This window comes from Buteo buteo, chromosome 8 (genome assembly GCF_964188355.1).
Source record: "Buteo buteo chromosome 8, bButBut1.hap1.1, whole genome shotgun sequence".
NCBI classification, from domain to species: Eukaryota; Metazoa; Chordata; class Aves; order Accipitriformes; family Accipitridae; genus Buteo; species Buteo buteo.
This window is the reverse complement of record NC_134178.1, coordinates 43,190,943-43,331,333: the sequence shown is the minus strand read 5'-3', so window position 1 is coordinate 43,331,333 and position 140,391 is coordinate 43,190,943. Positions and strand designations below refer to the sequence as shown.

At 48.0% G+C, this 140,391-nt stretch overlaps 1 protein-coding gene across 1 annotated transcript; it reads left to right on the top strand.

Annotated features, from left to right (window-relative positions):
- Positions 1-28,115: 28,115 nt before the first annotated feature.
- On the top strand, positions 28,116-135,619 carry IGSF11 (immunoglobulin superfamily member 11). Its single transcript, XM_075034771.1, has 7 exons — positions 28,116-28,289; positions 128,415-128,578; positions 129,491-129,698; positions 130,504-130,659; positions 131,658-131,780; positions 132,012-132,162; positions 132,853-135,619. The coding sequence occupies exons 1-7, from the start codon at positions 28,211-28,213 to the stop codon at positions 133,301-133,303; spliced, it is 1,332 nt and encodes a 443-aa protein (XP_074890872.1). The 5' UTR covers positions 28,116-28,210; the 3' UTR covers positions 133,304-135,619.
- The last annotated feature ends 4,772 nt before the right edge of the window (positions 135,620-140,391 follow it).

The window sequence follows — 140,391 nt, the reverse complement described above, 5'->3', positions numbered from 1 at the left end:
TCCTTCTCTTCCATCTAAGCAAATTGGATTACAATTTTCTGCAGTAAAGTTTTTTAGCCCTTTATACTGTCCATGGAGACCCCTTAAAAATTGTCCAGGATCTGGCTTCCATCCAGATGTACATAAGTATCATCAGTCTTTAGATACCTCACTCACAGTCCAGTGTTTACTGTTAAATTCGTATTGGCTTTAACATGCTTTGAAGTAATAATCGGTGCTGTGTCTCCTGGGGGATAGGACAATATGTAATTGGCTTAAGCAGAAGGAAGATCTGGTTAGACATTACGAAGCCTTTACTAATGGTACAGTAATAAAGCACAGGAATAAATGGCTCAGGTCCTTCTGCCTGTAGAGAAGTTTGGATGAACACACTGAAATGATCTTGTCTTCTCCCGGAAGGAAAGCAGAGATTGTTCTTTGTGGTTTCTTTCAACTTTATTATCTATGATTCTGCATATGCCCACAACGTTTTCTTGCCAAAAGTGACAACAGCAGCATTTTCATTGCCACTGCATTGTCATTGAAAATGCTACCCCATCAGTGCCCCAAAGGAAGAACAGGCTGAAATAACAGAATGCCAATGAGAGCATCCTTTCTTTCCAAGCTGGCAGGAGCAAGCCATTTTGGAAGGTGATGTAGCTCTCCAATAACCCATGCTCCAGCTTCCTTGGTTGAGCCAAATTGTCTTCCTGACTTGTCAAATGGGAGAAGTGTTACCATTGTAATTAGAAACATTAAAGCAATCAAAGTGAGCATACAAGCATAATTAAGGCGCTATTGGTTTATGTACCCTGCAGGCGTTCTCTTAGAATAAATGACTTTTTGGTTTAATTTAAGCCTCTTCGAAAACATCAATAAAACAAAGGGGGAAAGGAATTTCTATCCATATATTCGCCAGTAAAACTACTTAGTTTTCAATCTCATAACCTAGTTTACACTGTTAAAATTTCCCCACACTGACAAAATCTAGAGGGTATTGCTGAATAAAGAGTGTAGCTTTAAAAGAATAAGTTGGATCTGGGCAACAAGAATCGAAGAGGAGCGAGAGAGACTTCCCTGGCTCTGGATCAAGCCCTTCATAAAAGAGGAATCAGCTCTGCTGTGCCAGCGTCGGACATGATGTTATGAAAGTGCCTTCTTTCCCTGTGAAGGAAAGGTACACAGAATAATTAACAAGGCTGGAAAAGTATTCCCAACCTAGACGGGTGGAAAAAGGGGAGAGGCAAATCAGGAACATCTAGTGAGTATTGGGAAGCTGCAATTTTTCTGCCCCTCTGTAAGGAGGAGTAGGGTTGGCTATGGAAGAGGTTGAGCCCCGCTCATGGAGCTCACCGGGTAAAGCCTTGGAGTAGATGTTCAGCTCTGACTTTCTGAGGCTGAGCGTCTGCAGAAAGTAGCCACAGCCTGTCTGCCTTGGGAAAGATGGGCTTGGCGCTGGGTGCGCACACCTGTGGGGTGCTGGTTTGGGTAGTGGCAAAGAAGCACAGCTACCACCCATTAGAAGAGTGCCGCTTGTTGGCTCCTCATTCTGCTGGAGGAATACTTCTGCTTCTGAGTCTTGTAGTTATGATGGCCAATTAAGCCCAAGAAAAGATGCTCAGAGTTACCCATGGGCCAAGGCAGAGTTGCCGTACAGCTCTGGCTAGGATCTGCAGCCTTGGAGTGACTGGAACGAGCAGCTCCCTTATCCCAAAGCCTTGCCCTGTTAGTGATGCCGCTGCTTCCCCCAGTTGCCTGGTTTAGGACTGCTACAGTTCCTGGCCAGGGAAGGAAGCACAGGAGAGCCCTTCTGCTGGCGGATCTCCTGCAGCACCTCCGCAGAGGGGCACCGACACCGCTCCCCTACCTCACTTCTTCTGTTTTTGTCCCCTGTCCCTGCTGAGTGTCGCCACAGCTGATGTACCATCTGTACAGAACAGACTGATGGCTCTTTCTCTCGCCCCACGCCCTCTGCGGAGGCAAGGGGCTGGCGACCGGCTGCGACAGACGTGCAAAAGGACAAGGTGAACGTCACAGGCAGCACCAAGAAAATCCATCCGAAACCCTATTCCATATGGAGAAGCACAGTTCCAGCTGTTCAGCCTTTGGAGTAAGCTGGCTCTGAAGCTGCTGCTACCCTGGCTATAATGTCAGGCAAGCACAGACCCGTCAGAGCCGGTGAGTAGGGGGAAAGCAGTGGGGGTAGCAGCATCACGCTGGTACAAGGAATCTCGTGATGCTATTGCTCCCCATGATGATGCTGTTAACATCCGAGCCGGGTGGAGTTTAATGAGCAAAGGTAGATGAGAAAAGGAAAACAACTGAGACAAATGATGTTTAAATGTGATGGCTCATTAAACAAAAGCTCTCTGCTATGTTTCTCTCCTTGGTAGCAACAAAAGGGACAATGGCCGTAAGTAAGAGGCAACCCACTGACAACAGGAAGGATTTATAGAAAGGAACACAATTTAGCAGTGTCACCACCAATGAGGAGAGATATTTTGCATCAAGTAACTCAAGTGAATGGGTTTGCAATGTCTTTGCATGAGGCAGAGAGCTCTTTTCAGCCCAAACCCTAGGAGCTTCTCACTGAATATCAAGGACCAGTCCTGCTTTCCTGCACATCCGAACTCCTGCTGTCTCCAGCAGATGTTTTGGAATGCAGAAGTCAGTGCAGCACAGGCTGCGGGTCTCATACTAATACATCCGCCGTCCTCTACGGCCTGGCTTAGCAATGCTTGCTTGTAGGGCTTTGATCCTGACCAGATCCTGTAGGTTTTGCTGAACTGTAGGCCTTAACAGACTTTGAGAAGTTATCCTAATCAATCCCCCTCCAAAAGGCAGGAGTAGCTTCACCGGTGTCCTTCCTGCCAGCTGTATAACCTGTTCCCAAAGCATCCGAGTGGTAGAGACTTTGCAGACCCCAAACTGAGCAACTATTCCAGCGTTTCATTGTCATTATCCACCTTGTCAGTATATTGTCCTATCCAGCCAGGATATGGAGGAAGGATTGTTTCCTCCCTCTTTGCCGAAGCCTCGGTATCGATTTTGTAATAGGCTGCCTTTCAGCTTTCCAACAACATGCAAGAAAAGATCTCCATAATGTTCATCTGTCTTACAAGGCAAATGGCTACTCTGCATTTGTATAAATCATGAAACTGGGTGTGATCTTCTGCCTGAAAAAAAAGATGCAATTTATCATATTGAAGTTTCTATTGTGTTATTTATGAGAATGGTAAAGGCAAGAGTCTTCAGACATAAAATATCTGATCCCCCAGGAGCTTCCCCCAGTAAGCTCTTGACCTGAGGAGGTGGCCCTACAATCCAGCAAGAGTGGAGGATGGGGCCCTGGGCTTCTTTGCCAATTCAGAATTTGTCAGGAATGAGAAAAGCTGAGTACACAATTACTTCCGATGCTAGGACATCTTGGATGGCAAGAGAATACTTTCTTTACTGCTTTTTTCTTCTTTTCTGTGTGGGCAACCTAGCCTTATCAGAAATTACATTTCCAGTCCAGGACTGGAAAGTTTAGCCACTTGGATGCCCTAGAAAGTATGCTGCTAGCTCTCGCCATAAGAAAAAAATCTTAGGAGCAGACACAGAGATATCAGATTTAAACACTTTATTCATTGGCCTTTTTGAAGGTCAGGCACCAAGGCACTAACCCAGATTCCAGGATTCCTGCTGAAATGGTGGTACACAACAGCAGTGGTACAGGCCCTTTTGTCGGCTGTGCTCTGCACGTGACTGCGCTGACATCGTAAACCACAGTAAAACAAATAACTTTGTTGTAACTGCTGCAACAGAAGGTCTTCTGTCTCCCAAACATCATTTGATCCAAGAGGGATTGGACTGACTTGAAAGCAGCTTTCATCAACACCCTTTCTGTTCCAAGTGAGGAGCTTGCGCCGCTGGAACTGCCTATTCACAAAGCTCATGGGAAGACAGCCAGTGAAATACAACGTCCATAAGGAAAGTGCTTATTGGTTAAGAGATGGCAACTCTGCGGACAGGAGAAATGTTGCTGAGACAAATTATCCGCAGTGGGGAGTTTAAACATCCAGTTCTCACTTCCGTACCACTGTATCTCCTGTTCAGTGGATGTCAAAACGTTGCAGTTGAGCAACATCTCATTTTGTGCCGACAAATCAATGGTCTGATTGATTGCCCTCAGACTGATTTTTGTTCAAAATTGCTGAAGCCCCATTGCCTGGATGACAGGAATCAGGGAAATTAAAGTTGCACTGATTATGATGTTACAAAGCAACCTGAGTCTGCAAAAGAATAACCTATGTATTTGATATCAGGGCATGCTGTGTTTGCAGTCGATGCTTTGAAGGCAGATACCTAATGTTAGTAAGAACAACCTGCGAGAAAAACAGGACACGATGGCAAGGCAAGGCCAGCTGGACATGCAGTGACTGAACTGTGTTTTGCCTTGGCCTCTGGCAGCGAGTGAATTTCCCAAACTTCTTACTGACAGCAGGCTTTAGCTCCAACTCCATCGCTTAAATGTGGGTGTGTGGAAAGCTCTGACATGGCAGTCAGCAGAGATCCAGCCAACGCAGGCGGTGCAGTTTGGAGTGCTGGGCTGCTCTCGCTGAAGTAGACACAGTTGGTTGGCCGACTGGCTCTCCAGACTCTGAAGCCTGCATTGACTTGTTTTTTGTTGACTGTAAGCAGACGTTTGGCCCCTAGTTCACACGGAGGTACCTACAGTCCAGACTCCTACATCTCACACTCACTGCTGAGCTGCAAACCTCACCTCGGTGTGCGCCTTGTCAGTCGATAACGATAGCAAGCTCCTGTAAAAAGTGGTTACCAAAGCATAATCTCCGATTTCCTGGGAATATCAGCTTAGTATTTAAGACCAGTCCTTCCACTTCATTTCGTGCCATGAGGATGTAGAAAATATCTGGAAACTGAGTCCTCAGCTAGAATGTCTTCTGAATGGTGTGTTCACAAAACATTCAGTCCCAGAAGTCAAAAATATAGAAATATGTATTTCTCTCCAACTTTTCACCCACCTTGCCTATCTTATAAATGGCTGCTTCTCCTGGTTTTGCTCTGATGGATTTCCTAGAGCTTTCCTAATTCTTTCCAGGTGGCCTCTCTCCAGTTTCACATCTACCGATGACCACATTTTCTTCCTGCATCAACTGAAGTCAGTAACCCCTGTATCTGTTCCAAAACACCTCCCCATGGACAGACCCAGGGGGCTTCTGATGACAAACAGCAATCTGATGCTTAGTCATGTTATGCTGACATGTAAACCCACCAAGGATGACCAGAACAAATGGGACCTGACTGTCTTCATAAATTTCCTCGAGTGCCTGGTGGGAGGCAGAACATGCTCTTGCCAACGACCTCTGAGACTGCAGTCTAAAAATAACCTAAAGCATTTAAAAAGCAACAAGAGGGGAAGGATGCATTTTATGTCAATTCAGTCAAAAAGTCCTCAGAATTAGTTGCCTGAAGTGTTTGGGAAAGCTGACAGAGTATAATAGCACAGAGACTATTTTCTTGCTTCTCAGCAAAGACAGCATTAATTGTCTGGGCTTAATATAGCCTTCCACATGCCAACTGGGTGCAAAATTATGGCTGGTATTAGAAAACCACTTACCATGTGGACAGGCTTAAAGTGCAATAAGCTGTGGGGTGTGGATGCAGATGGAGTATGCCTAAGGACATACAGTGACCTTGAGAATTGTATGCCGAGTCTCTGGGCACATAGTGCCTTTTCATTACAGACCCTGACAGAGATGGAGCTCTTCATCAGTGGTGGGGCAAGGGAGGACTTGGATTTGGAGTCAGGCTTGAATTTTTTGATCCAGGTCTATCTAGAGATGTCTGAGCACAAGAGATTTACCGGGATCGGTTGTATACACCATTATAATATCTGTGTGCTTAAGACATAGACCAATATACGTCAGGATTGTGCCAGGGAGAGAATCCACAGCTTTGGGTGTTTGCAAGAACATCATGTACAGAAAAAAACACAGACCTGTAAGCATTCTCCATCGTCTTCTATACCCAGTCTGGCTTGATCAGTGTACCTTCTGCCAAATAGCTACACTTACTTTGATAGAAATGGAGCAGAAATATGGCTGGGTATCTCATCTTAGACTTTTCTTAGCTTTGAAGAATGCAGAGTATGACAAATAAGGTCAAACCCTTTAACATCCTGTATTGTAACATCTGTACAACACAGCTTAGAGATTGTTGTTCTCGTATTACTACCTAGTAAAGTGGGCTCAATCGCTCGGTGCTTATGTAACGCTCTTTTTTCTGTACATGAATTGTGCCGCAATCCTGGTTTTCTCTCAGTAGATTTTCTCCAAAGTTATTAATAAACAGTTTTGACTAAGAAGTTACAGGGTTTGCAGGGAATTCTTTGTCGTTCTGTCTGTAGTTGGCCTCCTTGGCTATGCAGTGATCTCCCTCTGTGATTTCTGATGAGGGGATTAATTTTAAGAGTATGATAATAAATATACGGTTAGTGAAGTCTTTTGGACAAATGTAAATCTTTGCTAAAATTAGAAGACATTCAGCCTAGCATTTCCGTGGTTATCCAGATACTGACATACAATGACATCATGCAGAGTGAGTCAAGCAGAAGGCTGATTCACGAATCAGGATTTTTGATAATCAACCAACACTAGTATTTAGGTAATTATGTCTGTACAGGGTGTTATGACATGTCTATGCTACATGTAGTGGCAGTTACCGAGACAGCTTCTTTTTATTACTAAAATATACCTTTCCTGCCTTAAAACATTTTGACAATCGTGGGAATTTCTCTTACTACTGAACCACCTGCCGCCTTGGTGAAGGTGACAGGGCTCAACTTGTGGGAACAAATGCTGAACTGGAAGCACAGGGGAGACTACCTACGGCTCCTCACCTGGCTGCTGGAAGGTTGGAAGGTTTGGCAGCAGGGCTGGAATTGAGAGAAGCGCTTAAAAAGAAGACGGGGAAGTGAGAACATCCCAGGTTTTTCTCACGGTCATCTTCTGGTGTTAGTGACCAAACTGAGCGCCACTGAGACCCACTAAGCTGAGGGGCTGAGCCACGTCTCACCTTCCAGCAGATGCTGTGCCACCACTTGGCTATCGCAGCTATCACGAGGTACGAGCATCTCTGACCCTTTCACCGGGAATCTTCCAACAAACCCTGTCGCATGTTCGGATTTGGGAAGAAGTGGCCTTAATTGCCTGCTAGACCTCTAATGCACACATTGCAAAAACTACTGGAGCCTGTCTGAAGGGCTAAATAAGAAGGCGCTTGCTCTCAGGCTGGACTGCCGTAGCCGTGCTGGTGTTCACCTCAACCCTGCCAGTTGGAGGCCACTCACTGTGCTCCTCTCACTGGAAGACTCCTCACCGTTCCTGCTTCCTTCTCACTTTTTCCCCTCCCCATGCAAAGCTCCTTGGCTTTTAGGTGGGGGCACATCACGGCAGATGTGTGTTCTCCTTTGAGACTCGCCCACTGTTTGGCTTAATTAATCCTGACATGTTGCAGTTGTTGTTACGGAAGAAATGTCAAGCGAAATTAGACCAGCTGGTAGCATGAAAACCAGGGAAGCCAGGACTGCGCGGTGCCTCACTTTCCTGGAGAAGTTTGATTTGCTTTCCCGGCGGGGGCGGTGGGGGGGCTGACCTGTGTCACCCGCTCTCAGCCCAGTCCCCTTGCACTGGGATCCACTGAGGGGACAGCGAGGGACCATTCCCCAAACGAGCCCAGCAGGAGATGTAGCCAGCAGCAACTGGTGTGGCTGGGTTTTCGTGAGAGCTAGGGCAGCCCTGGGATTTGGCTTGGTTTAGGGTCCCGGTTCCCTGAAGCGTAAGGCTGCGAGGAGCTCTGGAGCTTAGTTGAGCTCCTTGGGGAGGAGAGAAGCATTGCTGAGTTGCTTCTTTATCTTCTTTTATTCTATCTATGAGCACCTTCAGCTGCTGTTTCTCACCACTTCCTTCACCTTTATATCTATTGACGTGAATGATTTCATACAGCAATCAGTTTTGTTGGATTTATCAGCAGCTTTCATGCTTTTTTTTTCTTAAAGCAAACAACCTTCGTATTTTGGTGTTCCATTAGACCATCACATCTGAGCTCTTTCCTTTCTGCAGTGATCTGATTTAATAAAACGAGAAGCTAGTGTAATAATACACAGTGCAGCTGCACAATGCGGATGCATCGTAAATACATATTTCCCCCTATATGAACATGTCCTCCTCTGTGCTCTCCTGTGGGACATCTAGCTTGTAAGCCTGCAGATGCCAAAGGCCTGGAATAGAATTGCAGTTCCAGAGAACTGGCTTTGACACTTAAATATCGCCCAGAGTTCGGGAGCGTATTTTGTGCTGTTTGTCTTGGGGATGCAAGCAAGTAAAATTTTGCTTCTGCTTGATGCATTGGCAAAAAAGTCTCTTTGTTCTACCACAGACAGGCACTTACTTGCCAAAGGGATGTTACTCATATTTAAATATTAAGAACAAGGCCTTGCCATGGCACGGTATCTCTGGCTTGCCAAGGTCAGAAGTAAGTTTGGCTTCTAGTAGCGTGGAAGGAATATATTTCTCCTGTTTTGAACGCACAGGCTGCACGTCCTGTTGCAGGTTGGAAGTCTCGCTCCTGATGTCTGCGCTGGAGTCAGCGCAGGAGTGCTTCTCTGGGACTCCTCAAGGGAGCGGACCGTGAGCTGCATTGCACCAAGCAGCAGAGAAGAGAGCAGGGACTCAGAGACGAGTGTGGAGAGGGGGAAAAGCCTCTTTCCCACTATACCTATGTGTGCAGAAGAAAGCTGGGCTATTGCCCTCTAACCTGCAGCAATCAGCGCGTCCTGGTTTCTGTGTGTCAGCCAAAGCTCAGCTCACCCCTGCGAGAGCGGTCCCACGGTCTCGTGCGTTGTGTCCCTCACTCCCACCCCACTCTATGTTCCTCAAATGATCACAGCGTCGCTTATTCTCCCTCTGTCGTGGTCAGGGCAAAGAGAGGTGCTCTGTTGTGCTGTAGAAGACCTGGTTTGTGGGGACGAGCCCTCTTCTCTCGCTTAGGGCTTGATCTGAACCTTACTGCACACATCCAAAGTGTAAGTGGGCAAAGGGAATGTGATATGGGGGCTATGAGAAACATGGCTCAGATACCAGTCCCTGATCCCACATGCCTTCACTTCTCCCTTCACTCTGCTCTTCCAGAGGTGCTGCTCTGCTAGGTTGAATGTCATCAGGCTGCACAAAACACTTACTGTCTGCGGTCACAGCAAGTCTGCCTGTCCTCTGGGTGATGAGTTTCTAATGAATTTATAGAAGGAGACCTGAACCTGGTAGGCATCCCTGCTCCCTGGATCCTAACGTCCATTTCTTTGCTGGGAGAGCTTCAGGAGCTGCGAGTGTGGGGAGCAGCCTCACAGCCCTGGATGAAGGGGCGCGTATGTTTGCATGGCGCTGATCACGCCGCGTGAGGTGGGAACGCTCCTCTGCCTGTGTCTCTCCGTAGACATCGGGGCTGCCTTCTGCTGCTCGGCCTGGGAGAGGTGCGCACACCAGGGCTGCCACGCAGCACGGCTGCTTTGCTATTTTTTTGCACAAATCGGGTGTATTTCACCGACCAAAACTGCCCACGATTTAGGGGCTCTGCTAGACTAGAGCTGCCAGTTTAAGGCGTTTTAACACGAACGCACGCAGAACCCCTTGGTGCTCTCAAACCGGGCCCCGTCTTGTGTATCAGAGTGTTTTCCATCGGAGCAGGTGAGATGCTGAAATCCTGGGAGCTCGGGAGCCGTTCTGTGCACTCAGAGCTATCTCAGGGCTTCTCAGCCATGCCAGCAAGATGGACTGGTTCAGAGCTGAAGGACTGAGGCTAGGCCAGGACTTTCGAGAGGAGCTGCCTTTGGTGGACCATTGGAAGTGTTCCTCTTCTTTTGTCCTTCATACCTACAAGTCCGTGCCCTGCATGTCTATAATTCTGTGTCCTGCATGTCTATAATTCCATGTCCTACAAGTCCTCTGCCTGCTTGAGCACAGCAGTAGCCAGCCTGGCTCAATGACTTGGCTTAGGTGAAGCAGGCAGTGGGGTCATTGTCCCATACTTTAGTGGGCATGGTTGATGGTTGGACTTGATGATCTTGAAGGTCTTTTCCAACCTAAATGATTCTATGATTCTACTTTGGACCCTTTGGTCTAGCCTACTTGGCTCAAGAGCTGGGCGCCGCACCTGATGGATGCCCTCCTCCGTCCCGTCCCTGCTGTTGGGTTGGGCACAGCAGGCCACTGCCAAGCAGGTTTTGGTCGGGGGGTGATGCCAGTTGCCTTTATCCCAAGCCTCCACAGGTGAGCAGAGGTAGCTGTGCTGATGGAAAAGACGGCCGCCCCAGCTCGCTGGCACCGCTGCCCTGTTGGAAGCTGCCAGCAGCGCACAACCTGCCGGGGAAGCTGCGCGCGTTTCGTTCCCTCATCCAAGTTGTGCAAAATCCTCAAGCTTAGCTCACGTCAACCATTTTGATGGCTTCACCTAATCCCTTTGCTTTCTCCGCGGCTCGGATTTGGGAAGGTTCCTGTGAACTGGTCGCCCAGCAGAGCTGTGTAGGCTCTCGCAGGGGCAGCGAGAGCAAGCTGAGGTACTTCTGCTCTTCCACGGGCATGGCTGAACCTGGGAGAAGGCACCTCTCCATCGCCTGAGGCCTCTGCGTTAGTTAAAGCAGCGCGATCTCCACTCTGAGCTCTCTCATGTCAGTATAAAAGTGGCTTACATCTGCTTTTTAATTCATAATTTCCTTACAGACTTAGCTTGGATCATCATAAGCTGTTTCCAATCCTATAGAGTGTGAGTGAAGGCGGGGGGCCTTCAGCTAAATGCATGTAACACCAGCACAATTTTATGGGTGGGCGAGCTGCAAGCAACGTGACTGAAGGCATGTGAATATTCACAGCCATTAAAGTCAAAATAGATACAGCGCGGATGGCCTAATAGATTCAAGCAGTGAATGCAGTAGTAGGAACTGCTGTCAGTGTCCATGAGGAAAGAAATGCAAAGTTCATTCAAAGAAAAAAGAAAAGTATATTCACTCTGCGTTATTCACCCGACCACAGCTTCTTCTCAGGGAGACCAAGCTGTTAATGACTGGAATAGGGGAAGGCAAAGCAAAAAGTGCAAGAGAAATGGCAATAGAAACAAAACATTTTTTCATGTTTCACCTATTGGGGCTAAACTATTAAATGCATTTGCTCAGGGTGGGAGGATGTGGTCTCTGTGAGATGTGGAGCCCTCAGGCAGGGGCAGTGATGCGCAGAGATACCCCTGAGACTTTTCACATTGGCTCTGAAGGGTGCTCAAAGGATGGTTTTCCACTGGACCCCCTCGAAGGAAGGAGAGAGCCCCCCACCCTTGACTGTGGGACTGCAAGGTAGTGGGAATGGAAGGATTAGCACCTGGCTGGGTCAAGAGGGAAGACCTGCTGATGGTTCTCTTGTCCTTATGCCCATGCTGTTGAGTAAACCACTAGGAGTTAGCTCTCATTAGTGTCTCAACAAATTACGGTAAGTTTTAGGGACCAGGTCCTCTGGGCGCTTTAGTAAAGCTGGGCTTTATTAGGCATCTTCCAGAAAGTCAGCAGAGTCTTTGCACATTTGCTTCAATGTTATTAATTTAGAAGGGTTACTCAATTAGGAGAGTCCGCTAACTGGTAAAACTTTACTTATTTACACTGTTTCTTGGAGAGGGATTTTGTCAAAGCGTGATGATGATGAGCTTAGGCATTACAAATCCTCTTGCTGCTTTTGTCAACAGGCAGCTTGAGAGCCTTAATCGGAGAGACGCACGCTTCCCGGCCGTGGCTTCGCTCCAGTTCCCCACTGCCGGGCACGACCCCGCGAGGCACCAGCTTCCCCCCGAGTCTGGAGGAGATCTGCACACCGGCACTGGTTTTTCCCAGGGCTGGAAACCCCATTTGAAAGGCAGCAGCAAATCGGGATGTTTCTCATGACCCCCTTTTTAGGCAACAGGCAAGACAAGGCTGTCTTTGCCTCAAAAAGCAAAGCACTCTCCCTAAAGCGTGCATTTTAGCTCAAGGCAATTTTCTTGCACCGTACGTGTCTCTACTGCATGAAGCTTCAGCAGGGCAAGACGCGAGGTATGCTTGGGCTTCAAAGCGTGCTCCGAATTACTTTCCAGACAAGGGGAAAATTGCGGTTCAGATGACTCCTGCAGAGAAGAGAAATGGAGCGCAGGGTGAGGAGGACTGGGAGTGTTGTGACCTCCAAGCCCTCAAGGCTGTCTTGATCACCTTGACGAGTGTCGCAAGCCCTCCTTGTTTGTCTAGGAGCCTCCAAGTGATTTCAGTCCAAGCCAGTTACGCAGCTCTGTGTAATTCACACAGCAAATGTGGTAGGTAAATGCTGCTGATCTGCTGCTCCTGGGAGGTGCTGGTATACATTAATGGTATGAGGAACTTGGCACGACTTCTGCCGTGCCCCAGCCCGGGGTGTTATTTATCCCCGTGTCACTGCTACAAGTGAGATTTAACAAAGAGGAGTTTCTCATTCCTGCTAGTTATTGAGATTTTGCTCTGGGCACTTGGTGAATCCTCATCTCCCTTGGTGTGCAGGCACTGTTGGTGCACGAAGCGTAAAGTTTGAACCCACCCGGCAGACTGGGACAAGTCCTTCCTCCACGATGGATTCACTGAGACGGTGCTGGGGAAGGTAAACCCATCCACTAGCTGGTTTGGGCAAGAAAGCCACTATCTCAGGCTGTAAGAAATAAGGGTAGCTGCCCAAACAGGCAGATGTTAGGCACATGGAGGCTTTGACACAGGTTGTGTGGAAGTGAATTATTGCTCCTTTTGAGCCTTTATCCAGTGTCTGCCTGTCTGGCTGCTCGGACTTCTTTGTGTGTTGTTCAGAGCATTATTCTATGTATTGACATGTGCTGCCTTTGAAAGCTGCAGGGAGAGGATAACCCATTGCAGCCTTAGGTGGAAAATGCCAATAATGAAATCGGATGCAGCGGGTTCTCCCTTCACTAAGAGCTCCACGGTTTCACGAACGTGTCACGAGCATGTTGGTAGCCTTTGCTGCCTTGAAGGGGTTTGCTTCTTGAAGCAAACTGATTTCCCCTCAGAGTCAGCACGAAAGCAAAGTTTTTCAGCCCTGACTGTTCTACAGGTGCCTGTGCAAGATCTAATATATGTGTTAACGTCCATGCAAGGATGTTGCTAGGAAACTTGTGAGAGCTAAATGAGGAAATGCTGTTAATAGAGGCAAGCGACAGGGCCTCAAAAGTCTGTCTTTGCAGTCTTGCTGATGGTCGTTATTATATAAATGGGGCCAGCTGTGAAGTTGGGTTGGGTCATCCCCTGGTGTCAGCAGACCTGCTTAAATAGCAGCAAGACGAGGCTTGGTCTGGCTGTTGTGGTGGGGTTTTGCTGTTGTCCTGTCCTGGATAAGTTTTGCTACACCATCTGCTTCTGGAAAAGGTAGGTAAGTGCTTTTTTTTTTTTTTTTTTTTCCTGAATTAGCTGCTGGGGGCTCTGCTCTGCCTTGTTTCACTGTACCTATTTGGCACTTGCTGGTGACCAGTCTGAACCAGGCTGTTGCAGACTTGTCTGAGCCCCAAGTTGGGGCAGTGCTTTCCCAGCCAGCCTGAAAATGTTTTGTGGTGTCTAGAGCACTGAGGGAGGTGACTTTTTGCCACTACCTTTGTGGGTGCCCAGTGAGCCTCTGAGAGTTTAATTCAGCTCAAAGGTGATCTTGAATGAGAGATTTTCCTCCCCTCTTTGTGGTGTAAGAGGCCTATAGAGCCCAAGGGATGCAAAGTTAGCAGAGACTGCTAATATCTTACATTTGGAAGAGGCCAAAAAACTTTTGGCTCAGGTTGCCTGTGGATATACTTCACGCATGATCATCCCAAGTTAACTCCTCTAAAAGGCATATTATTTCTGTAACAAGTGTTGCTCTTCCTGCCATTACTGACTCCAAGAAGCAACTCTTCTTGCTTCTTACAGAGGGTTAGGGAGTGCTGAACTTACCCTTTTTTGGAGAAAGATTAAATTTTGTATGTTAGGTACTTTCCAGCTGCTGTAGAAGTTAGGGCTGGCAATCCTGGCTTGCTCCCAGCTGAAGCTGTGACTTTCTGCTACTTTAACATCTCTTCTAACTTCTTCAGTATATTTTACTTCCCTTCAAGTCATCACTTGTTGCATTTCTTTGTTTTTTTCCCTAGCTATTTCTAAAAAAGATGAACAAACTAACTAAACTCCAGCAGCAAAGGTTTTCTTTGGGTATAACCATTTGTTCTCTCAGCTAAGAGTGACCTGTAGGTGCCTGCTGTCAGCTGGAGAGGGAAAGTCTTTGCTGTGGTGTGATGTGTGGATGGGAGCAAGTTGTGTGCCAGAAGCTTTTTTGGAATGGGTTAGGAATGGAGTTGCTCCTTGTGTCTCCTGAAGTACAACTCGTTCATGTGGCTCATCCTGAAGGAGCCCTGATAACTTTTTAGCCTGCTGCATGCCAACTTCTATTGCAAAAAACTTCACTGAAATAATTAATGAGTTTAAAATGTTTATTGGAAGAATTATCTCCTCCTTGGCTCCCTAGCGTTCAGATCCAGAGACTTATTTTTTTAATCCTGAAGGCTTTGCATGCCTAAAAGATTGTCTGGGTTTTTTCCATCTCTAGGCTGATCTAATAAAAATTAATTCCTTTCCCTACAAACTCTGTCTCAGCTACAGCCTAAAGCCTTCACAACTACAACAATACTACTACTGTGAACAAAGTTGCCTCCGTTTCAATGAATCCAACTGTGCAGAACTCAAAGGGAATTAGCTCTGCAACCATTTAAAAATGACTCAAATGCACTTCTATGCACAAAAAGTCATAGCATTAAAATCTTGAGTCTTTTTAGGACATGCGTCCCCTTTGTGCAGCTGTGCCCTTCCCTAATAGCATGAACCTCCCATTTCTATCCCTTCACAACCATCAGGCATTAAAGATGAGAGGGTTTTTGTTGTACAGGGTTTTTTATGCCTAGAAAAGCATCGCTTGCCCAAGGCTGAATCTGAATCTTGTCTGTCCTGAGTGGGGATAGTTTGGGGAGGAATGCCTTTGAAACTGATGAGTTATTTGTAACACTAGAATATGTCTCGGTGAAGATGGATTAATGGGTAGAGTACAGCTAAGCTGGTGAAAGGTACATGATTAATTCAGTTTTGACAGGACTGTATCATTTATAGCCTGAATCACACCTCCAATTAGGCATATCACATTCTTTATTTCCACAGCTGTAGAGTCTAGGAATACCATACCCGAATGCCAGCCGTAGCGTGCTTGGTGCTGTACAAACAGAAATAAAGATACAGTGTGAGAGAGAAAGCGCATCTGAAAAATGTTGAGACTCTTTTGGAAGGCAATGCTGCTCACTAGTAAAATATTAGACTATTGCAGCTTTCATGCTTAATGAATTCCTGACTATTTCCATAAAAGTCCCAGTTTCTGTCTTTGCAGCCATTCCCTTGCGGAGGCCAACTTTGATTCCAAGGAGAAATAAGCTGAGGAAGGCTATTTAAGGGGGTGGGAGAAGCGCTGCAAAAGTGGATGTCTGGTGATGCTGTCGATGACGTGCGTTTCGGGCCCCAGGGTCACCAGAGGTTGAAGTTTTGCTCACGAGGGATGTGTGGGTTCCTGCCTTCCGGTGGGCTGAAACTGGAACCCTACTGGTGGGCGAAAGGCAGGACTATAGAAGAGAAGGGGAATTTGCGTGTAAAGAAAGCGGTCCGTCCCAGGCAGAAACAGGTCTCTGCCTCATCATTGGCATGACCAAGGCAATGAGGGAGCTAGCTAGGCTGGAACTGCTGGTTCCTATAAGGGCATTAACTGTTTTTGCTGTGGGTCCATCTCTCCCCATCAAGCAACCTAGGTCTAGCAGGCTTAAACTGAACTGCTGCCCCTTTCCGCCGTGGGGAAGGACCGCCTGCCAAATGATCGCGGAGCAGGTGTCGGTCAAAACCTCGCGTTGCGCCGAAGACCTTGCGGTTGCGCCTCTAGCTGTAGGACTTGCGAGGCTGTTGTAGGAGCTCTGCCGAGCGTCTCCGTCGCATCTTGGGGCTGCTGTTCGCTGCACAGCTTGTGCTCCCCTTGTTAGCGGTTTAGGAAGTATCGCTGCATAAATCAGTATGCAGGGAAATAATTTGGCGCCTCTGCCAGGTGTCTCTTTTCCTGTAGTCTTCCCCAGTATTCCAGACTGGATTGGTAATGAGCAGAGAGCTATATTTGTGTGGAAGTGAGATGCCAGCTCCTTAATTTATTGGGCTGCGGGCCAAGGCGTATTCTGGCCCTCGATTGCATGTTACTTGCTGCATTTACCTAATCCAATGGGAAAGGTTTTAAATTTTCAGTCCAACAACATGACCGCACCATTGCACAGTCCTCTGATTTTTCTTACAGCAACATGTGAGTAATGAGGAATGGGGCTAAGGAGGAAAGAATGAACAGTGGTTTTTGGTCTGAGGAGGGTCAAGGTCTGCTCTATGGCTCTGGGCTCCTTCTGGCATAGGTAATAAGGACTGTGCTCTTGTTTCATAAAATGGATCCTGATGTTGTGAAAAAGACACTTCTGAAAAACCTGGTTTGTAGCTGCTTGCCTTTGCCTTCCTAGAGAAAGCCAACTGCTTTGTTCCCTTTTGGGAGAAAGATTCGTCCTTGGAGATGACACCTCCTGGAAACCATTATAGAACATATCAGCTCCAGTTACCAGGGATACTATGTTCTATACTCAGAAGAAATCTGTGCCATCTTAAACTGGGATTTGAATGGGTGGAGGAGGATAACTTCAGAAAAAGCTGCCCCGAGCCACTGGGGGTAGGATCAGGAGTCCATGTGAGGTGTCCAAATGTAACCTTAAGCACCAGTGTAAACCCAGTCCCAAATTTAGTAGTACCTGCATCATTTTTCAAATGGTGGTATGTCCAGGTGGTATGTCCACTTAGATCTTTCCTGTCCTACATACGTGTTAAATCGTTAAACTGTGTCAGTGCAGATACCACTCTGAGAAAACTTGAGTTGGTTAGCATGGCCTCTTATCTGGATGAGCTTGCTGTCGTTCTCTACTGATTAAATTGGATTGAGATCAAGTACTGTTGCAGTGATGTAGAGGCTTTGATTCACTACCATGTGTGAAAACAAGGAGAAGCTGAGGAAGCTTCCAATGCATATGTGGAAGTCATCAAGAAGATGGAGGCAGGCCCTTTTTGCTGAGGATAATTAGTCGCTGGAATAGGTAGTTCGGAGAAGTTGTGGAGTCTGTGTCCTTGGAGGCTTTGAAGAACTGATTGGTCAAAGCCCCAGGGAACCTAGTCTGAACTGGATGTTGACCCTGCTGAAACTGTTAATTTGCTGATTATTTTTTTGAATTAAGAATTTTCTTAAGTTACTTCCCCCCCCCCCCCTCAACTTAGTTGCCTCATAGGCAACACTTTTCTTTCAAAGCTTTAAGAAAAAACTTTCAAACCTTTTCTGTATTTGAGAAGCTTATACTGGAATCTCTTGACAAGAAGATGCAATGTGAAGAAAAACACTTTTGGTAAAAATTCAGTTGAAAAACTTGGATCTGGTCTATGCTCAGTTTTAGATGTGTCTAGACAGAGTGAATAACACCGGGGGTGGTAACTAGGACTTCTCAGAATTATTTCATATTCATATTCCAGTTGCACCCAAGGGCCTGCTGGTAATGAAGCCTCCCATAGGTCGGTCCAGCGCATGCCTTTGAACAACATGCAGATGAAGAAAAAAGTGAATTTATTATTAAGGGCTTAATTTAGCTAAACTGAGTTGAATCTGTGCTACCAAACTGAAAACTCCAATTGGTTTCCTAAAAGCCTGATCCTCTATAGTTGTCCAGCTGGGTTTGAAGAATGTGTTCCCCCAGCAGAACATGCTCTCTCTGCCTGACCAATGCTCAGTTGCTACTACCTCATATCTTTTTGGGAGCCTGCCGTTTTCAAAAGGACAATCTCAGTGGAGGTTGCATGCTCCCTGCTCCTCATACCAATACAGTATAGAGAAATGCAGGCATGGTATGATAACAGAGGCCTTGAAAGAGGGGACAGACAGTGCAGTGAAGGAGAACAGGCATGGGGTGATCAGAAAAGAGGTGCAGGACACCAGCATAGACCCCAGATCTATAAACAGCTCACCAGTGGTCAGATAAAGAAATGCAGATATGAGAGATGGGCAAAACCAGTATTAGAGGGGGGAAAAAAAGAACAAAATACAATATATGTAAATGTTCTCCATATGTAGTTGTCCTGGTTTTGGCTGGGGTAGAGTTAATATTCTTTTTAGTAGCTGGTACAGTGTTGTGGTTTGGATTTAGTATGAGAAAAATGTTGATAACACATTGTTTTCAGTTGTTGCTAAGTAATGTTTATACTATGTCAAGGATTTTTCGGCTTCTCGTGCCCAGCCAGCAAGAAGGGTTGGAGGGGCACAAGAAGCTGGGACAGGGACACAGCCAGGACAGCTGACCCAAAGTGGCTGAAGGAATATTCCATACCATGTGATGTCATGCCTAGTATATAAACTGGGGGGAGTTGGCCGGGGAGGGGGTGGGGGTAGACTTGCTCAGGGACAAACCGGGCATCGGTTGGCCAGTGGTGAGAAATTGCGTTGTGCAGCACTTGTTTTGTATATTCCAATTCTTTTATTGTTATTATTATTGTCATTTTACGATTGTTATTATCATAATTTTCTTCCTTTCCATCCTATTAAACTGTCTTTATCTCAACCCATGAGTTTTACCTTTTTCCTTCTGATTCTTTCCCCCATCTGGGGAGTGAGCGAGCAGCTGCATGGTGCTGGCTGGGGTTAAACCACAACAGTAGTAAATCTGGATGCAGTGTGGACTTCTGGACCAAGGAAGGAGGAGTGAGATGTAAAATGTTGCTAGAAAATGTATAAACCCAGGTCCATATGGACCTTAGATGGAGGAGGAGGAATACATCGGCACTGTGCTCCTCCCTGCAATGAGAAAGATGGGATGTTTGCCAGGAAGCATGGAAAACAATTTCGGACTTTTTCCAGATAATAGTCTTCATTTTTTCCTTTAATAATTAGATCTAGGCAAATAATATTTCTTTGATTAGACTGTTAAGATTTCAATTACACTGACAGTGAACTCTTGGGTTTGCATATAAGGTCTGTTTCTGTATTGTCTATAGCAAGAATTTGAGTGCCGCAGTGGCACTCAGCAGGTGAGTGGTAGCCATGAAAAAAATAAAACAGAAGCAATGACCAGAAGAGGTAATAACTTCCTTGGGCTCAGTCTTGTGCCCTCTGGTGTGAAACATTCTCCTGCCCTTCCAACTTGCAGTACTCCATGAGACCAAGCTCCTCTTGTGATGTTTTCTGGAGAAACTGGCAAGTGAGAGATACCGCAGGCTGCTGCCAACCGTAAGTCAGTTGGCACTAGGGGAATATGTGAGATGTAGTTTTCCTCTAAGGCTGGGGGCAAGCAGACATTTAAATTGTTGCCTCTGCTAGTCCAGTCCTGAACTCGGGGCTCAACTTGCTGCATCTTTATTTATTGTTCCCTTAATGTGAGAGGGACCGTGTTACGACTCCTGGAGACTTGACTTCTGCGTGCAGTGGCTGTGCTGCAGCAACAGCTACAAAACCTAGAAATGCTTTTGTTGGTGTGACCGTTCTGTCCCGGACCATTTTGCTAAGATAAGCAAAAAGTAAGGCAACTGGTGTAGTGGGTTTTGTACTGCTGAGCGAGGCACCTTGCTGAGACCGCTGGTCTCATTTCTCATACTGTAACAGTATTGTTGTTGAAAGCGTTCATTTTCATTCACCTTTAGGAGTTTAATTTGCATAATCATTTTTCTTGCGAGGCTTCAGAATTGGCTGATCTGGACTCTCCACTTCAAAATATCTTAACTGTGCTTTTCAATATGCGCACAATGCTGTGAGCTAGAACAAAACGATCTTGTTGTGTTACCATAGAGACATCCAGGGTCTAAGAAGGGTTCCTGCTTGAAATTGGACTGTTAAAGGGACAAGGGGCTGTTAAAATTTGATGGAGGGCTTAATCCTTGACCAGGCACTGGTATAAATCGGTGCCATCAGGGTGAAATGAACTGGCAGTCCCAATGTAGTGCTTTACAGACAGCGCTCTTCAGTCCAACTGGCCCAAAGGGCTGTTGTCTTGGTAGATTCAGAAAAAAAAAGGGGGGGGGGCAAGGTCCGGGAAATTCACTTGAAAATGCTAAATCAATTTACGCTTTTCCTTCATTTCCCCCCTTTTGAATTGAGTGCTAATTAAGAGGCTTTCCTTTGCACTTAGACAACTCAACTTTGCTTTTTAAGCATACATATTTTAAGCACCACTAAATGAAGGCGGGGTGAGGGAAGGTGCAGGGCTGACAACTCTGCTCTGGAGACTGAAGTCCTACGTTCACGATTAAAGGCAAATAGCGGGACTATAGCTGCGTTCCTGTGACCTGGAGAAAACATGATTTGGACTGAGAGGACACTACCTTCTATGAGCCTGTCAAGTTTTTAGTGTTGGTGCTGTAATTGCCAGCTATAATGACCATTTTGTGCAATGGAGGGAGAAGAAAATGTCTTGCTATATACATAAAGGGAAGCAAAAATTGGTTGGGAGTCGATTCAGCAACAAAACCTTTTGGCAGTTAACATTGTCTTTGCTTGGGACTACAGTGTCTGGGCTACCTATGGGAGTGTCAAAAGGGTGCTTATAAATCCTACTTGCCAGCTTATTTACAAGCCCTAGTGGAAAATGGAGAGAGAGAGAGAGAGAGGCTGTGCTCTACCCCATGCTCATTAATTGACGTGGACTCTGGAATTGTAATCCCTAAATGGGCATTTGAAAGAGCATTGGTGAACATGCTTTGGAAATTCACCTTTTGTTGTTGTGTGACTGTGGTGGGAGACGCAAATCTGCCTTGTGCTATACGTGGAGCTATTCCTCTCCTCCCCAACAGTGGCTGCTGGTCCAGGCTCTTAGGACTGTCTGAGTTTAATCCTTCCTGCTGTCCTTAAGTCAGCCCTGATGACATCTTCCTCTGGCTTAAACCCTGGCCCTGATGGACTCCTGTGGTGACTGTTTTATGTAGCGAGCATGGTAAGGTCTCTAAGAAAAGACAGTTCTGCTGTCTCTTTGCTGTGAAACAAACCCTTTCTGGCCCAAGCTAGTGTGAATTGGGCACACCCTGCCTTGCATAGGAAGCCATGGCATACTGCGCCAAAGCAGTATGTTCAGCGGAGCTAAATTTGTGCGCATCCAAGATGCTATTAACTCCTCAGGCGCCACGTACTCTGACAAACACCACGTGGCCCGTGGCTAACACTAAGCAACGGCAGGCAATACTGTCAATAATAGCTTGGAAACTTGCATTCCTGTCAGCGGTGATTTACGGGGGGGGTTTAGAACTCCTTCCAGAACAGGTGAAAGGAAGATCAGCTGGCATGGGCTCAGGGCAGCTTCCCAGCAGCACAGCAAATGCTGCTACAAGGAGCTGTGGAGCACGGGCAACTAGAAATATTAACCAGCAGGTTGTGTCAAAGTGCAAGCTTAGGTTTTGTTCTTATATTACTGTATTCTTATGTTGCTTCTAAACAGAAGACTTCATTTGTTGCCACGTGGCTGCTTAGATTTTGGAGGAGTCACCCTTGGGATGTGGTTGGCTCCTTGTGTTGGAGGATCAAGTCAGACCCAGAAGATGCTGAGCACTTGTCCCATGAAAGCACTGACAGACAAGAGCGAGGCGGATGCTCCCCAAAATTTAACAGTCACTTTGGTGTGGTGGTAATAAGTAGCATTATGCCTTATAGGTGGGAAACCTTGCCCAAATTGACCTTTATGCCAGTAATATGTAACCCCCACCCAATCACTGCATGGGCCACCTATCTCATCTATGGATACCAAAAACCTGATCTCTCTCCTGCCTCGGTCCAACAGAGTTGCTTTGCTCGGCTGCAGAGTAACATAGACAGTATTGTGGTCTGAGCCAAGCAACCCTCCTGAATTGGGAGCAGCCGTGAGGGTGCCACGGATACCCGCATTGCTCTATGGGCTTGGCAAAGTTGGCGTTTGCTGAATGTGGAAGCCTCTGCCCTGTGCTCTCCAGACTGTCCTGTATATCCCCGGGGTTTTCACCATTACCTGGGGTCTCTCTGCCCTTTCTAGATAACTTACTGGATTAAAAGTTATCTTTGCAAGTTATAGATACAGGCACCATTAGTGACACCAAGATTAAGCAAAGTGGCTGTATGTCCACTAGTGTGAGGATTTTAGCTGCTTGTTTTCCCAGGTGCTCTATTCTTTTTTTTGTCCTCACAGAAGAAAACGAGTGGCTGAAAGACATTATGTGTGGTTACTAGTTGCCAATGAACATCAAACAGTTAAGAAATGCAGAAAGCTGCAATATCTTTTATTAGACCAGCGGATGTAATAAGGAAAAAACAGATGAGTTTTCAAGGATGGAAGCCCTTCTTCAGGTCAATGTGCCCAAAAGCGTGTTGGTATTTTTCAGCTACATCAGCTGGTCTAGTAAAAGTTATTGCTTCTCTGTAGAAGTTATTGCACCTCACATATCTTTAGCCCATCACAGCCACAGCAACACTGCTACTAAACAAGATTCTCGAAGACCCATTTTGTATCCCAACTGCAGGAATATGTCCACATGAGTCTTAACTTTAGTGTATTTCTTCTCAATTTTGTCATCTATTTATTTTCTGTCACAGCTGTGTGTAATAAATTCTTTGAGCAGTTCTAGAAAAAAAAAGGAAGAGTGATTGATTTCCATTTTCTGAGCTTTATGGGGTGTGCTACTTAGAAGACTTGTCATTACCACCATTTGCTGGTGTTTAGCGGAAGATTTAATTCACCTACTGTAATGATTTGGGGAAATCTGTCGATGTACAATTTAGAAAGTTATTATGTAAATGGCAGCGTTATGAAATGCTTTTATGTGGATGCAGCATCCACCATTTGCTAACAGGGGTGGCAGCATGTGTCTGACAGGGTACAATGGACAGTTGTTAACCACAGCAAGAACAGCGTGTCCAAAGAAAAGATTTAGTTGAAGCCTTGGGGAGCAATTTGTTCCAAACATGTCTGCGTAGACTGGGTTGGGGGGAGCGGAGTGAGAAGGAGATGAAGGATTTCAAAATGTTGAATAAAAAACTTTGGTTTTCTAGACGTAGGCTGAAACACAGGAGGGCTCTGGGCAGGAGGAGGGGAGCAGAGAGGATTTTGTAGCCGAGGAGGTTTGCTTTTACTGTGGGAGCAGCCAAGTAAAACTCGGAAGATGTAGAAAAGATGAATAGAATTGACAAGATTATGGATTAACTCAAAGCGCATTGGGATGCTCCAGGGATGGTCAGAAATCAGAGGTGGGATGTGTAGAAATGCATTTTTTTTCCCCTGTGCTACTGAGAAAAGGAGCATCTTGCAGTGTGCTAAGTAAAGCTGGTGTGTTGCAGGTACTACGTGCCTGGGATGGAGAAACCAGACAAACCAGTGTGCCCACGAGGGTGGAATGGTCTAGGGGAAGCAGTGCCTCAGCCCAGCTCCTGGGTGCTCGCGAAGTTTGGCCGTATGGCTCGCTCCCCATCAAGTGGGGACGGGCAGAGAGCGCCTGCTCTCAAGGTGAGGGCCAAAGTGGCCCCAGAAAAAGAAACAGTGCGGTGGCCTACTTCGGCACTGTGAAGTTTGAAAGTACGCCTAAGCCACACGGGTTTCCATGGACACATCCGCTCCTGCCATCTGGCATCGAAGGAGCGTGGAAATTTGCCTGTTGTTTTGGGGCTGGTTTCACTCGGATATTCCCAAGGTCTGGCCGCGTGGCTGACGTGCAAGCAGAGGTCATTGCTGTGGCAGGGATCGAGTTATCCCGACAGGCAGCGCTTGCCCGAAAGCCTACGTTGGGAATGTATCGGACTCACGGTGCCTGTGTTGGATTCTACCTGACTTGGGACAGTGAGGGCAGATGAGGGTAAACTAGTAAATACCCACTTCTCCCAGGCCTGAGGCTTCTGCTGATTCCAGTACATTGGCTTTCATAAACTCAAACCTTTGTGTTTGGGACAGTATTCCCATGTAACCATCCCTATGGCCAGGAGGGAAAAAAAAATGATCTCCTGGGATAGATGAGTTGACAGGAGTAGTGCTGTTTCTTCTGGTTAGTGACATCTGTTTTGTATACACAGGCGTTGAGCAAAATAAATTTAGGGGTTTGTTTTATTGTTTTTATTGAAAAGGTACAGAGATAGTTAATTGGGTGTATCTCTGAAGGTCTGTCATATTTCTTCTCAGATAGGATTAAAACCGTTCAATCTGCAAACTCTATTTCCTCTGTCAAAAGGAGATAACCAATTCCACAGACTGAAGTTATTAATGATCAACTGAGTGAATTTTATCCATCTCTTTATATCTTGGAAGGACACTTCACTGAAGCTGATTTTGATCAATTTGTAAGCAATGTCACCTTCAATAAATTCCCATTTGACAATAGATAACCCAGTAACAAGCTGGGAGACAGCAAAGGTGATGTAAGGCTTGGCATCTGTTGTAGCCCTTGAACCCAACTGCATCCCCACTGGTTTTTTTTTAGAGCCATGTTAAGGGAAAAGGGGGGAAAAAAAGCATTGTCCTGGAAAAAAGCTGCCTTTTCAGATTTGATTCGGAAAGATGGTTTTCCCTGAGACATGAGAATTGCATTACTTATCATAATTCTTTCAAAAGAAAAAGCAGGTGGGAGTGGTTTAATTTTTTTTCCTCTTTCTGTCCTTGCCCAGCCTAGCGTGTAAAGTCTTGGCAAATATCTTGGCCACTCAGTTTAAGGATCCCGTGTCTGCTCTTGTGAGCAATGTAACACAACTGAGTCCTGCAGCGGTCACCTGCCAGCATCCGATGCTTGGGATATCGCGGATGTATCTCCTCTATCCATGATGTACTATTCCATCGGTACTAAGGAAGAGGTATAGATGCTCACTGGTAGGAAAATAGAGTGCTGGAGCAGCAAATATGTGTCTGCTTGCAGCTCTAGCCTCCAACCGGCTGGAGTGTGCTGCATTCCCTGAATAAATGGTTGGCATAAGGCTAATATTTTGGGGAAGGCTCAAGGGCAACTCAAGTAGAAATTCAGAGTTCCAGGAACAATATCTCCTCGGCCACATCCTTTCTGTACAATCTGCAAGCTATTTTTGGAAGTGGTGGTAAGGTGGAGCGGGAGCCAGGGTGAGAGGACTGACTGGTGCATCTGAAGATTATTATTCCCTGTGGCTGCTCCATCCTTCTGGAGCGTGGCCACAGATTGTTCTTGCAATTGCTGCGAGAAGCAGCTAAAGTCACTTGCTGTGTCACTGTGTTACGTGGGTATGACATAGTATCTGCTGCGGTGATGGGATTCTAAAGGTGATTAAAATACTCCCTGCTCCTACCAGCTTGGGTCAAAAAGGAGTCGTTTGGGTCCATTCTGGGCAGAAATGCTTTCTCTGACCACCAGGCTCCTGATTCACATTATGCTCGCTGCGCTCTTTAGGAAGCACATTAATTCAGCCACTGTACCGGGCGAACTGATCTTTGCTGTTTACCTGCCAGCTGATGCACAGCAGGTCGCAAGGAACAGTCCGAGGCGAGCTGGGATGGCATTTGCCAAATGCAGTGTGTCCTTATACTAAAAAACACACTTATTTCCATTAGGTCAAGGGAGCTTCCAAGTCTTGGCAGATCAGGAAAGCAGTGCAGCACTCCTAGGGAGAATATGCAGTTTTTCTGGTTTGTACTTGATTTGTCTTTGCATCTTTTCATCCCCAGAAGTTTTTTGAAGGAGTAAGGGTAGTGGCAGGCCGTTATGCCCAACACGCTCTGTGCTCTCTGCCGTTGACTTTGGTGAAGGAGGTTATGTTTGGCGAGAAACACTCGAGAACTCTCATTGTAGTTAGGAGCGTGGACATACCCATTGCGTTCCTCTAGGCGGTCACTGTACGTACCCACGAGGATGGGGGTCTGCTGGAGCTGCTTCTGAGCAATAAAACGTCATGTTCCTCTATCCTTTTTCTGGATGGGAAATACAGCAGGCCGGCTGAAGGAAAGAGAAGCAGTCTGAGAAAACTTCAGTCCCCATATTGCTGGAGAACGAGGGAAGCAGCTGGGCTACGACTCTCCCTTCGGTGCTTTTCTGAAGTGTGTTATGCTTCAGCTGCTTGAGCCTTTGCCAAGAGCTGGCTCCTTAATGGAGCAAAACTATCTCTTAGCCCGCCTGCCCGTGGCAGGGCTGGAGCGGAGGGTGTTTTTGCAAGAGTGCGAGACCTATGAGACTGTCCGCCTTGTCAGGTTTGATGCCTGAGGATGTCGCAGCAGGCACCGACACCTGGAGAAGAGGCTGGGGCTGCATCCCCTGCATCGCTGTGCGGTACCTTCTCACCCCATCGTACCACACCACTCACCGAGTGAAATCCCAGCCCACGTGGGAGTCAGCAGGAGTTTTGCTGCCTGATAAGGGCAGGTCAATCATTGCTCCTCATAAATAATTTGTGATTTTTTCTTTTTTCCCCAGAACCAAGAAAATCAGTAAACCTGGGCTGTTGGGGTGACATTTTTACCTAGTCTTCTGGTAGAAGGGTGCCAAAGCTCGATGCTGGGCAAGGCAGAGCTTAACCTAGGCTGGTTAGATGGCAGCTAGTTTCCCATTTACTGATTCCACAGGCACCAACTTGCCTTTTTCATGTTGCTTAAAGGAATTTCTGTTCTGCCGCCCCAGATGCTTTTCCTTGTCATCTTCGCTCCCAGGTGCAGCTCCCACCTTCTCGGTGGGAGTATGGCCACATAAAGGGTCAGCGCAGCTTTTGAGGCAACTGAGGGGGTAGAAACCTGAGAGGTGCTGGGCATGGGGATGCTCCCAGGGTTTCTGGCTGGGAAGAAGGTAGGGAGAAGCTTCACAAGGTGGACTGGCCGCCTGCAGGATGCAAAGGCGGCACGGCTGTGCTTTGGTGGGGAGGAAACTTTGGGTAGGGGAATGAAGCAACGGTATGTTTTGCAGAATTGTTAGGGGGCTTTCCTAGCCAGACTGCTTATTTTCACAAAGCAAAACTAACGTGGTCAGACTTGGACAGGGAGCTGGCCGTGTGTGAGGAGTCGGTCTGTGCGAGCTCTGCTTTGAGCCTTTCCCTGGATCACCACCCTAAATTTGGAAGGGGCTCCTTTCCTCCCTTCCTACCCTCTGCTTGCACGTTCGATGCTGGGTTTTGACTGATTTTTTTTTTCTGTGTAGCCTTAAGGACTGCAATTAAGCTCACGACCCTAAACGACCCAACTTGTTGGTGACTCTTGTGTTATTGTGGGGCCCCAACTCCAAGAACTGCCTTGCTTAAAGGAATTTCTGTTCTGCTACCCCAGATGCTTTTCCTTCAGAGGTATCTTGGTCTGGTTTTTAGGTGTGGTGAGCGCTCGTGTTCATTTACAAAAGGGAATTAGCGGAGTAAGGGTGGCTCATATCTTTGAACAACAAGCTGGCGATGTTTATACAATGTGCTGCAGTGGTGCCTGGTCCCGTGCAGCCCGTCCCAAATAATTTGCTGCGTGCTGCCACTCTCTTTTTCCTTGCAGCTGTAGGCAGGCCCTGGAGAGAAGCAGCCCCCCCCCCATCATGCTGAATCTGGAAAAAAAACCTGTTGGGGTGCAATCTCCGGAGTACCGGACCGCACCTCCTCCCCTTGGCCCGTGTAGCATCCTTAAGGATGCGGCGGCACCGGGTTAACGGTGAGGCTGGAGGGGGGGGGGGGGGTGTTGAAAAATCCGAATTAGTGTGTGGCCAGCGCGGAGAAGGAGGGCTGGTGGGATGGACCGCTGGTTTGCTGGGACGGGACGTGCGGGGGCTGCCAAGCCGCAGCCCGGCGGGTTGCGGGGGCGGCTCGGGGCCGCCAGGCTGCGCTCTCGGGCCGGTCGCCGTTCCCCGCCGCCCTCCCCGGGGCTACTTACCGGGGCTTTGGGGCACGGCGGAGCCTGGGAGCGGGCGGTCCCGGGGATTGAAGCGAAGCTGGGTCCCGGCATCATCCCCGTTAGCATCCCCGGTGGTACCTGCCGGGGGGGGGGTGGGTGGGTGGGGGGAGAAAGAAGAGGAAAAAAAGAAAAAAAAAGGAGGGGGGGGGGAATAAAATAAAATAAAATAAAGGCAGGGCTCGGCGACCCCGCTCTGCTCCCCTCGCCCGGCCCCGGGATGACGCGGCGGCGCCCCGGAGGTGGCAGCGGCGGGCGGTGGGTACCGGTAGCCCTGGGAGCTCTTCTGGCCCTGCGAGGTGAGTTTTGCTTTGCACGGGTGGAGGGGGGGGGAAACGGAGCGCGGGAGCCACGGACCGAGCATCACCCGTGGGGTGGGTGCCGGGGATGGGGCGGGCGGGGGGGGAACCCCCCCGCCCGCCCCATCCCCGGCACCCACCCCACGGGTGATGCTCGGGAATGCGGCGGTGGGTGAGGGTTTTTTTTTTTTTTTGCAGGCAGGCGTGGGGAAGGAGCTCTGCTCAGCTCCTGCTGCACCATCCTTACTATTATATATATCTAATTTTTTTTTTTATTTTTTTCTTACCGTGCTGTAAAACTTGCTTTCGGCTCGGCGCTGTTGTCCGGGCCTAGCCCCCTCGATAAGCTCACCTGGGTGGGAAAACTCTGGTCTAACCTTCAGGCCCTGAGGCAGCGGGGAACTTTCTGCAGAGATGGTGACAAGCTGCCCCTCTGTGTCGTCCCCCCCCCCCCAGTGGGGTTCTTTCCTCCCTCTCCTCTGCCTTTTCCCAGGCTCCTTCGGCTCAAAGTGCCTACCCCTGGGGATGCGGAGAGATGGAGAGCACTCCATCACCTCCCACCCCCCCCCAGAAGCCCTTCCGAAATAAGGTGCGTACCCCCCTGGTTCCTCTGTGCGGAGAGGGAATAAATTGCGTGCGACAGATGCTACTCGCATCACTTGGTGCATTGCTGGAGAGCACTAGGAGATGCTGTGGGAAGGGCAACAGGAGAAACTCCAGAGCGCAAAACGTTGGGACTCATCTGTTGATCAGGTAGCGATGCCTTCTTTCAAGGAGTGCCAAACTTTAGAGCAGGCCTGCTCCGTCACCTTTTGTCGAGGTCTACGAGACAATTTTCTTAAGGTCTGCTCGTTTACGCAGAGGTTCGCTAAGTAGTTTAGCGGAGGTCTGCCCAGCAGTGAGCAGTTCTGAGCCAGCCGGGCACGGCCGCTGCCCACCTCCACGGCTGGGAAACTGGGAAACCTCCTGCAAGCGAGCCCTCAGAGAGCAGGAGGGCAGTAAGAAATGATGGGCTCTCCCACAAAAATACCAGAGATGTCTCGGCAAGGTCTGGGTGGAATTTTCTTGCAGTCCGGATCTGGATGGAATCTGCTGCTTGGGTAGCAGTGCCTGGGTCTCGGTGCCCTGCGAGGCGCAGCGGGCCATTCCTCTCTGCCCTGGACCCACCGAGAAAAAAGTCTTGTGATGGACGAGGTGAATTTTCACAAATGCCTCGGCCCCAAAAGCACCCTGAGCCCCATCCTCAGGAAACGTTTGGGAGTCTGAGTTGCATGCATTAAATGGAAATTGCACCTGCTGACTTCAGAGAGGTGAACTGTGGAAAAAAGTTATTAGCATTTAATTGAAAGAAATGATCTCAGCTGTTTCACACTTCATGCCATTTCTTTACTTTTTGAACTCTTCTCAGTTTGGGAAGTGAGTTCAATGACTTTCAGGTTCTTGATGCCACAATTTCTTGTCCGCAGGCATTGCAAAGGTGTAACTGCCTAGAAAGTTACTGTGCCTACTGCAGTTAGAGGCATATAAGTGATGAAGCGTTTCTGTTATGTGATATCACTGCTAAAACATATAACAGTAACCAGATCTAAGGTTAAAATTAAAGGGGCGTTTAATTATCTCTTTAGGCGAAAAGATTGACTTGATATTTAATTTTGTTTTTTTGGTTGAGGGCAGGTAGGGACAACAACAATGGAGGCGACTGGGCACAGAAACACACTTTTCCATGAAATATTTATCTGCAATAGTGTAATAGTTTTTCTTGTGCTTTCCTTAAAGGCTTAAAGATTACCTGAATGAACCATCTGTGCCTCAAGCTTTTTTCTCTTTTTGTCTTAGGAAAAGTCTTTAGAAGGTGGTGGTAGATGAAAATAGCTATGGTACACAGTTACTTCTGTGTTACACAGTATGGCCATATTTTCACTGGTTCTTGAATTTGAAAAGAAAACCCTGGTAAGGTATAAGGAACAGGCAGACACTCATGAAAGCTGAAATAAAATTGAGAGAATTTTTTCTAAACGACATTTGCAGAAGATCAGCAAGTGTATTTCTGCTCTGGGTTGCCAAGTCTGGTAAGGAAGAGTGATTTTTTTTTTTCCTTTTTGAGGCTTTATATTGGTTTGGAGGATAGAGAAGAAATATGATGGGGTCACATGCAAAGTGATACCTAAATGGAAGGTGAAAGGTTTAAAAGTTAAAGGATCAGAAGCTGTAAGAGTGTATATACAGAAGAAATACTTAATGCCAAACAAATGAAAAGTGTGGTGGAGGAAAGGTCCCTGGAGGTCGTTTTGTCATTCTTGCACTTTATGCCTATGATAAAATACAGTCAGGCTTTGTAGTGAAATGTCAATCAAGTATTATAGTCCCATTTTCTTACATTGTTTTGCAATTTGTGGAATAGCAATGGTTCTTTTTAACCGGAGCTAGATGACTGCTTTCTTTGGGCCTGTAATACCCGTGTTTAATGCTCTTGGGACAGGGGCAGTGTCTGTGTTTTCCCTCTAAAGCATTGTGAGCGTAATAACTTTTGTGGAAATAATATTTTTCAGGCTCCCTAGAGAAGTTTAGGGAAAGATAGGAGGGAATTCTGTTTAGAACTTTGAAACCAAACCTGTGATTGCAAGTCAATCCTGCTACGTAGCCAGAAATAGCACGCTGCAAATTGTCAAATGTGTTAGAAATCACACATCGGGTACAGCTAAACTGCAGAACCAACTTTTTTTTAACTGTATGGCGTTTGGATCCTGTGACATAGTATTGCAACAGGTGAGATGTCAGCATGTTAGAGTCTGTTGCAGCTGGATTTTGCAAGATCGGGGGGTGGTGGTGGTGCATGTGCGTGCCTGGCAGTATTGCATCAATGCAACAGCTGGTCTGCAACTTTTTACACAGGGCGGTCTTTCCAGTCCTCAACTGAAGTCACTCTCCTGCCAGTCTGAGGTGATCACGGCTGAAACCAGGTTTTTAAGCTTTGGCCTTGCAGCACCCTTTGGGTTAGCCCATGTATCCTTTCCAGCCCTGCACCAGGTCCTTGGTCCTAGCAAGAGAGGACTGTGGCAGTCCCTTGCTCTTCCATGCTTTTGCATATTTATTTATTTTTTGGAACAGATTGCCATTTGTGTCAGGCTGTGTGGTTTTGTGGTGTGTAGATAAATTATTTTGCTCGTAACCTGACCTTGGTCCCCGGTGGTAGGCACAGATGCATTAACTACTTCTTTTGTCTCTGAAGTGGGCACCCTTCCCTTATTTCGGAAACTGATTCTTTATCTCTGTTGCTTCAGTATTGCCTCAAACCCAATTTTCTTTTGCAAGATTCCCTTCTCTCAGGGATCTCAAAGTGCCTCGAGAACAGCTATATTTAGCTGCTCAGTAGTGATATGGATATACAAAGTATGGTATAAACAACTCATTAAGAAACTTAGAAATCAGTTTTCCTGCCTTCACTGGGGAGATGTGTGGGGGTTTTTTATTATACCAATAGTACAGATGGAGAAAGCGAGGCTCAGAGGCTTCGTGACCCACTGAAGGTCAGCGGCTGCTAGTAGTAGTCTTGAGTGTCTTGGTCCAAGCTGTAACCACAGGAGAATGCTTAAATTTATGCAGCAGGTTAAGCAATACTGTAATGGTACTCTTTAGGGATGTTCACTACTAAATTGTGGTGAGTCATCTATATTTAGCAGGATGCTACTATCATTGTGCTTTTTAAGTAAAGTGCTTTTAACACAGTTTATTTCAAGGAGAAGTGCATGCACTGGAAATCTGTTCTTTGTAGTTTTCTCCTCGTGGAGCATTAATGCTGCCTTCCCTTTTGTAAATGTTCAGAGAGAAATTTAGCTCCTGGTTGTTTAACAGACAGTAGCGTAACAAAGACAGTTCCCTGCTTAATACTACCTTGTGTTTGCACAGTCATTTACAAACATTAACTAATTGAGAGCCTCCAAACTTACTTTGTGAGGACAGTCAGTTTGATTTATAGCGTGGAAAACTGAAGTGTACAGAGGTGAAATGATTTGCTTGCTGACAGGTAGGACATCTCCCCAGCCTCTCCTTTGGAGAAGTCGCAACTACAGGGCTCCTAATCATATGCCACCCCACTTTTCTCTCACGTTTCAGGTCTGATGCACCAGAGAGAGAGCACAATATTATTAACCGTGCACAGTGAACTGTTGTGGTTGTGTTTTTTCCTTATATGTTTTAATCTTTTTGGTTTTGGAGGTCACTTGTGTTCATTCTGGCTCCTGCCTTGTTTTTCATTGCTTGAGCTGGGCTGAGGACAAATGCTTTCTTTCGTCAGGATTGAGGAATCTGGCTTCGTTCTGAATGGAAATAGAAGTTAAATGCTTTGATGGTTTTGAAAGGAAATTTTTGAGAGAGATTCCATCTTGGGACAACCAATATTGTATTTCTTCGTGGAATTGTATTATTATTATCATATAAGAAAATACCCTAAGCAAAAAGGTATTCTGATGTGAAAAGTCAAAACTTTTCATCCCAAAGATGCTTAAGTCAGATGTTTCTGTATTTCTGACAGTTTCCCCCTGTTTTTTCTTTTGAAACAGTTATGATTTTACAAAACATCCCACATTTGATAAGGCTTGGTTTAGTGGAAGTAGCTACAGTAAAAGCCTTCGTGGCTGCTATTTTTTTACTTCTACAGGGCATTTCAAAAACAGCAGCAATAAAAAACCAACTTGCAGCAATTGGTGGTATCTGTGTACAGTCTGTCCATTATTTTTGCCATCTTGACACACGTATGCAAACACCATGTACACATACATGGCATTGCCCGTGTCCTTTCCTTACCCATCCTGCTGTAGAACACTGCTTCTACCAAAAGAAGCAGAATGTGGTGTACAAACTAAGAGAAGTTTCTATTTAAGAAATACAGCCCCTTTGTTAATCTTTGTTTCCCCTTTTGGAGCAGTTGCTGGAGAAATCAGAGCAGGACTCGCAGATTGAGCTCAGTCTCTTATTACTTGTGCACGTGCAGAGCTACAGCTCTCCTGGCAGCACGGCAGTACTTATGCGGGTATGCAAATGCACGAAGTTAATTTCAAGTGTAATTTTGGTATTAGATTGATTAGATCACTTAGGGATAAAAACTTGTGCATTTTTTTCTCACATCCTCATGAGTCGCCCTAGCTCTGAACGCGAGCTAGATTGTTTCACAAGCATCAGCAGGAGAAAGCCGATGTCTGAACTCCGCTTGGTTACACCTGGGCTTTGGTTTTACTCAAAATGCCAAAGCCAGGAATGTCACTTTGGGGGGGGTGGGGGTGGGGGGCAGAATGACACACTGTTTACAATGTGTGGTGCGTTTCTAAGCAGTGCTGGGTCAGGTCAGACCGCTGGTCTGCGGTGATGGATGCTTCACCGGGGGCTGCCGAAACCCCCGCAGTGAGCAATTGGTGCCAAATGTTTAGCAACGAGGAGTCTGGTGCCATGCCAGTGCTACAGGTTACCCCAGAAGGAGGTCGGTGTAGGCATTGCTCCGGACTTCAAAGCCTACTCAAGCCAATTTTCTCTTAATTTCAGGCACTGCCCATGCTCCACTTCCTTGCCATAAAATGAACCGAGTCAGATATTCCTCCTGCCAATGCAAAGCAAATAAAAAGTCCATCCCCTCCCTTTTCCTCCGAGAAGACCCCTCCGCTTGCAAAGCAACAGGCACCAAACTTTTCCCCTTGCCAGAAGCGAGGTTGAGCTGGGGTAACTGAGCCCCCTCTTGGCAGCCTCTCCAGTTTTTGGGGGGGTGGGTGCGTGGTCCCACTGGGCACCCAAATCTCAGCCTCCCAAACTGCGTGGGCTGTCCGGGCTCTGCTCTTCCCCTGCCTGGTGTTTTAGCAGCATCTGCCAGGAGCAAGTGGGTTGGTACACCCTCTCTGCATGCCCACTGGGGAGATTACTTCCTAATCCTTGTTAATTAGAAGTTGGCTAACGCCTGGAAGCGTGAGGGTGTAGTGCTGCTATGCTTTTTTCGGTTCTTCTTTTTTTTTTTTCTTTCTACCTGATGTATCTGTGGATGTTCCCAGTATCCTTATAAATGCACAGGCCTCTGTGATTTCTGCTGAGCTCTTCACTTTATGATAACATGGGCTAATCATTCCTGGTAGTTAATTATGGGCAGTCTTTGAATAAGCAGAAAAAGTAAAAACAGAAAAGGAAAGGAAAATCATCACATTTTCCTTATGTCTGGTCACATTTCCTGCTCTTGTGTTGTATTGAACAACCTTTTGTCTTTCTCTTAAAAAAAAAAAAAAACAACAAACTAAAACCATAGAAGGGCCTGTTTCACTTCTTCATGCCCCTTTGATAATTTCTGTCTAACTCCTCTCCAGGTTAAATTGTCCCAATTTTAACTGTGCTTGACCAGTAAGTGTTATTGACTGGTGGATTTGGTGTACCTTCTGTGTTTTCAGGTGTGCCATCCAGAAGTAACCGCAGCAATTCCAGCTGAGGGTGCACTGTCAGTGTTCGCAGTGGCATTTTAATACTTCCAGCATCCTTTTCAGCCTCTGCCTTTAGACATCCTAACAGCTTGCTTGCTTTTTTGACCACCGTTGTATGCTGAACAGATGTTTTCATTGAGCCGTTTGCAGTGATACCAAGATATTTTCCTCAAGTGATTACATTTGAATTAGAGCCCCATGGTATACGAGTAGTTCAGATTATTCTCTCAAGTTCTTATTACTGTCCATTTGGTAATGTTGAATTTCATCTTGCATTATGCTGCCCACTTGCTGAGCTTTGTCAGATCCCTTGGAAGTCTCTCTCAATCTTCTTTTGTCTCAGCCAGCCCAAATCATTTTGCCAGCTCCCCGTCTCTCTTCCAGATATTAAGGAATAGATTAAACCACCCCAGAGCTGGTATGAAACCTGGGGGTAATCCCTTGTAATCGGGGCCAGAGCAAGGGCAGGGGGAGAAGGGCTCCCGTGCCTGGGCACTGAATGGTGGGGGGGCAGCAGCTCTGGGCTCAGCCTGAACCTGGCTGGCATGAAACCCACCTGGGGAAAAGGCAAAGGGGGGGTTCCCCCCTCTGGCAAGCAGAGGATGGGGCTGGCACCAAACTGGTATCCTGCCCGGAACAGTTTAGCAGGTGTGCTTTGAAGTGACTGAGAATTAATCACTTAGTCCTGGCCTTTTTCCTTCCACGATTTGAGTGGATTGAAAGGCCACAAGTTCCTCTGAGCAGAGATTAAACTGGTTTGTCTCCTGTTGTGTACTTTTAGGGGCTTAGGGAATTTGACCGGTTTTACCGATCCCTGCGGACGCTTCCAGGTTAGCCTGTACCCTCTTAGGGAAAGGACTGCTCACTTCAGGAAACACCTGACTTAGCAAGAGCTTGCACATCTTCGCTAGCAGCGCAGCCACTTGAGAAATGTCATTCCCCTACTCTTCAGCACTTCTGGACTTGTCCTTTGAATATATTGAAATGATTGTTTGGTTTTTGACTTTTGCAATTTGGCCTTCAGTTTTGTTCTCAGCCCTCCTAGCTACCATATTACGAAGCAACTGCTTAGACTGAATGACTTCTTGTTCCTTTTGTTTGACCACAGTGTGCTTTCTTGCTTCTCAGCAGGTTTCTTTTGTTGTTCAGGGGCACTGACTACCTTTTCAGTGACGATGCTGAGATTGCTTCAACACACCACCATACAGAGTGTAACAACTTTAATTCCCCTGCTTTTGAGGTTAGGCTGTTTTGACCATTTTTGCTGGTAATCATCTTTTCTAACGTTTAAGAGGCACGATGCAAAGTTCTGGTACTGTTTTTCTCAGAAGGATGCTAAATTTGATTACGTAGTGGTCAGTGTTACTTTGACTCGGGTTGCTCTTTGCATCAGTTGCAGTGTTTTAGCTTGAGTGCCCTGGGACTGGCCGTTCCCTACCTACACTCTTTAAGACGCTGCAAAATTGTAACCTGCTGTGACACTTAGCTAATTCCTCTGTGTGTTGCTGAAGTAGCTATTTTTTGCTGTTTTCTTTGACTTTGTGGTTCCTTTGCTTTCACTCAGCGTTGTGCTGTAGATATTCCCTTCCTGATTGGGAGGCCAGTGGTAAATCCAGGCTGCTGTAGTGAGATTTGGTGTTTAGCTAACTTTTCTCTCTCTTCAGCCTTGGCTATCTAGATGGGATCTGTGTGTTACTCATCTTGCAGTTTGATATCTCTGCCCTCTTGCTCACGCTAGATTTCCAGGCAGGACATTACTGTCTGAATTCTGCAGCCGCGGGCCCACGGACTATGAGAATGTTGGACACTTCAGCCATTAGTTATCGTGGCGATTTCATCCCTTTCATGTATTGTATAAAGTGGTTATTGCATCATGTTGTAGGGATTGCTTCGCTGCAGGCTTCAGCATCAAACCTGAAGTGCTCCTTGGAGAATTTTGCTCCAGCTTCACGCCGCCTGCTCCGACCTGTGTTCCCACGTGGTCTATTGGCATCAGCCCCACTCTATGAAATGTTTGGTTTTGAAGCAATATCCCGGAAAATACAGTCCTGCTTCTTCATTTAAGGGTCTCTGTGCATCGCTCACCCTGCTGCCTCTCACTGCCTGTGCCAGTGATGGGGGCCTGAAGCTCCCAGTGGATGGGATGGGTGACAGGCAGACCCTGTTTTGGGTTTTTTTTAGTGAAGCCCTGTGAGAAAAGGTGCCAGAGGGCTTCTGCAGGGTGCTGCTGGGCTTATGTGGCTGCTGGGCTGCTTCTGTAGCTGAGCGTGTGTTTGAACTTTGCTGTCTGACAGGGTTTGATGTCTGAATGTCTCTTGGTTGTGGAGCTGCTAGGCTGCAAGCTCGCTTGGTTTTCTGGCTGTGTCTCGGGAGCTAGTGGCTCATGAGAGGTTGAGAGGACCTTGGCTACTTGGCAGAGGGACAGAATAGCCTCAGTCTGTCTGCAGAATCATCATGTCCTTGGCTTGTCAAGGGCAGCCCTTCCTTTTGCCCCTGAAACAGCTGGTGTGCCCTGGGCCCCTATTACGGGACTCATCCGCAATGAGCGCTTCCCTCTCCTGCGCTGAAAATGCCTCGGACACAGAGCGTAGGTTTGTGTTTCTCAGCTGCACGGAGTTGCAGCGAGGCTGCATTTTGCTTGTTCTTTTGGGGAATGCTCTGTGTTAGTTCTTCAGCAGCTTTTTTTTAATGCATAGTCTCATCTGCTGCTATACCCCTATTCTCAGTGGCTGCTTATTTTTTTTTTGTAAGACTGCATTTTGGCTGCCAGTTGTCCGTGTATCCACGGAATAAGTACAACATGGGTAGGCTTCCCCCACCCTCCCTGGTCCCCATCCTTCAGCCCTCTTGCTCTAATCCCCCTTTTCACCCTCCCTGGGTGCTCCAGCCCTGAGCCAGAAAGCCGAAGTGGAAGGGACCGCTGCAGGTGAAAGAAGGGAGGGAGCTGAAGCATCCCACAGCCACCGGCTTGTGTTGCATCCTAATTACAAATAGCCCTTTTGGCGTCAGCAGTTTGTGGGAAATAATTGACAGGAGGTGCCGGCGAGGTGCTGAGTCAGAGCGAGGTGTGCTTGCCAAGTCACTGCAGCAGAAGGAGCCCGCTCGCCTCGCGTGGAGGGAAGCCAATGGACGGTGGGTTTCCTAGCTGCCTTTTGGGCCTCTTTCTTTCCTTTTTCTGAGGCTGCAATCAGGCAGCAGTGATGCTATGTATGTAAGGGAGAAACCAGGAGGTGGGGGGAGCTTTTTTCTCTTTTTTCCTTTTTTTTTTTTAATTGGCTGTCAGCACTGGGGATTAGGAAATGCAGGCTCTGTTCCCACCTGCTGCCACTGGGTCTCTGTGCTGCCATTTCCATGCTCTGAGCAAGTAGAAGAGGTAGAAAACACATGTTGGGGGTCAGGGACAAGTGAGTGGCTCTAGTCACAGGTTGATGTCTCCTGGGTGAGGAAAAGGAGTGTGTGACACCCTCAACCGGGCAAGGCGGATAGCTTAGCAAGCCAAAAAAGCTGCAAAAATAAAATGACTGAAAAGGTGTTTTGGCTTGTCCTTCCTGAGGGTTGCTTCTGCTGCAGCGTCCTACCGTTTGTTCAGGGGTTTGAAGTGAATTGTTTGACCTGCAGGAAGATGAGCGCTTGTCCTATATACATCCAGCACCTGGTGGACCTCCAGGTCAGGCTGGTGAGAGCTTTGCTGTGTACTCCTGACCTTCTTGTGTGGCTAGCATCAGTGTTTATACCACAGCTGAATCTGTCCCAGAGACCTGGCTCCTTTTCTTTTCCTTGCTCCAGGGTGACTTCAGACTTCTTTGTCATTTTTCCCCCTTTGTAGCACAGGGTACCACTTTCTTGCCTCGGACAAAAGTTGGTAGTTTGCACAGTGATCTAAATATATGTGTGTCTGATGTGTGCTGCCTTTGTAGGGAGGGTCTATTTTTGCTTCAAGTAGCCACTTTGTAGAAGATGAGGAGCATGAAGGAGGCCCACATATTTTTCAGAACCTTTCATATCTACACTGTGCTCTATCCACCCACTTTTTTTTAATGCTCATCTTTGTATAATCTTTCTCCCCACTGACTTGGGTAACAGGCATGTTTTCTAGATCATCATGCAGCTGATGGGAAAACTGAGGCCCAGAGATGGGAATTGCTTTTCCTGTGGTCATGCAGGGTTCCCATGACCAACCTGGGGCTGGAGCCTGCATCTCCTGACTGCCAGCCTGTCCCTTCTCCATGGGAGCATGCTGCCCGTCTGCTGATTTAGTCAGTGGCCTGATGAATATTTTCCCTCCTGACTTTTTGTGGCAGTGGCTCTTGGATGGTTATTGATTTTTTTTTTTGAGTCTTTAAAGAAAATCTGCAGTGACTAAATCAAATGTGGTTCTTCTTTCATCCTTGCCTTGGCCACCTCCACGATGAAAGTCATGCACGGAACCCCCAGAGAAGTGGCACTGGGAGCACTGGGGAGGGGATTGCATCTGCGTGGTGTCTGTCCTCCTTGTCTCCAGCTCGCTGCCTCTTCACATACTGGGTGCAGCCTGGGATGCTGGTGGCAATCTTAAACAATCTGTGGCTTAACGATGTTTTGGAGGAAGCCTTGCCCCACTGGGTTCTGCTGCGAGGTCAGATGGGGATAGCTTTGCCATCAGGCTTGGCTCGAGAGGCCCAGGATGGTCTGCTGCATGCCTGGCCTGCCTTCAGTTTGTATTTCTGTGTGAGTTTTGCCATGGATGGTGGAGATGTGCTAGCTAGGGCACTGCTGTAGAGATGAGTGGATCTGGTGTTCCTGCGTTTTGAAGAGTTGCCTTCATTGCTCAAGGGAACCTTAGTCTCCATCTGGCCAAATACAGCCTTTCCTCCTTATCTACTCTCTACCCATGCTATGGCTTCACTCTGGAAATGGGGAAAAAAAAAATAGAGCATTGTCTGTTACAATTGGGATTTTATAAGGTACCTATGGGAATTAAGCACTCAATTCCCTCAGGTTCCTTTTAAACAGCCTTGGCTGATGTGAATTTATGTTGAAAATCAGCAAGGAGAGGAAGCAGTCCTGTCAGCAGTGCCATAGCTGTTCTCCCTGTGTTCGATGTAGCAACTGCTGCGATAAAGCTTGCTTAGCTTTTAAGGTCTGTGGGTCAGGAGCTGGGACCAAATTCTTCAAGAGGTGTCCAGTGTGAGTGGACCCTGTGCCCTTGCCTCTTCTGGCCCTGTGCTGAGGGTCTTTTAAAGCACTCATACGTATTGTGGAAATACTAGTGTGTAATAACAATGTATGTAGGGACTCTGTGCTGTTTGGGGCTTGATAAATGCACCTCATGTCCACGGGGCCAAGGACTAAGCCTGCTGTGAGGCAGTCCAGGATGACCAAGGTCTGCAAAACCAGCTTTTCTTTCACTTCCAAGGAGTAAAAATATGTATGGATGGTGAGGTGTAGTGTTTAATTGCAACCCGTTGCCAACTGCAGGGATAGCATTTGCTCTGGAGATGATTGGGAGAATATTTTGACAACTGTAAGAGCCTTCTTTCACTCTCTTCCTCCATAACCAAATAACCACAGTTTGCATCAGTTTTGCACGGAGAAGCTCGGTGACAATCATCATCATTTTAATTAAAAGTAAACAAATATGGTATTAAAAAAATAAAACTGCTGAGAGATCAAACAAGTAGTGGAGTATGGCGGTTGGTTAGAACAAGTCAGGAGACAAAATGCAAAAGCTCCCTTCGTTCTTGGTTATGAGTGAGAACCCTTTCTGGGATTTTGTTTTCATGGCTAAAAAGAATTGTGTACTGTATTCTAAGTTTCTTTGGGGAACTTCTTCCTCTGGCCATATAGCCTGGGCACAGCTGGCAGCTAGTCTTGCAGCTGGAGGAGGGGAAAAGCGACTGTGGTGGGGATGCTGCTGACCCTGTGAACTGGTGCGGAGCCAGTGGGTCCCGCTATGTGGCTTGATGGATGCAAAAATACCCGCTCCTCGCTGTGAGTTTATGTGAAATGGACCCAAATTGTGGAAATCTCATGAAATCAGTCAACTGTGTAAGATTTCCATTCGTTTTGGGTTTGCTCAGAGAACAGCTTGGATTTTTCTCCCGGATTTGAAGAGTTATTCAGCCTTGGAGCTCAAAATCAAATCACAGTCTAAAATCAGGCCAGGTCTCCTTAGCTCAGCTTTTAAAACAAAAATGTATTACACTCAAAGTGCATTAAAGACAAAAGGCTGCCTTAATGCAATAATATAACTGGACAGTCAAAATAAAGCAGCACTGAGAAATGCATAAGTTAATGATGCCTTGTTATGTATCCTGTATCTTTTATGGCATGAATTTTATAGTTTAAGTGGTAGTAAGATTAGAGGTAGGTGAATAATTTATAGCAAATAATTTATTTAATGAATTCCTCTTCCATTTCTATTTGCAAAATGTTTGTGAACATCCTGTGGTTTCTTTGCATTTTACTTATTTGAAATTACTTACTGAATAGCTTCTACAAATAATATTTGACATACTGCATGCTTATGAGCAGAGGGTTTTTTTCCTGTTTCCTTTGGGGGGGAGCAGTATTTCTGCTCCAAGTTTGGTTGCTCGGCACTGATACAGAACAAAAGTTCATGCCATAGTATTTCACTCTCCTGACAGCTTAAAGTAATTGTTAGAAGTAAGCTGTTTCTGAAAGGTACAGAGAACTAGCTATTACTTTTTAATAATTATTCAGATTATTTATGTGGCTGGGCAAGTTCAAATTTCGCTTTTGCCAGCATGTGCTAAAATTGCTTAAAATGTGTTACTTCCTTGTACATTCACGTCACTAAATTAAATAGTTGCAGAAACGAACAGAAAGATGTAAGGTCCACAGTCAGCAGTGTGCTGTGCATATGCTTGACTGCAGGCATATTCCTGAGTAGATGCATAAGTGGTAGAGTGGCAAATTATGAACTTCAGCATATGTTTAAGTGGTTTGCTGAATTAGGGCCCAAAAATATAGAACAAAGCAAATTTATCTTTCATGGAAGTGAACATATGAGAAAATTTTGTTTCCTCATCTGAAATTATGGGGTAGTGCATCTTTCAGATGGTGGTGGTGGTGGGGGAGGTGATGATATAAATATTGCACTAGATTTTGCAGTATTTCTGATCTCATCAAATACAAGATAGTTCATCTGAAGTTTCCCACGCATGTCATTCTGCTTTTTTCCCTTAAATATTGGGGGAAATAATGTGAAGAATTGAAAAAAAAAAACCAAACCCCAGGGATTAGTTTTACTTACGATTTTATTTAAAACTTCATCTTCCAAGATTTCTCAGATTTCAGAATATTTTCCGTGTGCTTTTACTGGCTTATCTCTCTTAAAAAAAGTTAATTCAGAAATATTGAATAATGCTTGAAAAAAAATGACCCTCACAGAAAGGAAAACTTTCTCTGGGTCTGTGAGGAATAGGTATGAATTGCTTCAGCATCTTTAAAGGGCTGTTTTAGCAATATAAACTGGGAAAGGTCTACACTTTTCTGTGCATCTTTTGGAGGCTACACATTGTGGAAAGCAGCTTCTGAAGTTGTGATGTACCCTTCAGCTCTAACACAGGTGGTGTTTTGTTGGCCTGCCTGGAAAGCATGGTTAAATAATTAGTTTTGTGGGTTTGTGAACCACCAAGACCTCATCTCCTTTCCATTTGTGCCTTCAGGCTGACCTCTGTGGAGTCTCTTATGTCTAGTAGAGGGTTGAGCGTGGCCTGGTCTTTCCAGCTAGCAATAAGTATCTCACTTGTACATGCCCACCTAATTTCATGAACCTTATGAAAAGAAAAATAACATCTTTGAGGCCTTTCCTCTTCTGTCAGAGGAGGGATGGGTCCAGGTGCCTCATGTCCTAAGGAGATAACTCTTTGTGGGCCATGATACCCATGGGCGTATCGAGTGGAGTAGCTAGCAGAAGACCACAGACAGTTCAGGCCAGTGTGGTCTGGGAAGAGAAAAAGCCATCTCTGGGTAATGCTGTGTGGGAGGCAGCGCAGGAGTACGTGCTGATTTTTGGGTGAGGAAGAGTGACTGTTTCTGATGACTTGCAAGAGCTCAACTCGCCTCTCTGGAGCAGAAACTCAAAGGAGTAAGATGTTTCTTATGCCACAATGATCAGAAATGCATCCAAGCCATGCTCTGTACCAAACCCCACACCAGATATATCACAAGGACAAGCAAAATGTGGTCATCAGTGTCCCTCAACTCCTTGCACGCAAGCGACTTACACCATGTACGTGAGAGGAGGGCTCTTTCCAAAGGGAAGTTTTTTGACCTCTGGACACATTTATTGCCCCTCAGGTGATGGCCTTGATCCTGATCTCGCACATATGGAAATCAAAGGGGCAGTTTTGGCTCTGTGTGGTTGGGGAGGTGAGGGAATGTTTGTTGGGCAGAAGAAAGCAGCGCTGGAACTGGACTAGCAGTGTGTGCTGTGGGGAGGACTGGGGAGCCCGTAAACTGATGCATTTCCCCATCTATATTCCTATTTCTCAATCTGTGCTCCTTGTCCACCTGTCCTCTTCCGTGTCCTGTTGTGTAATTCCAGCTCCAGGGCCGGAGAGGACCCTGCAAGGAAAAACTGGTGGTGGAATTCTGAATTTTGCACGGGCAGTCTTCTCTCCTCTTTGTAGGGCTTTCAGAACATTAATCGCATAAAATTTATCCAGGCTTACTGCTCATCCCTGGCACCTTTAATGACCCCAGCGATGAACATTGCGAAATTAAAAAGCAATCACCTCTACCAAACAAGATAAACAGCAAATGGTCCCAACAGTCTGCCACGTGTCCTTACATGCTACAGGGATGCCTTTAGCAGCAAAATAAGTAGCACCGCGTTAGTTTTACAGGGGCAACGATGCTATGTCCTGCAAGGGCTGTGGGCATTCGTATCTATGACAGGAACAGCATCAAGAGACTGCTGGAGGCAATTGCATCCTTGTTATTTTGGGACCAGAGCCTGGTCAGCTCAGGAAGGTGGGAGATCAAAGGCCACTTCTGAATTTAGCTCGGGCTCGCTTTCATAGGGCCTTGGGATGAAAATGGCAGAACAGGTGAGTTTGAGAAGTGTGGCTATGTCTCCATCCAGTGGCTAGTGCCACTGATGAGTTGGCATCCCACAGAAATTCAGCTTTATATGGGGAGATCTCCCCAAAGGATGATGTGGCAGAGGGGAACCTGACTTTTACAGAGGTCTAAGATGTGTCTTAGCTTGTCTTCTGCCTTTCTGTGTCGCTCCCTCTTCAGTGTTATAAACATAGATTTGTTAATAGTAACAATAAAATAATATTAATAATTATTATTAACTGTTTTACGCTCCCTTGGGAAAGATCCTGGTTGTACAACTGGCTCTGCAGTGACTCCTATGGGATGGCGCACAGTTTCAGACCTAAATGGCTGTGGCCATACATCAGGCTGTCTGTGTGTCTGTCACAGTCAGCCAGGACAAGTCGAAACAGGCAAAAGGAAAGAAAATAGACAAATTTCCGCATCCACAGCAGCTGGAGTGAATGTCAAACAGATGGGCTCTTCCACCCCGATTATCCTAACCTCCTAAATATAGAAATATGGGCTTTTTTTTCCTCTTCTCCTCTATTTTTTTTTTTATAAATTTAAATTACCCGAGGGGGTGGTGTTAGCTCATGCTAGGGCAGTGCTAACGAGTGCAAATAGAAGTCATCTGCTGACAGAGTCAGATCAAGGCTTCTGCTCATGACTACTCCCCCCACCCTGCCCACACACACTTTTTTCCACTGGAAGTGTGGGGTCCAAAGCTCTCCTCTCTGTGGGGCAGGGGAAGCTGTATGTATGTGTAAGCAGACTTTTATTTCAAGTCCTGCCCGTGGTTATGCAGATACACGGAGTAAATAAGCACCAAAGAAAATGGGTAAGAACTGTATGTCCTCGCCTCCTCCTGCAGATGGTTTGGGAAGTAGATGGGGCAGCTGTACTTCAAGTCACTGGAGGAGTTTGCAGCTTTTTTGGTTATCGTTGCACAAGCACACTGATAGATGTGGGTAGAAACGCGCAGGGTCTGCTTTTATCCTGTCCCCACTCATATTTTCATGCAGTGTGCAGAGAGATCGAAGGGATGACTGCTGGCAGCGGGCTGGCTGGCCATTCCTGAACACCTTCATCCCTTTTGTCCTGCAGTGGTTGACACCAGTAAAGCAGCAGCGAGGCAGCATTTTGTGTGATTTTTTTAAACTTCTTTTGATGTACTGAGGACTTGGGTAGGGAAACTGATTTTTTTTAATTATTATTTTTTATTTTTATTTTTTTCCCCCCTCCAGTGGGAAAACACAGCACCTCGCCAATGCTGTGTTTTCCATTCATCTTCCAGATTACTTTTTTCCTGCATTTTCTTGTCCTGGGACTGAATTTCACACCTATTCTCAGGCTATTGTTCCCTGACCAGCCATGGGAGCAGGAGGCAGGGAGAGGCAGGAAAACAGGAGAGGCAGTTTTCTGCTTGGAAAACGTGGTAAGAGGAGCGTGGAGCAAGCGTGAGGCTTGCTCTCTCCACCTCTAGGAAGGGAATGATGACAAAACATTATGTCGGTGCTATATTGTTATTACTGCCGTAACTATGGCCCAAGATGTGTTATGAGGATAAAGGTTTGCAGCAAAACTGCCCTGACTTGGGGCCCAGCCGAGCAGAACTGCGATGTTTTTCCCTTGTCATGACGTACAAGGGTGTGTTGTGCTCTGTGGATGTATCTACACTGGCATCAGTGCAGATATACAAATAGACCATGAATAAGACTTCAGAGACTCTGTGAAGGGATTCTTTATCTTATGGGCTGCTCTTCATGTAAGGAGAGCACATGGTTTATTAAAGCTCCCAGGGCTCATTTTGCTTGTGTGCTCGTGCTCTCCCGCAGAAACCCAAACAGTTGCAACCTTAATCGCGGGTGCCAGAGCACCATAAGTACCGTTGCCTTCTATAGGATCTGCATCTTCCTTGGAGGTCTCCTATGTGCAGGAGGGGTTGACAACCATTGAAGGAGGCTGGCTGGGGAAGGTATGGAGTTTCCACCATGGGAAAAAAAAAAAGGCCTTTAAGAATAGGTTCAGCCGGCAGCTGGCAGGGTGACAGAGCTGTAGGAAATCCTGCCTTGGGGCAGAAGGATGAAGCGGGTGATTTCCTGAGGGTTGCTGCGCAGGGAATTGTTATCCCTGGGCTTTTCAGGGTAGAGCGCTTCCCTTGTAGCACTGAGGTCATGCAGAGTAGCGTTGTCTGGACCGTGAAGCACTCAGGTGCTGTAGATACTGGGTAGCACAGAGAAAGAAAATGCATCTGGAAGCCTCCCCTGGAAACAGCGTGTGTTTTGGCATGGTGGGGGTTGTTCCACCCATCATAAGCCCTACTGGGGCCGTGCTGGTGTTGGCACTGTGTTCCCTAGAGCCTGGGGTCAGGAGAGGGCTTTGCAGCCTGGACGCAGCACCAGACCCGAGCTGGCTTCCACGCGTTTGCTTGGGACCCGGGATAAGCTCTCCCAGATACCGCGTATAAGGGAATCACAGCGGAGAGACACCTAATTGGCTTTGCAGGAGAGGAGCTTTGGCACGGTTTATTCGCTGTGATTCACGAGTGGCTGTATCAAACCTGGCTGGCACGGCGCAGGGTCACTCAAGCGTTTCTTTGCTGTGCACTTGAGTATTCCTGACCGGCAGCAGCTCAGGGGTGCGGGCACAACCACGCTGGCTCTGCCCGCTGCCGGCTTGGCAGAGACGTCTCGCTTCGGCTCCGAGCCACTGCGCCCTCGATCTGTCTCTCGCAGCAGCTTCGCCTCGTTCATGCTGTGCAAGAGCCGGGGCTAGTCGGCCAGCCGGACCTGCGGTAACCCCGATGGGAGCCACTGCCGTATTTCTGCGCCGATGGCACGGTTAATTTGCAATCTGGTTAGATCGTCTCTGGAGATAACGGTATTTTTAGGAATTTAAAAAAAAAAAAAAATACTGCAATCAGGGAGGCTGGTTGTGCTGCTTGTGTTTAAGGATACCTGGTATTTTCAGTTACACTTTTTGCCTTTCCTTGCCTCAGTTTTACTCTTGATTAATGGGGTTAACTATTCCCTCGACTACAACTGTTGTCCCCTGACTAACTATGGTGGTCACTATTGTTATTCTGTCTTTGCTTTGAGACACTTAACTCTCTTGCCAGGTTTTAAAAAGATGGGCTGAAACTCTCCTGTCCCTGGATTCTAGCTCAGACTGACTTTGTATGGAAAATCTTAGCCACCTTTCTCCTATTTTTGAGAATAAGCTTAGGGGGGAAAGTGGGTTCCTGCGTTTTTGAGAAGGAAAATGTTTTTTTTTGGATGCTGCCTTTCTACCATGTTGTGCAGCCAGACCTTCAAACGCAGCAGAAGGGTGGTCTGTGTGACACAGGTGGCTTTCTGCCACCTTTGAGGAATATCTACCTGAATTTGGCTAGGTAAAGAGCCTTTTGAAAAATCAAATCTGATCTTCCATGCGCTCGGCAGAGCCACTGTAGAATTTAGCAAGGAAAAAGCAGTAGGAGCGGGATGCAGGTCCATGTCTCCCTTACCTGCTCAGGGGATTTCCTTTGTCGTACCTGGAGGTGATGGAGGAACAAGCCATCCTCCTCATCTTCAAGGAGAGAAGGAGGTGACTAAGGGAGGGGATGCCTGGGGACAAAGGAGCACAGTGGGAGTGGGACTGCACCAAGGGATTTGGGGGAAGAATGGCAGAAGGGGAGCCAAATGGGACTGGATGGAGATGGGGACTCACTGGGGGTGAGTTGCATCAATGGGGTGTCCTCTAAGACTTCTCTGCTTGAGGCTGTCCCAGCTCTCTCAGCCTCTCCTGTGGGAGACAACGGTCGCACAGAGGGATTGAGACTGGGAGAGTCTCAATCGATGGGATTGGGCTGTGCTTTGCGAGGGACCCCGTGGCCTGACGAGGCTTGGAGGAGAGGGGCAGGATGAGTCTGAGACTGGCTGGGCAAGCAGACCTGCATCCCATCCCAGTGGAACTGAAAAATTAGAAGAATTTGCTTGTGAAAGATGAGGGATGCTATACCGTTGAGCGCCCTAAAAACCTCCACAGGGACTCAGCGATTCTATATTCTCACTGGGACTTGAAGGTATACCACAAATAAAAGCGGCAGTCGCACATTTAGTGTAAAGTCAATACAACAGAGGATTAAATATATGCCCAGTTTCCGTCTATCCTGGAGGTTGAAAGAAATAAGAGCAAACAAAAGTATGTGATATTTCTATTTTTTGTTTGTTTTAGTACATGCTCAGCTATATTTTAGCAGTTCCAGTGCGTATCTGGTGTCTGGTGCCGTTGCTTTTCTGGCAGCATCTGGGCTGAATACCTAAGCTGTGTTGGTACTTGAGTGATTCAACAGTTTGCTTAAACTACTGTGGTGAAGGCTGGTACTTGCACAACAGGGGTTAAAAAGGAGGTGAATTAACATAATAAAGTTATAACTATTAATAATTGTTATATTAGTAACAACAAACAGTGATCAATTTAAAAAATCCAGAGTTTAAATCTCTGCAAAGTAGATTGCCCCTTCTGTCCTTTCCCTACAGGTATGTTATATTGCTGAAATTTCTCCTGTTACTTCTGTGCTGAGCACATACTGGTGTGGTGGTCATTCACTGCCTGTTTGAGGTTTGCTGCTGTCCCATTTAACAGGAGAAGAGTTTTGGTGCAGTGACCCCATCCAGCAAAACATGTTGTGGGACTTTGGCAGTAAAAGTATTTAATCATTGTTGCTGGCGGTATGGGCAGACTCTGTTTCTTCTTTCAGGAAATAAAATGGGAAGGAAAAGGAAAGAGATGACTCTAGTGTAAAGTAAATGACTTCAGCTGATGATTGAAAAATGTGGAGACGATGGTGGATGTGAAAGTGATAGGCACTGAATTTCCCCAGTAGCTGCATGTGGTGGGTGGAATATGTTTGTTACCCAAATGGAGGAATCGCAGCTGGGGTCTCTGGCAGCAAGGACTGCCAAAAATGGTGGGTGAGCTTACATCTGCCGTGTTACCTGCGCTTCTAGTCTCTTCTCCAGCATCGCAGCATCTGGGGAAGAGGAGCCACCCAGTGAGCTGGGGATACTGCTTTCCCTGGCAGCGGTCAAAGGATGCTCTTCAGGCATTAGTGCTCTTCCCTGCTTTTGTGGTGGGTTTTTTTTTTTAGAAGTGTGGAAGTTGAGGACAAAATGGTCTCTTGGCTGGATGTGATGTGTATTGTGGAGGGTGTCTAACCCAGCCTTTTGCTAAGGCACACGGTGGGACTCCTGCCAGTTCAATTAGGCCAGATATACCACACTTGGGTGCCTAAAGCTGGACGCCTACATTTGTATTGAGGCACATCAGGAACAGTCACCTCCTCTTCAAAGCGAGGAGCTGCTTTCTTGGGAGGCTGAAGTTTAGTCCCAAAGCAGGTGCTGAAGATGTTTGGTCCTGCTGAAGACTGGATTTGGAGCACCCAAGAAGTTGGGTGTCCCTTCCTTTATGACAAGAAAGGGTTGGTCTGATTTACTACCTGAACTTAAGCCCCCAACCTACACTAATTTTGAAGGTTTTTGTTCAGAAGCAAGGTAGGTTGTGGTGTTTTTTCAGAGCTTGGGCAGAGAGCAATTTGTACAGCATGAGAGGGGCAAACAGGAGGGAGACCGAAATTCCCAGAGCACCTTCCTCCTGCCTCGTGTGGTGCCTGGGGCTGCAGCAGGTCCATTGGAAGCGAAAGGGGAATCTGATCAAACACAGTGCTGGCATGGTATTCTCCCTCCCTGCTCCTGCTTCTCCATCATAGAGAAAAGGCACTAAGGCCTGTGAAACATATGCTGAGATCACCATACCTTATCAGCTCTAATGAGCTGGCCTCCTGCCAGTGAATGGGGTTTGTAAATACTCCTTACTGCGCAGGTTTGGCTGTCCTCATCTACCTGCTCCTAAGTCTTTGTACAGGCAGGTTCAGTTGCGTGAGTGTTTGGGAGATGGCCGTTCACTGCACAGGCATTCCTGGGAGCAAGCAAGAAAATTTTCTGTTTAGCTTTCCTGGCCTGTTGCTCTCAGACTGTGTCAGGACCCAGCAGCCTGTGATCAAGGTTACCAGTCACAGTCAAAAAAGCTGGTGCAAGCAAACTCTAACTCACTCTCAGGTGGAAAGCTTTTTTTTTTCCTCCTTAAATCATTCACCAAGAGATTGCAAATTGAGAGTAAATCATTTTCAAACTGATTGTGAATTGAGAGTAAATTTTTTAAACCATGTGTTGTGAAGGAATCACAGTTAAAATGGGCACCAGGCATTACCTGGAGAGTAACTGAACCACTTGCTCTCCTGTTGCCATTGACTTTTGTAGGAGAATCCTCCCCATCTTGCCCTCTGGTCTCCAGGTGTTTTAGCTGTGTGTGAGTCCCTATTGAAAGTATGAAGGGGACCGGTGCTGTGAGAAACCCGCAGGTAGTGGCTCTTAACTCCGAGGGGCGATACGCATCTAGAGAGGTTTCATTGCTCTGCAGACCACATTAGTCTTTCCCAATGTGGAAGTGTAGCTTTTTAATCTAAAGCAATCTCCCTCCCACCTCGGTGAGCCTTGAAAAGATGCATTTCTGTTGTGTCTGTCCATGACACTTTGCGCTTTATCTTAATGGCTTAAAGAAAGGCTTTCTTACTTACTGGGGGGGTTTGGAGACTGCCAGGTTTCTGGGCAAATGTGAAGCCTTCCCTGTGTTTCTCCATAGTTTTATTTCCAAGTATGTCCTGTTGTCTATTAAGAAACAAATGGGAAACCTTGGGAGCAATTACTTTCTAAAGTGAAGGGTGAAGGTGGGCAGGACACACACACCCATTTCATTTGTTCCTTGGATTCTTGCTTTCTACTCTTCCTTTTTGAATATCTTTCCTGTGGATGACACGGGGGGTTCCTGGCAAGCCCAATTAAAGATCAGAGTTCAGTGTATCATTTGTTTTCTCTTGTGCCCTGTGATTGTGGTGCTGTAATAATTGAACTTTGGAGTAAGTCCCAGTCTGTTATCCCATTACCAACACCAAAGAAAAAAAACCCAACCAACCCAACTCTTTGTTTTTGCTCCTGCCTGAGAAGGGAATGTACAAGCTAAAGGTCATTTTTAGGCTCTGTCCTTTTCCCAGTGTCCTGCCCAGAGAAACCGTGCATGGGAGTGGGGTGCCATCAAGACTAAGGGAAGAGATGTTTTCTTGCCTGGTCAAGCCTGATCTGGGATGAAGACTGGGATGAGGATAGAGGCCTGGACCTCAGTTGTTGGGCTCTGTAGGGCAGCTGCTGTCTCCCAGGCTGTTGTTGGGATTGCTCAGCCTGGAGAAGAGAAGGCTCCAGGGAGACCTTATAGCAGCCTGCCAGTACCTAAAGGGGACCTACAGGAAAGCTGGAGAGGGACTTTTTACAAGAGCATGTAGTGATAGGACAAGGGGTAATGGCTTTAAACTGAAAGAGGGCAGATTTAGGTTAGATACAAGGAAGAAATTCTTCACTGTGAGGGTGGGGAGGCACTGGGACAGGTTGCCCAGAGAGGTTGTGGATGCCCCATCCCTGGCAGTGTTTGAGGACAGGTTGGATGGGGCTTTGAGCAACCTGATTTAGTGAAAGATGTCCCTGTCCATGGCAGGAGATTGGACTAGATGATCTCTAAAGGTCCCTTCCAACCCAAATCCCTCTATGATTTTACCTAGAATTAATTTAGACTGATGGCACCACAGGGTAGCACAAGCACAGCTGTGAAATTAAAGCCACAGGTCGGCTTGTAGAATTTCCTGTGATTGAAGTCATAATGTCTCCTCTTAATTAATTTAATTCAGGTTTAATTTATTGAGGGTTTGCCTTGATTTATTCCATTGCTGAATTGCTTGCTCAGATGGCTTGTGTGAAGAGCCACTGCATTTTCTTGCAGCCTGGAAAGGCGTGCTATCATGTAATGATCCAGCACAAATTACTGATGATACTAACCCCGTCCTCTAGCCTTTTTCCACCCCTCCACCAGGAAAAAGAAAAGTGAGAAGGGAGGGATGGATTCACAGGTTCTTCTGCTTGAAGAGAGAAATTTCTTGGGACTTGATAACAATTTTTGCATGGGGTTATCAGCATGTCTCTGTACCAGGCCTGCTACAATTCTTTGGGCACACGGCCTTACTCCTTGGGGCTGTTATTTCTCCACGTGTAATGTGGGTCATTTGTGTTTGGGAAGTGCTTTTGGGATCACAGGCATGTTAGATGCCTGACCTTACCGAATTTACTTTTCATGGGGTGAGAGAGCCGAGCAGTTACACCCAGTGCCTCCCTCCCCGGGGAGGTTGGATTCCCTTTATTCCCCCAAAGGGATTTTGTTCTCTCCCCTTCCAGCATCCACTTGTGCAGTGTGTGTGCCGAAGCGTATCTCCCCCTCCTCCATCCCCTTCCTCCCCCCTTATCGTTTCCCCCATCCGAAGTCTCCCCGTGGCCTCGTTGTTCGGGAAGAGCCGGCCATCCTCCTCCTTTTCCTCCTGGCTGGGTGCAAGGTCCTGATTTCCATTTCAATAGCAGGCTTTCTGCTGAGGCTTCCCCACCGCCCAGGCGGGCGAACAAGGAGCCCACTGTTCGTGGACGGGATGTTCAGCCAGCCCTGACGTCCCCACCGTCCTCAATGGGGCTTTTCAGCCTCTCCGCTGAAATCCCGGGCGCCGGGCTGGTGGGGGGCAGGCTCCTGGCCCTGGGCAACATGCCACTCATTTTTAAGCGGCCCCAGCCTGTCCCCACTTTAGGGCTTTATGGTTTATCAGAGGCTTGTTTGACTCGCAGCTGGTTTTCGTGTGGTGCCGAGGTAATGAAAAAAGGGAGGGATAAGTCAAACTGGAGTGGCGGCAAGGGATGGGGGATGAGATAGGGTCCTTTGCCAAAGGCTGGAACGATGCACGGGGGTGAGCGTGCATCGTGCCCAGGGCTCCTGTCTTGCGAGTTCACGCCGATGCTTCAGGTCAGAGGCAGACCTGTGCCTCATCCCTGATGTTTTCTTCTAAAAAAACACATCCTGCCACGCAGGTAGCTTTCTGTATTGGTGTTTTTTTTCTAGACACACAGCTACCACTCCTCATCTCCAAGATTTCAGGGTAAAGGCAGGACAGAGGAGCAACATCTAAAACCCTGCCCTGGGACCTCTGAGCCTGGGCAAACCAAACCCTCCTGCCCCATCCCACCACGCTGAGCGGGTCCCCACGCGGGACCACACAGCGATCTGGTTGGGTTTGAAGCGCTGGAGTCTCATTACTGCAGCCAGATGCAGATGAGGGCTGACAGTCCCCTCTGCTAATTTTTTTTTTTTGGAGTTTGCCCTCCAGATGATGCTGGTGCAGGTGTCACGACAGATTGGTCTCTGCCACGGGGAAGCTCCTCTCCCCAGCGAGGTGTGGGAGAGCTTGGCTACTTCTCCTGCTGCCTTCAGCTTCCAGGAGCTCTTGGTGGCACGAGGAGTCCCGACTGGAAAGCCCCAAAGGAGCTCCTGATGTTGTGATGTGCCAGTGTGACTGTAGGTGCTGCTCTTCTGAATGGTTTTCCTTTTTTCTTTTTTTTCCCCCCCTCTGTGGGTAGAGGTAAGGGACTCCAGGTCTGTTTGTGTTTTTCCCCAAATAGTGTCACACCGATGACATTTAAATTCTGCAGAGCAGGCACAGAAGGGGCAGCAGCAGAGCAGGCTTCCCTCTCTGCTGCTGAAGGAAGAGCCAGCTGGAGTGTGGGGACAGTGATGAGGCCAGGCAGACCTCTGCCAAGGCTGGCAGCGAACAAAGCCCACTAAAACCGGTTACAACGTGTTAAATCGCTAGTTCACAGCAGACGAGAATGAGAAACCTTTCTCTTCTGTCAGTACGGGTAAACTGCTGATAAGGAAAGGTAATGCTTGCTTCTGGTCGCTTAAAGTTTTAATTTAGTTGCACCTCCCTTTCTCTTTCTTGGTTTTTCCACTGAGTATTCTTTACTTGTCCTCCGCTGATGCCCTCTCGTGCGCTGAGCTCTTGCAGTCCTGTTTTCCCCTTGCTGATGGAGACGTTAATTAAAGCGAGCTGCACCCCTCTGCAGCATGCAAACGGTGGAGCGTGTTCAGGGGCCCGGAGGTTTTGCCTTCACCCCCTCCGTTTCCACCCCAACTCCGTCAGGAGGGTAGGACGAGGGCGGCAGTGAATCCTGCGACCAGTATGGGGCTCATCCAGGTTGGTGGCGGAGGCTCGGAGCAGATTGGCGACCGCTTCTCTACTGCCAAGGGAAGCGCTGGAAATTCAGCATTTCCCGTTCCCCAGGCTGTGGGGGGAGGTGATCTGAGCGATGCTTTTGGTTACCCCAACGCCCTTGTGGCTGCCTGCCTGTGCCCATGGGTCGAGGGGCAGAAGGGAGAGTAAGAGACAGACCTACAGACGTCTGGAGGCTCCTCGCTTGCTGTCCTAGAATCCACTGACTTCAGGAATTAGGCACTGAAATATTCCCAGTGCCTGGACATAAACAATTAGTGGAGACTTCGAGCAAATTGGTGGCAGCACCTGGGGGATGTACCATGTCACCTTCCCGGCTTGGTGGCATTAATTGTAGGATGATTCCTCCTCCTGCAAGAAGTCCTCTGGCTGCTTGTATTAGCCCTGGCAAACTCGTCGCACTCTCAGCTTTCATACACCCCTTGATGAGTAAGAAGGGCTTTCTTTTTAGGATGGAGTCTCCCAATTTGGTTTCAGCCCAGAGGAGGGAATTTCCAGTTGTTGATTTGGCAACGTTTGTGTGTGTGTGTGTCTTTATGATGGAGTGGGATCACTGTGCTCTGAGAAGGTGCTGTGGGGTTGTGAAGGATGGTGTCTTTATTTTGATCTTTTGGGAGGGGTTATTTGTAATATGAAAGCATGAAATTTAAGTATGTAAACTCACAGTCACATTTTCTTTATTAGATGAGCCCTTCTCGCTCTTCCCTGTGAGAAAGGAAAAAAAAGGAACAGGAAGCAAACTGAATAAAAAACGTACACAAATTAGCGTTAGTAGCAGCACATTTTGAGGAAGCGAAGCAGTCGGTGCTGTTTGAGGCTATAGGGGCTGGTGCGCTGTTATGCTCAGCCCTTCCCTGGAGCTGTGATAGCTGACAGTCCCTGTGGATGTGCCCAGGGAGCCCTGCGGATGCTCAGAGCCCAGCAGGATCGGACCTTCTATTAACATTACCAACTGATGAAGCGCAAGGGGCCCAGAGGAAAATAAATTTGAGTCCCACTGGAATTCTCGGGCTCCTGTGACAATTTTCAGTATGGAAACTTTAGGCAAGTTTTAACATAGCCGACAGATTGTCGAAATCTTTGTACTCCTATGGAGTGCATAAACTCTGCAGGAGGGGACCTTCTTGCCAGTAGCTTTTAAATGCTGCACTCCCTCTTACAGAGTTTACACTGGTGAAGCCTGTGGAACTTGTTCAAGCTGAGCAGCTCCAGTTATACATAACTGATAATACTTAACTGAACTGATCCTTTATTTTTTTTAATAGTGGAGGTTGTGGGGAATTCAGGGAGAGAAAAATATAGATGCTTGTGTTACCATAATGTTAACGTCTCAGATGAATAGGTTTCTAAATTGTGACATTTGGGAAATGTTATCTTGTCTTCATTGTGCTTGGAGAAGATTGTATTTTCAGTATGAATATTTCTTTGTGTTTTTTTCAAAGACCGTTTTGCTGGATGTTGGGTATGTAAAATGCTGAGATAATGTTACTATGAGAACCCTTGGCATTTCATTTCCAGATTAGGAGTATTTAGCTATGGGACTATGATGATAGTTCAGCTTGTTGCGTTCAGTTTTACAAACCGATCTGCACACGGTTATCACCTTGATGACTCACAATTAAGTAAAAAGAAATGCAGAAGTCACCCCCCCCAAAAACCCAAACCCAACAGTAGCTCTAAATACTGTATAAAACCCTCTAAATCCAGCTGTAAATATGGTCCTGGAAACAGCTCAGTGTTTTCTCTGACAGGTGCATTCTGAATTCTTAGGACTTTGAACTTGCATTTCACCTGCTGGGAAGGGAGCATCCCTTCACCAGCATCTCTGTGTAATTCAGCAGGACACAGTCACTAAGAAAGGAAACACTTCCCAAGAGGAGCAGACTCTTCAGCTGCACAATGATAACTGGGCGCTTGAATTCAGGGTTTTTATTTTTCTCCTTTTTTTTAATACTTTAAAAAAAAAAATTGTGACACTTGTATCTGATTTGCTCTGTTCCTTGCGGTTTTTTGTCCCTTTTGGGGGACCCAAAGAAAAAGGGTCCTGGGAACTGTTTGTTTGCCCTCTTTTGCTTTCCCGCATGACCTGCAGTGACTACCTTTGTGAGCGGGCAGCGAGGGGAGAACAAACTGCTTACGTTTGTCAGAGTTTTGTGGGTTTGGTAACAGTGTGCCCCTTGTTTTTGATTCAGATACGTTTGTCTGAACAGCCTGGGAAGGAGAGGTGGGTTCCCACCAGCACGGCAGGTATATTTTTCCAGCAAACCTGGGACCCTGGCAGCTGGCTGGCTCCCGGCTCCTGCTGCCTGCCACGCTGAAAAGGGGGGACCGGGAAGCTCCGGTGGGCTGGCGCTTCAAATATTCATCAGCAAAGTAAATTATTCCAGTAGAAGCCATTTCCCTCCCCGCGGCACCTTCCTGCCTCTTTTGCGGAGAGGATGCTGCGGCAGCAGCTACCGCTGCATTTCGGCAAGTCTGTGCAGATAACTCGCAGCAAGTCGCGGAGAAAATGTCTTCTTTCTGCAGGGGTTTAATTAGGCTGTGAATCACATTAGCGGAGAGGGCATACTTACTGTGCCATACGGTGGACATCACTCAAGCTGGGCGTGAAAGGGCAGGCGCCGCGGGGCGTGCAGCGGAGACCGAGCCATCCTGATTTTCTTCCCGGAGACTCGCAAAGGCTGAATAAAGCGCAAGGCTTGTGGCGGTGCACCTTGTTCGAGCCTGGTCGCAGGATGCGCTGCCACAACCGTGCGGGACCCTCCGGAGACGCGAGTGCTCGGGCAGAGCATCCTTGCGGAGTTGGGATGTGTTTTGGGCAGCGTGTGCCTGCGCCGCTGCGCGTACGCGTGTTGTCATCCCGCTGTCCCACTGGGTCAGGCTGTGTTTTAATGGTGCGTAAGGGAACGTGGTGTTGGAAAGATTGCTGCTGTGAGTGGGCTCCACGTTCCCCTCTGAGCCTGTGTTGGAAGACCCCTAAGCGTTTTGTCATCTGTGCTTTAAATTGGCTTATGGGCAGGGCAGTGGGGATGCTGGGGGGGGCAGGAAGGGGGGATGTTGGCCAAGCTGGGTCTCAGGAAATATTTTCCTGCTTTTTCCTTTGTAATTCTTCATGAGAACTTAAAATTGGGGGGATGAAACAGGAAACAGACATCCCCCCTCAAATGCTATTCTCAAACCCAGTAGTGATTGGAAGGAAGAGAGTGTGGATAAAGTTAGGGAAGGGGCTGAGCTGGTTTATTCTGGTGAGTGCAATCACATACACACGCACACACGTGTGCACACGCACAAAGCTCTGCATTTATCAGTAACAGTGTGGTAGCATGGCCTCTGTATATGAAAGATCGTGTCTGTGCTAAAGGGGCATCACCCAGGGAGATTCATGTTTTCAGGGACTAAAAAGGAGAAAATCACTGATATATATTGCTAGAAGACCAAAAAGGTTGCAAGAGCAGAACTAACTGTGCTGTTTAGGCTTTTTTACACTTTTAGTTATTAAAATCCTCTAGATGTAGAGGAGCTCTGCTCATTATTTATAAGTACCGCTACCGCCTTGAAACGGAATCTGCAGGCACTTTGATAAATGTGGTGAAAGCTTGTCTGGTGTCACTGCCACTTCTCTAAAGTGCCTCCTGCATCCTCTGCTGAATTGCTGTTTCATCAGTTTGGACGGCAGCGTTCCTCAGCGAATTGCAGTAAAAGTCTGGTTGCATCATCCCATGCTAATGGGAACGGAGCAGGAGGGAGCGAGTGCTGTGAGTGTCCTGGAAGCGCGAGGCAGAGCAGGGGCAGGAGGAAGGACGCAGCCTTGCTGAGCCCCACTCATCCCTCCATCCTCGTGGGTTTGGTTGGATAAAGGTTCCTGTTCGGTATTGCTGTGAGCACACTTTTCTCTTGCCCTGTGCTGGCGGCTAGGAATGGCGTTGCTCTTTGAATCACCTGTGCCAGAGAGCAGAAATTAAATTGTTCCAGTGTCAGCCCCTCCTTCCCATCATCCTGATGCCCATGGTGAGGACAGGCTGTATGTGGGGCTGTCCTGACAGGTGAGGGCAGGGACCTTTTCAAGGGCTTAAAGATCCCCTGGGATCAGAGAAGCCAGAAGTGTTGCCGTTGAAAAATCTAGTGACCAAAACACAAAGGGAGAAAGTTTATTTAAAAAACCAAAACAAAACCCAAACAAACAAAAACCAAACCCAAACAAACCAACAAAAAACAAACATCGACAACAAAAAAGCACCCTCCCAAAACCTCATCTCCTCCTTTGGGCAGAGGGAGTTCCTCTTGGCTGATCTTGCTAAACAGAAGCTGCGCTTGTGCTGAAGCAGGTGCCTGTCAGGATGATGAGGTAATGGAAAGCTTGTCCTACAAGGGGAGATTAGAAGAGCTTGGACTGTTTAGCCTGAGGAAAATGGTTGTGGGAGTGTGAGAGTGATCTGTAAATATGTCAGCAGGTAAACAGTGTGATGGGGGAAGAGCCTTTTAAGGCTAAGGGAAGGTGCTGGCAGCAGTACAGGCTCCTATAAATCAGTTGTGGTAATCTCGTCTGGGAATTAAAAGCAAAATTTCGAACCGTTAGCTCAGGGAAGTTTGGGAAGAAGCTTCCAAGCAGAGTAACAAGAGCAAAACACCCATCCAGTCTTTAAGATAAATCTCAATCTGTCTGTGAAAGGGATTATACGACGGGGGCCGGGCTCTGTGTGCTAATAGATTCTGTCCTATGCTGCTTCCGATGGTCCTAGTCCCACATTAACCATGGAGGCTTTATGTATGAGATGTGCCTCAATAGAAATCATAGATAAAACTTTAAGTGGTTTGCAACTTCAAACTCGTTTCTTGTGTTTTCCTTTTTTTTTTTTAAATGGCTCCTTTCAGGCTGTCCTTTTGACCTGAATATGCCGCAGCAGCATTTCACCCGGTGCCCAGGTTTCCCCTTCCCCCTCCTCGAGCCATCTCCCTTTTGCGCGAGCTGTTTCCACCAATGCATAGCGCAGCTCAGCACTTTTGAGGGGCTGAAAGCTATTTACCAGCTAAGAGGGCAAGAGTACAAAACTATTTTCGGCGCTGTGACCCACCTCGGCCGATTGGATTGTGCGTGGCAATCCTATTTGGTGGAGATGGGGTCACGTAACCTGAAATAGTTTCTGCTCTTTGCCTTCACCTCGGGCTCGCGTGCTTACGCAGAGACCAGGTTGCGGTGACGCTGCTCTCGTACCTGACCCTCGGGATGGGAGAAGGGCAGTGCGGGGTTTTGGGCTGAAGCTCCCGCTCCCTACCAGGAGGTTGCCCCTTTCTCCCCGTTGATGGCCCGAGGAGCGGTGTCCTCATGTCACGACATGAGGTTGCTCTCTGCCCCCTCTGGAGTCAGGCAAGGATGTGTCTAGCTCTGACCTTCAGCTCGCTAAGCTTTCGTCCTTCGGGTTTTTTGCCTTGCTGAAAATCGGTGGGGCTTGTGAAGCGGCTGGGCGTCGAGGAGCGGCAGCAGGCTCCGCATCGTGGGTTATTGGCCCCCCTGGAGCACTTGGGTGCTTACCAAGGAATTACTGACACTTTGACCCTGAATCCCAGCTCATCCTGTGGAGGCCCCAGAACTGCAGTGGAAGAAGCTTAAGCATCCACGCTTTGCGCAGCCATCGTGGGAGCTGATCCCTGGCTGCGCGGTGGCCGCAGGGGTGATCCGACATGACCCCAGTGCGACTGCGGAGGCGGAATGGAGCGAGGACCGTGGCTAGGAAGGAGCCTGATGATGTGCGTTTGCTCAATGAAGCAGCTGGCATTACAGCCCAGGTGCCAGCCTGAGCCTAAACCTGGGCTTATACCTAGGGTTTTGGTGAGGCGTGGTACCTCGGCATGCCACTGCAGCCCTTCCATTCTTGCCCGCGCTCCCACATCCTAATGGCTTGTGTGTCCTAGGCCAGGTAGGAAGGGTTCAGGAGTTAAGCCAGGTAAAGAAAGGGACATCAATAATCTCTTACACAGTTCACTTCAAATGTTTAACGTTATTTAAAAGTCCTGAAAAATCTATTGCCTAAATGAAGCCAAGAACGGGAAGGGCTGCTTAGCCCCAACCATGCATTTCAGACAGGATTTGAGGCTTTTGGGTGTTTCTGGGTGCAGTAACTAAACAGTGCACTTGCAGGATGCGTTTTTAGCCCAGTTTTCCTGGGAGGGAAGGATGGTGAAGGTGAAGCAGACAGTGCAACCTTATAGCTTTCTACCTTGTTGGCCCATTTCAGCCCTGTCTGACAGGAGTCTCCAAAATACTGCATTTACTAGAATAAATCAAAACATACAACCAGATTAAGAAAGGAAACCAAGTTAATAACCCCACTGAGGGAAAGGAGCTCTGTAGTGTGAACTTAGGTAGATTATTAGGCATAAGAAATCCCAAGCCAGTAGATTGCAGGAACCTAGGCTTCAGTCCTCCTACTCAGGGATTCCTTGAGTATTTGGGATGAGGGTGTGTGTGTGAAGCTTAAGGTTTCTCTGAGCTTGTACAAGACTACAAAGTGGGAATGTTGCTGAGTTTTGTAGTTACCAGTTATAGCTCAGCTCAGCTGAGGGGCTTTCTGGCCTTGATTGCTACAGCTTTCAGTCCTTTGATTGACAGAGGGTACCCTGCACGCTGAGCTGGGCTCACATGCCTGCCTTCTCTCACATCAAAGACGAACAACTGTGGGCTAATCCCCCGGGCAGCCCCGATGGCAATGAGAGATCCTCTGCCCTCCTTTGAGGGGTAAGATGAGATGCTCCCTCTGGCCCCGGCACAGGTCCCGCAGGTGCCGCTTCTGACTTGCGCCTGTGCTCAAGAAAGCCATCCCATTTATTTTGAGGCATAAAACTTTGCACGGCAGAAGCGTGTTCTCTGGAGGAGTGGGAGGAACAAGAAGGCTGTCTGAGGATAAGGTGCAGTCTAGTATGGAAGACTTTTTCCCTAGCTAAAGTGGAGTTTGTGCTGCGTCACTAAAACCGGCGTCGACTCGGGCACGGGACTTTTGTTGCCATGGGTGCTGGACTGGGCTGAGCCTGAGTCTTGATGCACGTGCGGTGCTCTCGTTGTGTGGCGAGCCTTTGTCTGCCTTGCGATGCGGTAAAACAGTTGGCAAGTGTGCTCAGAAACCAGTGCCTGCAGTACTTCGCACTGCTTTAGACAGCGCTTTTCATCATGGGCCATTGCAGATGCTGAGTTAAGCCTGGCAAGAAACCCAGGAGGTGGGTCAAGTATGCTACAAGCTGGGAGAGTCAGACTTGCGGAGTCACGGGGTGGGCAGAGCAGGGTCAGACCCCTGGCAGACTCCCTCTTTGCAGCCTTCAGACTACCGGCGTTTGCTGCGTGTTGGCTTGGCCGCTCCGAGCTGCAGCGTCCTCCTCACCTGCCCCTCTGCCCCATACAGCAGTAGCTGCTGCCTGGGAATGAAGTGCTTTTTCTGCTACGCTAATATCCAGCGCTGCCAAATTGGGCTAGAGTTTCTTTCTTTCTCCCCCAGCCCAGTATCCTCATTCCTCTGTGTCTTTGCAGGGATGGTATGAGCTCTCACAGAGATATTTGGCAGTGGCACGTGATTTATTGTGGTTTCTTTTTCCTGCCTTCTCACAAAGGAAAACCTTTTTCTTGTTTTAGTGTTGGCAACAGCAGGGGCATTGGATTTGGATCCAGCATGAGGATGAGCAGCCAGCATAAATCCTGGGTGGGTTTTTGGAATAAAAAATACACCCAATTCATCTCACTGTCATTTGTACTAGGTGTCTTGCAAACCAGAGCTTCAGATCTGGAGATGAAAGGATCTTTCAAGCCTGACTGCTGGCATCCCCGGAGGGATTTCCTTCCAGGCATTCTCAGTTTACCTGGACAATACTCATAAGCCTAGCCTTCCTTGCATATGCTTTAATCTCATGTTTCAGACTGCCTGTTGGTCATCCGTGTAGGGTCAGGAGGGCATTTCTCTCTCTGATCAGCATGGCAGGATCTGCTGTAATCTGGTTGGGTTTTTTCCCCTCCTCTGTACTTTTGGGGCATGCTCCAGTCTTTCAAATTTCTGGGTGTTTTTGCCCACTTAATTCCTCCTGATGATGAGGACGCACAGCAGAGCATTGCTTGCAGGGTGTTAGTGGAGCACTTTGTCTGCTCTTCTGTCCCTGGGCACTCTGTAGTTACAGCTTTAGGTCTTCTACTGTCAGGGACACAGGGCATGGGGAGGAGGGTGAAGTTATTCTTTGTGGGGCCTTTCTGTATCAAAATGTCCATTGCCAGACTGCCAGCAATTACACAGTGCTGCATTTGGTGACCCTGATGGTCCATTCCAGTCTCTCCTTCTTAGCGGCTGGGATGCAATTCATCCGAGGACTGGCAGGATGCTCACAGTTGGACTTTCTCGGGGACTGCCATCGTGTTTTCCTGCTCCAAGTGCAGCCTATGTCCTTGTCCTGCTCAGATTTGAGCACTGCTGGGCTTCCCCTCTCTCCCTCCCTCTCTCCCACTTGAATCTTTTTGTTCGCCTCACTTCATTCTGATTTGCAGCAGTCAGGGTATTAAAAAAAAATCTATCAATAATCTGGGTTTAGAAACAAGCCTCTAGGGTGTTTAATTAAACCCAGTGTGATAGAGGCAGCCAAAAGGCATGCATGGGGGGTGTGTGTGTCTGCACAGAGCTGGCTGTGGGGGAGCAGCAAGTGTGGACGTGTGGGTAAGAGGGAATAAAAGATCTGGTTAAATAGATCCTTTCTATCCATGCTCCAAATATAATGTTCTTAAACGTGTAACCCACAAGAAAACAACAATCCCCTTATGAAATATGCAGAGAGGCTTGTGCCAGGAGAAGGTCAGCAGCCCGGCTTTGTGTGGCTAGCATGGCTGTGGGCTGGGGCAGAAAAGGGTTTTGGAGGGGAAGAGGTGTCCTGGCTGATGCTTTCCTGGCACAGGGCCTGGATTTTCCTGCCGGGATCAAGCTGGAAGGCTGATGACTCTCACCTAGTTTGAAAGAGCCAAAAGGCAGGCTGGGGAGGGGATGTGCAGGCTGTTGCTTTACCTAGGCACCGGCTGGTGGCAGAGAGGAGGGGAAAAGTGGAGTGGAAACAAAGCTCTGATTTTTTTTTTCCACCTCCTGTTTCATCCCTGGCATCCGTAACTTCTATGTCTCTTTCCTTCCTGAGGTACTTACTACCTGGATTTCTTAAAGAATGGACTTTTTTGTCATGAGTCGTTTTGGAGGAGAGAAACAGGGAAACCTGTGTGTGCCAGAATGGAATACTTCAGTGCTAGTAGATATGCTTTGTCTTTTAAAATTAATTCCCTTTCACCATCTTCCTACCTTGTCCAGTTTTTCTGCTTGTGTGTTTTATTTGCCAAAAATAGTTGGGGTTTTTCCCCTTTGCTGCCATGTACAGTCGCTCCTCACCTCCCTTCCTCTGCTGCCCCAGTAACGGGATGCGTGAGACCCTGGTGCCCAGCAGCTTTCCCCAGTGAGCAGGCAGGATCCCTCAGGGATATTTGCTCCTTCCAGACAGCTGAGGGTGTAAATGGGGTTTGTGCCCACCACAGTGGGTCCCAGAGCGAGCAGTTTTCCTGCTGCCGGCGGTACGGGGCACGGGTGCTACAGCTGCCTGCAAAGCCAGCATCGGTTTCACGTGCCTGGTGCCCATTTAAAAACAAGGGGGGGGAAAAAAAGAGGCTTTTTGTTTTCTAACCGAAATAGCTTCGACAAGTCACAGGCACCACCTCAGTAAATACAACTGTTGTGTGCGGCCCCGCGATGACCGGTTTCGTTGTGCTCGGGCCCACGGGGGCTCTTCTGAGCTGGGGGTTGGCGAAAGCCAGAAGACGTGGTGGTGGAGAACGGGCAAAGGATGGCAACCCTTTGCAAATAACCTTGCAGCCCTCGAGGGTTGCTGAGTGGGAGATGTAGCCGCTGCTGAGCTCTCTGCCTATACAAGAGCAGCGAGCTGTCGTGCTTGCAGCGCTCACTGAAATAAAAGGAGTATTGCACAAAGGTGTTACCTAATGACGGTTGCTTTGCATTCTATGAAGCCAACAATCCTGCATCTTCCCTGAAATTACGGGATGGTGAAGAGGGTTAGGGTGGAAGGGCGCATCTAGCCTACTCATGGAGCAGTGCAGCATGTAACTTTGCATTAAGGATTTTCAGGCTTGGTGGCTGCACTACCTTCCTCTCGCTTTCCAGTGGTCTCTTGACTGCCTGAATGTACTTGGAACCATTGAGTGAGTTGGGCCATCGGGGAGGGTGGCTGCTCTGCCGAGCTCCTGGTTCAAGCCTTCTGCTGGAGTCGCTGCTCCTCCGTGATGCCGTTTTTGTGCCGCAGCAGGTCATGCAGGTTCTCATCGGCTCTAATTAATGCTCCTGGCAGTGATGACAAGTGGCCCACAGAAGTGTGAATCTAGTTTAAGGAGACTAAGAAGCCAAAAAAAAGCCTTCTAATCTGATCATTACGCTCAGGCCAAGGGATCAGCAAAATGATCAAGTGAGGAAGAGAAACAACTTCTGGCTACTAGATTTTTGCATCCCTATCCAGGCCAAGTGCTGAGGGTAACTATTAACGATTGCACCACAGTGAACATCAATCTTGTAACAAGCTTGGATAATACCCTCTGGTGAATTAACAAGGACCGCTGATATCTAAGTGCTTTTCAGCTGTGTGTTGCCAGGAATAAGTCTCAATTCTGGGGGGCCTGAGTCTCTCTTCAATCTGAGTTTAATTCCCTCCCATCTGCTGTCTGCATTTCCCGACGATCCTCACCCAAGTAGGGCACGGCGTGTGTTTTGAGGGGAGCAGGGACATGCTGGACTCTCGGTAGGCTGAAATTTCCTTGGGGGGGGATTTCTGCCGGGCGGGGATATCCATGGTCTATTATGGTCTTCGTACCCCCGCATGTGTGACCAGGCGCTGCCTCAGCCGAAATGTCCTGGGAGGCTCCGTAAAGGTGGCTGGTAGAACAAAACCACCCGAGCTGGTGCAGACCGGAGCGTGGGACAAAGGCGGTCTCATTCCCACCATCGCTGGGAATAATGGGGATAATTATCTCATTATTCCTTCGGCCTCCACAGCTCCCACAGAAAGAGTAACTGGTGTGCAACAATGCCTCTGCTGTAAATAATGCCCTCAGCACATTCCACTGAAGCAGAAGACGGAGGTATAAAACGCTGCCTGCCCTCGGACCACGCTCAGATTCACCACTTGGGTTTTGGTCCACTGAGCTTTAGGTGTTTGGTTTGTTGTTTGTTTTTTTTTTTGAAAGCGGGGGAGGGAGCACTGCGTGGGCTTTCTAGAGCTTTATTTATTTATTAAATCAAGGGCACGGGTGCATGTTCAGTTCGCAGCTGCTTGGAATTGTGCAAAAAGCCTGTGCCACCCCTGTACTGGACATGACTGGCAATGTCATGGAGTGGGCAGGATGGGGAACCCGTGTCCTGGCTATGCCAGTACAAAATTAGGGGGTGCCACTTATTCATTCTGGACCCATCAAAATATGTTTTCATCTATAGGCCTCAAAGATGTCCCTGAGATCCTTGTTTGGCAGCGGGCAAGACTAGGGGGTAGGAAGGGGAGAGGTTTTGCCAAGGTTTGCACAGCCTGGACAGAGCTAAAAGCAGAACCAAGTGCCGTGACTCAGGTTTGTTCGCTTTGCCTTCTTTTAAAGGTGTCCCATAAAAAGAAAAAATATACTGCCATTAGAAGCAGAGATGTTTCTTTTGTCAGACTTCTGCACATTTTCACTGATCCATTGCTGGTTTGTGGAGGTTACTGCAGCGCTGCTGATGACTGTGCCGTTATCCATGGGTGTTTGAAATCCCCTGGAGTATGTTTTGGTTCTTTTCTCTACTTGTTATTCACATGAGAAATATCGGGAAGCTGTCTCCCAGGTTTTTCTGGAGGGCTTCTGGGAAGATTGGAAAGGTGTATGATGAAGTTTCCTCACCCTTGTCCAAAAATTGTATTGGCTTTCAGGAAAACAGTTTTTTCTCATGAGCATTTGTCAGGCAACTGGCTTAAATAAGTGTTAACATAAAGCAGAGGGTGAGTTTTCAATGGTTCTTCCAGTTCCCTGGCTCAGGCTTCAGTTCTGTTGCTTGTGATGTGACTATTTCATTAGCTCACTGGAGATGTTTTTGGCAAAAATTAGGAAGCTGAGACCTAATATTTCTAATGTGTCTTAAAAAAGAATTAAAAAAGCAGATGTAAAAAACCCACCCATGCATAAATTTTTCACCTAAGCCCCAGACTATTGCAAACTCATAAAAACAAAGATCCAAAGGCTGAAGCATCCTTCTCTTGCAGCCCTGCTGGGAGCAAGGTTGGTGCTAGCTGGCACATGAGTTTTCTCCCTGCGACCGCTGTGCCCCAGAGCAGGTTGCAGGGAGCTGGGGCAGCCCCTGTCACTTTATTTTAAGCTCTGCCACTTTGGTGCCTTCTTTTCCAGCAGGTAAAACTGGGAAGGGTGACAGTTGCTTGTGGTGCGGGGAGGCAGTGTGCAAATTAACGGGGCTCATGCCTCTGCAAAGTGCTGGATGGATGTAAAATATCCTCATTGCCCGTCGGGTCCCAAACCGAAAGCCCCGTGTGGCTGTGCAGAGGAGGGATCCTTCTTTCTTGCAAACCTTCTTGCCAGCAGCCTCTGCTGTTCCCCCACTGAGCCAGCACCTCGCTGGTACGGTGGGGTGGCCAGTCCTGGGTGGATCTTTCTGAAATCCTGGCCGTAACCTTGGGAAGTACAGGCTGCAGCCAAGCAATAAGACTTCTCCGTCTTTGCAACGCCATCTGTCTCCTCTAACTTTCTGTAATCCTTCAGCTGCTGGATTAGAAATTATCACTGGGCTGGACTGAATCCAAAGCAGAGTTCTTCCTTCGAGTGACTCGGGAGAGGAAAACCTCGCTGAAACCTGATGTCTTCCCACTCCTCCTCAGGGCCCTGCAGGGTTGCCATCAGCCCAGCTTGGGGCATTCTGGAGTGGTAGAGCTGTATTTCTGCTTCGCATCTTGGCATCTTCTTCCCATGCCGTGTTGAGGTGTGGAGAGGGTGGCACTGGGGGCTGAGCAGGACCAGTGCAGGGAAGGGACCACAACCGGTTGTTTCTCCTTTGACCTTGGCTTACCAAACACCATGTCCAATGCTGGTGTGCGTGTGGTAGAAGTTCTGAGTCCTGCACTTGCTCGTTATCACTCTGACTCCCTGGAATCGAAGGAGAAACCGATCTTTCCGATGCCTTTTTACAAGACCACGTATTTTGAGGAGGGTGACAAATTGCTTCCTTCCCATGCAGTTTCCAACATCCATGGTATTGCTGTGACATGCCTTCCATTGTCAGATGTTTTAAGTAGCAAGGAAACATCTTCTCCCCCCTTTTTCCAGCACTGATGGCGGTCTTTCCGCAGAAAAATGGGGCGATGAGGCTCAGTGCAGAGCGGTTGCTGCATGGTGCTGCCGGTGTCACCCAGCCGCTGGAGCAGACCTCGTGCCTTTGTGTCACCAACGCATGCAGGGCTCTGGGACGCAAGAAAGCATCTTTCCTGCTCTCACCCTGGTAATGCCAGTTTTAGCAGGGTGAGTGCTGCTAGCTTTTCCTTGATGTTTCCCAGTTGCGCCTCGAAGATGATTTAGGGACCTGTGGCTTAAATATCCATCAGTGACATTGATGTTATGAGACTTGCCTACCCACAGAAGTGCTGCCACACCAAAGAACAAAGCACGTGCCTGGGGTCTCTCAGGCTGGAGAAGTCGGTGTTCTGCCTGGGATGGTGGGGAAGGAGGCGGTGAACCATCTCAGTTGGAGGATCTGGGGAGATGCCTGGTTCCTTGTGCCAGGGCACGAGCTAGCAGTATTGAATAAAGGGCTGGTGCTGCTTGTTATAGGCATTACTTTAGGAAGTGTTTTATTAATGTTGAAATTCGAACCAGAAGAGGAACAGCTCAGTTGGTTACGCAGTACCAGCAGGAATAAGGAGCCATTAAAATGTATCTGGGTGAGCAGAGCTGGGCACACGCAGAGGCAGCAGGTCTCAGCAGTGAGAAGGGGTCCTTTGGTAACAGTCATTTTTCTGACAGAAGCTGTGCTTTTGTTGCTGCTTCCGCAAGGTGCAGCAGGGAAAGGATGACTGCCCGGAGGATGCTCCTGGGAGATGAAGCCATGTGTGGTTTCCTCAGGGAACCGGCGGTTTCTTTTGTGAACCATCCCTCTGTGTGTGTGTTAGTGGTGATGAGGTGTTACTCGGTGTCATCCTTCCCCGCCTCCCAAAAGAACCTGTGCTACAGAAAGGGAACAGAGGGGGAAAAAAGAAAGATGAGGAGCAGGGGATTTATAGGCTCACAGGGAGGAGATGTGGGCAATGCCTTTCTGATATATTGCAGGTAGAAGCTCCCTTGACCTTCTGAGCCGGTGGATGAAAGCTGGTCTGAAAGCCATGAGATTGCTTCAGTGTAGCACTCAGCATGAGCTAATGCACCTTGCGCCTCGGCACGCTAACCACAGCTATGCAGCTTTAGCTGCTCAAATGATTGCCAGGGCTTGCTTCTGCTTGCAATACACCAGGTAAATGTACCTGTGGCTTCACTGATGCCATCTTCTTATAAGCCCTGCTTTTCCCGAAGTGCAGCTCACCTCCAAGTGCATGTTTAAGGGAAGGCTGCTCAGGTTGCCCCCTAAACAAGTAAAATGGCTCTAAAGTGCACCAGCTGGTCCCACCTCCTTCAGATAGAATTGTTTAATATACATGTTGCATGTTAGTCTCGGCTTGGCAACTCGACAGTTACGTTGTGATTTGATCCTGTCATGAGTTCACATGTGGATCTCAAATATCACAATACAACGTTGCAATATGACCATTAGTCTTGAACTGTACCTTTAAAAATAATAGTCTGCAGCTCCTAATTTCTGTTTCTCTATAAGGTCGAATATTCCCACGCTGTGGACACCTTTGGTGTCCTGGCAGATGGTCTGCAAAGTGTCAGTGTTTGGGAAATCACTTGCTATGGTGGTTGGAGGATTAAGTTGGGACGGGGTGGTATTGCCCTGAGAAATGATCCCCAAAATGGGTAGTTTGGAGAGTCCCTTCTATACACTGCGGTTGTTTCCAAGCAAACCTTATATTCATCTATTCTCCTCCTGGGTTTTGCTGTTTCTATGGAGGAGAGCAGATGAAGACTTTTCTGCGATTTCAGTGGAAGCCAGGGAGCTCTTAGGTAGAGCAGTTCCTGGCATCCCTGCCTCTCTGCTGAAGAAATGGGATGGCTGCTAACAGAGATGTGAGGTGTCACTGTCCCTTTTCATCCGAGGGCTGAAAAGCACTTTACAGGCATTTAAGCTTGACAAAAATCTCCCTGCAAGGTGTAGAAGGAATTCTTTACAGTTGGAGAAACTGAGGCAGAATGCCTTGCTCTTGCTTGATCCATTCATCATTGAAAGAACTGGGGACAGGAGCTGGGGGTCACCTATTCCTAGCCCTGTGCACTGACCACAGCATCTTCCCTCCTGGCCACCTTGGGAGGGACACAGCCCACAGGGTAGTGGTCCTGGGAGGGTTTCCAGTGTCTGCTTTGGTCAGGAGACTACTCTGCAAACGCTTCTCCTCCATTCATGCGATGACACATTGCGTCTGACGTGGTTGTATTGTTTAACCATGGTTGTGTTGTTTAACCACCCCATTTCAGGTCTGACAGCCTGCGAGACCCATCCGTATGCGCCTCCCATTCCCTATCCCTCCCTGCTTTCAGTCTATGCCAGCGTGCTGATTACCTGAATCACAAAAAAAACCCCCTCACCTTGTGTGGGCTTTTATTTATCTCCTGGTGGCTCTGTGCTTCCCTTTCCGGGTTTCCTCGCCAGCCGTGGGTGCGAAGAAAACCCATCTGTGGGGGAAGGGAGCAGGTTGGGAATGCCCACCCTCTCGGGGACACGTCTGGTCCTGCGTGTTGTGAATGAGAGCTGCTATTCCGTCCTCTCTTCCTCTTCCCTGCAGCGAGCTGACCATCTGCTTACCTTAATGGACTAGAGATTAGCCCGGGGGTTAAGTTATCAACATAATTAACCTAGATTTCTCCTCTACGGCTGAGACAATTTTTACTTATCTACTGCTCAGGTGATGTTGTGAAATTTGGACGGCTCTCTAGGAACAACAGAAACTGGAGCAAGTGGAGGGGAAGACTTTCAAAGTTTGAAATTACCCTGAAGCCCCCAAGGCACAGAGAGGAGAGATGATGAAGCTTGCACAGGGTCACATATGTTCTCAGCTATGAGAACGGTATTGCAGAGAAGTCTAATATATTATTAATACTGCCTATGCCTTATGTGGAGGGCTTTTCAGCTCTGTGTCTCAAACCAGGCAAGACTCATTAGCTCCATTTTATGGAAATTTGTTCCTGGAACATATGTAGAAAGCTAACAAATTGAAAATATGTGACATCCCTGCCTTTCTGCCCGGCGGGCATAGTGCAGAAGACTGTCGTAGGTCTACCTGTAGGATGCTTCCCAGCCTGTGCCCTGGGTACAAGCAAGTCAGTGTGACAGGCTGTGGTCATGTATCACCAGATACTCTTTTTATTTTGGCGTAGTATGCTAGAGCTAAGGTGACTCTACAGCCATGTGTGGGTGGCTTTTGTGCAGCCTTTTCCTTGACAGTAAAAGATCGCGCTTGCCACTTCAGAGCATCCCCAGCTGCCTTTCCTGCCCTAAATTCAGTCTGTTTGTGGATAGCGCTATCGGACGCGTGCATGGGCAGCCTTCCTCGGCAGGGCCGGCGATGGGAAGGCAGCACCTTAAATTTCAGAGGGCACCGAGTTCCCGCATCCACCCCCTGAGGCTCTCCTGCCCACGGCTGTGGCATTGGAGCCATGCGTGTTTGCTCCGGGCTCAATTTGCCACGGGTGGAGGTTTCTCGCGGAGGCTGGGAGCGTGGGCGCGCTGCCTGACCCATCCCTGCGGGCACTTCCCATGCCAGAGGACGTGCCACAAACTGGAGGAGGGCCGGCGTGCCGTCAGGCTTCAGAGCCGGCACTCCAACGATCATTGTAATTACCGTCCTGAAAGCTTTTAATCCCTCGGTTAAATAAAACCAACAAACGATAGCGGGAGTAGGAAGCTGCAGACGGCTGGAGGACAGCCGCGCCACGAGCAATGAGATGTGCGAACGAACAAACACCCGCATCCTGCCAGAGACACCTAATCTTGCTAATGATGAAATTAGCATGCAGCTTCGGTCAGATCCCACCCAAACCTCCGTGCTCGGCTCCAGACATTGTCACAGAGGCAGGCAAGTTAGGAGGAGTTCAAAGAGTAACAACAACGATTAGGGTGCTGGAGGGGAGCCGAGGTATGAGGAAAGATTAAAGCAACTAGGTGTGTTTATCGTGGGTAATTGGTGATTAAGGGGGGAAACCTAACTGTCTTCCTGTAATTTGAAGGGTGTGAACTTCAGGGAGAAGGAGCTGCTCGGGAGGGTAATGGGAGGTATATAAGTAGGAGTGATGTGATAAAGCTCAGGGGAAGAAGTGTAGGTGGAACATCAAGAAAAGCTCCTAACAGACGTTTTTTTTTTTTGGTCTGGCTTATGAGTGACAATGGTAAGAACATCACTCTTTGGGGCACGTATATACAGACAGGAAAACGCTGGAGGAGAGACCCCATGATAAAGTATTCTGTACAGCCAGGGCTGGACTGCTTGATAGCACATACATGTTTTGTCCCCTTGTCCACATCTTTTTTAATATGAAGATACAAGCAGCACCAGCGCTTGTGACTTTCAGTGGAGATGTGTTGCAAATGTTACATTTTCCAGTAACGCTTTACCCCACGCTGTCACCGTTAAATCTGTCTGCTGTCAAACTGTAGTAGGGTGTCAGTCCTCCTGTCTCTTTGATAAGGTCTGGGAAGGATTTGGTGGACGTTGGCGGCACCGCACCTCCCCGGACTCTGCTGAGAGCAGTTGTCCTCGGTCAAACGGGGAAAGCTCTGGTGGTGCCGAGTTGCTTGGAGATAGAAAAGCCTCAGAGCGGGCCCACGTTGATTTTTGTACGCGCTGCTTGGTTTGCACTGCCCAATCGGTGTGCCCGTCATGCTGCTGGGTTTGCGCTCTGCCTTCGGATAAGGCTTAAAAATTGCAGACCTTTCCTTTTGGACGGCAGAGTCTCGGTCGCGGTGTAGGGAGGTTCTCCCTTATCTCGGGCAGGAGGGATGTGAGTTTTCTTACGAGGGGTTTGTACACCCAGTCTGTGCTCCCGGAGGCGTTCAGAGGGACCCCGGCCGGAGCGCAGTGACAGCCACCTAACGCATTACTCCTCTGTTGTCCCACGATTGCGCCTGTGCGGAAAAGGCGACATCACGCTCTTGACAGACAGATGAAATGTCTACTTGAGTGCTTCTAGTGACGGCTGTGCTGCAGCCTTCTTGTTAAAAATATAGCCCACCACTCTTCCCAATATTAAGCCTGCCTCTACACCGCTAGGGACTGCTTCCCATACACAGTTGATCCCCTCCATATGCTTACGCATCCCCCCAGCTGCCTGCATGTTTTCCATAGAGTTCGCTGAGTTTTCGCTGGCAGAAAACATTGCCTAGAATGGATTCCCATTGCAAGCATCTCACCTCATTAATCTCCAAAACATAACGTGTTTACCGAGTTTACAGCTGCCTATGGGATCCTATCTGTAACGCGCACAAATTCCTCACCTTGTACCTCGTCTGTTCTCCTGTTCCTCTCTGCCTTTCTCCCCAAACCTGCACGGCGTCCCCCTAAACGCGTTCCTGGTTTGCGCACCAGCTCTCCGACGGCGAGGGCTCCAGGTACCAGCACGGCGAATGCCGTGACGTGGTGCTCTTCCCCGGGGCGGCTGCTCCCCATCTTCGTCATCCTAACGCGGAGCGACTCGGCTCGAATGCCCCTGCGGTAACCTGCTTGGCTGTAAATTAAAGACCTTTACAGCTGAAGGTTTGCCTCTGACATCTTTTTGGGTTTTTTTTAGCTTGCCCTGTATTCTCTGCTCTGTGAGTGCTTGCAGACACTTGCAGGTTTTACTTCCAAAGCAGACTGCGTTGTAATTAAGAGGCCCCAGAATGAACTCAGCCTAGCAGTAACAAAATGCAATAAACTGAGCTCCTAACGAGACTGATAGGAGAGCAGTCAAGCTGCACTTGCCTGGGATGTTTCAGCATCCACACAGACGCTTTACCTGGCAGAATAATAGCAAGTTTCTTTCAACTGTTATGTTCACCTTCTCTGCTAGGGTCTGACAGCTGCTGTCACCTTGGAAATCACCAACGAAGGGGTGAATCCTTGTCTTTCCAGGGAGGTAACAGCACCAGCTAAGCGATAGAAGCTTTCATCCTGGAAAACTTCCAGACACCTCTAGAGAGGAAAATCCTGCTACTGACACACACTGATGGTAGAACTGAATAATGCAACCAACGGCAACTGCAGGATGGATCCTTTGCCTCCTTCCCACAGGCAGGCAACCCTGAATAACTGCAGTCTGTGGCAAAACGCAGAAAATCAGGGTCTGCAGGATGATGCTGACACAGACATCCAAATTTTGAGATCTGGTGTCTTGAGGAACTGCAGGCATCTTTCAAGTAGAGTTGTATCAGCTATTTCACAGCCAATACATACTGGCTAGGCACTGTAATGTTTGCTGACTTGCAGCTAGCCTGTTGGGCTGTGGGAGGCTCCATCTCTTTGCCTTATGGCCCGCTTCTGGTGTAGTCTGGTCTTAGCTTGCTTCAGGACATGCGATTGAGCTGCTAGTCCTGGCTCCAGCAATGCGCAACGAACCTCTCGATCAACTGGCCTGGATAAAATTTGGGTGGGTCTCGTTAGTGGGTCTTGCCTTCCTTGTCTGGCAAGGTCTAGTGACAAGCGGCTTTCTTGTCATCATGTCATGTCATCATGTCATGTCATCATGTATCTATGAAAGAAGGCAGATGGTTGTCTAAAGAGCAAAGGATCCCAACACCCCACAAGAGTCTGAAGTTCTTGTCCAGGCAAAGGTCAAGACTATTCCTTGAAGGCATCCCGAGCCCACAAGATCTTGTGGGACTGTGTGAGACAGCAGCTTGTTGGCTGATAGATGTTCAAGGACAAAAGTAGTTGTCCTCCTCTGCATCCAAGCCCATGTCAACTCAAGGACCCATCGTGTGATGCTGGTCAGGGTGATTGCACAGTGGTGAGGACGTGTGTGCTGGCAAAGAGCAACCCTGGACCGACTCTGCACCTGGGAGCAAACCTGTGCTCGCAGAGAAGGTCCTGCTCTTCTTTCCACCCGCTCCCGGCCGGAGGATGGGGCAGCTCCTTGGTTGGGTCCTCTCTCGGACGGAGGGAGCAGGTCGTCGGCTGCTGGGCGGGTGACTGGTGTCACGCTGGAGGGAGCTGGGAGCGCTGGCAGGGGTACGGGGCTGGGCAGGAGGGTTGTGTTGCAGGATGGTGCGGTTGTGTGAGCGGCTGTCGGTCTCCTGGCATCTCCAGTGGACTTGACAGCTGTGCAAACAGTGCAGGGGAACTTATCCGAGGGGAAGTGACAGTGAGAAAATGGAAACGTCTGGAAGCATACCAGGGAGTGAAGCCTCATCATAATATACCCCCAGGCCAGATCAGAATTACTTTAGTGCAATGATACATTATTTTTTTTTTCCTCTGCTTTCCTCTCAGGGAGGAGACGGTACAGATCTTGACTGGTATTGCTGAGTATGTAAAATGTCACGTTGCGCAGTTGAAAGAGATGCTGGCCAGAGGAAATAGGAGGCCTGCACAGAAGAGCTAGCTTGAATGTGCATTTTTCAGGAGAGCAGAGCCTTGGCTTTCTGGACTCAACCTGTTTGAGTTCTCTACATTTTGCAAAAGGAGCCCAAGTCCTTTGGGGCTTCTGCTGGTCACTCACAAAATTCCAGAAGGAGTTTTCCCTACCCCCTCCTCCCATGTATATTTACATTTGATATGGGAGAGTGGGGTGTGTGATGTATTTTCACCAGGATCGGATTTACTTTGGTGTAACAGGGCAAGATCTTGTCCTCTCTTTTAATATAGCCTGGATGCCACGGAGAGGTGATAGACCATGTGGTGACCATCTCTCTCTTCCCCTTTAACCATCCTGCCAGAAAAACAGCATCTGGTCTCAATTTTCACCTTCCCCTGAAAGGGAAGAGAAAAGATGGGAGAAAATAGCGCACTGGATGTGGTGGTGCTGCAAATGTCATTAGGAAACCTTTGAGGCCAGCGGGCATCTCTGGCTGGTGGGTCATGTCATGATTGGGGACCGATGTTTGCCCGCAGTGGGGCTGTGACGAACAAACACGTTTCAGCCTTTTTTTCCTCTGCGTCGTGATCTAAATAAATCTCGGAGAGTGAAAGGCAGTTATGATCATTTATCATCTGATGAGCTTCAGCTTTGTCTCTGGCAGATACTAATAGAGAAAATGTTGTCATCCAAACCCAAGCAGCCTTCAGCTGGAGTTAAATTACAGCACTGCTGAAGAGCGACAGATTTGGGAGAGAAAATAATAACAGGTGGGCAGATTATTAAAATACAATGCAGACAATACCTGGAGGGTAAATATAATCAGCTTTGAGATGGCAATGAAATCTGAGGAGCGTTTTGAAAGCGGAGAAGGCTGGTATACATGTGCCTTCACAGTGAGGACCCCTGGTTACACAGCTGGAGAGCTGATATCTTTATTTTAGCAACTTGTTTTCTATCGTACAGGAGCGCTTCTCGTACCTGATAACTCACAGGCAGCCTGGATGCATCTTATTTTGCCATGTTTCACAGTAGGCTTCCCGCAGCATCCCAGAAACGTCTTGCTGCAAAAGCAAGTGCTTTTAGAGGCATTGCAGGGGCTAGCTGAGAGCCAGTCCCCCAAAACACTGCGTGGCCGTGAGCGCGAGCAACACCGGCGTTGCTCACCCCTGAACCCAGAGGAGCGGTCCCACAGCTTTTTTGGGTACAGGCGATGTCTCTCCTCTGCTCGGGAGTGCTTTCTTCTCCACCTCCTGTACAGGCTCAGCCTCATTCTGCCAGGCTCCTGCCCCATGTATCACGCAAGCTTTTTGCTCTCTGTCCTGCGCGCTTTCAGCTGTTTGTTCTACCATACGTTTACTTCAGAAGGCCGGCTGGGGAAGACGTATTCACGCCAATAAAATTGCTAAACTGCCAGAGAGAGCGAGATACAGTTTTAGTAGCTGGCATAACAGTGAATTTGCTGACCTGGCACAGGAAGGGGAAAGGGAAAGGCTGGTGAATTAATTACAGTGCTGAGGAGAGCCTGGCTTGTCTTGGAAGCGGTTCAGTTACTTGGCTTGAGATAGGCGCCCAACTGTTGTACGCTTGAGGAGGTAACAAATGCACGAGGCTGCGAGTCAGGGCTGCTCAAGGCGTGGGTCCGGGCTTGGCGTAAGCTGTTTTGAGACCGTGCTGCAACCCTCTGCCTGCCTATCCGTGACTTCCCACCACCTCCCCTATCCCGGCGTTTGCAATCGCAGCCCTGAGCTGACATGAAGGAAGCGGTGGGAAGGTGCGGGCGAAGTCGGGACATCAGCAAAGCACAATTTCAGTCTGTTTGTGTTCCTTTTCCCAGCTCAAATCCCAGTTCTAGCTCTGCCACTGACCTGGGTGATGGCAGGTGACCCCTCCATGCCTCAGCTTGGTCTCCTTAGCCCAAAAGTGCTGCCTGCCTTGTACACCCAAGGGCGCTCGTGACCGTCCTGGGGGAAGGAAAAAGGGCAAACTGCTGCTGTGGTTGGTCTTGCCCATTGCAGTCAGTATCCCCAGATGCTTTCCAATTGACTACACAAACCTGGTACCTGCCTTTTTTTTTTTTCCAAAGCCAAAGCTGTCCCTGGAGCACCCCAGTCACGCTGTGGTCCCCTGTCCCACTCGTGGGGCTGGAGGAGGAGGACTTGTCTCTCAGCACCGTTGCTTTCTCTCCTGTGCCTCATCCCAGGCACCAGCTTGGAGACAACAAACGGGAGGTTACTGTCTCTGGTGGAGTGTTGAATGAGGTGGCTTCGGTGCTTCCTAGTTTTCTAAGAAATTTCAGAGAAATACACAGGGGGCAAGTGAGCCTCAAACGCTCTACCTATAGGAGGCTTGGAGGGTTCAGGGCTCGGCAGCATGTACCAGTTCAGAGAGAACAGCATCGTGTTGAACAAAATCTCCAGCGATTTCAAGTGTACCATGAGTCTAGAAGGAAGATTTTCCCTTGCGAAAGGTATATTTTCTCTAAAAGTAAAAAATAATTATTACTGTAGTGGTGTGATACTGTTACCCCTCATGTTTACAAATCCTCATCACCAAAGGAAAAAGATTTGAATATATTTTGAATACAAGTGGTCTCCTTAGGGATCACCTTATCTGTGATGTATGACTGATAACTTGGCCAGAAAAAGGTTATTGCAAGAAATAGACTTGACCTTTTAAGCATACAACAGAGGTTTGCAGCAATAGCGAGCACCGCACTTTCTAAATGAATGTGTTAGCAGGCAATGAAAGCAGAGGAGTGCATCTAATTAAAAATGTATGTCAGAAAATAGATGGAATAAAAAAGGGTAAACAAATATTAGAGAAGATAAACATATTGTCACAACAAAAGTTAGAGCCAGCCAGCACGGGGAGGGAAGGGTCCTAAGTGGAACAAAAGCAGCCATTTTGAGAGCTGTGCTTTGCACTAGATTGCAAAGAAATACAAAAATAAAATGCAATTATGACTATACAGCTGGAGGACAAAGCTATTATGATGATGGTGCAGAGCCATCGGTAACTGTATGATGAGAAAATGCAAAAATCTTTCTGCCATCTGGTCAAGTCCAGTACTTACGTAGTTCTCGTTGTTAATGGTCCTCACATCAAGTATGTATTGTAAGGCTGCATCTTTAGCAATATTTTAAGGCTGGATCTATAGCAATAGGATGTATGATCAGACATGCAATCAAATGCACGCAAATCTCTAAATTTCTCATCAGCTTTTCAAGAGAGCATTCTGCCTGCTAGACAGTTAAAATACTTTTTTGCTGATCTGCACTTGTCAAAGTCTCTTTGGCTTCAAATACCTCTGAACAGAGTCTTCCCTGAGCTTGGCTTGCTGTTTTTGCTGTGCCTCCTCTGCAAAATGAATGTAAGTTATTGAGCAAGTATTGGCTTGCTATTACTCCATCCAGTCTGACCTGCGGAGGGCCGGGGGGGGATTAAGATAGGGAGCATGTAATCACCTGAGCTGGAATTTAGCCATGACACTGGGCTTATCACTTTTAATCTTGTAAAAACAAAACAAAAAAGGACCACAGGTTCTCTAATGGCTAGAAGTGGTCTAGTCCTCAGCTTTACCTCTGGCCTCAAAGCCTGGGTTTCCAACAGCACAGCTCTCCCAGCCAGGGCTTGGCAGAGAGAACAACCTGCGAACAACTCACCTTGGGCAGCGTTTTATTTTTTCCCATGAAGGTCTCCTTGCTTTGCTATAGGTTTTTGCCTGTGCAGGCTCAGTGAATATGGGAGCAGAGCCAGCGGGAGACGGGGCTGTACCAGGGCTGTTAAGGAAGGGTGGCTACAAGTTTCTTGTGTTTACAGGGATGATTGCTTTTGACGTCGCTTTCGGTGCCTCTCTGGCAAGGGCTGAAGGGAGACGCGATGTCAGAGAAGAGGGGACCGAGTATGGGTTGGAGCACAGCAGCTCTGTGAACCCGAAGGTGGGATCACCCTCGCTGCTGCCTTTAACAGCTTTGGGGCAGAGCACGGGAGGATTTCAGTCGCAGCGTCTCGGTGTCTCCTGGTGAGATGCCCGTTCAGAGACGCGATTCCCCAGCGTGGTCTGAGCTCTGTGGGCCCCGCTGAAGAGGGTGGAGGGATGCTCTAGGCTGTGTAAACACTTTTGATTTGAAGTGATGGCTGCCCAGTGGTAGCTAGCACAAAGGACTACCTGGCATCAAACTCCCCATGGAAAACCCTCTCCAGCCGCCATCGGCTCAGCTATCCCTGGGGGTGCTGTGGAAGGAGAGTGACTGAAGTACTGGATTTGGTCCACGGGGGCCCGTCCTCGGGCACAGCCACTCCAAAAGGGTCACTGCCTTCCACGGCCGTGCTGGCAACTCTGCTGGCTGTGCACCGGGGATGCAGGAGGAAGACGAACTAACGGTTTTAGTCGACAAGGCTGTCTTAATACCTGTGTAGATCTATAGGCAGAGTTGCCTGAAGGAAGATGAAAAATTAATGGGGACATTTTCACCCTGGCTGGCTCACATGCCATTTTAATCCCGCTGCCAACATGATGGGCGTTTCCGCCTGAAAAGAAGTGTTGAGTGAAATTCAAATTGTTTGACAAGGAGCAAAAACAGCTATGGATGGGGCTTGGGGCAATAAATCAGTTTGTAAACACTCTGCACTTTGAGGAAAGCCTATACGCAGATTTTGTTTCTATGATGGCTCAGGCCAAGGTGTAAGCACCTCTGAAGTGTGGACTGTCTTCAGCAGAAGGCAGCCTCTGCTGCAAAGGGGGAGAAATGGGGTGGTAGTGGGGAAGCCTTTTTTTATTCCAGATATTAAGGCTTGGTCTGCGTGCAGAGTAGCACCCGTGTAATAGAAGGTATGATTTGTTGAAGTGTGCAAATCTTTTGTCGGTTCCTTTGGTTGAAACTTAGCACCTCAGTGTTTAGGCGGTAGGTAGCACGCATGGTGACAGCTAATGTCAAGGGAGGTATCATAAAAGCAAGGGCTGCTGGATTTTAGACAGAAATGCTGAACAATGTGGTAAGCTCAAAACCTGGGGTGAAATAGAGGATTAATTACTTCTGGGGAGATGGCAGTGGGATGTACAGGTGCAAGAAAGTTAAAGCAAGAATTGGGAAATGAAAGAGTATTCAAGGTTTGTCCAGGCCACGCGGTTCAGGTTATTCCAGTGGCTCCCAGGGATCTCTACCTGGGAGCTGTGGGGTGAGGAACCAGTGAGCGCACCCCAGGGCTCAGGGTGAGAAGGGACACGCTGCTCTCCATCTACTCCTCCAGCAGTCACTGCGTTATCACAACTCCTTCTTTGTAAGCCAGGCAAAAGGACTCATCCTCTTTCCAGAGAGATCAAGCCCGAAATGTAAAAATAGTCCGATTTGGACTGGAGCTTAAACCTAAAGTGATTACATGACTTCTATTAAAGCAAAAAGCAAACAAACAAACCCTATTTTCCTCCGGTGATTACATAACTCACAAATCAGATGAATGGGCAGTCTTCAAAGCCATCACCAGAGGAAAGCACCTGTACCACTCAAACCCAGTGGCCCTGGGCTGCGGGGACTGGTGCTCCGTGGAGGCTGAGCCTCGGAAGCGCAGCTCTCGCCCTGTGCGTACCTCGCAGCTCGCTGCTCCTGCTTTGCAAGGGGATGTGTGCCTTTTCCCAGCTATATTAGGTGGCCTTGTAACTTTTCTTCTAGCGTGGCATTTCTTATTGCCCTGCTGTCTTTGCGGCGCAGGGTATAGAGCTGCAATGTCAGGTGCTTGGGCTTTGGAGGACCACTAGCCAAACTGGTTTTGCCGGTGTCTCTGCAGCAGTGTGGGAGCTGTGTATGGTACTGGGAGAGGTATGAACAGCAGGAGAGGTTACATTCCCAGATCTTGCCTACCCACACAGCGCAAATAAATAGTCCTGGAGAGCTGCATGGGCAGTTGATCTGAATGGCAGACCAGGATTTCACTGCAAAAAGCTTCAGGGAAAACTTGTGTAAATTAGTACCTGCTGGGGTCCTGCTATGGAGATTTCCCATAAGACAGGGAAGTTTACTTAAGTGGAGCTGGCTTACCCCAAATAATGGTTTTCCTGAATCAACAGCAGTAGAGAGATGGCTGCATGTTGCTGCTCATGCTCTGGGGGATTTCTCAGGTACCTTTATCCTCGTTGCAGGTCATCAGTCAGTCTCTTAGCTGGAAGTTGTTGAGTCTGCTACATGTTTTTGTATATGCTGAGGATGAGGATATGATCTTTCATCTTTCTGATACATAGCTTGAGGGCTTTGAATTTTTCCTGGCCTGAAATCCTGCTGGAAACCTGGCTTGCACAAGGTCATTGTCCAGTGGCAGATTTGAGTGCAAATCTCTGAATTCAGGGTCCTCCTGGCCATAGGCTGGGGGTCCAGCGCATCCCTGGCCCCGACACGTGGTAAGATGGTGGTGGAGGAAACGAATTATTTCCCATCAGCTTTCTTTGCCTGCTGCTCTGGAAGTGAAGTGTTGATGCAGGGGACAGCATGGCAAAATGTGTTATTTAAAGGCTGGTCTGGGGATAATGGGTAAGTTGAGACTGCATAGGTAAGGCACAAGGTGTCATCTTGGTAGACTTATGGGACTACCACACTGCTGAGTAGGTAAGGATTATCTGCAGGAGTGGGACCAGCACTTGGGTTTTAACCTGGACCCCTACCAAGGACTGAGCTCACGTGCCAGGTCCGAAATATGTGTGTATGTGAGCCGGGGCAGCAGCCACGGAAGAGCTGAGGATAACCTTGCAGCAAAGGTACTTGTTTTGGGAGAGGTGAGGAGCACTGGGCTCTCCTAAGCAGCTGGGCTACTGAACCTGAGACACTGAAATAAATAGGAAGCTGAGTAATCCAGCGTACAGCCTTGCATGTTGATGATGGTAAGAGTTCTCTGCCCTGTGCTGCTGTCCCTTTATAGGGTCTCTTTCTTGCACTTTAGCCTCTTGGAGTCGTATCCTCGGGCTGTTTGCTTTTCACGAAGGTTGCAGACGTTTCACTCCCAAGAAAGGGGTACGGCTGTTCCCTGTCTGGGGAGAGTTCACAGGCAGAACTGGGTAGAAGCAGGGGCTTGTGCTCCTTTTATGCAAGAGCGTTGGGCATCCTGCCTCCAGCAAAATGGTCAGTGCCTGCTAATTTGTAGGAAAGTCCCCTCACCAGCCCCGCTTGCCTACGTGTCACAGGATAGACACAGGAGGGCAAAGCTTTCGTCGTCTGCCTTGGAGAGGGTTTTGAAGCAGCCTAAGATTCGCAACTGTAAATTACTAAGGAATTTCCTCTGTATGTTTGTGTGCGTGCACACATATATATACATATGTGTGTCAATTTGTGCATGTCATCTATTTCTTATCATCAGTCCTCCCAGCTGGTTGCTGAAACTGGGTGATTATTCTGTGGTCAGAGTGGGCTGAAGGTGGAAATGATTTTATTCAGAGAATCTCCTTTACCAAATACAGCACTTCTGCACACCTTTTCCAGGACATGCTTTTTTGTCTCCTTCTGTGAGGGTTTACTATTGCCTGTGCAGACAATATTTCTAGGCAAGATCTGTTACTATATTCTGCTTTGTGCTCTGTTTTGCCCCTCTTTATCTCCTCTCAGATCAGCTGTTTTCTTCCTCTCCTGTTAGGCCATTGCCTGATCTCCTCTCTCCTAGTGCCTCTGCCATCCTTATGGCCCTAGCTGCTGCCAGGCTTGCAGAATTTCAGCAATACTGACAAATCTCAGCTTCTGGTAGTTTTTTTTCCCCTTCCTTTCAAGCATACATCAGAGGCAGAGCTGGATGTTCGAGGATGTGGTGGGGGGCTCCTGAGCTTGCAGCAGATTTTCTGCAATGAGTTGCAAAAGGTGTTTGCAATGGTTGCTCTTGAAGGGGCGAGCAGACCAGTTAATCCAGACAGGAGTGATCTAAACCCCAAAAATGTAACTGGCTAGTTAACTCCTTAATCACTGACCAATAGCATCCAGCAAATGTGTGAATACCGCAAGTCTTAACTGCCTCCAATGTATTGCTGAAGTGTGAAGAGCCCTGTTGTCTCATGCTCAGCTGCTGCAGCCTCCTGACAGCTCCTCTGCTTCAGACTTCTTGTAAAATCATTGATAGTTAGGGGCGGGCGGCGGTGGAGGAATATAGGAAGGAGCTGAATTAAAGCCCATTTTCTGTAAAAGCAGTTAATACAGATACAGCATCCCTGAGTGTGAGATGCACCTTGCGTTCAATTTGCTAAAAACTTGTGTATAGGTGACACGGCTGCTGCCCCTGTCGGCATGTCGGTGTCTGGCTCTCAGTTGCCGCAGAGTACGCGGGGTCTACCTGATCCAGTTTGGCACCTCTAGGCCATCAGATTGGTGAAGCTTTGAAGCCATCTGGGGAGGGGGAGGGAAGCTGCCTGTGGAGAGCGGCTGGTGAAATATAGACATAATGCTGCTTCCAGTAAACCTACCTATGAAAAAGGGCTGTGTTTCTCTAAACTAAGGCAGTGCCAGCAAACCAAGGTGCTCAGTCTAGAGCACTAAAATTTCTTATTCTTGAGGTATTTAAAGAATCCTGCATTATTGATCATGATATCTGTGGGTATGGGTTTCTCTAGACAACTTGATTGCTCCAGCAATCTGTATTGATTGCATTTATTGCCACATTAGCAAAGGCTGGGTTTTTTTCCTGAATAGCTCTACCTAAATGTATACTTTACACCAAATGATGCATGTCCGTTCTCTGTGTCGCAGAGAAGCACTGCGCAAGTGACACCTTGATTGTGGTTTTCCAGGTTACTGGCAGGCTTTGTCCTTCTCCTGTTACCCCGTATTTTTTGATCGCTCTGTTACGCGTGTGAAAGTGCCTTCCGTTATGTTAGACCTGCACCGGCTGCTGGGTAGTGAAGTAGATCCATTGCTCTGCTGAGTCTGGTACCTCACACACAAATTATATCTAGAGTTACCTCCTTATAGCTTTATAGCTTTTTTTTTTCTTCTTGTTCATGGTCTCATCGGCTTTCTGCATCTGTGGTCTGTCCCATGGTAATGCAGAGCAGCTGGATCAAAAGGGCTGCAACCACAGGTGAGCTCTATCTGTTGCAGAGCAGATGAAATATGGGGTTTTGGTCTGAACCGTGATGGGGTGTAGTGCTGTACTCAGAGTTCCCTCTGAAAGGTGAAGCACCGAAGCCCAGATCTGAGACTGAACTCCCCCAAGGCTCCTGGATTGAGGGCTCCAGCCCACCAAACTGGCCCCTTCACCAGTCCTCCCCAGTGTGTCAAGCCTGATCGGTCTCACCACCTCTGTAGTCCCACTGCCTTGCACACTGTGCTGCCATCCTGCCCGTGCTGTGCGCCTTGCTCAACATGGTGCTGTGCCGTGTTGCAAGAGATGCAGGTAGGGCGGTCCTCTGACCTGTTCTTGTGTGCTCTGCACTAGAATTGCCTCATCTGCTCAGGCAGAGGGTGGGTTTCATTTTTCCTAGTACATCATTGGTCTCATAAAAGACTAAGTGACTCAGTTCAGTGGTGCAGAAAAATGGAGTCTGCGTTTTCTGTCTAGTGGCTGTTGCTTCTTCTTAGTTTTCTGAGACTCATTCCTCCCCTGTGCTCCGTCCCCAGTCTCCCAATTCCTCCCAGTCCAAGCCGTGCACAACCAGGGGCTCTTACCCTTGCTCCTGCATTTCTCCCACAGCTTCCCTCCCTGCTTCTCCTTGGGCTAATGTGCAGACCCGCTGGTCATTTGGTCGTGGGACTTCACCCAGTGTCTGGTGCAGGATGCTCGAGGACAGTGGCTCCTTTTCCAGCCGTGCCTATCCAAGAAGACTGACAATCTCCCAGGCTTCATCCCATTTATCCGCCAGCCCCAGGCTGCCCTCGCCTCTTCACCATCCGTGAGCCCTTGGATTTCTCTTCCCTTTCACCGGTGGTCCCCAGGGTGCTGTGCAGATACCCAGAGCCCGCAGGGACCTGGCAGAGCTTGTACACCCAGTTTCACTTGACCCGTGATGTGGCACCATTTTTACCCTTTGGGAGCCACGGGTGGACAACAGGGTACGAGCCGTGCCTGCCAGCGCTGCTGAAGGGCTCCCGGCACGCTTGCTCTGACTTGCGTGTCGGAGTTGAGTCCGTATTTGCTGTGTCTTTGGAAAATTTTGGGAAGGGCAGAATGAAATTTGTTGGGTTTGGCGGTGAGCTCTTTCGGCCCTTCCTTCTGCTCGGGGCAGGGGTGAAGTCTGTGTATTTTTATCTCCACTTGGGTGCTGAATTCCATGTCTTTATTTGGCTCGCCGTCTTCGTCCCTCTGGCTGTACCTGGTTATATCCAGCCCTTAGGCATGAGTTTGGGGATTCCTAAGAGGGTGGTGGCCACCCCCTCCTTCTCCACCTGTTAGGAAGATTTGGGGATGGGGTGGGGATAAGGACTCGGGCAGCAGTTGTGCCTGATGGATAGAGTTAATCCCTGGAGTCTTGAGTGTCTCCAGCCCCTGCCCTGCTAGGGTAGGGTTACCGAAGATGCCGGGGGGGTGGGAGCCGTGGCGGGGAGCGTGTCTATTCTGAGGAGTCGTGTTCGGTTACCGCTCCAAACCCGTGGCATGCCAGAGACGCTCGGGTATCGCTGGCAGGGAGCCGTGTGGTACCGGGGCAGGACCTGCAAGATGGGAGCAGAAGAGAATAGCCAAGGACCTGCAGGGCTGTGTGAACCTTTTTTTTTTAGCCAGACAATTACAGATATAAAATGTGTTGGTTCAAGACCAAGAAGTAGTGGCACTAAAAGAGCGTAGAGCAGTTCATCTATTAACCTAAAATTATTCCCTTTCCTGAACTCCCCACTACTCTGCCTCTTTGGCAGTGAGGGAGAGGATACGGATCTGGTTTTTGCATGGATATTCATGGTGAAGCGGCTTGTCTGAGGATATGGGGGGGGTTGTGGTGCAGGGATGACCAAAGCCTCAGTCACAGATGGCCTGGTAGATCTGTAACTTATCTGCGAGATGGTAACCCACATTGGAGAGGATGCTTGTAGATGCTCAGTTGTTCCGAATATCTCTATGGATAACGCTCAGGCATCATTCAGATGCAAAGTGCTGTTCAACACACTTTATTAGCCCCTGAGGTACAGCAGCTCAGCTTGGAAATGGAGACAAGAGACTTCATGATCTCAGGGACAGGGCATGAGGCAAGGATGTGACGAGCAAGTGTACTCAGCTTGGGCTTGCTCTGATTTCTCTGTGTTTGCTGGCAACATGTGGGTGAATGAGGACAGTGCTGCACATATGTGTAGCTCATGGCACTATGCAGTGCGTGGGCATGCCTAGGAGGAACTTGCTTACACTGATTTGCATTTGTACCTACCTGGTACTTACCCCTCTTTTATAGACCTTTAGAGAAAATAGTAATTTCACCTGCTGACATGAAAAGAAAAGCTCATTTGGCAACTTGGCTGCCTGCAGGTTCCTGTCCTATGTCCCCAGCACTCTTGCAACACTATCTTCTGCTGCTGACATCCCCAGGATCAAGCACCACAGCATTTGCTGAGAGTCCACACATCTTCAGGCACCCCATGCCATGCCAAAGATTTCCATCCCCTGCCCTGGTAACACTCAGCTCCTTCCTACATCTCTTGTGACCTTTGGAAATATCCTTTACTTTCTCCTCTCCTTCCTATTTACTTGACCAGGTACTGGGCTGGCAAGTACTTGGCTTTGGGGTCTATGTGTGGTGATTGACTGCCTGGCAGGTGAAACCAGGCAGCTGGCTGTTGAGTTGTTACAACAGTTTGTCACAACACTAAATTTACTCATTCCCTCAATGTCACACAACTTACAGGAACCTAAATCTTGGAGGTGTCTACTGCTTTGTTAAATTTTCTGACCAGCAGGTTTGAAAACTGTGTGGGTGACAAAATACTGACGTACACCCGCACAAACTCACAGTGTGATCTCAATAAATGACATAAGTGTTGTATATATAGACAATAATCATAGCTTTTTGCCTTAAAAACAAGTCCACCTCTCTAATTTCACTACCAATCAAACTTCATCTCTTTTTTTTTTTCTGAATTATCTGTGCAAACTCTCCTGGTCTTTTCTGAACTTCTCTGTGGTGGATATTTAGTGGATGGTCATGCTGAGTCCCAGGTCTCAGGGCTGCTGTGGTCCTCTGGCTTGGAGAAGACCCCAGGCATCCTTTCTGTACGTAGCTAAAGTCCCGCTGGGTCAGCTCCCTACCCGTTTCCCAGGCACATACCCTGTGTGCAGATACTGTGAAGTCCGTGGCAAAATATCTGGGCTTGCTTATCTTTGTTCCCTGCTTGGCACTGCATGCGAAATTCCTGTTTGAGAGGGATGTGGGAGAGCCGTATGGGAAAGCATAGCACTGTTTTGTGAATAAAAGGGTATTTACAAAACAACGGGGTTTGTTACAGCTACATGCAGACTTTATACCAGACAGTGATGCCAGCATTCCTAAGAATCAGCAAGCAGAAAGACTATTCACAGGCAGAGTCAGCTGATTAATTTATTCACTGACAGTAATTCTTCAGGACAAGCATTCTGGAAAATAGTATTTAGGAAATAAAATCAATAGTCCTTTTTAAGAATTCCAGAGCTATTAGGGAAGACAAGTAAAGTTGCTTCATACTTTTCATTATGTGATGCTTGATAAAGCACAGAGGAATCATATTCTCTCAGTACAAGCATTTTTGCATACATTGCTACAGTAACTAGAACTAGTGTCTGCTATCTTGCAGCTATTACTGATTGTGCTGCCTTCAACTGGTATGTTCAGTTCTTACTACATCTTTGCCTGCAGATTGCCAAAGTTTTTTTTTTCCTCTGGATTTTCACCTATAACTCTACATCTGTACCCTCGCTATGAGCTTTTTACTGCAGGGTGCTCCTCTGGTGTCCCCTGCTCTCTCAAACTTCTGTCCTTAGTTTTAAAACTTTCCTACTTTAGCCCCTCCTGCATGCTTTTTGTGTTTATTACACACTCAGTTTATTATACTCTGTCATCAGTTCTGCCCATAGATATCTCCCTTTAAATTTTCTTCTGTTGTGGTGTTTTTTCTTTTCAATCTTGCCCTTTTTTTTCCCCCAGGTCTGTGCTACCAACTTGTTGTGTCCCGTTTTAGCTTGTTTAAGACCTCCTTGGAGCCATCTTTTACTCTTAACATTATCAAAGACAATGGCTCCCTGGGGTCTCTAAGTGCTACTGTAGTACAAATCCATACATAAAATTCATCATCTTGCTAGGGCGCATTTCTGATGTCCTAACCTAGCAATTTCCTTGCTCTTAGTGCGTGGGTTTTTCAAATGATGTGATAGAGAAGTATATTGTAGTCACTTAGCAACCAGAACTGGCTTTCAAAAGCAAAAATCTTGGTTTTGTTTTGTAATTTTGGTTTCAAGAACCTTAAAATTAACAATTGCGTGCTCAGGAAAACAATGAAGCGTTTGCAGAACGAAGATACCCTGTTGGTTTATGTGCTTGCTTGCGTGTGTGTGTGCGTGCTTACTCGCTTGCTCTTCCTAGTTACAGATGGGACAGCGTATTTTCTCGCGCTCTTTTGCACCTGATTTTTAGGAGTGTTGTTGAAGTCCACTTGCGGTCAGTGGGAACTTTGGTACTCCAAAAATCTGGAAAAATCAGTTCCTCTGCTGCAGGCGCAGGCTGCCTCCGATGCATCCCCAGCTGTGAAAAGTTCCAACTGCCCTTTATTCAACAGCCGCCGCTTCCAGCTTTGTCCCTGGCAAATTCTGCAATGCAGCTCCGAGTGATCAATGCAAAAGTCTTTGGCATGTGAAAACTAGAAGTGTGGGGCCGGCGCAAAACAAATTGAATTGCAGAAGAAAAGAGAGGAGGCAATTCTCCCGATTGCATTATTCAGCTTTGCATTTATTTAAGCAAACCCTGGCATTTTCTAATTAAAACGCAGCCCCTGCAGAATTTCCCGGAGGGGAGGAGGCGGTGGGCAGGCTTCGCCGCAGTGGCCACCGGGGGCGAGGGGACCTGGGCCGGGGGCTAAGGGTGGTCCCCTCCTTCGGTGGGGATGCTGAGGGACAACCGGGGGGACACCCTACCCAGGGAGGGGGACACACACACATATATCTCTTTTTTGAGGCAGCGCACTGCCCTCTAATGCTGCTCCCTGGTAGTGGAGGGGGGAAGCCCTCCGGAGGATGCTGGCTGATGGATGGAAGCCCTGTGGGCTACTTGTCAAAGCTTGGGGGAGAAAAAGGACTTTTTCCATCCTGCCAGGGATGGGGGGGGATGCTTCGCTGTTTTGGGGGACGCTCTGACCCCAGCCCTGGTGTCAGACCCGTGGTTTTGCCTCTCCATCCCTTTGGTGTGCCTGGTGTTGGCAGCTGAGGAAAGCCTTATAGAGGGGTTGTTGTGATGCCTTCTGTACCCAGGTGACTTGTGCTTTTCTTTTGGGGAGTAAACCTTTCCTGAAATTTGCTGTAAACGAGCATCTGGCCAGAAATACTGCCTCGGAGCTTTCTTTTTAGCTGTGACGACCTGTCTCAGGTGAGGCAGTGGCTTGAGCTGCTGTGGAGACAGTGCTGCCCTTTTTCCTTTCCCTGTGCTTCAGAGAGGCACGTCCAAGCTGCGTATTGCAGTTATGTCAGAGATGTCCAAAATAACCATATCTTGCAGATCTGGGCCGGGGGGGGGAGCTTCCACTGCTTGAGCCTGTTTCTGGAGAGAGGAGCAAGATTTGCTCATTCTGCTTCCTAGAAATGAATGCCTGGAGGTGGATTAGCCTTTGCTTTCTTCGCCAGGGTGCCATTGGGAAGGGGCTTTGGGAGGTGCAAGAAGGCTCTGGTGGCCCTGACTGTGGGCTCACCTTTTTTTAATCGTAGTTCCCCCCAGGGAAATCACTGCACCAGACACTGCCGGCGTTTTAGACGCTGGCTCGTGGAAGCCACGGTGCAGCATGGAAGAGGCTGAGCGCTGCCACGGTGCTAGCAGGCAAGAGCTGGAGGAAGGTTTTGGAAATGGGTGGCTGCTCCATCTCGTGTGGGGTGACCTCTCTGTGGCCCGGGAAGGAGACCCCGGTGCGGGGCGGAAAGCTTCTGCCCGTTAATGGAGGTCACTGTTTTCCTGACCTGAGGGCAATTGGGTAGGAAGCTTGGCTGGGAATGGCTCATCATAAGACTGTCATCAGTTGGTTTAAGTCAATACCAATTACAAGGTTATTAATTAAAAAAATGTGACTGCTGTGAATAATGATTCTAACCCTTTATTTTCCAGGCAGTCACATTGCATACATCTACATGCACTGACTGGGAAAGGCTGTGCTCCCTTACGCATGTCTTTTAAGTCTCATAATAACACCCTTTTAAGTGTTAGGACTGATTTTTTTCTTCAGAACTGGCTTTCTCCTGCCTTCAGGAATCTTCTCTGACTCGAGACTCCCTATTCATTCATCTCCTGCTGTCTGAGAAAACATTAGAAGTCTCTTAAACGCAGCCCATCATGAAAGGGTGACAGTTCAATCAGGCCTGGAAACCCGCCTGATGTCATCTCTTGTTCCCAGTAAAGTTTTCTGGCGTTCCACTAAATGTTCCCATACTTTCATCTGTGGGAAAGAGATACTGGAGTAGTCACCATCCTTCGCTGGCACCGAGATAACAGCTTTGGTGCTCATATTATGGCATGTGAGTTGTCTTCTGGGGTCAGCCTCCTGACCGCCTGGTTGCCGTGTCCTGGAGGATGGAGCTCGGGGCTGGCTGGTCCACATGAGGACAGGAGTGTTTGCTCAAGCAATTAATGCGTTAGACCCGTGCCTCTGATGAGTTTCCAGGGTGGCCTGGTGCTTCCCTTTCCACACTTGCAGAGGGACACAGCCTGCGGGGGGAGAGAAGAATCGAGGGAGGTGGCGAAAGGGCTACCTGTACGCTGTGGTTTGCCGCGTGAAGCATGGCTTTAATCTTGCGGTTCCTCGTTTCTGTTCTGCACCCGAGGCACGAGAGCGAAGAGGTGCCTGGCTTTGGCTTCTGGCTCACCAGCCAAACTTAGAGATGCCTCCAAGCCTCCTGTCTCCCTGTACCTCTAAGGCAAACTCTAAGCCTCGCAGTGCCGTTCAGCTGTGCCCAGAAAAAGTGCAATTCTCCCATCTTGCTGACACACAACTTGATGGGCTTGGGGGCATGAATCCTCCTCGGGGACGCACGTAGCCCTGGCTCCATCACCGCTGGGCAGGACAGATGTGAATCCATGTGCATCGGTGACGCAGGCAAACTGGATTTGGCCAGCTGCCGGGGCTTTGAATGTTCATTTTTAGGGGAGGGAGGGAAGGAGGACAGAAGAGGGGAAAACCTGCCTTCTGCCTGGTGCTGGGGAGCCCGGGGAGGGAAGGGGGGGGCTGTGAACGGAGGAGGAGGGCTGCTGCTTTGCCAGGAGGTCCTTTCCCTGTTGGATGGCAGAGACGTAATATCGTGGGGCCAACGCACAGGAGCCCGGCTGGAGCTGTTTGTCCTTTCGCCGCATCCGATGGATTTGCGTGCGCCTGTGTGTGTGTGTGTCGCTTTGTTTTTCCACCTTGTGTTTTTTAGTAATAATCCCCTCCAAGGTTACAGAGATATCATTTGTCAGGCAAGCCGACAGAGCTCTTTCTTACTATGGGATTACATAAGAGAACACAGGCTTTATTACCATTTTAGGACGTATTAGCATTGTGGATTATTTCCATAGAGACTGAGCACAGCGGCAGCCTTCGCTCCGGTCTCCCTCATCCTTCCGCCCCCGCACCTCTTACTTTTTAAAAATAATATTCATTAGCAAACAAATAAGCAGGAAGCATCCTGGGAAGCCCGGTCCGTGATCAGCGGTGTATGCGGAGGGCTGACACGAGTGCCAAGAGCGCATCGCAAGACTGCGGATGGAAGGAGGGATGTCGAAAAAGACGATGCAGAGCAGCAAGAAAGCAGACGTGCCTTGTTTTATTCCTGCTCGTCCGTGTGCCGCCTTGGGAGGCTAGGGAGAGCCACTGCTCCTGCCTTGGTCATTCACTGCCTGTGGGATCATGGCAGGTCAGGTTGCTGCTTCGTGTCTCAATTTAAGTCTGTAAAATGGAGGGGTTAATTATACTGGGGTATTCTGTTGGCCAGAGTAACTCACCAGCCTATGATTTATTCACAGCATCTTTTCTGTGACAAAGGCTGATCCCAAAACAGCTGTCTCCTGCTGGCTGTGCATCTTTTGAGCTGCCGGTAGAGTAGGAAAGGAGTGTGAAGCATTGCTGTAAATAAATGAAACTGCACATTCCTCCCTTGGAAAAGCATCTTGCCATACATTTAAGTCCTGCATTTCTGATGTGTGCTGTAACCATGCTGTGGTGGGATCTCCTCCATGGATGGACTAGCAGGGGATATTTTAAGTCTTTCCCCTTTTCCATCAAAACTTGCAGAGAGCTGAGATGTTCTTCCTCAGCAGGTCTAGGGAATCGCTGAACTGTAAAATCTGGAAACCGGTTTCTTCCTCTTGGCTGTGCCTCCGCTACAGCACAAAGTATTGGCATTTCTCACGGCCTGGCAGACGCGGTATGGGAGATTTTTGGCCTTCATCTGTGCTGGGGGTGTCCGTTACACGAAGCAGTTCATCGTGAGTCTCAAGCTGCATCGTGCGGAGCTGAAAGTGGAGTTGATAGACACGACTGCCAAGGCCGATGTCAGTTCACTGGTCAGTGACTGGTCTTCAGGTCTGGAAGGGATTCTTTTGTTTCACCTCTTGCCTGGTCTTTTCAGGGCTCATAAGTCATCCAATTAGTGTTTCTTCTCCTGATGCTGCTCATATGTTACCTGTAACATGAAATTTGTACTAGATCCTGAGTAACTCCCAGCTTGGGGAACACCTGCAATGTTTGCACTGCAGTCGTATGTCACAGCTATCCCCCAGGGCCAGTCTTACAAGAGAGCAATCAGACAGCTAACTGCATCCAAGAAAGAGCCTGCTGCTCTCTTTCTTGAATGCTTCTGTTCAGCCCTATGCCCTGATGGGAGCTGCACCTGCACACCTCTCCCCTACCAGTGAAACCCACAGGCTCCAGGTAGCAAAAATACTCCGGTGGCAAAACAGGCTTCTGTAGAAGAGACGCTTTCTACAGGAAGAGCAAGAGCTAACCAAAAAGTCACCAAGGATCAGTCATTCGTGAGTAACTTGAAGATAGATGGGGAACTCATGGTCATTGGAAATGGGGTGGGAAGATGCTATTCAGTTCTGCAACGGCTGCGGTGGGAACTCGGATGAGTTAGTGGACACCTGAGAAGCCGCATACCAGACGGTTGTAGGAAATCGGTCTTCAGATATTCTGCTGCTCAAGAAGCTTTTTGTTCCTCTTTTAAAGAATAAATTTAACCAGAGTGCTGAGGAAGTAGCTGTCCTGTTGCACCTGGGAGTTGCATCATTTCTGTGATTTATCAGCACAATGCGTGATCATTAATAGCATCCTCACCTGGGATGTACACTGAAAACCTTGAGCTTTACCTGCAGGCTAATTGCACCTGAGTTTTGGCATCTTTGCTGCTGTTTCAAAAAATTAAGCATATGAATTAAGTGTATTTCTTGCCTGTGAATATTGTCTTTGCTGCTCTAGACAAGTGGGTCCAAAAGAGGAAAAAAAGGAAGTGAAGTTCTCATCTTTGTGACCTGCCTGGACTTACCACCCTTGTGTTCTCTCCTGTGCCAGTCTCATGCTTTCTTCTTGACAGAAAGGCCTAAAAGCCTTTAAAACCCCTGAGAGATGCAAGTTTCTAGCTAAAGACTTGTGGCCATGTAGGTAACAGAATACTTTCTCACACCTGTAACGGTTTTGGATCTTTGAAGATTTTTAGCTGGATTCGTTGTCCAGTCCTCGGCCACTGGCTGGCCAACAGAAAGTGTCCTATGAGCTTTAGTTTCTATAGGGGACATCAGGTATGATGTTTTAAAGATGGATCTCAGTCCTTAGAGAAGTCTATTTACAAAAGTCCTCCTTAATCAAAGATGTCTTAGCCTAGCCAAAGTAGGCTACTACAGCAGACCCCAGTGACATGAACCTATTTGTGGGAAACAGCCTGAGGAGAAAAGCTGTTTGGGCTGGAATAAAAAGTCCATAGGTGCTTGAACTACCGAGACCTATCTAAAATGTCAGCAACATATGTCCTTACTGCCCACCCTGTTTACTGCTGCTTGTGGAGTTAATGCTGAAGGGATTCAGGTGTGTCAGAAGATGAAGCCATCAATCCTAGTGGCTGGCGACCTTACCCAGAGACCCGACTTTCCCTCAGCTGAAAACAAGACAGTGAGGAAGACCTTGCTTAGGTTAAATTTGCTACAGTTCAAAAAAGACTTGTTCTAGGATGCTTCTTATCAGCTTGCTGAAATCGCTAAGGAATCCCTTAAACATCAGATCCTAAACACAGTGCTCTGCAGGGCTTAGGGCACGCACTTTTCTTCCTGGCAGCTACACAGCATCCCTACACTACACCACCTTGCTCTGTTTCTTGAAGATTTTGGGTAATTGCGGGTAGACTTGCAAGTGTTTGTGCCTTGGACTGATGACTGAGTGAGCAAATCTGCAGGCCTATGCAAGCTGTAGGGCTGGCTGTATTTCTCATGCAAACACACACAATACGCGCTCTTCCAGGGGCCTCAGGGAAGGGCACACATCTGAACAAAGGACCGTCTGTGGCAATGATTAATATCTATTTATCACAGCTACTGTGAAAGCAGGGTAGCAGATAAATAAAATGGAGAAGGACCTTCTTTCTACCACATCAGTTGCACGAGTGCTTTCGCCTCATACTTGCTCATTCATGTGGCACAAATCAATTTTCCTTGATGCTTAGCTGGATTGCATCTGCAGAACTACAGGGAGGTGAGCAGGCATCATTTCTGTCTCTTGTGGTCCTCAAACCCTCCTTGAGCTAAGTTCTGACTGCAGATTCCCCAGTGTCCACAGCTGCTGAAGATGCAGGAAGACATCCATCTCAAAGCTTAATTACCTTGTGTCTTGCCTAAGGCATCTATGAACTTTGGTGCAGTGGGAACCCTGCAAAAATGTTTGTCGGTGGTGGAGGGTGACCACTCAGATAAACTCTATCAGAGCTTATCCTGCCCAGGAGCCCTGTGCACACAAGCTACTGCCTTGGGAGTCAAAGGCGTAACTTAATTCTTGGTTCTCTGTGTTTCTGTTTGAGAAATCCCTCACCAAAGTAAGTGTGCATGAGAGCTTGGGGTGCATCAGACCTGCTGCACTGATGACTGTCTCCTGCGTGGAAATAGCCCAATAAAGCTGCAAATGTGTCCTAGCTGCAAGCAGCCTTGCACTGCGTGTGGACAAAATTGTTCTTTTTTATAAGTCATCAGACTATTCCTGTACAGGGCTGATGAAGCTCTAAAAAGACTATGGTAATAGCTAAACTTCTCTTTTTCTGCCCTCACGGTTTTACTAGATGAAGAAAAGAGAATTTGTTGAGGGGCACCCTGTCATGCAACCTTCCTGAGGGTATTGTGTTGGTGTGACCCCTCTGTGGCTCCCAATATACCCTGCAACCTGGGAGAAGCCTTGTCCAATATGAAATTCCTTATCACTTACTCTGTGCAGTCCTGTCTTCATCCACAGTGGGAGACCTCTCAGGGCCCTTAGCAGCCAGCTGTGGAGAAGTTTTGCACATCTGTTCCAAAGGACTGTGGTTGTGATACCAAACCCCTCATGCCTGCATTGCATTGAGACCCTGGTGTTCTTAAAAATGGTCTTTGTTAGACGCCTGTCCTTATTTAGCGTAGGATTTGAGCATTATATGTATGGTGTATTTATACTCACCATACCTCTAAGAGTTGCTTTATTGTCAAAAGTCTTTGTGCTTTAGTCCGTGAAACGAAGATAATTATTCACCTCTGGGCAAATTATATGGTATTTGGTGGTCTGAATTTCCCTCTGCATGGGCTTGCCTCTGTGTTGAGATCCTCTGAACTGTGCCTGAGTTTGATGTCTTGAGTAGGCAGTGCGACTGCTTTTCCAAGTGACTTCCAGGGTCACATATATTACTTGCGGCATAGAAAGGAGGAACCAGAAGCTGAGCTTTCAATCTCAGAAAAGCATCCTCATTTCAGAGCTGTCCTCCCTTGCCAGGTACACTAACACCAATGTTTCCATTTGTGGAACCCAGTTTATCTTGCAGCAAGGAGGAAAACACCCTTTGACTTATAAATTGAGCACATTTAATGGGGAGCCGCACAGGAGGAGTCATTATTAATAATTATTTGCATAACAATAGCCTTTCTTCCATAGATCTCACAAAGCTGGGCAAACATGAATTAATTCAACCTTAAACTACCCACATGGGAGGATGCAAAGTATCATTATCCACATGAACAGTTTCTCTGCATGATTTTACTAATTATAGTATAGCACTTAGGTGTTGTTATATGTGCTGTATAAGATGGTAAATAACATTTTACAGAGAGGAACAAAGGGCATTTCTTGCCCAATCAGACTCTCTTTCCAGCACTCACACTATACCGACTCCAGCAATGGGGAGAATTATTCCAGCAGAAGGTGAAGGAAATGAGCCATCAACGGGCAGCATGGCCAGAGCTATAAATTGGTGAAATGCCTTGCCTAAACCCCTCAGAAGTGGGCCTGTGAAAGAGCTCAATCTAGATAGTAACTCAAGTTGCACACCCTCCACCATACCAGCACAGCTTTTGCCTTTCTCCGTTGCGTGGAGGTTTGCCGTTCCCGATCGTAGCAAGGCACTGTAACGCAACCTTCCCCAAAAAGCTGAGCTGTTCTAGTAGCACTGCCTTAAGATGTTACTGGGCTGGTCCAACGAGGTGTGGGAGCATCTTCTGCTTCATGATGCTTTGAGCATTAGGGAAACAGCTACTGCCTCAAAGCCCTGGGGAAGGGGCACTGAAATACTTCCAGCCGTTTGGGACCCTGTGTGTATTCCTCCTTGCTGGTATCTGAGATTTCCAGCAAGGCCTTTGCCATCCTTTCTCCCCTGCTAAGCTCATGGAAAAGACTTGGCTCTAGGTTTTCCTGAGGACAGCCCAGCAACTGGGCATGGCGGTGTCTGAAATAAATATAGTTTTGGAGGAGAGTTCATTTCCCCTGAATTAATGCAGCCTGACACAGAGCGCAGGAGCATGTGCCATCTGGTCAGATCTGCCTTGATTTTGTGAACAAGGGGGAGGGTAACCGATACTTTTATGAACTGCGGTTGCTGCACAGGCGAAAACAGTAATCCCCTAGGTACTGAAAATGCGAGATGCTAATCTGAAATTAAAATGGGTAAACGCGCACAGGCCCAGTAAGGTCGTGAAGGTCAAAACCTTCTTCTCTAAGGAAATGAACCTTTTTATCTTGAGAAGCCCTGGGCACAGCCATGTAGTCCATCAATTTAATAGGAGGCGGTGGGGTAGCGTGCTGCTCTTTTATTTCAGAGCCAAGCTTGTTCCCTGTACGTGTAGAGTGTAATGTAATTTCCTTCCTTCATCCCAGGACGTATGTGTCTTCTCTGCAGAGATTTCGCTCCTGTATTACCCGTCTGTGCCCCCTGCCCCACCTCGGGCCCTGTTTTGCCATTGCCTTCCGATGCCGCTGTATAAATTGGGCCGGAGGGTGTCCCTCTCGCTCCTCCTCAGCTAGAAAGCAGGCGTCTAATTCCACTCTCGCCTGTAGTCCTGCCGAGCACGTAACGAAATGGCCAAATTCCGCCGATCCTCCCCGGGAGGGAGTCAGAAAGGGTTTTTCAGCGGTACGTCGTAACGCGAGCTGCGATGGTTGGGGGACCTGGAGGAGATCCTCGTCTCTTTCCTCGCGCTGCCCGCGAAAACGGGGCTTGCGCGTTGGCGAGCAGCGGGCGAGGATTCTGCACGAGCTGCCGGAGAGTTCAAGACAGTCATGCGTGCCCCACGGCCATGGCTAGGAAGTCACGGTTGGCCGTGACTTCGGTACAGGACAGGCTCCTACGGCCAGCCGTGCTGGCCTTAATTTAGCAGATAATGGCTGAGTAACCCAGAGGCATGTGGAAGGCAGGGACGGAAAGCGTTTGCCTTGTTTTCCTAACGAAATCGCTCTCTGGCCGCGTGCCTTCCAGATTTTCAGCCGTCGTCCTGTAGTACAAAATAGCAACGGTGGCTCTGAAGCTGCCCTGCGGTGCCACCGGTAGCGAAAGGGAGAGCGGGGAGGTGGTAAAAAGCCTGTTTTTATGTGCAGAAAAGCAGGTGGGGGAATCTGTTGGGGGGGCAGGTAATAAGTAATAGTCTCTTCTTACCTCCCTGAGGTAAGAGGCGTGCGCCTCTTGGTGTTGGGGCGAGCAGTGATTCACGGGGAGGAAGGCCAAAAATTGGGAGATGTGTTTTCTGTGCGGTTAGTTCAAAGAGAATATCGCAGCTCTTCTGGCCGGGAAAGATGCATGGGGAGAGGATGTTTCTCTCCGATGGCTTGGTCGTCTTTTTGCCCTGATGAAAAGCAGGAGCAATACCTTGATGCGCTCCTCCTCTTCTCAGATAGAATAAAACTTACTTGGCTTTTTAGGGGGAGGCACATTACAGTGCTTGGGTGAAAGATGCTATAAAAAAGGGTGAAGGTTTATGTGGCCTGGTAAAGCCTAGATAAAGGGTCAAGGTTTAGGTTTAATTCATGACAGGGAGATTCTGGCTCAGGAATTTCCATCGGTTTCAGAAGTGCTGAGCTCTGATCATCTGTGCAAAGGGCACGTTTTTCTGAAGATACTGTATTTGTTCCTGCCCTCGGCCCCCATCTTTTCTCTTGGAAAGGAAAAATCTCCAAAGCCAGGGAACTTTAAATACCTCTTCTCTTTTACATATTTTTTTTCTTTTGCTCCCAACCTTGGTTTTGTTTCTGGACTGGAATGCCCGATACTATCACGCAAAGGTCTTTTATTTATGTTTGGCTAGGAGCTGACCAGATGCCCCAGCCTGTGAAATAATCACCATCTGTTGATCGTAATCGCAAGGCAAAAGCCTGGAAGGCTTTTTCAGTGATGTATTCAAAGAACTGTCTCTTGACTTTTCTGAATAAAAACAAAAGCTTCAGCTTTGGGTCAGACTTTTTTTTTTTAATAGCTCTCCACATGCTGAATGCCTATGAATAGCTCTGCTACTCATTCCCTCCTTATCAGAAGCAATTTGGTTTTGCACTTTTTTTTTATTGCTGTCTGAGAAGGTGGCACCATTGCTGTGCCCTGGTGCATTGTGTCCATCCTCTGCAGCTTGGCACTTTGGGGAGCACGCTCGTCTGAGGTCCCGTACGCAGCGAGTTTCTTCTCTCCCTCTTTTTGTCTCTCTGACATCTTGCCATTCTTACATCAGTCAAAGATGTTTCTGGGGAAGAAGGACAATGGCGAATACTGCAGGTGCAGTGAGAATCAATAATTCATTTAATCATAAATTAATAAATGATGATGATGCTTGGGGAGAAGGGGAGGAAAAGAAAGAACATTAATAAAGTGGTTTCCAGATCAATTCCACAACTCTGAGAGACTGAAGAAAGGCTCCAGAGGGCCTGAACTTGATAATTGTCAAGGTCTGTGGGATTCCCTCGCTACCACCGTTGCTGCTTCTTGGGTTTAATTCAGTGATACGGCCGATATCTGCCCCCCTCGCCTGTGGAACTTGGAGGCTGCAGAACTTCGGTATTTGCAGGACTCGGAGCAAAATGCCTCTGGGTGGGGCAAGTGAGCTGTATAGAAGTTTTTCTGCTTGCTGGATAAAAGCTTTGCAAGTTCCTGAAGTGCTTCTGCCAAGCATTGAGAGGAAGGCAGGTCTCCAGTCCTAGCCCCCAACCCGCTGAGCTTGCTGCTCTGGGACCATGGGGCGCAACTGAGTGTTGCTGCCACCGGGTGAGCTGGGAACGCTTAACGCTGCGCTGCATCTGGTCCTGCCCAAAATACGTGGTGGGGAATGCACATATGCATCCCATCTGCTTGAGACTACAGCATATGAAGGCAGGGCAAGCCAGGATTTAGCCGTCAGAAAATGAGGAATGAATATAATAAGGATGTTAAGTGTATTAACCTCCAGAAGACATCTCTCAGGCAGGCGATGCCTATTTATTTCAGTAAATGGGCAAAGACTCCGAAAGCCCCTATCGCAGCGCTCCTTCCTCCTGCGGTAATGGGTGGAACGGGTGGCCGAATTTGTCACATGAGTTACGACCAAGCAACGCTGCTTTCCAGTACTTTTGTCTCCAGCGGGCTCCGTCCTCCCCTGTGCCTGCGGTCGCACAGACCTTTCGCAGCAGCTTAGACGAAGGTCCTTGGGGCTGCTGAGCACTGTTGCTCATTTTCTCCTTCGTTTGACTCCTAAGTAACAGACATGGACATCCCCTGACTTGAGGGTTAGATTTGTCTTTTTGAAAATATGTAGCACCCCGAGGATGTTCCTCCCTGGATTCAGCGCTCTGTGGGCGTACCTGCAGTTTGGGCTGAGTTAAATTTCAGTGAGAGATAGGAATGTTCGTTTTCATCGTTGTCCAGGAGAAGAGGTCAGGTCTGTTTATGCAGCGTGGTAGTGCTTAGAGGAATTTGGAAACCGTGCCCCCCTCCCAGCCCTTCTTGTGGTCAGCAGGCATCTGGAAACATGACCTCCTTAGGGACAGGAGGTCTTTATTATGTATTTGTGTGTCACTGTATTAATAATGGTAATGAATAGTGGAATTAGAGCCTTAGGATCTCTTTTACGTAACTATGCATGTTGCTAATGGGCGGAAGATTAGCCAGAGCTGCTTGCTGAAACACCCAGCAATGCTGTTTTGCTTCAGTAGTGGTTTGAATTCTGCCCAGTGCTCGTATACCGAGTAAAGCGCTCTTCCTAAAAGGAAGGAACAAATCCATGCAACCAAGAGTGCTGCTGGAGCGTGGGAGCTGAGATCTCAGGCAGTGCAAAGACGGGGAGAGAGGGAAAGGATCTCCAAGATGTTTTCTCTGGGTGTGCTCGTCGTACCTGCTTTCTATGCCCCTTCTTTCCTTTCTGTTGAGTTACTTCTGATTTTCACTGATGCAGAAGCAGAACTAGGCCAACTTATTTCCTGATATAAGGTTTATTCTTTTTATTTTTTTCTTTTCTTTCTGGTTTAATCTCATAACTTCTAGTTATTACCTCCTCCCACTCTGCAGCATTCACATGCATCAAGTGTATGTTACAGTTTACTTCCCTGGGGGTCGTTCCTCAATAAGCTGTACACGTTTAACCCTTCTTAGTCTTCTTCATAGATTCTTCCAGGTCTGTTTATCAATCGTCTCTGATTTTTCTTTTTTTCTGGTTTGCTGCTCATTTATTGCTGATGAGGAGAAACTGATGGAATGAACAAAATTGAATCCTTGAGCTGGTTGCATTGAAATGGTGCAGAAACTCTTTCCTCCCTCCCTTTGCCGTGATGGGATGCCCCTCTGTTCACCACCCAAAATTGCAAGAGCCCGTTTTGCTAATATAGCACATCAAGATTTTTTTATTTGCTATTTTCTGTAACCTCAAGCCTCAGAGAACAAAACAGCTTCCATGCTTTCTCCCTCCTGCTGAGTATCCATCTTTTGGATTATTGCTCTCTAGGGACATTACCTGCATTTTTCTATTTTGTTGGGTTCAGCTCGTGGTTTTGATGAGTTTAGATTCAATCATCCTCTGTCCCAGTCATGCTACTCTCTGCTTTAACTTTCAGACCATTGCTCACACATGCTTAATTTTAAGGAGCTCTGTGCTCTGTGTTCATCGAGGGCCTGTTTCTTTGTTTTCTATTATATTTGCAATTTCTCTGTAGGGTGTCAGCTGCAAATTTCATGGACAGTTAGTGTTCGTTTCCTGTGACACTGGTTTAATAAGATCAACGTGGATGCAAACCCTTTGGCACATCATTTGTCATTTCCCAGTCCACCAAAGCATATTTTCTTCTGGTACCTCTGGCCAGTTTTTTGATCCGTGGGCTGTTGGTTCCATTCAAACTGACACAGTGGGGCAATGTCAAATCCTTCAAATTCTTAAAGCTTCAAATTCCCAAAGCTCTAAACTCCCTTTACTATCTTTCCTCTGGGTGCTAGTTGTGCATGTGTGTTAAAAAGAAAAAGACTTTCACTTGTGTATTGCTTGTGATTTTATTTTTCAGATTCTTAATGACCCTTCATATTTGTTTCATTATTTTACTAGGGGTAGATATCGACTCGGACTTAAACATTGCCAGCTCTATTCCTTATTGAAAATCTTTATTATGTTTGCTTTTTTGTTGCTTTTGTGGAGCCTCCCTAGCTCAACGTAAATTGTCAGATTATTTGTCACTGGGATAATACGTTTGTCAATGCCTTTGCCATAACAAATTAGGCTCCTGATCCTGCATACATTTATGCAGGTGCTTATATGTATAGATTGCTTAATGTTCAGCCCTGTATTCATTCTGTTGAAGTGAAAAATACTTTTAAAAAATGTCTTTATCTTTTCTGGATTAAGTTCTAGGATGTCGTTTGCTTTATTTGGTTTGCGAACATATCATTCTTCAAGTTCTTTTTGCTTCTGCTTTTTTTTAAACTAGCTTTTTTCCCCTCCTTTCTAGTCCAAACTTCCTCTCTCTTTATTCTTCTGGCTAAGGACAGATTTAAAAAAGCTGCTCAGCCATTTCTGAACCATTAATTTCATCCTCATCCTCATTTATTAATGAACCTACCTTCTTTCTGGTGCTGCTTCTCCTCCTGATGAATTTGTAAATCCCTTCTTATTCCCTTCAGTGCCTTAGGCAACATAAATTCATTTGCTTTTTTCCCCTCACCCTTATCTTTTCCCTACAGCCTTAACTGACTCTGTATATTCTTGTTTAGTCACAATCTCCGCTTCCATTTGCAGCACAGAACTTTTCTTGTGATTTTCTTAATGAAAAGGCATCAGTAGGAAAGCACCGTGCTGTACAGTGCAATAAGATCTGAAGTGTTTCATTTAGAAGTTGTGTGTGGTGGAGCTTTCTCAGGGACAATTTATGCTAGGAAAGTCACTGTGTGGCAAAGCCAGCGGTTTAGTTGTAGCGTGTCTTGGGCTGAATTTTTAAAGCTCTCACCGTGACTTGAGGAGGGCAAGACGGGCAGCTGAGCAAATGGGAATTCCTCTTCTTTCTGAGTGGTGTCATCCACTAGGCTGTGTTGGCTGTTCATTGCGAGAGCTGCTCTCCTTCCCTGGGAGGAGATGTAGAAAAGGCTCCCTTTTTAAGGAGAGTTCTTCTAACCCAAAGAGGGTGGTAGGGGTCTGTGAGTGTTTCAGCCACTTGTTGCTCAGGCAAAGGCAGAGTGCCAGGAGAAAACCTGAACTGAAAAAATGAGCAGCTGTAAGAGGAGAGAGGAGACAGGAGGTCTTGCCATCCTTCCGAGCTCCACTTCAAGATGGGTTGGCAACACTGCCACGCTTGAAGGCAGGCATGGTCTTTGAGCTCCATCGCAGAAATGTCCTGTGGGCCCTGTGGCTGTTGCTAGCAGAGATGGCAAACCTGCCCTTGGGGAGCAAGGCTGGAGACTGTCTGGTGGAGAAGTTGCTTCACAAGGTCTGGAAAAAATAAACTTGGGGGCTGATTTTGGAGGGTCATGAAGACCTATGTGACCAAGGCTGGTCTTGTGACCTGGAAAAACGTCTGTAACTCAGCTCATGTGAATGGGGCTGTGCCGTGACCTTAGAGAAGTCTCTCCTATGTTCCATTTCCCCGTCTATAAAATAGGGACAACGATGCAGGGATGTGGGGGTTTGGCTGACTACTGACTGTGAAATGCTCCAAGAACCTGGGTTGAAATGGTAATGTTTCTTTCTTGTAGGGAGTCAGCGGGAAGGTTTTGGTGGGGCAGGGCAGGAAGGAGTGGGTTGCATTTAGTGGTTCCTACCACGTCTTTTGGGGATGCTCTTGCTCACCCTTCTCCCTCCCTTCTTCCCTCTGTGGGTGCCATGGAGAGCAGCTACAGATAAGCAAAGCGTAATGAAATCACAAGTTCTCATGTGCCTCTGGGACCAGAATAGTACCAGCCATTGCTGCTTCATTTTCCCACATCACTTTGGCACCCTTCCACACTTTCTGAAGATGGACAAGTCGGGAGTCGTGCAAAGTCCCGAGGAAGTGAAGGAAACAGCACAAAATATGCTTAAAAATAGAAGTTACCTCCATAGACCCATACTTCCCTGCTTCTCCTGTGCCCCATAGTGTTGTGCTACATGAGGGCAGGGAGTCTGCCAGAGCTCTGGTCAGTACGTTGGGTGTTTGCTCAGAGGAAATGTCTTTCTGTTTACATGGGGGAGAGAGAAGCTTAGAGAAGAAACCTGGCACAGAGTAGTTGGGATTCGGTTAATCTGCTTAGAAATACATTAATCGGTGGATCAGATGCTGTCAACAATACTCTTTCCCCCTCACTCTCTTCCCTCTTTCAGTACCTTCCTCATTGCTGGGTCCTGCTCCTCACCCTCCTTCCTCTGTCCCTCCTCTCCCCTGCTGTGAAAGTCAGGGAGTAACGAAGGACAAGGAGATTAAAGCAAAATTAACAAATAAAATATAAATCCTCGATCTAAATGAAAATTAGAAATGGATTTTTTGACTGTTTGTTTGTTTCCCTAAAAATAGCCTTGTACCCCAGCCAAACTAAATGCAGCCAGGATTTCCCAGGAAAGTTCTGGGGAAAATAGGTAGGTCCCAAGAGATGAGCAAATAGTGGAAAATAGTGTCTGCCTGCTTCTCCCGCTTGACTCCATCCATCTCCCCCCACTTCCACTGGAGCCTGCAGGAGAAGCTGTGGGGCCACACTGGGACATGGCATTATCACAGTGACTGGAGAAAGGACTGCCCCAAAGCGTCAGCCCTCATCGCCTTCAGCAGGAGATGCGGGTACTCGGCTTCTGGCTAATCCCTCTTGTCTAACGATGGGCATCCATAATTGTCAGCAGTCACAATTTAGTGGGTGCTCTGATTAAAACTGGAGCCAGGCAGTTCAGTTTCTCTTTTCTGCAGTTGGGATAATAATACGCGCAAGGACATGACTTGTATGCGGAGAGGAGCTCTGAAAGATGGTGTCGCTGTTAGTGACATATTCCTCAACATCTTGTTGCTTTCCTGCCTGGCCTCTGGTGAATTTGGAAAGGATGCTCCAAGGTGGCATCCCGCGGCTACGCGGAGCTGAGATTGAGGCCGAGTTTGCTGCTCTCTGAGCTCTGTTGTTGCAGAATAACTGTCGTCAGAGGAGTATTTGTTCTACACGCACTGTCGTCTTCTAACATTTTTGTTTTATTAATTTTTCAAGAAAAGCGCAAGAACAAAAAGCATTGCAGCGAGCAAGATATCAGTACTGACTGGGGGATAAAGAAAGAGGTAGATAGTTACTGCTATCTACTCTTAATGTTTGCTTTGCACGTACGGTGTTTTATATTCTTGGGTTTTGTTCTCAGATGTGCAGCGCTTTGTTGTTTCCTTCTCTGTATGAAGGTATAATCATAGCCAATGCAGGACGTGCGGTGTGGCTTACTTAATTTCAAGAGAAACCTTTAACTTCAGGGATCTCCTGACGTTTGAGCCATTGTTTTAACAGCATTACAGTTGCATTAATTTTGGAGACTTTGCAATCCCGTGTTAACCCAAATTCCATTGAAGTCAGTACACAGACACCCATTGTCTTAAGCTGGGGTTGGTTCAGGTCATTACTCTTCAAACTGGGCTGAGGAAAGGATGGGGATAAAAGGGAGGATGCAGCGGTATATCAGAGCTCAGCTTCTTTTTGTGCTTTCATGGCTGAAGTAAAGGGTGGCTAAGAAAAACATTGAGGTGGGTAAATGTTTTTACAGGAGGATTTTTTTTATTTATTTTTTTTTTGTGAGGGAGCAGGAGGCGTGAGGGGAATACAAGGCTGCTGCCTAAGGGTGCAGCAGTACTTGCACTAAATGGGAACAACAGAGTGCTTTGGCCAGGGAGTTCTTGGTGCATCATCCCATCCGTGGGAAGATGTGTCCTTGTGCCAGTTCCCCTCCTCGGCTCCCTCCTGCTGGACCACTGCACCGAAGAAAAAGTGAGAACCCACCTCTGGTTCTCCTCAACCCGCTTTAGAGGAAGATCCAGAGGAAACGGCGCCGTTCCCCTGTTTATGCATATGTATGAGCAGATGCACTCAGCTATTTCAGGACATGCGGACCCCTTTAATCTCAATGCACCCCATCTTCACTTGGCGTGTCTCCTCTGCTCCCCCAGCCGCTGCGGTGCACCGTGACCCAGCTGCTGGGTGTCTCGGTGTGGGCAGAGGTGCCTGCCGGCTGTGCCCTGCGGGTCCTTCGCAGGTCCTTTCCCTAACGAATTCGTTAGTGCTGATCTCGTGACCCGTACTATAGCATAAAGCCTTGGTGCTCTGGGGCAACAGCTTCACAAGACCTGGGCTCGAGCATTGGCCCTGCAACCAACAAGTGGTCATAAGACTTTCTAGAAGGCCGTGTCCAGACGTTGCCCCAGTAAGGCAGAAATGCTGAGTTAGTAAGCTCACACATTCCTGCATCTTGGCTTTCTCCCAGCAAGTGGGAGGTAGAAAACCAATAAACCTCACAGAGATGCGTGCCTTTGACAGCAGCCCCATGTAGACGAACTGCTCTATTGCTCCTGGCCAGGAGCTGGGGCTCTGATACCTGCTGCATGAGGTTATAGCACCGAATCAGTGCGTTCAGGGATTTTGTCTGCCTGGGCAAAGGAAGGTGCGATGGCATTGCTGCGTCCGTTCTGTTCAGCAGGAGTAAGAGTCAGAGGGAGGATGGGGCAGCACAGATCTCGCTGTGAGCTGCTATCAGGAAAATACACAATGTCCTTCCCAGCGTGGCGTCCCTGCTGGTTTTAGCATGCTAGCTGGATTAAACCTGGTATAGACACATGTACTCATGCTGTGTCTGAGTTTTCCTTTCACTGAGGACAAATACTTCTGGGTTCGGGGCTAGCCTGTATCTCCAAAATGTTGTGTGGAGCTGGTCCAGGTTTTTTCTGCAGCTGTACGTGTTGATGAAAAAATGGCTTTTTAAATCAAAGACTTCCCCAGAAGCTTCCATTACATTCTTGTCTTAGTTTCATTTTTTCTAAGGAAAATGGTCAGGGCAGGAGGAGGAAGCGGGACAGGTGGTTTTTAATTTTTTCTGACACAGCTTTCAATTTTCACTGAAAGGAAAAGGGAGAGAAAAGAGGACTGGAAAGAAGTCAAGGGAAGAAAGGAAAGGAAACCTTTTTTGTTGCTTTTTCATGTAAGTTTGGTTCTGGAAAACTCTTAGCTACCTTTCTCCTTGTTTCCCTCTTCATCACTTTATTTCTTGTATTCCTTTCTCATAGTTTCCCTCATCCCAGGCAGTCACTTTCCCGAGAACATAAATAGCCACAATTGTTGATATTTGCATGGAAGGCTGGAAGGGAAACTTGCAGGAAAACACAGTGACTGAGGTAGAAACGTGCCTTGGTATCAGCCCTGCAAGTTAAGCTGGTGACCCCTTCTTGAGCTCTGAAGCTGGTCACCAGTCTGGCAAGCTGCTGAGCCAAGAGCTGGTGGATGGGCTTTGTACTGGTGTCAGTCTGGGAAGCCAAAACTAGAGAGAGCATCACCCGCCTGGCTGCTCCCGCTTTTGTGTAAGCGGGCGAGTTTGATCAAGCAGAGCTGCCCCTCCTCTCCTGGAAGAAGCAGGAGAATTTCCCCCTTTTTTTCCCTGCATGTGGAGGAAGGTAGTCTTTTCCTATCAAGTCTGCTGGCTCGAGAAGTGAGGAGGATTTTAAATGGGAATAGTGCCAGGCAGGGAGATTTAAGACCTCTTGTTATGCTCCAGTGCTCCCGGCAGGAGGTTTTTATCCATGGTTGTTCTCTGCCCGAGATTAGCCACTGCTTTTTCCATTCTCTTAATAGCAGTGGCTTTGCTGGGTCTTGCCTCAGGCCCACCTAGCCCTGTAACTGGGCTACTGGTTGGAATTCAGATTGCAGCAGATACTCAGAGAAAGAAGATGTTCAAGGAGGCGTCTTTTCCCATCTACCTCCTCCCTGGAGTGTCATGAAGAAAGAGATGGAGAGTTGCCTGCCACCAACCTCTTCCCCTGCCCAGGGTGTTGCCACTGTCTTCCTCACTCGTAGCCAAGATCTAAAATGACGCAGTTTGGCCTGATGTGCTCCATCTCCAGGCTGTAAGTTGGTGCGGATGGTGGATAGAGGGTTGCTGGACTGAGAAGGGGAGTTGGAAGCACCAGGGAGATTGCATCTCCCAGCGTGATTACGTACAACACGTGCACTACTGCTGAGCAAGCTGTAGGTCCCTGGGGTGAAGTGGGCTTCCTATACGTCCCTTTTTTTCTGCGACCTCCTTTACCTCTCCTGGAACCTGTCCCTGCAGTTGAAGCATGTACAAAGGTAGAGCTGCAGAAGCTTGAGAAGAAGATCTTGGGATATCTTCTTAGGCCACTGGTATGTGGACTGTGGTCTGCAAAACTGAGATGAGCACTATGTAGGTAAACCCTATTAAATAGGAGCTTTTACAAACTCAGTGGTTTCATGCAGCTCCTCTCCAGAAACCAGATAGTAGATAGCGGGCCAAACGTTCAGGCACTGATCTGGTCCGTGTGCTGCTCAGGCTAAGTACCTGGTTAAGCCTCAGCCTGCCCTACACCCTGCCTTTAAAAGCTGCCCGAGGTGGAGTTTTCACAGCCTCCCTGGAACAGTTTGTTTCAGAGCTTTGCTGTTGTCATAGCTAGATAGCTAGTCTGAGATCTCGCTGCAAATTTTGTTGCTAATAAAGATGATCGGTGGGGAAAAGAGAACTATTTTTCTCATGCAAATTAAAAACATACTACATTTATCTTTTGGCATTTTTCTATCTATTTTTCTTCTGTTTCTTTTCTGTCCCTTTGATGTATCTCCCTATCTCTAGCTCATTTCCTACCTTCCTTCCTCCACGATGATCACTTTCTCCTTTCAGAAGAAATAAGCATCTGCCGTGTTTTATGGGGTTGCCACTTCATCCTGCCTGATCCCCCATCGTTAGAAGACTCCTTCCCCTCTCTGTGTCTGGCACAGATGAGTACGGCAGATCCCTGCAGAGGGTCTTGTGTTTTTGGGATGCTTCCCAGCCAGCCAGGCAGCACCTCCAGCCCCATCTCCCTCCTCTCTCAACCCAAACAGCTCGTGCTCAGATGCTAACGTTATCACTCTTTTCTTTTAGCGTGGTGAAGCCTGGAGCTTTCAAATATGTTCATTAATTAAACCTCCTGGGGTGTATTCCCTGCTGGCCACTCCGTGTACGTACGCGGAGCCGGCGGAGGGAAGGAGAGGAGAGGGGAGAGGGCATGCCCGGCGCCGGAGCATACGCTGTGCATCCTGCCGGTTCGCGGGCTCGCTTTAGCAGTTGGTCATTCCTTAAAGCCTCAGCCCCCTGCAGAAGTCGAGAGGGCTGGCATGCCTTGGAGGGGCAAAGAGACGCAATCGGGTTTGACAGGATTTGCACCGCAAATTAAGTGCTGAGTGTTAACGTTTGACACTCCAGCTCCACGGAGCTTTTGGGTAGCCCCTCGCAGAGAAATCTGTCAGAAACTCAAGCATCCAGAAAGCAGGGGGAAAACCACCCTGCCACCTCCTGTTTTTCGCTTCTCGGAGGATGCAAAACACCGAACCGGTGCTGCGTGGCCTTGTCAGCTCCAGTGAGCACCCCGACTCCGTTGCCCTGCGGAGGAAGGTGCCGTCATGGCAGGGAGCTTGCGCGCTGCCATCCCGCATCCCCGTGTTTGCTGTCTCGCCGGCACGGGGCTGGAAGTATGGGCTGCAAAGTGAGCGTAGATCCTGGCGACCGACGATCCATACGATGTCCTTCAACTCGGGGGCAGGAATTTTCCCCTCGGCCCCTTCCCGTGGTTCTCACAGCCACATTGCGCCGTTGCAGTGGTGGGCACAACCACGTTGCTTCCAACTGTGTCCTCTCGGTGGTGGGGGGGAATATTGGTGTTGGAGAGGAGATTTGTGAGGGTCGCTGACAGGGTTGCAGGAAAGAAGGTGGGTGAGCAGATGCCCAAGTCTCTTGTCCCTCTGCTAGGGAAGTGCTGAGCTGCTGGGCATCATTTTAGTTGTAATGGGGGTGTGGAGGCAGCATCACCATTCCTCTTAATTAAAAGAAAAAGTATGAACCAAACCCATTTAATTACTTTGAGCCAGGGATGTTCATGCCAAAAGACTAATGGAAGCTTGTTTTCATTTGTTAGACTTCCACCCTCCAAAGGTAGCTCTGTTTTCTTCATCTGTCCTCTGTGGTTACGGTTTGCTGCTGCATGTGCTGTCTGAAGCAATGCTGTCTTCCAGCCTAGCAGAAGTGCTTTCCTCCATGGCTGTATCACTTCCTAGAGCTTGGAAAAGACTTTAATGTTTTGTGGCTTGAGCGTAGAAATACATATCAGTAGGTCCTACTATAATGAGAAGTGGACAAGCAGTTATAAAAAGCTGTTCCTTTGATCAAAGTCACCCCTGGATGGGCAGCAGCCTTGTGCCAGTCTCAGTCCAGCACAGCCTCCCACAGTACCACCTTGCCATCAGAGCTGAATTCCTTCCCCGTGGCCTGTGTTTACCGTGAATGTAAATAGCATCCCTGTGGCAGCCTCAAAAGACAATTCCTTCTGAGCTTCTCTTGTTCTAGGATTTATCCAGTGCAGTGCTGGTCTTTCTCAAACTCTTGGTTCCTCCTGCTCAGAGACTACTCTTGTCCTGCTGTATTGTTCTTAACCATCCCGCATATTCTTCAAATATCTGTGGAGATACGGGGCTCTCGCAGAGGCATCCAGCGGGCAGCCTTTCCATCTATTTTTGTGGGGTGTGTGTTTTAAGGCATGCTGGTTTAACTCCGTGATGTCTCTCTGGTTGGCCAGGGAGTGTATACAGTTGAGTTTATTCTTCTCTGGTTTTCAAGAAATGGTTTTCCCAGGGTCATTTTCTAGCTTGCAATCTATTGCTTTGAGTATTTATTACTTTCAAGCTGCATGTAGACCTCGGGGTATGGTTGCTGCTCCTTCCATCACTCCCTCCGCTTGTTTACCTGCCTTCCCTCGATACCACGTGCCCAAGCTGGTGGGGTGAGGGGACGCTGCCCCAGTTCACGGCCAGGGAAATGGAGGCAGGGAGCGAGGCACTAACCAGGATCTTTTTCCCAGAGCTGCGTGGGAGAGCTATTACACCAGCAGATATGCTGGCAGATCCGAGAGGGAGACAGTGGGATGAGGAGCGGGAGGGATGTTTACCTGCACCCCCGGGGCAACCAGAGGAGCAAGTATGGCCTCAGCGTAAGCGACTACCCCTCTTTTCCCAGCAAGTTCAAACTGCAGAGCCCAGGATTCAAACCCAGATACAGATTTTTTTCAGTGGTAGACCAGGCCTTGGTGCAGTACGTTTTAGCCTTCTGACTTCAGGCTTGTTTATCTTAGCTGGTTTTTATGGAGACCGAGAAGTAGCCTGCAACCCCTGAAAGGTCTGCACACCAGAGGCTGGAAACCCCTCCTCTACTAGCCAAAACCATCTTCGTATTTACGGGAGTGTGTGCAGCAGCCTCTCCCTCATGTCGTCATCTTTGAACAGGGGAGAGCTGGTGTGAGCACTCGCAGAAGGCAGGGAAACCAGGTCGGGTGAATACTGTCGAAGCAAATTCAGGCTTATTATTCAAACAGATGTTCATGAATATATTTTGCCATACTTGCAGAGTCTTAATTGTAATCTGACTTGATGGGCACATGGGTTTAAAAGCAGAAGACTGAATTTATGGAAGGAGAGGTGACCTAGGAGATGAACTACCAAGCTGGGCTCTGGAGAGTGAGGGTTCATGTCTAGCTCTGCACAAGCATGGGCAAGTCACCTGGGCTTATTGCTCCTTGCCTTCCCTGGGTCCCAGGGGGGCTCAGATCCTGCTGGGGGAGAACACAGCGGCATCCTGAGCAGAACTGTTTGTGTGCTGGATTGCGTGTTCATTCGTAATTGTAGCTTTCCTTACTTTCCACTCTTGGCAAATACAGTGGAGGTTTGCCACCTTTTTTCTCTCCTGCCTATCACTCCCCTGTCCCCGAGACAAGGGCTCTCCTCCACTCCTCTTCTGTTTTCTCAGCTTCCATGGGAAGCTGTCAAAAGCTTTCTTGGTGGGGCCCCTCCTGCAAAACCAGGTCTCTGTGAAGTTTTGGTGACTTCGCTGCCTGGTGAACAAGAGGAGACTCTGGGAAAGAAGCCAAAGCGTGATTCTACTACAGTGATTATTATTATTACTGCCATTAGCACACGTGGCAGGAAAAGTTACGATAAACAAGGGAGAGATAAGTGCGATTTGTACGTGTTTAATCTCTTCTGCGTGTTTTGTCTTTCTTTTCCGCCCTGATGATAATAAGTACTGCTTTAAAGCTAGGGACAGATTGCATCGTTGTCGCCCAGCCTCCGATGACATCGAGGTTGCCCGTGACGCGGTGCAGCGCGGCGTATTCCGTCTCACGCGGTACCTTTTGCACGGCAGGCAGCAGAGGAGAGGTCTTCTCCTCCAACGGCATCTGGAGGGTCTGGGAGGCATCGACACCCCCTCCGAGAGTTGTCCTCGCTCCCCGCGCGCCTTCCTCGCCCGGGATGTGCGTGGGCAGCGCTCACCTCGGTTGGCGTGGTGGTTCGTCTGGCGTGGACCCAGCTGGCTGCAGGTAAGGGCAGCCTCCTGGGGACGGGCTCAGGTGGCGGATTTGGAAGGAAACGAGCCTGCGAGTGCAGGGAAGAGGGTAGGAGAGAGGCTGTTTCGTGATGGTAACCGCTAGAGCAACGGCGCTGAGGTGGCTGTTAAAAATGTTGATGCTTAAAAAGAAAGTTTTACCCCTTACAGTAAATGATGTGGTACCACAGAGTCTAGAGATGGAAACCTCCTGCTCGGCTTACCGCAGCATTGTAAGGCTGTAGCTGGTAAGAGAGCAAACGGCTCCAAAAATACTTGTAAAAAAATGCAACACCTCTGCACATGCTGCCTGGTCCCTCAGTCCACCCTCCGCAGGCAAATAAAAAGGGAGCACAAAAAAGTAAGTAAAATTGAGGGCTCAGCTTTGTGTCCCATGTTTCTAGATGAGAAACCTTATAGCAAGATGGCACAGGGCAGTTTGGGAACACGTCTTCCTTCTAGGATGCAAAATATTTTGGTGAGTCCTCTGGAACAGGTCCTCTGCCACAGTGAGTTGTGGCATCCTGGACCAGGCACAGATGCTTTTTTCCTTGGGGCCGTGCATCCCACATCACTTTGTTAAAACTGGGGGTGTTCGCGGGCTCCGGTGAGCTCAACGCTGGGGCTGACCCGCAGAAATCGGTGCGAGTCCTCCCCAGCATTGCCTAGGCACTCGGACAAAGGTTGAGGCCAGGGATGTTTTTGGTGGCTGTGGATAGGATCTGGTTTCAAAAAGGCACAGGTGAGGAGGTTGAGTCAAGCCACAAGCCTGCACTACTTGTAACCCCTGCTAAGGAGGGGAGTGCTGTTTGGAAGTGTGCCGCTTGTTCCTGCTGGCTCTGGGTTTGCTCCCCAGGACCACGGAGTGAGTGGCAATACTCTGAAACGGGACCCAGAGACCCTGAGAGTGAGCATTTCCCAGCTCTTGGGAACCACAACAAGGCTTCTCTGAGCTTAAAGGATAGATGGGGAGAGCAGCAAGTACCTGCTCTTGGCTTCAAGAGAAAGGAAAGAGTTTGGAGAGACTGCTTATCTGAGCTTTTAATAGTGCAACGGACTTGTAAGTGTTCCAAGCTGAGATTTTTGAATGAATTTTTAATCCAGGGTTTCACATTAAAGATTAACATGTGTGTTTTGAATTTCAAAAAGGGAATTTACCCCCAAAAGGCTAAGACTTCCTTCAGTGGTTTCTTATGGTTTTGTTCTATTTTACTCTCCCCCCGCCCCGAGTGCATTAAAGCAAAAAACAAAGGAAAAGGAAAACGCAGCATCCAGGCTGTGCTTGGGGAATTTTCAACTTGTTGTTAAACCAGTGTCCAATTGGGCTCTTTCATATTAATGCTGCTCTGTGTGCTCTTAGACTTGGCAGGAGTGACAACATCTGTGTGAAAAACTGAGCCAGCTGTGCAGGAAAAAAATCTTTCTTAGTTCAGAGCAGTTGTGTACTTTGCTGCTTGGGCATAAGCAGCTTCTTGCATCTGTTGTGGAGGGAAAATGTGCAAAGTGTTTTCCTGAGACTCTAACTCTAAAAGACAAGGGAAGCCTGTAGCAGCTTTATGCTTGCAAAAGTTAGCAGCTCTTGTAAAAGGAAATTTAGGACATCGGGGAAGGGAAGAAGAGAGGGCAAGCATAAAATCAGACAGAACTGTGAGGCTTGGTCACCCAGAGTTAACTCTCGGCATCAGAAAAGAAGGGAGGCACATTGTCATAGACAGTAACAGCAGCAGCTGCATTCACAAAGCCTCTTTCCTGTGTTTCAGGCATGTTATGACCATATTCTGTGTTTTTTGAAAACCTCCTTAAGAGGTTTGGAGCATTTTGTGAGCATCTGACACTTCTTGAGGGTGGTCCTGTGTGCCTCCCAGCCTGGAGCGCTTTGGGGCAGAGCCTCTTGCAGAAAGCGTTTGCTCTTACAATCACGTTGGCCTCCAACCGAGCTGAAGGTAGTGAACCTTCTTGGTTATTTTTTTTTTTTTTCTCCTTGATGAGAAATGCGTGCGTTAATTTGAAATCAATACTAATACTTGGCACAGTGGTGGAGACCGTGATTAATAGGCAGAGCAAGGCCCATGAATCAGGTACCAAAGTCCTATTCTTGTCTCACCATTGACCTGCTGCGTGGTGTTTAGGTGAGTTATACCCTCTCTCCATCTTGGTTTTCCTCCTCCTCTTCCTCCTCCTGCAAAATGGAGACTCTCTGCATTGCCCCGGTGCCTTACCTGCTAGCATATTTTAGAGCTACGGGTGCAACTTTCTGCACTTGAACTTTTCCAGCACGATGCTGGGTACCCGACTGGAGAGCAGGAGGGCTGGGACCGGCTGCTGACGAGGATGCTCAGAATTTGTGACAAGTCAGGCCCAGGGATCCCAGCTTGGACGCTTAGAGCTGCAGATGCCTCAACCCTGGGTACCTTTGCACCCTGTGCTGTCACAGACCCGCACGTCAAAAGGGCACGTAGCAGACGGACAGCAGATTTGCGTTAATCTGGCTGCACGCATTTTATGTATTGGTCCTGCTTCCCCCCATGCAACGTGGGAATGATAAGCCCAAATGGCTGGAGAGTGGGGAATTGATTTATGCAGGACAGGGAGGTGGAGAAGGCGGTGTTTCCTGAGGATGGGGAGCAGGGAGCGAGTCTTATTCAGGGAAAGGACAGCAAAATGCTTAAATGGATGTGTTCCTGTGGCTCACGTGTGGATGTGTCTGTGCTTGACGCTGGCCACTTGAACAACAACAGGACCAAACTTCACATGGAAACCCCTACAGCTCCTGGACTCTGGGTGATCCCATGAGAAGATCGGGCTGGAGTTGTTTGTAGCTAAAGCTGGTAACAAACTGGTCGTCTCTTCCAGGGGAGTCCTAATGTATCCTCTCTGTTTCATTTCACATCACAGGGAGAGTCCAGATTTTTTAGTGGATGGAACAAAAATCAGGGGAAATTCCCATTGGGAAAAGATACTGCTCACATGATGTTGGAAGGCCATAGCATATTAAGTATGTGTGTGCATATAACACTGTACCATTACTGAATAAAATTATACGAAGTTAGAATTTATGTAATATCTAAATATATGGCAAAAGTTTAAATGGATTGAAATAAAGTGTTTTTACCTTATTGAACTGAAGTATGCCAATATTACCATAATTAAATGGGAAAGTTGAAGCAATTCATTTTGTCCTCACTCACTGAAAATGTCATCAAAGTTGATATTCTTACAACCTATTTTGATTTTAATGAAAACCCTTTTTTTCCCAGTGGAAAATTGTCCTTTTACAACCCCTTTCAGACAGCTCAACTCATAATCTGAAACATTCAATTACTGACCTGACATTTGCCAGATCAGAAGACAAATTTGGGTTTTCCTTTCTTCTCAATTTAAATGAAAAAGAGCTTGCCGCCTTTGTTTCTTTTCTGTTTGTTTGCTTCTAATAATTTTAATAATTTTACATCCAAAGTAGTTTGGGATTAACAAAGTTTAAGATATGGAAGTCTAATGCCTTTGAACCATCCCCATGAAAGCTAGCTTCAATCTGAGTGCTTTTGGAGACTGAAAGTTACGCTTTTATGCTTTTATCAGGCTTGTTTTCAGCATCATGTATGAGACAGGGAAGTTTCTCTGTGGTTGTGCCTGTTCTCACTTAAAGACTCTCTCTCATACCGTGGACCACAGGAATTTTGTTATCAAAATGGATGCAAATGTGATTAGACCTTTAAGCACCGATTTGGCAAGATACTTAAACATGTGCTTAATTTTTAAACATCGAGTGTATTTCCAGTGACTTAACTGCCTTTAGTGGAATTGCTAGGACATATCAAATCAGCCAGGGCATCGGTGTCCGGCCGGGTGGCCCCAGCTCCGTGTGGGCGTTCTGCTGGCCACGCAGGCGGCAGCGTAGGTGAAGTAGGACTCGCAGCCGAATTGCAGAGCAGGAAAATTTTTAGGGGAGCTCAAAGGCACGGCAGACACCAAAGAACATCTGTCAAATGTCCTTTCACTTGCAAAGCTTGTGTGCTCCACAGGATGAGAACGTTTCATACGTGAGACACAAAACTGGGGTGGAAAGCAGATAGCGAACTTGTTGGCGTTGCCTCAGCCAAAAGTTGTGGGTAGCTGGACCAGATTCTTTAAGAATCTGATACTCATCCTGGTGACAGTCCTTCCTGACTTCTCAGTCTATAAATGAAAACTTTTTTTCTCAGAAATGGCTACTTTCTGTCTCTTCAGGCGTTCCTTTTATTTTAAATTATTTAATTTTATTTTGTTTTGTCTTAGTCACCCCCTTGTCGAGGGACCAGCCCATCATAACCTCCCACAGGCCATCATAACCAACCGTGGGGTGATGATGGTGCTGGAATATCCTGGTAATGGGCGAAGGGAGGTAAGGTGGGTACCCTAGGAAGCGTTGGGGGAGCTCCCCTGCATTTGGCTTGGAGACGTGGGGCCATTTCTTGGGGAGTTACTTCCTATCCTCAAACCGCACCGTTCATGGTCCCCAGCACTTCGTTAACACCGATCCCAGCTCCCACGCTGCTACCGCAGCCCCTCATTCCTCTCCCCCAGCGTCTCCCTCCCGGGGCTGCCCTCAGCCCCTCTCCAGCCTGATGCAGGTCTGGCCCAGCCTTCTCTCTCCCCGTTGCAGGGAATCTTTCTCACATAGGAAATCCCAGCTCCTTGGAGCCCTCCTCGTTGTCTTCAGTGGCTTTGCGTCATACGTGCAGCCCTGCGTGCGTGGCTGCCCTACTGTTTGTGGTGAAGCCCATTGACATCTGGGTGGGTGGATGCATCATGTTCCTGTTATCTTGCTGCCTCATCATTTCTGGAAGACGCAGCAGCATCAGCAAGGCCTGGGTTTCATGTGGTCAACTGAGGTTCCTGGAGGTCTCCCAGGGATGTCGGTGGTGTCTGCAGTGAGAGTGCCACGCAGCAGCGCGTCCCTGCATCTTCACCCAGCCTGTGCCTAATAGGGCAGGCACTGTCTTTTTTCTGTCCATCACCCTCTGTTCTTCCTCCTTTTTGGGGGAGGATGGACATAGCTCTTGGTGCTTTGGGTAAAAGTAGTTGAACAGTAGTTGAATCGTAGGTTGGGGCTATTTGTGCTGGAGTTAGCCCTAATGATGGTAGTATCAGGGTAGGTGAAAAAGCCACTTGCCTGTGAGTTTGCAGTCTGTGGTTCAATGGCATTTTTCTCATAATGGGGGCAGGAGGTGGAGGGATATGCAGAACGCATATCTCTTGATGCATTCTGTGTTAAAAGTCACTGATGAGCCACTTCTCCTTCTCCCATCCCCACCTCTTTTCCCACGCAGCTGCACCCCACGGTCCTGCCCTTCCCACCATACACAAGTCGTATATTCCAGCCTGCCCACTCGTTCATCCTGCCTTCCTCTGTGCCAGCTCCCATTACTAGGCTTTAATCTTATTCCTTATGGGCTTTGTCCTTCCCACTCAATATACCATTGAACATATTTAAGCCTCGAGTTGTTTTCCCTTATTAAGCAGTTTATCACTATGTTGCGCTTTTTTTTTTTTTTTTAAACCAAGAGAGAAGGAAGAAATTTATTCTTTTGACCATAAATCATTTACAAAGCTGCTGGGCCGTTAATGTATTTTTTATGGCTCGGCAAACAGAAAATAGGAGTGAGTGTCTTAGTAGAGCTTTGCCGACCTGTTTTAATTTCAGCTTCCTAACCCTGACTCTCTGTTCCCCAGTCTTGGGAGCAGATACATTTCTCTTGCAGAGGCACCAGTGGATAACTTCTCTCGAAGGAGGCAACTTTGCTGTGTCAGCAATGTCACATGCTGTTGCCAGCACTTGGCACTGATCTGCAGCGTGACACATCTCTGCTGAGTGGGCTGTGCTGGGAGAATACTAGCAAAGAAATGGGAGGGGGGGAGGTGGTTGGAACTCGAGCCTATTTTTGCTTTTAGATCCTGGGAAGACCTCTAATTAGCCTCCTGCTCTGGGGTAAGCAAGTTACATACAGCTCTCATCTCATCCCGTACTTCGTATGTTGTGGGCTCAGCTGGCCTCAGGTGTGGTTACAGATACCCACGGGGATGCTTGAGGATGCTTTCAGAGACAGTGGCTGGCCATGGTGGCGCTTGCCAAATGTTAAGAGCTGGCTCCTGTGAGGTTTTGCAACCTGCTTCAGGAAAACGAAGCCAATGTATGCCTTTGCGGCTCTCAGTCAGCTCTGTGCATTTTCCCTCTTTTAGAAAACACAGATACAATTCTTTACTGTAAAAGGTGCATTTTCCTTTCTGATGTGCTGTGACAAGCAGTGAGAAAATTAAAAGGAGGGATGTGGGACCTTTATGTTGGCATCTGAGCTAGATGAACGGGAGAGTCTGCAGCTCCGAGCTGTTGTTGCAGGCTCTTTGCAAACTCAAGCTGATCTTCCCACCTTAAATATGCTTGCATGAACATTTGATAAGCTTTCATTCCCGAGTCACTTCAGCTAAAGTAACTGGCCATGGTTATTTAAAATGTTCCCACCCCTAGACATTCATTACTGTTGGATGATGCCTCCACTGTGGCAGTGAGCAGAACAGGACAGTGCGTCTGCAATGCAGCTTTCCCCTTTCACAGCAAAGCAAGTTAGCCTGTCCTTACACCTTCTTCTGCAGGTTATGCTAATTAACGCCTGGCTGTGAGATGGAGGCACAGCTTGCTTTCTGCTTTTGCAGGTTTTGGGGCAATAACCTTGTGCTGAGCGACAAGGCAAGCAGCAGAGGATGATAACGTCTTAAGTTACTGCAGCAGGATTCCCCAGAGCCGATCTATCCCAGGACTAGGGGTGAAGGAGGAGGGACTGTGTTTGCCAGTCTCAGCTTTGTAAAAGGCAAAGAATGGGGAGATACCTTTCTGTAGCCAGCTAAACTTTCCTCCTTGCCTGTACCTGTGATTTGGAAAATGGTGCTTCAAGCATCTCTGGAGGACCTTAGGAGGGAAAGAATTGACTGGCACCTTGTTGCAAGGACATATCACCCAGTTTGTACCTCCAGTATGCTGCCTCATTGTGGCCTTCAGCCATCCTCTGTAGACAGATTGCATGCTACTGATTTGCCCACCTGAGTCCTGGGGGGATGAGTCATTGATGATTCCAGTGCTGGGCACAGCCAGGAATGGGCAAAGTTTGACACCAAATGGTCCCACAGAATGGGCTGAATTAGGTTTACCCACCCCTTCCCTCTTTCAATTCAGGGGAGCAATGAGCGAGCACTTGAAGGAGTTCCTGATCCCCTCTGGGTCCCCTCTGGTCTTGCTCATCTGCCAAAGCAAAAAATCTCCCAACCTCAGTAGTGCAGCTGCTCCTCGAGTCCTCTGCAAACGCTGTGAATTCAAGGACTGCCAGCTCAGATCGCAGCAGTCTCCGTTTCCAGCCAGTGCCGCATGCATCGGAGGGAAGTGTTAAACTTTCCATAATGTACCTAATTGTGCAACACTATACCATGGAGAGGGGATTAACGCATGCCCCAGAGCACAGCGATTGATTAGTTTTATCCTAGCTAATGTCATTGTAGATGCTATTTTTGTTCCTATCAATGTCCCTTCCTATTTTTATAATCTTGCTATAATACAATGCAGTTGTTTTTCTATCTCTAACTTGCACGCATGCTGCATCCGAGGCAGCAGAGAGATGCAAGGCAACCATCCCAGCTAGCAGGAGCTGCGAAGAAGGCGGCTCTCCTGGCAGCTTCAGCCAGGCTGGATAGAGACACAGAAGAGAAGCCAGTACTGGGAGCACAGCAGGAGTCCAGAATTGGAAAGGACCATTTGGGTCATTGGGCTCCGGCCCTGCTATCACCACAGCATCTGTAAACCAGACTTGGGTTCTTGTTCCCACTTTGTACGCGTTAGCAAGCTGCTCTGACACTGTGCTCTTCCCACAGTTCAAAAACCTCTTTTGCGTTTCAAGACTGTGACTAATTAAACACGAGCATTAAGACCTGTTGGAAGACCATCGTTCAGGCTACACGGAGAGCTTAACATAATGGATCCCTGCTCCATGGAGAGCACAGCCCCTCTTGATTTCCCCAGCAGGTTTGAATGCTCAGCAGTTCAGCAAATCAAACCCTTGAGGTGTAAACCTGAGCAACTGATAGGGACTAATCGGGAGCCTCTGGGGATACCCAGACCTGACTGACTTGCTCAGCAGGACCCAGGGAGTCTGTGCCACTAATGGGGAAGGAATCAAATTCCTCAGTGTGTCGTGAGAGCCACTTTTCTACCCCCGCAAGAGCTAGTCCAGCTCCTCTGACAAGGACGTGGGAGGGAACTGACACCATTCTTGAAGTATGTCTAGCTGAAAGCTTTCCTGCCTCTTTTTGGTCTTAAAGTCCAGTTTTCATCCCCCCTGCGGCTGCAGGTTGGGGAGGTCAGGGGCAGGGAGATGTGCTCCATGTCATCTCAATCAGACAGTTGTTTGAAATCCTCCTCGCAGCTGGCCTGCAGAGAAAGACTTATTTCTAAAAGGGACGATGGCAGGGGTGGTAATGACCGCTATTCACCAGGCCAACAGCTGAGGCCAGAGCAGAGTGGGTCAGCGGGAAGTTTCGCTGTTAGCTTTCTGTCTAGTTCAGATGAGGTTATAGATGCTAAGGGAGAAGGGGCGGTGTGATCCGCACAGATTTACAGGTAGCCAATGCCCCTGATCAGCTGGTCTAGTTCTTGGCAAGAAATGCTGCGGGGCTCAAGTTCAAGACCCTGAAGTTGTGTTTTCTCCCTGGATTAGTGTCTGCTAGCCCGCATATCCTACAGGGTGGGCAGCAATCCTGAGTGTGGTAAAATGGATCTATTTACTTGGGAGGCTCCGTGCTGGAAGGCTAACTAGATACTAGCAGTTGTGTCTAATGAATTCTCCAGGGATAAAGGTGCTTAGAGGTTAACTTGGCTTTTGACATGCATTTAACAGCGAGAGTAACACTGTATACACCCCAGAGGAAAAGTTAGTGTCAGTGTAGGTTTAACACCTGTGTTACGGAGAACTTGCTCTAAATCCATCCTAGATGTGATAGTTTTCCTGCTGTTTGTTCCAGTCTGTCCTGTAAAGCCAGCGAAGAGAGGAAGGAAAGAATTGGAGATTATTTTGCCTTATACACTGTCGGGTTACTATCCCACTGCTAGACCTGTGAGCCAGAAAGAGCCAGCATGAGCCTGATTCGGGATATTGTCCCTGTTCAAATAAAGGGAATGGGCTTACTCCCAATAAATTCTCCATCTGGTGTCTGAGAGATTCAAAGTTTGATGCAGCTGTTTCAGAGAACAGAACAGCTAAACTCTGTCTAGCTGCAACCTCTCTTTTTAGCTCTGAGCTGTGTACTTGCCCATCGTCGTGATAGGGATAGTGCAGAAAGAGCTGGACAGGGCAAGGGGAAAGGACAGGGTTGGCGAGTGTGACTTCCATGGCCGGGGTGCAGAGAGGGAAGGGCAGAGACCCAGAGGCACCACTGGTGAGAGCTCTGGGAATTACAAGAAAGCAGGGGCTGCCGAATACTGGACCAGGCTGCTACGCTGTGCTGCACAGTACAGACGTCGTCTGGGGCTTTAAAGACTAAATTAGACAAACTTCTGTTGGGAGTGGCTTAGGCAGCGTTGATTGTGTCTTGAGGAGGAGCTATGCTAGAAAGTCTTTGTCCCTCTTTTCTGGCAGAAGCATGATATTTTCTTGGGTGTCCCCAGTATGCCCCGCAGGCTCTCTGGGAAGGCTCCCTGTAGCACCTGTATAACTTGTGCCCACAAACTGGGGCACGGAGGCAATCACCCCGTAGATGTCTCTGGAGCAGAGTTTGCCTTCTCCTTGCTGTGTGCTGGCAGAAGGGCTACAGTGTGGTGGAGCCCTCCCTTCTTCTCACTATTGCTCCCAGTATAATTGTTCCAAGGAGGTCTCTGCCAAGCATCCTCCCCAGGAAAGTTTGTGCTAGGACACACTGGCCCCAGGGTACAGTCTGCTATGAGAGTGTGCATCTGTCCCAAATGCCTGCCCTGCAGAATGACTTTGGAGGCTGGAAGTTTTTCCATGGTAGAATTTCCTTAGCGAACTGGAAATAATTTAGCCTAGCTGGGCATTAACTCAGATCTGTGCTCCATTGGAATGCTTGGTGATGCTGGTTCTACGAGCAGGTTGGAGTCTACCGCAAGCTGCCTCCAGACACTAGGCTGGCTAAATATTGCTTTTGATTAGATAGATTCTGAACTAGCAAGTGTAGCACATCTAGAACGACAGGAGGATGCTCAGTCCCTGGTGCGAATGGGCAAGACCAGTATTCAGACAGCTTGTTGAGCAGCCTGTTTGGATGCTGTCATATCGTGCTGGATAACTTCAACGTTATCAGTGCTTGCAACTGCAAGTCAGGCTCCTTCGGGGGCTTTTGAACGGTTGCTGCAGTAGCAGGTCCTGTGGCAGAAGCACTCCCTGCATCTGCTGCTGTCTTCTCCAGCTGTGAGTCGCTCCTTGCTGGGCTGTAGGTTTTGCTGCTGCTCAGCGTGTTGGGTTGGCAATGTACCTCAGCTCATCTGGGGTGGGAGACATTTCTCTTCTTTAGCACAGAAGGCGGTTTTGGTCCCAGACTCAGAGATACGAGGCAGGCCAAAGGCACAGCGACTCGTGGTTTCCTTTCATCTCAGGAAAAAGGCTGCTCTGCGGTTTTTCCCTCTGTTGCCTGCAGTTGCCAGATCGAACATTGTGTTCCTACCCTGTTCTTGAAACTTTTGAGCGACCTCATCTTTGCCTCTCCAACGAGGGACCCAAAATGTCACGCTGCCAAAGGCGCCTTCCCCAGCACGTGCCAACAGGATTGCTAATTGCGCTGGGACTGGGGGTGCGGGGGAGCCGTTCCCTGCGTTTCGGATGCAAGCTGATACAGCTTGAATCTTGATTTTCATTTTCCCCCCAGCCACGCACATTTCTGCATGTTTTCCCTTGAGGTCTGGAGATGCAGAATGCACGCAGCTGAGGTATTTTTCATCCCTTTCACACCTCCCTCCCTCCCTCCTTTCTCCCCTGGCCATTTGCTTCCCTGGCTTGCCAGCACTGCAGAGCGAACCTGTACTCTGGCCTCTGCGTATGCAAAGTCATGCTAGCCCAGCCTCCCACGCCGTTTGCGTATCAGGAGGTTGCTGCTAGCGGGTGCACAATGCTGCTGACTTGCCGACAGTTTTTTGGGGGGTTCTTGCAAAGTAGAGAGTGTCCTCCAGAAGGTGAGGGAGGGCAGGAGCTGGACTTTCACAGTATGAATGATCCTCCAAAGAAAATTCTATTTTTCTGGGAGATCTATACTCCTAAGCTAAATACAGTGGGGGAAGACCCTCTCAGTGCACTATACTGCACCCCAGCCAAGTGATACCCAGATATCTCGCTGAGCATGGTTGCCTCTAAAAACCAGGTGCCGGGGAGGATCCAACAGTGGAGGAGGACGTGCCGTTAGCACATCTTCAACAGCGTGACCACGGTGATTCCTGAAGGCACGGCCCCTGAGGTCCCTGTGGTCTGTGACCATCTGTCATCACGGTGATACGGACCGGTGATTGTGCGTCGGCTGTTCGTGTTATAAGCTGGTCTCTTGATGCGAAGTGATGGTGGTGGAAGTCCTCGTTTCACTCAGGGGGCTGTCAGCCAAGGTAATTTGCTGGTTTTGCTGGTGATCTCTGGCAGAGAGGTGTGTCAGCGAGCAGGATCTGGGCACATTTTCAGTCAACCTAGTATGAATCAAAGCGCTAAGATGTGCCCATGCCTTTCAGCTTTGCTGCATCTGGTATATTCTGAAGCCTCTCAGGCTTGCAAGCCTCGTAGGGCAGGTAGCAAACATGTGGCAGCATCTGCCTCCTCCTGGTACCCGGCGGAGAGGCAAACGCTGGTTGCGGGACTGGGATCTACGCGCTTGTGTCACGCTGTATGAACTATCCACGTGGACCCCTTCGTGGATGCAGGGTTGGGAGCTGAGTGCGCTACGTGGAAAAGCAGCGGCGAGCCATCAAAAATGAAATCAGAGTGATTTGTTGCCAGGATAATTACTCGGTCCTGGAAATATGAAGAAGCTCTAAAAGAGCCTTTGTAGCCAAAACATTGCTCTGCTGGCTGGTTCCCTGATAGGGGGCAAAAAAATGGAGCATCCGTTCTAATTAGTGATGGGAGCTTGCTGCATCAGGATCAAAGGAGAAAGCCGTTTGCTGAATCACGCTAAGATCAAAGTGTCCTACGTACAGGAAGGGCCCGTTCCTCTTTCTGCTGACAGTGGTGTACCCTGCTCTTCCTCCAGGCACGCTGCTTACGGGGATGCTTAATTGCTAAGTAAGGAGGAGACTACGCATACAAGAGAGGGTGTAATGGCCATTGTAATCCAATTCTAAGAGATGATTTCGTGGTGATCGATTCTTATTGTCTCTCACAAGTCATTAAACTTCTCCGAGTACTTAGAAAAGATCCGGATTGTGTACTTTTGCAAAAGGACACCCTTTGCAACATCCTTTGCTTGATTTTTCTGACCTCTTATGTGTAATTTGACTTAGTAGACTGTGCCGTATGTGTGTGCATATATCTATATTTGCATTTATATCTACCCAAGGGAATTCAAGTCCTCATTCCTTAGGCTGCATTGAAGAATCCTTATCCCAATAGATATGGTAAATTTGGCATCTCTTCCTCCCTCTCTCCCCTGCCTCCCTCCTTTTGCATTAATGCAAAGCCACATTTTTGCAACTCCTAATTTTGAAAAGTTTAAATACGTATCGTTTGGTTGAGTTTTCCTACTAGGTGTCTTCCTGGGCATATAAGTGTAAAAGGTTTATAAGTGTATGTGTCTTTGTGTGCATCCACCTGTGTTTTGGGCCATGAGTATTGGTGTGGAAGGATGCGGTCATGTAGATACTTACATAGATGGGCAAGTGCACGTCTAAGTGTGTTAATTTTCTACTAGTCTGAGATACAAAGAAAGGTGCTGTAGCTTCTGAAGAGGATTTGATCTTTGCTCTTTCAGCTGTCTCCCTGGGAGAGGAGTCACGTTGTAGTAATGCCCCCCCAGCGCCGTGTTAACACACCAGCCTACCTCCCTGTTTACGGTGGTGGAAGAAACTTTGCCTACGTTTGGTCTCCTGACCCTCCTGTCGCCTTGTTCAAGCTTACTTGTCAGAAGCGGTTGTGTGTGTTTTCCTCAGCTGTAGCCCTGCAAGTGCCACTTAGCTTAACAAAATGAGTCCTTGTCTTTAAGTGCCACCTGCCTTGTACACATCCTGGGCCAAAGAGCAGCCGATGGACCCTGGGATGCATGAGGCAAAGGCAATTCTGAGGAGCTGGCTTGCCCATGGGTTTAACAAGAGAGACAGGACAGCATGGTGAGTCGGGGGGTGCTCATCTTGCATGCCAGGTTCAAAGCAGCTCCCCTTGGCAAGAGAAATGGATGGGGACGTCAGCTCTTCTGTAGCGCCACCCACCCCTCCAAAGAAAAAAATCCCACTCCATGGGTTTCAAATTAAAAGGGATGCTGTGGTGCCTTGAAAGGGGGAGGAGATTATGGGGCCTGTGGGGTGCTGCAGGGTGAGACGGGGGTACTGGCAGAGCAAAGGGAATATTATGTGTTTTCTTTCCTTTTTTAAATTGTTCATAAGTAAATTGGGAAATTCTCAAATGTATTGAAAGTTATTTTTACAGTGAAGAAATTATGCATGTTCTATTTTAGTGTTTTTATTATTCTGCAGGATGTTTACAATCAACTAATAGTAAATATTAGGAATAGTAAGAGGGTGGTTAGGTACGAAAATCACATCATCTTGATGATTGAGTGATTGATGTTACTAACCCTGCAATGCAAACTGTAAACTCTTAACTTTTCCAGTAAAGTTGTTGTTAGTGAATACACTTAAGTATTACATTTTCTGAATGACAAGAGTTTGAATGTGTGGCTTTTTCTTGGAGGGGAAAGTGCGAGGGCGCAAGGGACGGGGCTGAAGAACACGTGTTGCTATTCCAGATCAGATGAGTAGTTGGTTTTCCTCTCATGGAGAATGTCTCATTAAATCTAAGCTGAACATGGCAGAAGAGCTTTCTGCGCCATGTTGAAGAGAAAGGTTAATCCAATAAATGTCCAAATTTTTGTGACTCCCTGCACACTGTTTAGCACATGGATGATGCTAGACTGGATGTGTAGTCATGGCAAGGTAGCCTTCAAAGTTAGACCTGCAGAAAAGACAATCCCTTGTCAGGGTCATATTCAGTAAGAGACATCTCCAGAGTTGACATGGATTAATTCTGGGTTTTGGGGTACAGCCACTGCCTGGCCAGCCATAGGCAAATGAGGATTCCAAAACCATTCCCCGTCTGTTGACCACAGATACAACTGGAAGGTAGATGCCTTGTAATAAAGGTGTGGTGCTTATTACTGGCTCTTCAAATTATTTACTTCCACTTGCTACTGACAGCCCTGCATAGGAGATTGATGGATTAAGCTTTCATCAGCTGTTCCTCATCCAGGCACCTAATTCTCTGAGATGTTAGCACCAGAGATGAACTGTTTCCCTAGGAATTTCCAAAATGTTCCATATTTTTAAGTATGTTCCAAGCTTTTGAGGAAAGTCAGACTTGGGGTATTTTTCTGTTAAGTAAGAAACTCATGAATTTCACTTGGAGAGATTAAAATGGCATTTTGTCTGGCTCTGTTCTGAAGCACTTCTGAGCCTCTCTGAAATACCTGGGGCTTTGGAGGTGGAAGATATGGAGGAGGGAATGGAAGTCCAGAGGAGGTTGCTGAGGATTTGCAAGGTCCTGGGGTATTGCAGCTCCAGAGTAGTCAGTCCAAACCTAGGAACTCATTATAGGCTGTTGAGGTGCTAGAAACTTTGGATCTGTAGCATCTGAAGCTCAGCACTCCCAGGCTCTGAGCACCCCATCTCTCCATTAGGTAGGCTGGGAAGGATCCCAGCAGACAAGCATGCGAGAGACCACTCACCTTTTTCTCAGAAATTAGCCAGTTCTATTTCTTCGTAGTTCAAATGGAAACCTGTTCTTATGAATCATCTCACCTTCAGCAAACCGGTGTCTCTTGGCAGAAAATAGAAACTGTGCTGGCAGCCCTTCCTGGAGTCAGCAAGAGAATGGGGTGGTCCACAGACTACACCTGGGTGCTAGGAATATTCTGATATTGCCTTGGAGCTTGAAAATTCCTTACCTTCTTCAGCAGCCTCCCACATGCTTTGAACAAGAAGATAGTGAGCTGTCATATAGAGAGATGTTTTTTGTAGTCAATATTTTGATTTTGTGGGGAAAATGGTTTAAAGAATTTTAGTGCTACTCAAAATGGTGGTGGTGACTCCTTGGTTAGTTTCATTTGACAAGATTTTGGCAGTAGGAATGGAGAGATTTCCCTGTGTGACTTGCAGTCTAAAAACTGCAACCTTGAGGTGCTGCGCTGGGAAGCTGGGGCTTGTCAGGCTTTGAGCCCTGTCCAGCCTGTGTGGGATGCAAAGTGGATGGTGGAAATGCTGGAAAATAAATGAGATTTGTTGAGACCCTCCATTATCAGTAGGCATTTTTCACCAGGTAGGTAGAAGTACCTGGACTGGAAAAGTTTTAGATTTTTAATCCTGTAAATTAAAAATAGCACTAAAAGGTTTCGGCTCGTGCTGGACTATGAGGCATAGAAGTATGGGGAGAACTGTGTTTCTCTCTTCTTACCCCTCGAAGGTGAAGACTTTTAAAATGCAGTTTCCTTTTCTGTTTCAGCAATGTTTGGTATCATTAAGATTGATGAGCTTAAAACATATTTCATTATCTCTTAGACACAGCTTGGCTGCTCTTACGGCTCTTTCCCCGTCACCAAACAAAACCTGTTGTTTTGAGAGGCTCAGAAACTAGAGCAGTCTCACTTAAAAGGGCCACCTATCTGCATTTGCCTGTGAAAAAGGTCTGCATGAGGGCAGCCTGATCTGTTGAGGGAGGAATATAATTCTTTTTAGCCCGAAGTAATTTAAGGTGCCGTTGCGTAACAACAGGATGCTGCTGTCATGACCTGCAAGTGTATGGGGCCACCTGCAGTACTTGAACTGAGTGTCCTTCTCTTGAAATGCTTGAACTGGGTGTCCTTCTCTCTCCAGGTCTGGTGTGTCCTCTGGAGGTGTCAGTCAGTTCAGGGAGTATCCAGGTTGCCCGAGGCCAGACAGCAGTATTGCCCTGCACCTTCACCACTAACGCTGCTCTCACTAACCTTAATGTCATCTGGATGGTCATTCCTCTTTCTAATGCCAACCAGCCTCAACAGGTAGGTCCTTTCCTACTGGAGCACGTATTTCTTTGGGGCTTTCCTTTTCCTCACCCTTTTCTCGTTAATCTGGTTGTAGACCCTTTACAATGCTGAGTCTCTGGTTGTCCCAGAACTTCAATGTCCCTTCATTGCTGAACATACCCTCTGGATCTTACGTGAATCTGGTTTCTTCAGCGCTTCGTGAACTGATGCACATTGTGTCCTTGGCTGGATGTGCAACGGGGGCAGGTGTAGGTGGTACTGTATTGCTGCCCTGGACCTCTGGTGGTTTGTGTGTTCAGAAGAGCGCAGGAGATGTAATCCAGGTTTTGGTGCACTGGATATAAGATTTGGAGGACCTGGGAGCAGCTGCAGGCTTAAACCTGTGAAATCTATGTAAAATGTGCCAAAACACATGGCCTCTCATAGACTTATCTCCCCTTTTACTTCCCTTCTTACTTTTTCACTGTCTGTTGCTTATGCAAGTCCATTCTTCTGAACATTAGCAAATGACAGTCTATCGTGGTGGGCACAAGAATCACAACCTGAGATCTGCTGGCCTCATTTTTGGCCACATATTCTGATAGCAGAAGAACGTCCTTGCTTTGAAATGCATTGGTCTTGGGTCACACTGCCCCCATCACATTTGGTATTCAGTTGTGAGAACAGAAGACTTGGGTATCTATCTGCTCTGTTACCTTCGTGAATGTTTTTATTGACATAAAACAGGCTACAGAGTGTGTTCCTCTTTTAAAGAAAACACCTCTGCTAGGATGGGTCTGCCTGGGACAACCGCATATTGAGGTCTGGTTATTTAGAGGTCTTTTAGGAACTGGTCCTTTTGGCTTTGGAAGCTCATGTTTTGCCTGCTGTTCTTCCTCCTTGCTCACCTCCTGCAGAGTGTTGTTTGATCCTTCCTTTCTTTTCCAGGTTATTCTCTACCAAGGGGGTCAGATCTTTGGTGGTGCACCCCAGTTCTATGGGCGAGTAGGATTTGCTGTGACAATGCCAACCACCAGTGCCTCCATCTTCATCAACAACACTCAGCTATCGGATACTGGCACATACCAGTGTTTGGTCAACAATCTTCCCGACCGAGGCGTCAGGAATATTGGAGTCATTGGACTTACTGTCTTGGGTGTGTTGATTGGTATTGTGGGGGAGAGGGGAGGAACAGGGACAAGGGGATCCTCTGTGTATGATAGTGCATCGTAGCGGAGTAATAGGGTAGCGTATGCATTAGAGCCCACAGACATCGTGTGGCAAGGGATGGGCTGCCTTGTGGGTATTGTGGGAGCTTGTAGGGCACATAGCCTTCATGTGCAGGTAACATACAATGGAGTTTTAAAATATGGTGGGGAGAAAGCTTTTGTGGCAGCATTGTGATGCAGAGTTGCAAAGAAGCATAAATAAAGTACAAGGGCAGCCTGGAGAGCTGAAGGGACCATAAGAGTTTTGTGCATAGCAACAGAGGAAGAGAATGACTTTAGATCTTTGTTTCCTTTTCATGAAAGCAATTAGTACTGGATGCTCCCTAGGATGTTAAATACTCCAGAGTGTGCGCCATTAGGGGGATATGAAAGCAAAACCCAACCACAGCAAATTCTGTCTGCAGCTCTGTTAGCTCTCACCACCCTTGCTGCCTCAAAGACAGAAATGTTCACCTTCTTTTTCTCTATGGAGGGATCTAAAAGAACTGGGTCCTGTGAAAGTCAGCAGTAGTCTGTAACCCTGATGGGCTGGTGGGTCAGGAATCTTTGTGAATTGTCACCCCCCAAACCTTAATGGGTTCTTGTCTGCTGCATCCCTCTTGTCCCCTTGTCAGCTTATGCCAGCGTCCTTACTTTCCCCAGCAGCACGTGTCCAGAAAGAGCCTGCAGAAACAGCTCCACTGTTTGGTCATATTTCCTGATCTGCTGTCCCCTTCCCCTCTTCTCTCGCAGTTCCTCCTTCTGCCCCGCTTTGCAGAATCCAGGGGTCCCTGGACGTGGGCAGCGATATCACACTGACCTGCAGCTCAGAAGAAGGCATCCCCCGGCCAACATACCTCTGGGAGAAACTGGACAATGTTCCCAAGTTGCCCCCAACTGCCACACAAGGTGCTCGTTCTGTTGATTATCCTCTTATTTCCCAGGTGGCAGCCTGTGCTTTCCTTTGTCTGAGCCACCAGAAGGTGGCATGGCTCACTGAGTGTCTGCCATCACTTGCATGCTCACTTTATTGGAACGAAGATTCCTAGAGCCATGGTGGACTAGGTACCCTCCAGTGGCCACTTAAATTTTCATGTTTTTTTGGTACAGAAACATGTTCCTCATTGAGGAACAAGGGTCTGGGTGAGTGGGAGAGAGAGAACGTGGTTGCCAGATGTTGGCATGTGGCTGGAGATTTCAGCTGCTGACTCACCTGCCTTTTAAACCAAATGAAAGGCTTATAGATTGGAAACTGGGAGAAAGGAGGCAGAATCATCCCAGGAAAATACTGCCAGCTTCTCACACTGAGGTCACTGTTCTCCAGTAAGTTACTGCCAGAGTTGCCTTTCAGATGTGTGTAAAAGCAAGGCTCTGATCTGACTGGGTATTGCCCAGCCCTAGGTCCCGTGCATAAGATTTCTTAGCCTAGATGTCCTGACCAAGTAGTGATAGTTGTACTTTTGCCCTTTATCTTGCTGTGTTTTAAGAATACACAAGCATTTTAGTTTTATATAATCCAGGAATGAGGACAATTGGCAGAGCGGGTGGTGGGGATCCCAGGGATGGGAGAGCAGGGGTTCTGCAGGGCAGGATTGAATTCAGCGGGTAGATCTGGATATAGGTATTTGCACATCTTTTCTTTCCTCCCTTCTCTCACACAATGCTGAGAGTCCCAAGCCTTCATTTACAGAAATTCATCTATTAGAAGAAAAAGAAACATCTAGTGTAAGCTCCTTAAGACCTAATCTTGTGTGCGCGTGCACACAATGCTTCCGTCTCAAGGTTATTTCCTAATTTATTTCTCTCTTAAGAGTCTCACACCAAAATTCTGTATTTGCTGACTTTGCCTTTTCACGGTTTTCCTCAAGGGGGGGAGGGATTTAAATCCTTCTTTTCTCTCTGACTAGACCAAGTCCAGGGCACTGTCACCCTCCGAAATATCAGCACTGTGTCCTCAGGTCTTTACCAATGTGTGGCTTCAAATGCCATTGGAACCAGCACTTGCCTTCTGGACCTGCAAGTCATTGCACGTAAGTATTTTGCCAAGGGAGGTTTGGCCGCCTGCTTCTGTCTTGTGACAGTAACGTGTGTAACCATGGTTGCTGTGAGCCACCATGTGCCTCGCTATCAGAAGATCGTTGTGCCCTGGAATGGGGACGTTGCCTTTCCCTCCTCCCAAGCCATGGTAGCTTCAAATTCTCATGGTTGGCCACAGCCCAGCCCTGATTTCTTCTCTATTCTCTGTTTAATCGTCCCCACAGCTCACCCCCGGAGTATCGGCCTGATCGCAGGAGCGGTGGCCACAGGCGCCGTTGTGCTCGTCGTTTGCATTGTGTTGGTGGCCGTGGCACTGTTTTACTGGAAAAATAAACACAAAGAAGAAGAGGAGGAGGAGATTCCCAATGAGATAAGGTAAGGGTCGGGGAAAGCTGGTGGCAGGGGACCTCTGATCGCCCAGCAAAAGCAGCGGCTTGCAGGAAGGCAATCAGAAATCTCACTCTTGATAATCCTGGGTGTGTTCCCCTGGACTAGGGGAAGATATCCATCCATATGTGTCCAGAAAATGGAGGGAGCAAATGAAGAACAGTAATGACAGATTTTGTTTTCAGTATTGCCTTTATTGAGAGCTTTGACTAGATGTTGTTAGAGCCGTAGGAGAGTGACGTGGTGGGGATCCCGACCCACAATACCAGACAGTGATAGCTGCAAAGTTCTGGAGATACAACTGTGATCTTCTCTGGTGTTACAGCCCCAGTGTTTCCCTCTGGTAGCTTCCTGCAGCTCCCCTGAGGGTCAGCTTCATTGGTTGTACAGTCATACCGATTGCCTGCAAAGTACCAGTGGCTGTAACAACCACTGGTTTTGCCCCCCTAGACACGTGAGCGTGGGTCATTTGCCTCGGCTGTAGGCAATTAATGTGCATAGAGGTGGGTGCTGCAAAGAGGGATGAGCAAACAGGCCAAGGAGCAATGCTGGTTCACTTTGGTGCCGTCCTTCACCTTGAATTGATGGCGTTGACCCCAGCAGGGTGTGCCGGGGGTGGGGAGCGTTGGGGAAGCGGGGTGGCATCCTCCGTGTGCCCTCACACCCTCTCCTTCCCAGGGAGGATGACCTGCCACCCAAATGCTCCTCCGCCGCAAAGACATTCCACGCCGACGCGTCCTCGTCGGAGAACGACACGCTGACCTCCTCCAACACCTACAACAGCCGCTACTGGAACGACCCCAAAGCCAACCACGCCACAGACTCCTTCACCCGCTTCAGCAACAGCAACGATGCCCACCAGCCCCCTTTCTCCCGCTCGGGGAGCACGAGCACCCGCCCCGTCTACGCCAACGGCGGCCACCCGTCCCCGGCTCCCCCTAAGACGCTGGTGGTGACGGCCAGCACGGCGCCGTCCCCTCAGGAGGTGATCCGGAGCAACGGCTCGGTCAGTAGGAAGCCGCGGCTGCCTCACACCCGCTCCTACGCCGTCAGCCAGGCCACGCTGGAGAGGATTGGGGCCGTCCCCGTCATGGTGCCGGCCCAGAGTCGGGCCGGTTCCCTCGTGTAGGGCCGTGCCAGAGGCCACGAGCCGAGCAAGGGGCCTCTCGTACCCGGTGGGGCGAAGAGACCCTACTCCTTCCCGAAAGGCGGCGAGGCGGCGGGGGGGACACACACTCGCCTCTTCCCCCTCTGCCCTCCCCTTCCGAGGCCGCTGACGGCCGGTGGGACAGCATCGGCCATGTCGTATCCCCCCCCGCCCCGGCTGTTGGGGCTCCTCGCGCCGGTGGACGCCGCAGATGTGCCAAGGCTTTGGGGGAGCAGGGAGGTCGGGACGTGCTCCCCGGCTGCTGGGCCCCGGCCGGGACGTGCGCCCAGCGCTGACCTTGGGGGGGGGGAACTTTTGCTTTTGTTTCCTGTCGGTTTTGTTGGGGGTCGATTCCGTCCATTTGGGTCTTTCAGGGAGGTTTGGGGAGATATATATATATTATTTTTTTTTTTCCCCCTTGTTGTTGCTGTTTTATTTCCAAGAGGACGACAGCCTGCGTCGGGGCAGGGAGGGCTGAGCCAGGAGGGGTCCTGAGGCAGGGGATGCCTCAACATGGCGGCCCCAGCCCCCTCGAAGACGAAGGAGGGCAGTGCGCCAGGGCCAGGCTGGAGGGGCGAGATGAAGGCACAGCCACCAGCCCGGCCGAGGGGACGGCTGGGGCGAGGGCATGGACCGAGGAGTGTTTGTCGTTATTTTTTGCAGTTCTTTCCCCCACCCCAACACGCACGCAGACACACACACACACACAGACAGGTCTTCCTCAGGATGGGTGTTTTTCCCCGCACTAGCTCGGCGTGCCGGCAGAGCCCTGTTCGCGGCTGTGGAGGACGCAGCCGTCCGTTGCCCGAGACGCTGTGTACAGGGTGAGGTTTTAGGGCTTCTTGGGGTGTTGTTGGGTTTATTTAGGAGGCAGAGAGGAACACGGTGGTGTGGCAGAGCAGCAGGCAGGTCCAGAGGAGCCTGCTGCCCCTGGGCTGCTCTGCTTTGGGGCAAGTGGCTTCTAACCCTACAGCTTTGGTGTTTGCATGGTGGGTTTTCTTTAACAGGCTATCCAGGGCTGGCCGGCATGGCAGGGCATGTGTTGGGCTTGGGGACATAACAGAGAGGCATCAGTTTTCATTCCCACTCTCCCACGCACACAGACTTCCCAGACACTGAGGTTGGCAGGATTTGTTTCCAAATCCCTTTCCTTAGAAAGAGTGAAAGTAGGGGCTTAATGGAGGGGGTAACCCTGTGGAAGCCCACGTGTTATCTCCCTGCCTCCCCTACTTCCCTCAATGTCCCAGGGCTGGGTACTGGTGGCATCTGCCGGTGGCTCTGCCATCTCCTCGCAGCCAGGGAGGTGGTTGTGGCTGGCACCTATCCTTTTTCTATTGCAACTAAATAGCCTTAATCAAAGCCAAGAGTTGAAACCACTGAAGGAACCTGGTGCCATTTGGAGGGCTGGACTGAGGGGTTGGGTCTTACCCTCTTAGAGGGCACTGGCTCAAAGGGGCTATGCCTGGATGGGTGTCTTGGCCCTCCTGCATAACACCAACCCTTGCACACGCAAAGGCAGCGGTCACCTCCAAAAAAGCACCAGAGCCCTCACAGGTCTCTCTTGGAAAAGCAATGTGGGGAGTCGCAGGTGACTTTCCATAGGTCTCACGTTGGAAAAAGGGTCTGTTTAAGCCAACAGACTCTTCCTCATCCCCGCTTTCCTTGTCTTTGCACGGCTTCACTTTCCCTAGCAGTGCACAAACCTTGTGCAGGGCCTTCTGCCTGAGCGGTACCTTTCAAATGCAAGCACAGACTCTGAGGAAGAGGAGGGGAGAGGTGAGGGCTGGGTTCCCACATGGACACACTGGCTTTTGGGGAGGTTGGGGGCTCCTGGGCAGCACTAGGTTTGAAGGTTGGCTGAGATTTTGTGCCTTCTTTGCTTAAAATAGAAAAGAAAAAGGAGAAAAAAAAAAATCCAATCTCCCTTCCTTCCCCCTCTACACAACTCCATCCAGAATGGGTGCAAACCCCCCCCAGCAGTGCAGGCAGGCAGTTGCTCTGTGTGTGTACGCACGTTTCACCGGAGCAGTCCTCTTTCTTGCCTGTCTGCTCGCTTTGCTGCTGGGTGGTAGGACTGACGGGGGAAGAAGAGTAGCTTTAGAAACACTAATGTGGGAGGGGAAAAAAAAACCCCGAACATACAATCAAAGAAAAGCCCAGACACATTCTCTCTGCTTTTGTATAACCCCTGTGTGATATTTAGGGGAACACTGCCCTCAGCAGCCCCCCTCCTCTACTGGGAGAGCTCTTCTGGTTCCTACACTCCATGAGACTGTTTGCTCCTCTTTCTTTGTTCTTTCTAATTGTCTAAAATTCAATAAAACTTTATTCATATAAAAAAAGGACTTCTTACTGCCTGCTGCTGCTCCCCCCCACCCCCTATTTCTGTAACTACGATGAATTTGGCTGTTTATACTCATCCTTGATATGACTGGCAGTAAGCAGCGACCGTGCAACCAGGACCTGCGTGCTTTTAGGCCAGTCAGTTTGATAATGAACCCTGATCCTATAGCCTTGTTTTTCTCATTCATAATAGTCTGACGCGTTACCCTTGAAGGTACAGTTTCCCAGGCTTGCAAGGTCTGTACTTCTCCAGACAAAGGTGAGTTTTATTTTCTGTCATTTGTTGGGGGAGATCCTTTGCTGCTTTGAGTGTTGTGGGAAAATGTTTTTTAAAACAGCCTAGCTTTGCTCATGTATTGGTTTTCCAATCTGAAACATGGCATGTTCATTCCAGATTCAAAATCTAAACCAGGCACCAGGAAGGTCCTCACTGACTTTCTTGGGCTTTTGAGTAAGTTTGATGGGAGAAACTGTCAGGAAGTTAACAAAGGTGCTGATCCTCATAGACAGAGCATGGGAAATGTCAGCGTCTGAGCATTCACACTTCCAGGGCATAAGGGGACTGGGAAGCACACGTTTCTTAGTCTGTATCAATAGCTGCTAGCAGAAGATTATTATTAGTTAGGGCAACCTGATGTTTTGCTAAAGATTTTGTATTTTTCTCTCCGTGTTTCATTTTCACTGCTTCTTCTCTAAAATCCCCTAGATATTTTGAGAATGATTATTAAAACCAGAAATGTACAGATCCAACAGCAGTGGTAATTCAGCCCTGCTGCACATGCATCATGTTCTCATTCCTTGGTATTTTCAACACCTAGTTTAAAATACTCCTGTAAATGTGTTTTCAGCTATAGGCCTTACAGTAAATGAGATGACTGCATTGCCATTTTTTGAAAGTTGTCGTAGGAATCTTAATGTTTGCATTTTTCATCTTTTGATTGTGCAACCTTGATGTGACATTAATAGCATCTTTGCATTTTATTCCCATGATAGCCCTGTCAGTATTCTACTATACTATCCATTTCTTGCCACTGGCTTGCCCCTTAATGTCATTCTTCTGCACATCTCTCTATTGAACTAGAGCAGAACTTCCTAGGAGACAGGATAGTTTACTAGGTTTGTGCAACACCTAGTATGCTGGAGTTTTACCATAATGCTGTAAATTGTACCTAGTGAGGCATTGCTGCAATACAAATATCTAGCCAAGAATAATACCAGTTAGATGACTTGGTAGTGCTCCACAGTGACTATTTATCATTAAAAAGCAAACAAAGGTTCAAGCTATTATAGTTGTAAGTGGAAATCACTAGTGAAATGCTTGAGTTTGCTGACAGCCTTCAACTCCAGCTGTGTGGTAGGGATTATCCACCACAGTGGGTGCCACGGATGTTACTTTAAATGTCAGTACCTATCGGTTATATCACTTTCTACCAAAGAATATCAGAAGGAAACTTGTTCTAGCACAAGCATTAACTGTACATTTGAGTGCTGAGACAGAGAAATAACCATAAGAGGATGCTTAAGACTTTAGAAGTGGACATCTTTTTAGAGATTGGTGTAGATGAGAGCTCAATTTGCTACATTTGGGAAATCTGGTCTGTAGACTGCCAGAAGTTTTTTTAACTTACACAGCTTTTGGACTTGAATCTGCTGATTCATCTGAACTAAAAAAAATAAAATTACCCAGACGCATGCACTTCAACTAACTCTTGCCAAAACGCAGACGAGTTTCCAGTAGAAGCCAGTCTCCCAGACGGTGTCCTGTCCAAGACTGCCTGTCTTCCCCAGGAGGATGTGGGATGCTTGGGAGATCAATACTCCTTATGTCAATGTTTAGGTCCTCATGAAGAGAACCTCAAATCAGGGTAGCCTCAGATGACACCCAGGGCCAAGGTAACTGGGTGATTGATTTGGTACTGGGCAGAGGAAATCAAACTGAAATTTTTTTATTCCCCTCCCCCCAAAAGGAAAGATACTGGGGGAATTTTAATGATAAATTTCTGGTTTCATCAAATACTTTGGTAAGTTTTTGCAGATTACTGGATTTCTCTTGGAAGCAATCCTGGCTTCATCTACTTTAGGCATGCAAGTGCCTTTCTGTGCCTGCACTCTAACTGGGATCTTCCCAGCCATGGTGCTGCTGGTTTGTGAGCAACTGGATGAGGCTGTGCGCGTGTGTGCCAACACAAAGTGCACCCAGAATGATTCAGCAGATTCTCTTACGAGGGTCTTGAACCTTTCTAAGACAGAGGGTAGGGAAGACGGAGGAAGCAGATCCCTTTCACATGTTCCCTTCAGAGCAAACCCAACAGATCCTCCTGTTAACTCTTACGGCCTCTGTTAAAGGGAGGCCTGGAGCAGAGCTGTTGTGAGGATCTCAATGACTGAGTTGCCCTTCTCTCTGTTCTTTTTCCAAGTGCTGCTGGCCATCCTGCCTGCAGCTCGTTCTCCTGATGCCAGCAAAGCAGGGGTTCCCCCACCGTGCCCTCGTTACAGTTCTGCTCGCAAGTAAGGCAAGACATGCTGGTGAGGATCAGGAATACGGGTGTTGAGAAAGGGAATTCAGTGTCACTGAGCTGTGTGTCTCCTCAGGTGGGGAGTAGGTGAACATCAGGGACAAAACAAGCCTTGAAAGCAGGGAGAGTGAAAGGCTACGGCTCTTTTTTTTCGGACTGCTTTCTTCCACATCTGCCTCTGCGTGTTGCAAGCGCCAGGAGGGTGTTACTGAGAATTACCAGGTCTGTGACCTCCTAAGCAAGGGAGGGTACATGCAAGGCATTTTCTGAGCCTGGCACTAGCCCAGAGCTCTTGTTGCTAGCTGGTGGGCAGCACAGAGAAAGGTTTCATTAGGTCACCTACTACACAGCCATGGAGTGGGAGTGGGAGAAAATATGTGGCAAGAGCTTTGGGCATGCATTGGTGAATGCAGTTTTTTGGGGAGGAGAACCTTGTTATCCTTGGGACTTCCTGACTCTAGAGCTCTGGCATATTTTCTTTGATGAGTTTCCATAGACAGTGAGAGCTAAAAAAGCACTTTTCCTTTCCCTGTGGTAGAGGCTCCCTTGCTTTAGAGAGCGCTGCTGATGTGTAGGAACAGGACAGTGTGCATGGTGAAAGATCAGACTCTTCACTAAGCCTTCTAATGCCATTTTCTGCTGGTCATTTGTTCCTGATTTCCTCCTCCTTCCCCTCTCTTCCTCTGTAACATGTTTGAATGATAAAGTGGGTTGGTAGGAAATTTAATCTATCCATGTAAAAAAACCAGCCAAACAAACCCAAAGCCCCGAAACAAATAGCAGCACAGAAGAGAGGAGATTAAGACGCAGCTTGCATGGCTGGCTGGCAAGTGATTCTTTAGCACTGGATGTAGTCTAGGTCAGCTCCTGGATTTGAACTTATTAAATCATACTTGGGAAGGGATGATGACTTCCTTCTACTTAATACACATTAATGGGAAAACTGATGTGGTGCACGTGCACAGAGAAACATTGGCTAAGAGACCTGATACAGTAAAGCCTAGAGTCTCTGTAGTTTAGCTTGCTTGTATCTAAACCCACTGTGTTTGGTACAGGGGCTGAGCTACACAGACTGCATTCCAGAATAACTGCAGAATTTCTCTCAGGTACTTATTTTTCTTGAAGAATCTCAAGATGCTTTGGCAAGCTGAGTATAGCAATCACCGGGTCATTGTCCATGTGGGCATTTGAGATGGGGAAAAGGTGCGTGGTTTGGGTTGCAACAGCAGTACTTCAAGCTGTGATGGTTTCTAAGGTTGCACAGTAGCCTAGAGAATCTTTTTTAGTGCTCTGCATCACTGGTACAGCATTTCCACTCGTGATCCTCTCCTGTCTTCTTAGACTGAGGCTTGTGGCGAAGGCATGTATGTCCCTGTGTCCCACGTGAAGGACCAAAGGTAGCAGAGGCTGGAACTGGCTCAGTAGAAAAGCCAGTGTGGCTTTCGACTCTCAAAGTTAAGTCATATCATTAGGGACAGAAATTATTAGAGAGATGTGCCATGAGCATCATTAGTGCTTCTTCCTTTTGGCTGTGGTTTGCTGCTGGAACAAATATGCACAAAACCAAAGACTACCTTTTTGTGACATGGACCACAGAAATGGGTGAACAAGCACATAGACCTCCCACCAGTTCGTTCTTAGGTGCACTGGGTCAATGGATACAGAATGCAGTTTGTTCCTGCTATCCGTGAACACAATCTCCATGTTCACAGTTTTCTTTGCTCGTCTTCCTTGTGCATGAATGCATCCTCCATGCACCCATCCATGCTCAAGGACATCAAAAGAGGTTGAAAGCAGGCACAACTGTAAAACCTGTGAAAGCCCCATGCCTTTGCTAAGCCCAGTCACCTAGAGCATGCATCCCATCTGTTTTCCAGGCTAACCTGTTGCACATCTCTCAGATCATGTTGGGTTTTGCCTCTCTTCCTATCCTTCCACAAGTTGCGCGCTGGCCTAGGGAAAGTTGGTCACTTCTGGGAAAGTGAACAGGGAGGCTGGGGGCTATTGTCCAAAGAGCAGCTGAACACTGGGCATTTATTCACTCTCTCGCCAGATTTGGGTCACAACGCTCGCCTTTTTTGGTGGCTCTACGGTGACATCCTCTGGAGGGATGAAGAACTACATCGGCTCCTGTTGTCCACTTGTTCAGCTTGTCTGCACCAGGCTTCACCTCCTTACTAGCTCGTAGGTTGGTTTCTTTTCCTTGTGATC

What these genes read in the sequence shown, in the direction of transcription:
- IGSF11 (XM_075034771.1), top strand. Translation starts at nt 28,211, where the DNA reads ATGACGCGGCGGCGCCCCGGAGGTGGCAGCGGCGGGCGGTGGGTACCG. An exon ending in AGCTCTTCTGGCCCTGCGAG is followed by an intron (nt 28,290 to 128,414) that starts GTGAGTTTTGCT and finishes TTCTCTCTCCAG; the next exon opens with GTCTGGTGTGTCCTCTGGAG. An exon ending in GAGATTCCCAATGAGATAAG is followed by an intron (nt 132,163 to 132,852) that starts GTAAGGGTCGGG and finishes TCTCCTTCCCAG; the next exon opens with GGAGGATGACCTGCCACCCA.